This window comes from Mytilus galloprovincialis, chromosome 13 (genome assembly GCF_965363235.1).
Source record: "Mytilus galloprovincialis chromosome 13, xbMytGall1.hap1.1, whole genome shotgun sequence".
Taxonomy (NCBI): domain Eukaryota; kingdom Metazoa; phylum Mollusca; class Bivalvia; order Mytilida; family Mytilidae; genus Mytilus; species Mytilus galloprovincialis.
The window spans coordinates 67,916,073-68,060,251 of NC_134850.1; the positions used below are offsets into that span (position 1 = coordinate 67,916,073).

Consider the following 144,179-nt stretch of genomic DNA (forward strand, 5'->3'; position numbering starts at 1 on the left):
GCAGAAAACAGCCGAAGGGTACCAATGGGTCTTCAACAAAGCGGGAAAATACCGCAAACGTTATGAATGATTATGGAGGTCACACTTAACTCAGAAACATATAAATGCTCTAAAATAAAAAAGAAACAAAAATGTGTCCACAGTACACGGATGCCCCAGTCGCCTTATCATTGTTTATGTTCACAAAATATGAATCACAAAAAAAATGTTCTTATATCAAAATTGTCCAATTTTAAAAATTATGACAAACAATCCAAAACTGAGGATGAATATATCAAACTACTACTTGAAAGCAAGTGTAGAAAAAACTTAATATCATCTTTTATTAATCAATCATTTGAATTAAGTAAAATTGTCCATATCAATGAATAATATGAACAATTTGAAGCTATAACATAACATACTTATGTCAGTAGCCTATTCTAAATTAACCTTTATATATTGATATATTTATAACTGCACATTTCATTGTTCGAAATGTGCCAAATGATATGCTATGTAGTATTGTTTAATTGCTGCATCATTGCTATTTGTATACTAGTTGTATTGGCCGTTGCTAATTATTGTAATTGAGTTTGTGCCAATAAAATATTTGTGTTTGTATTTATATTGTATTTGTATTTGTTCAGTGGACCTTGAAATTTGGATATCATATAGGGAACATGTGTAATAATTTTCAAGTTGATTGGAATTAAACATTAAAATTAGAAAGATCATATCATAGGGAACATGTTTATATACTAAGTTTGAAGTTGATTGGACTTCACCTTCATCAAAAACTACCTTGATCAAAAACTTTAACCTGAAACGGGACGGACGGACTGACGCACAGACGAACAAACGGACACACCGACAAGAAAACATAATGCCCCTCTACTATCGTAGGTGGAGCATAAAAACATACAAGATTAACAAAGGCACTTGAGGCATCTAACTTGGAACAGGCGGGGAAAAAGCGGCGTGGTTCAACACGCATGTTTTGAGAGATTTCAACCATCCCCATATATCTCTAGCTACTGAAATGAAATTCACGGGCTTTATGAACAACATAACAGTAAGAATTAGATTGTGATATCTCGTAATTAATAAGATTTTGCATTATGTAGATACAATTCAAATAATATATTTATCTTATATCAGTTGATATGTGCCTACCATATTATATCCCAGAGCTACCGTTTCCTATCGTGATGTTGATATACCTATACATGCTGCTTATAAGTAAGCCTTTGCACCATTTGTATTGGTAAAGTTGATATCATACGTTTAAAGGTTTTACGCACGCCACCATGATTTTGTTGACCGTTATGGTATGTTTCACAGTTTACCACGAATAGGTAATATATAAGTGTCTAAGTCACACTCTCATCCTCTTCAGCAGTGGCGGATCCAGAAATTTTCATAAGTGGGGGCCCACTGACTGACCTAAGAGGGGGCCCGCTCCAGTCACGCTTCAGTGATTCCCTATATAAGCAACCAATTTTTTTCCCAAAAAGGGGGGGCCCGGGCCCTCTGGCCCCCCCCCCCTAAATCCGCCTCTGTTCAGTTCTTTGTTGTGTCGTAACATCTCCGGCTCATCACTGAATGAGAATTTCCCATGAACAATACAACGGGTGCCAAATGTGGAATGCTTGTCTTTCCGGTGTATACCAAGCAGATCATCGTCAGTTTTTGTGAAGTTTCATATTGCTCAGTCTTTAGTTTTCTATATGAAGTGCGAGGGAGTCAAAACATTTTTAAAAATGGGTTCCCAACCCAGGATAAAAGAGGGGCAACCATATGTCCCAATTCAAATGCATTAATCGTCCAAAAAGGGTGTCCTGGAATCCCCCCTTTTCAATCCGCTACTGAAGTGAGCATGTGAGAGAGTTGTAGACTATGTTTGTCTTTTGTGTAATTTTCTGTTTTCTCTCCATTGTATTCGAATGTATTGTAGATTTTCTTTGACTTGTGTTTTTTTTATTGTACCTTCTAATATCCTTCCCTTTTTATGTAAAAAAATATAATTAAAGGGTGTCAGTGAAAGTATGAATCTGCGTAGAATAAGAAGAAATACCGTACCCAAACCATGCAGTGAGGGGGTGTTTAAATTGGAAAGTTGTGAATCTTGTTCATCAAGTTAAACTCCTCCGCTTTCTGTATTTTTGTTAGCAATGTGTGATACATCTGTAGAGTAAAAAAAAATAAGATACTGCTGCTCATGATATTTATGATAGAAAACAACAATTTTGCGGGTCTGGATGTGTTCTTAACTCTGGTGTATTGACAGTTTTTGTCATGAGTCGTCCCTGTATCATGTTAACTTTAGAATGAAACAGAAAAACAGGAATCATGTATATATATGCGAATCCCGGCCCGATTATGAATACGCAAAATTTGGGGTGGTATCTGTTAAAATTCTGGATTTACCATAAATGTAGCAAGGAGAATCTGGGAAAAGATCCTCTATATTTTGAAATTAATAATACTTAATTGAAAATATTAATTGTCTTTTCCAGAAATGTTTGCTAAATTTTCAAAATGTAACCTTCTATAGTTGATATAGAGACATCTGGATATAATAATGTGTAACAGAGAAGATCAAATAGAAGGAGAAGCTATACCATTTGTGTTGCGATCAATTATACTTAAGGTAACATACATATATATAATGCTCTGTTATAACCACCCCCCTTTTTTCTTATCATCCCCCTTTCATGTATATTTGTATAATGAATTCAATCAAAGACTACAAATAAACATAGCTATACGCTAATTAGGAATGTATATTCGTTAATTAGATGATAAATTGTATATTTTATGCACTCCAATACCCCGTTCGTCTCCGCTCCCCATGGGTGATGTCAATGTGGTGATCACGTGACCTCGATAGCTGTGGCAGCCATGTTGGAAAAATGAGCTGTGTTGTGTCACAGACGAAAAAGAGAATATTGAGACATAATTAACAAATATTTTAGATTTTATTCTTCAGTTTTATCAGTCTCACACATATATATGCTGATTTTATATTTAGATATAGATTTAAACGGTAAGAATTGTTGTAACTATGTGATTTTCGTTCACGACTACAAACACATTGTTTTATGGGGATTTTTTTGTAAGTTCGTCACGTTTCTTGTCATTATACATGTAATTTTGTGATCTAACGACTAGCCATGAATAAGATGAATCTGTAATAAGTCTGATTTTCACGTATAAGAGCCGAATTTGTTCAAAATGGTGATCAGGAAATGTGTCTTTTGTTCATCCTGTTTCGCTTTGTTTTGGCCAACACAAAGAAATTCGAATCAGCTGTTCAAATGGCAGTGGCCAGCTGGTGACAGTTAAATAAGCTAGTGAATACATCAAATATAAAAGAAACAATGTATAAACTTAAGCCTAGAACTTTAATTTCTTAGTTTTTGTTTGTAATGATAATCCTGAATTGGAAGCATAAACATGATAAATGATAAAATAGAAATCAGGCAGTTTGCAGGGGTCTCATTGGGGGGGGTGTTCTGATCCTGCTTACTGTTTTGTCAGATTCCTGTATCCCGCTTATACTATGAACATAAGCAATTCTCATTATTTTGCAATTTCCTGTGTCCTGCTGGACCTCATTTCCCGTTTTCACGGCACAGTTATTTGGATTTCCTGTGTTACGCTTACGAAAAATCGACAATCCTGCGTCACGCTTAGACCCCAATGAGACCCACTTTGCAATTGTCAGGTACACTTTTACATATGACAAAATAATTCATGCATACCGGTATGGGAGTTTGAATTTATACTCATTTTACCATGGGTTGGCTCTTTATGCTAAATATTTTACCACAAGCAACAGTGAGAACCATTATAAGTCAACAACAGTCTGCAACACAAAACTTTGACTCACACTGAACAGCAAGTGTTAAAGGGCCCCAAAAATGACTTGAAAGTGTTAAACCATTCAAACAGGAAAACCAATGGTCTAACCTACAAATGTACATATAATACGAGAAACACTTACAAACCACATCAACGAACGACAACCAGTGAACATCCTATTCCTGACTTAAGACATGTGCAAACAAACACAGAGGGTTCAAACGTTTCTATAGACCTGTACCAACCCTCACAATGCTCCAGGCCCTTCTTTCATGTTTAAACATGTAAGTGTGAAAGATTTAAGTGTTTTGGGAGCAAATGGACACACTATTGGGTAGCACCAACTCCCTACCCAGATACTACATGTACATGTATATGAAACTTCTAACAAATTGTTTATTAACCAAAAAATGTTTCACATATTGGGAATATAGAAATTAACCAGCATCATTTTGATATATATGTTAAAGTTTTTGTATCATGCATAACATTGCACAAATATTTTTAATTTTTTAAAAACAATGTAAAATAGTGATCAACATCATACTTTTATTCATTTGCAAATGTTGTTGTGTATTAATGTGATTAAGCAATATTACAAACACCAAATGAAATCAATATGTTGCCTTAACTTTCACCAAACAACAAGCTACAAAATGTATAAAAGGTCCCAAATGAGAAGTGTAAAACAATTCAAACTGTAAAACCATGCTTCTCTACGTTTTCCACCCAGTATAGTCTACACTTGATCTATTCGATATTGGCTATGCTACAATAGGAGAAACTCACTAGAGAGATGCTCCTTGACACTTACAAACACCTACATGTATAATATGTATCTTGTTTTTATCTTATACCAAAAATTAAAAATAAAAATTGAAAAATATTACTTACATATACATTTGTATCATAAAAATTGAAAAATTATTAAGAAACCAAAAATATATATTTTTTTAATCATTAACAATATTGTTAAACCAGGCATGCGCCGGAAAGTAATCATCAACCAGTTGATGTTTTTCTGTATATAAAGAAGAAGAATTGGCAACAAAAAGTCTTTATTGACAAGTTTAGGTCTTTTGGTTAAATCAAGGAGGTTATATGAGAAGGAGAGAGGACGAAAGACGATAATTACACATAAAATGTTACCAACTTTTCTGTAAGTGGGCGTTAATAAGTTGAGATCGAGTCTGTCACAGAGGGAGATTTCAGACTACACGAAATACGTCGGACCGTCGGACAAATCCGGTGAATAATGGATCGGTCTGGTAAAATTTTGTTGAATTCCGGTCCGAATGTCCGGTGTTTTTTTTTCATGGAACATTCTAGCAAAATTGCCAAACGATCTCAAATTCATTTTCATCTTTATTATTCATCACAGCGATGTTTATTTTGTTCAACCGCTAGCTTTATGCCGAACATCGACAACCAGAAATGTGTAAATCCGGGTAAAAACATATCTGACTGTCAAAAACAACAATGGATGCCATCATTGGCACAACCGGATCAGATTCTGGGAACGGATAAGGATAATTCCAGGTTTGCCGATTTAAATACAATAAATGAATAAAAATCCAAGCAGATCACAAAATTTAGCTATGAAATATAACCACAAGAATTGAAAACCAAAAGATATATGAAAAAGAAAGAAGAAACAGGAAATAATATTTTATACAGAAACTCTAAATTATGTTTAATTCACAAACATTGTCAAAATCCAATAAAAAGGGACATTACTCTTCACTGAAATGCATTCAAGCAATTGTGCACAAATTTCATAACAATATCCCCTCTTGTTACATCATTTTGTTTTAATTTGTGCATTTTAGGGCACAACAAAGTCATATGTTTGTTGTTTTTTGTCGGATAATATACAATTAGATGTAAAAAGAAATTGGTCTGGTAAAATTTCATTCGGTCTGGTAAAGCTAGGATGCTTACCAGACCGAATGTCCTGTAAAAATAAAATTCATTCGCGTAGTCTGAGATTTTGTCTTATTACATACCCGAGTAACAACACACACCCGAGGTGTCATAAACTGACCGGATATACAATTATTGACATGTTAAAAAGATTTGTTGTGATATTTTTTATTTAAATGTTAAGTACTTAAACATTACAATTTTATGTTAAAAGTAAACTAATTACCAATAGAAATGAAACGAATATCCGTCTCATTTCCGTCAATGTTAATATCAACAGATAGTCACTTTTACGTTGTTCCCGATAAATTTCTCTATGTTTCAATTGCAAATATTCCTTCCGGTCGTTACAGGTTACCGTAACTAAAGTACTTTACATATTCGTATATTTTCTATGATTATAACCTGCCAATTCTCATAAATAGAAATTGAAAGGTGAAGCGAAAATCCTTGTTTAAAGCAATGTAGTGTTGAATAAAAATGGCACACTAACTTTCCTTTAAACCCTCATAACTTTGTCATTTCTGCATCTTTTTTCACCGTAGACAGACGATTGATTTTGAAATTGCGCGTCAAATCTTTTTCCATATCATAAACACCTATACACTGCATGGTTACCAAAAATACACCTGAACTTTAATGACCTAGTCACTGATAACAATCACGTGACATATGCAATTTATTTAATTGCCCAAACTGCTCGTGGTAACAGCCTGGTACATCAGAGAGCCATGTCAAGTGGGTGATAAACATGTTAGTTTCTTTATATTTGTATCATTTTTCTCTGATCGTACTGTTATCCTGGGGATGCTAATTTTGTATAAAGCAGAGTGTTTGCTATTACCTCCTTGGTTAAATGATAAGAAATACAATGGGTCCTAGGACTTATCTTTGTGGTACTCCAGATTCTATTAGGACTGGTATTTTTTAGTCCCCTATCAACCAAGTGGAAGAGAACTTCAGTGTCCATCTGTCTGTTTATCTGTTAGTCCAGCAAGTCAGTTTTCCAGACTTTTTTCTTCATGCTTGAAGACATTGGTTTGATATTTGGTGTATTGTTTTATCATAAGTTACTGGTCAAGTTTGATTTTTAAGGGAACCAATAATGTTAAATCAATGATATTTTGTATGTAGTTTTATAAACATTGACAAATCTTGTCTCCTTGGAAATTAATAGGCCACTTCTCAATCAAGGTTCATAATCATTGACTTTGAAACATTTACCTAGTTTACTTGATAGTTTAAATTTGTGAATAATTAGGTCAGTTTAAAGGGGAACCACTTAAACTTACATAAAAATATGTGATTAGGTCAGTTTAAAGAAAACCACAAATGATAAGTCCACATTCCACAATAATGCAATATTTGGTATGCAGACCAGTTATATTACCATTAAAAATGATTAACACATTTTATTTTCGAAAAGATTTTTTGACCCTGCACCTTCATTTACCTTGAATGTTTTGCATATTTTACTAAGTGTTCAACATCATAACTACAGTTATATGTATATTTGCAAATGGTGTATTTGGCGTTGTGTATTACTGTACAATTTCATTTTGATTAAGGTACAATGTATTTTCATGAAGAATACATGTAGTAGTCTTGTGTCCACATTAATTTCAGTTTTCATGCTTTAAATCTTCAGCATGAAAAAATTACAGACTTTGTTTATCTATTATCATGTGATTATTAATATTGAAATTGTGAAGTGGCAAAATACAACAGGAAATTTGACATGCTCTGAAATTAAATCAGAATTTGAATCTTGAAATTTAATTCTACTTTAAAAGCTTATACATCTTCAAAATATTACAGTATAGTCTCCAAAGTTTGCACATTTTCTGAGATATTGTTAAAATACAAATGATTTGAGCATTTTTATGTCCCCATCACTATTTGAAGGGGACACTTGTCCATCTGTTGAGAATGTCCTCAAACATGATTTCCGATCCCCAACTTTAGTTTGCCTTCACTTCATATTATAAAAATTGTACAAAATGCTTATTACTACTAAACACAGATCAAGTTAGTGGCTATGCACACATTCTCCATTTATTTTCATCTATTTCAAAGACCAATAGAAAATTTTTGGCTGCATCTTACAACCCAAAATGTTCTAAAATCAAAATTTGTCAAGGTATTTAACATTGAAACCCTAGTCACAAAAAATTCCATATCAGGAAAAGCAGTTAAAAAAGTTGCTGAAAGAAGTTATTTTGTATAAATTTATAGCAATATCTGAACTAATGCTATGCAAAATTTGTAGTATGCTGCCCTGGTCTTAAAAAACGTTAAATTGTTAGGGTTAATTATTTACTTAAAAAACCTGCATATATATACATCAGAAATAGCAGAAAAAATAAATACAGTTTAGTTTTCAGAGTTTTATTTTATCATATATATGCAACTGTAAATAAATTTTTGGTTGTCCTCAATGTATTCAATGATTGGTGCACAATCTTAACCTCTCTTTAAATGTATAATTTTTATAATTGTTTAAAATTATAAGAAAGCATTTATTGTTATGAAAATTGCTATTTGTATTTTCCATGGTTAATGCTAAATGTATAATTAAGTTAGGTTTACACAATAAATGCACACAATTACATATAAAGGTTACAAACATGTTGAACTTTTGACCTAATACTTTAATTGTGTTTTACATAATATCCAATGGACATGTGATGTAACAAGGGATTATCTCCCCCCTGTACAATATACATGTAACAAGAAAAAGCCTTAGGCAATATCTGTATATACATAACAGTATTTCCATTACAAATAAACAATAAGTGACTACACAGTCATATGATATACAGATTATATATAGATTACAGATAATTCTTTAGTGTTTTTCATGTTTACATAAAACTGTTGTTTGTCTCTAATGATTTGTTTAGAAGTTTGGTGGTCTATTGATTGACAGGTACAAAAAAATAAAACATGAATTTAATGTCTACATTTGTGGACTAGTTTAGAAGTAGTTTGTAAAATTTGTGAAATTTGAAAAATATAGTATACAATTCAGAATCTGAATGGAAATGCAAAGGGAAATGTCAAAGAGACAAAAAAACGACTAAAGAGCAGACAAGTGTTTTAATGCGTTACCATTAATAGGTTACATGTATATACGTATGTAATAATAATCATAATAATGTTTTCAATGATTATGATAGCATTCCATGCCTATATCTGTATATATTATAACCACCTGCAGATACTATTTATGGTCATTGATTTTTAAAATTTTAAAACATACACATCAATATAAATTTGTATGCTTGTACTATACACTGAAAAACACATTGATTTCAGTTAAGTTACAATTTCTGCAATGTGCATCAATACTGATCATGAGTGGCTAGGAGTCTCATTTATTAGCCTCATTTATAAATAAGATATTTATGCTTTTTGTACATGTGTATTTGACAAATGTCATAGACTATCTAGATTTTAATCAAAATAAAGTTTAAGATGCATGTTTGTTAATTTAGGGGTAGAAAGAATAGGTATTTCTTCTTTCAATAACATTGGAAGCCCTCACTAGTCTTAGTAAAACTTTCTTAAACTCTGTTGAACAGTACATGCACTGACTGATTTAGTAGTTCAGTCTGGCTTTTCTCTTTATTAATTGAACAGTATGTCAGTGAACAAGAGCATGTACTAAATAACCTATTATTATCACATGTTACATGTTTTTACTTACAATACTTGCAAAATCCGCATCCATTACAAAATAAAGGTCACAACATTCACTTTCTGAGAAATCCTAATTTAAAACACTTATTATACATGTTATACATTTAGTACATGTAACTACAAAATGTACATTAAACTTATATACATGTAGCTCAATTACCATGACTATTGTGTAATTTAGCAACTACATGTACATGTTTTAATTCACACATTGATTTTTCATTTGTTTATTTCAGGTTAATAAATAAAAAATCAAGAAGCTCGGCACAATTATTCGGAGCACCATACATTTCTGTAGCTTGTTACATCACACAATTTGATGTTGATGTAATGTTGGATATTGTCCGTGATTTGCAGATAAGCAATGAGCATGGGGCAGAAGGTTTCTGGAGGCATCAAAACAGGAACCAATAGAGAATCTAACTATAAAGCATTGTGTAAAGAAAACATGGTGTATAATCCCGACTATCAAAAGCCTAGCCGGCTAGACATGTTACTGGACATGCCACCACCGCCAAAGGAAGTCCAGGTGGCTCATTCCTGGAATCCTGACGATCGATCTCTAAATATATTTGTGAAGGAGGATGATAAGTTAACATTTCACCGTCATCCGGTGGCACAGAGTACGGACTGTATCAGGGGGAAAGTTGGCTACACTCGTGGACTCCATGTCTGGGAAATCGTATGGAGCACGAGACAAAGAGGAACTCATGCCGTTGTGGGTGTAGCCACTGCCGAGTCCCCCTTACATTGTGTAGGATATCAGTCCTTGGTAGGGAGTAACTCAGAATCATGGGGTTGGGATTTAGGAAGGAACAAACTGTATCATGATGGAAAAAATAATCCTATAGGACTGACCTATCCTAGTCTTTTGAATTCAGATGAAAATTTTGTTGTTCCAGATAGTTTTCTTACGGTTTTAGACATGGACGAAGGCACTTTAAGCTTTGTGGTAGATGGACAATATTTAGGTGTTGCATATCGTAATTTGAAAGGCAAAAAACTTTATCCCGTTGTTAGTGCCGTTTGGGGACATTGTGAAATAACAATGAACTATATAGGTGGACTTGACCGTAAGTATTATATTATATATAAAAGTTAAATTTGTACTTGAAATAATATTGTTAATTAATATTAGTACAGCACCACCAGTTTTACTGAACCAAACAATTTGTGGGGGGGGGGGACTTTTCTAGAATTTGCATTCACATACTGCATCTGCCAACAGGATAATCACCAACTTGAACAAGGAATTTGGTGACAGTACAGGATGCTTTAACATGTTTAAGCTGGGTTTAAATATGCTTGCTGCATCAAGAAACCAACTGAAATATATTATATAGCCACTGCTATTGGTTGAATACTGACATTGAAGATAAAAATTAACAACACTCCTGACAAATTATGTATAAAACAAATTAAATGCTGTAAATTTGAAGTTAAGATCTATTATTATGTGTATATCGACAGTGAATAATAAATAAGTTAAGAAATTTATACGAATGATAGAATTAATGCCCAGTTGAATGGACTGATCTTAACAGTTACAGTTGTAGCATAGCATGAATGGCACAATTGTCTATTTATTTAATTAACCACTTTCTTTTCTTTTTCAGCTGAACCTCTTCCTTTAATGGACATTTGTCGTAGACAGATTAGACAGCAACTAGGCAAAAATAGACTGCATGAGATACACAAACTTCCATTACCAAATACCATCAAAAATTATTTGTTGTATCAGTCATAGCGATTGGTCACTTGTGTCGGCCATTATCATTGGTCAACAAATTTTCTCATTTCTCTGTGTGTCACATTCATAACTGTTGTGCATCATACCTCATTGCTGATGTGTAGAAGGGAGGTAATTCTGCCAGAGTCAAAGGGAGATTACTTGTAAGAATGATTGTGTGCAATGGTGCTTCTTTGGTGATGATATTTTTTGTAGATTAATCATACCATTTGTAAATCAGAATATTCACAGAAGAACATGTTGTTTCTGTGTCTGAGTGATCATTCAGATATTGATACATTGTAGAGTTGTTCTGATAGAAATTGATTTTTATGTCAGTAAATTAAATACTATTTTAGTACATTCAATTTTAAGGAAACTTTATTATTTTCACTATTGCTTTTAGAGTTCACTTTATAAACTGTTTTATATAAGCTGTTCAAATTTTATGGATTTCTTTGAGCATTTTTTTTTAGATTAATTAACTCCTCTTACAATTTTGAAATGTTATGGAAGTAAAAATTGATTTTGTATTTTACACTTTTATTCTTATGAGACAAATGTAATGGCTTTGTCTTTGAAGTGCTACATTTATTTGTACATTTACAATTTGTCTTTGCAAATATTTTTTTATAATGTTTTGTAAAATATTGTAAATTTTAAAAGAAATTAGTAATACGTCAGTCACTCTTGGTCGGCTTCTAACAATTGTGTGTACATTTTTGTTTTAGTACATTTTAAAAGTTGTCTTTTTTTGCTAAAAATGAGAAAGGGAGAAAAACAATACAAGTTTCCAACAAGAAAGTAATGTGGAAGAACATTTTTGAAGATATTAAATGTAGAATTGATAAGCACAAGCAGTTTCAAAACCAATAAATCAGGGTCCTAGGAGCCAAGGAATGATTTTAAACCATGTGGTAATGCACTTATACATTAATAAAACCAATTAGTGCTTAACGATTAAGGACAACAATTAAATAATCAATACATGATAGAAATTGAATCAAAGACCAAATGGAATCGAGGCAAAGAATAGCAACACTTTTGAAAAGATATTCCGTAATGGAAATGCATTGGGATTGTTCTTTTTGTAGGTAGACTTGTTTTAAATTTTAGTTTGAAAAAATGAGGTGTCAAAACATTTTGTAAGGCTAAAACCACCAGCAACAATATAAATAAATCTTGATTTATTCAATTCTGTAAGATTTTAATGGGGACAAATCAATTGCAGGCCAATTAATCATCATCCCCTTAGTCATTTCTGGAATTGCCTGTTTGCTAAAATTTTCAATTATGCTTTTGCATGTATATATGTATGCATTTAAATGTTTGTTTGACTTGACAAAATTGTTAAGTGTTGTAAGACAGAGCATAATGAAAAAAAAACACTTTCCTTTAAGATGCTTTTTTTTAAGTGAGGAATAATTATATGACTGTTAAGATTCCCAATCTACTTTGATTTCTATGTGCTCAAGAATGTCCCCCTTAATTTTAACAATTACAGTTTAAAACCAAATATTAATCACATTTATGATTATGTAAAAAGATATAACAGATACCTATCTTCCACTGACTTCTCTCATTACCATAAAACCCCGTTCACAGATGATTTTTACTTCCCTTTATTGATGCTCCCTTAAAGTTGTAAGTGATTTTTTTCGTAAACATTCTTTTAAGAAGCAGTTTTCTTGCATTTTGTACAATTTGTATAGTTCATATGAAAGTTAAATGTTAGTTTGATGAGAATCATTGTTGTATTTTAAATGCTCTTTTTTTCTTTTATTTCAAATGTGAATATATAGGTTTCTTATTTTCTAATTGGTACATTTTTTAGATAAATTATATAGCTCTAATTTTTTACCCTGCTTGCTAAATTAATGTTACTTTAGTGTACATGTACAAAGATTTTTGTGATAGCTTCGTAAATTGAGTTGCGTCCCTTTGGATGTTTGGTTTATGTGTGATACATTTTTAAAGTATTCCTTATATTATAAACTTAATTTGTATATAATGGTTAAAAGCCAGATTGCTTTGTAATTTATTGATTAATATCCTAGTCAGGGAACTTGTATGATAAAAAATGCCTTTTGACTATAAACTTTTATACATGTACGTTGACAAAATACTGGCTTATCAGTATTGGGAATATCTCAGAAGAGGTCCTTTATTCAAGGGTCATGATGTCTCTTACATGATTCTCTGAAATTTTCCTTAGTTTGAAGATATAAGTCATGTTCTTAAACTTTAAATGAGTGTGACATGCTATTCAAAGACTTATTACAATGTCAAACTGGAGTTGAGAATTCTGCCATTTCTCTTAAAAAGACACAGCAGCTTGATATTTTTTCACAAGATAGTGCTGTATGTTGTATATGTAAAGTAAGTTAAGAATCATATGTAAAATGTGAAGCATTACATGAATATGCATACAGTGTTATAGGGGTAAAACATGTGAAGCATATTATGTATACATGTGGAACATTTAATACACGAATACATGTGAAGCATTACTATACATATATGTGGTGATATTATTTTTTTCATGGGATACAATACTGAGATAAGAGTTACTATTTGAATTAGGATTTCACATATCTCATTACTGTTAATAAGCATATCTTCAATTAATGTAAAAACGTTACATGATTTTTCCATTAAAATTCAATTTGAAACACTAATTTATCAGTTCACAAACCTTTCAGTCAAAGTTCAAAGAAACTATGAACTTGAAAGTACCTCTATTTTTTGTCATCTTTAAAATCAGAAACACTTTTGTTTAACTCTTTCATATCATGCCAAGAATGACTTTGGTTCTGAAATTATTTTTTGATATCATTTAATCATGACATGCAAAGGGACTTTTATACTGGTTTGCTGCAATACAGACATACAGTTACATGTATGTATAAATGATTTTATTTTTGTTTCTGAAAAATGGAATCGTTTTTTAGGCCATAATTATACAACTTAAAATGTTGCATGCAAAATAGAGAGGAATTAGGTTCAAAAGGGGGATAAGATAAACCATTCCTGTTTATTTGTAACTTAATTAGGGATTTTCTGTATACATCATGTACAATTTCAGATGAAATTTTTAAATAATTCCCATGAATACTAAGAAAAGGTTCAGACTTATCAATTAGAATTTGTATCTCCTAACAATACATACACCACATTTTTTTTTTTAATGTACAGTCGATTATAGACATAATTTAAGGTCACACTGAGTTAGGAATGCAAACATAGACTCCTGAAATTGCTATGTTTTGAATGTTTTGGATTTAAAAAAAATACTGTGTATGATCTGATTGGTGCCTAGAAATCTGAAAAGGGGCACCTGTAAACTTATTTTATCCAATTGAAGCCAGTTCTATCATCTACATGTAATTTATGATTCTTGCATGAAATATAAACTTGTCAATTTTTGGGCATTCATCACAGTTGTTAGTGATTAGTTGTGCAGGGGACACATATTTAACTTTGGGATAAAGATAATTAGGGAGAGATTGAGAAGGCATTAGTTTTGACCAGTATAATGACAGAATGTTGCAAATAAAATCCACATATTTTATGTATGTTAAAAATTTTGTTGATTGATTTTTCCCAATAGAAAAAAGAAGAAAGTAAACCCACTGAGGTCTGTGTAATGACCAAGATGTTGAATCTAATATTATATTTATCCTAGATATCAGGTTGTTTAATGGATTCAGTATTTTTAAATGTAAAATTGTAGATTTCTTTTGTGTTAACACTGTTTAAATTGTTGCCTGGATGTTATACAAACAGGAATCAATGGAGTATTTTTACTGCCTGTATTTGCAAAATTATTTATTTTTGTCGCATCAGTTTTCTCTAACAAGTAATCTAGAAGTTATATGTCGACTCATGATTTCTGCGATTATTTAACATAATTTACAACATCATGAATATTTAGCTTTAACAGTTTTAAAACCTCTGACTATCTATTGACCCAAAAGTCAATTACCCTGGGCTGGTGCAGTAATGGTCACTGTACACATTTGTAATGATGCAGATGACCATATGATATTATGTTATTTAGGTGAGTAGCCTTTGAACTTAACCCCCTAAAATATCAGTAAATTATTTTTGTGATAATTGGGTTTAATGTTTTTGTATTCTATGAAATAAGAGGACTTTATTGCAATAACTCTTCATTGAAATGATCTTAAATGCAGTAATTGAAATTGAAAACAAAGTTTTTTTATAATGTCTTAGCAAAAGAAAAACTTCAACTTTTGTAAAATTTGATCTTTTATTTGTCTCTTTCTTTGAATAGGACAAAAAATGATGTAAATTTATTTTTTTCATCTAGATACAGATTCATCTGGATGTCCTTTGCATTGTTCAAATTGTTTGAATAAAAATGAATGAAATTGCACATGTTTTGTGTAAGAATTATGCAGAATGTTTAAAGCATTTTCATGAACAAAGGACTATACTTGTTATAAGCAATATCATTTATCAACAGAAAAGATCTCTGAAACTTGATATTAAATACTTATTTCATACTTTATTCTTTTTAGATTGATTTGTGATGTTGAGGAAAAGAATAATAAAGCTGTAATTGAAATATGCCTGTATTTTTTAAAATTTTTTAATCAATCATAGAAAGACATTTTAGAAGATGAAGCTAATGAAAGATAATTGTTTTAGTAATAGTTTATATTTAATTTACTGGTCTTGGTCAGCTTCAAGGTTTTGCTGGTTGAATGTCAGTTGCTTAAAAGTTAATAGTCAAGAAAAAATTGACTGAACAATTCGTTTATTATTTATGATTTGAAGATATTTTATGCAGAAATTAAATAGAACTTTACAAGGATTTTATTCAGTTTACCATGTTTTGTAAAAGCATTTATTGAACACTGAATATATTCATCACCTTTTATATGATTTTGAGCTATATTTAGAATCCACTTTTAATTTTGCATGTGACATTAATATTGATGTGGTCTCTATTTTTGGTTCAATGGTAAATTCTATATTTTAATGATTTATTTTAAGCAATCAAATTTTAAGATGTAGTATTTTAAATATTATTTATTGTATACATGGAGTAAATGTGTTATGAAAGCTAAAAAATCATGAATTCATGTCACATTTGTGTATTATTAAAAATTTGAAACATTAGCGCTTGTTCTCTCTGTATTGTACTATACTGATTATTCATAGGAGACAAATTTTCATGGAGTTCGTTGGTTTTAAACCACAAATTTACAGTTTAAGTGTTCTATAGACTTGTAGGCAGGATTTTTCAAAAACACGAAATTCTATATTTATAAAAAAAAACATGTACAATTTTTTTTCTCAAAAAATCAATTAATCCAGTCTTCAAGTTCTAGAACCAGTTGAATTTTGAAATCCAGAATACAGCACTAGGGAAACACAAACAACAGACAAACAAATACTTGCATTATTTCCTCAACAATCTTATTGCAAAATACAAAAACAATACAAACATTGGAGCATTTCCAAACATTGGTAGATTGGCACACACAAAATAAGAACCTTATTACAGCAAAATCAATTGATTGTGTAGATAAAGGTAAATCTTTGGTCAGTTTGCCTGCAAGCTGAACCATGCAGTAAATTTAGGTTAGATATACTATCCTCCTTTAAGAGTAGACTAGTCCAACAGATATCCAATTTGTCTGTAGGACTAGACAACTCTTAAAGGAGGGTACTATGCCTAACCTTATAATGATTTCATGTCAGGATTTTCTTATCCCAGGCATAGATTACTGTAGCTGTATTTGGCACAACTTTTTTGGAATTTTGGATCATAATGCTCTTCATCTTTGTACTTGTTTGGCTTTATAAATATTTTGATATGAGCGTCACTGATGAATCTTATGAAGACGAAACGCGCGTCTGGCGTACTAAATTATAATCCTGGTACCTTTGATAACTATAATCAGATAGCGAGCAAGCTACCCAGATATTACTTTTGCCTACACACTCAAGTAATTTGGCTGAAATGAATATGAACATGTCAAACCCCACCTCATTTGCAATATTGCCTTTCCCCAAGTTTGAAGCCAGTAAATCAGAAGTTGTTCAGTGCTCACAAGCCTAAGTATGAAACTGCATTGAAGGTGGCAGATAGGCTTGAAAACACCTTTAAAATACATCTCTACAAGAGTGCACAGGCTGAAATGTCCGGCCTTTTTATACGACCGCAAATTTTGAAAAAATTTTCGTCGTATATTGCTATCACGTTGGCGTCGGCGTCGTCGTCCGTCGTCCGAATACTTTTAGTTTTCGCACTCTAACTTTAGTAAAAGTGAATGGAAATCTATGAAATTTTAACACAAGGTTTATGACCACAAAAGGAAGGTTGGTATTGATTTTGGGAGTTTTGGTCCCAACATTTTAGGAATTAGGGGCCAAAAAGGGCCCAAATAAGCATTTTCTTGGTTTTCGCACCATAACTTTAGTTTAAGTTAATAGAAATCTATGAAATTTTGACACAAGGTTTATGACCACAAAAGAAAGATTGGGATTGGTTTTGGGAGTTATGGTTTCAATAGTTTAGGAATAAGGGGCCAATAAAGGGCCCAAATAAGCATTTTTCTTGGTTTTTGCACAATAACTTTAGTTTAAGTAAATAGAAATCTATGAAATTTAAACACAATGTTTATGACCACAAGAGGAAGGTTGGTATTGATTTTGGGAGTTTAGGACCCAACAGTTTAGGAATTAGGGGCAAAAAAGGGACCCAAATAAGCATTTTTCTTGGTTTTCGCACCATAACGTTAGTATAAGTAAATACAAATCTATGAAATTTAAACACAAGGCTTATGACCATAAAAGGAAGGTTGGTATTGATTTTGGGAGTTTTGGTCCCAACAGTTTAGGAAAAAGGGGCCCAAAGGGTCCAAAATTAAACTTTGTTTGATTTCATCAAAATTGAATAATTAGGGTTCTTTGATATGCCGAATCTAACTGTATATGTAGATTCTCAACTTTTGGTCCCGTTTTCAAATTGGTCTACATTAAGGTCCAAAGGGTCCAAAATTAAACTTAGTTTGATTTTGACAAAAAATGAATCGGTTGGGTTCTTTGATATGTTGAATCTAAAAATGTACTTAGATTCTTGATTATTGAAGTTTTTTGGTCCAGTTTTCAAATTGGTCTACATTAAGGTCCAAAGGGTCCAAAATTAAACTTTGTTTGATTTCATCAAAAATTGAATCCTTGGGGTTCTTTGATATGCCAAATCTAACTGTGTATGTAGATTCTTCATTTTTGGTCCTGTTTTCAAATTTCAAATTCTACATTAAAGTCCAAAGGGTCCAAAATTAAACTAAGTTTGATTTTAACAAAAATTGAATTCTTGGGCCTCTTTGATATGCTGAATGTAAACATGTACTTAGATTTTTGATTATGGGCCCAGTTTTCAAGTTGGTCCAAATCAGGATCTAAAATTATTATATTAAGTATTGTGCAATAGCAAGTCTTTTCAATTGCATAGTATTGTGCAATGGCAAGAAATATCTAATTGCACAATATTGTGAAATAGCAAATTTTTTTTTAATTAGAGTTATCTTTCTTTGTCCAGAATAGTAAGCAAGAAATATCTTATTGCACAATATTGTGCAATAGCAAGAATTTTTTTTAATTGGAGTTATCTTTCTTTGTCCAGAATCAACTTAAATCTTTGTTATATACAATATACAATGTATATACACTTTTTACTACCAACTGATAAATTTAAATAATCTTTACCATTCAGTGATAACAAGCAGTTTTTTTACATCTTAATATTTTATGATGTATTTAAATGAGTAGTTATTGTTGCAAACTCCATTAGAAATTTGAATTGATATCAGTTTTGAAAAAGGGAAACGGGGATGTGAAAAAAAAGGGGGGGGGGTTAAATTTTTCTCATTTCAGATTTCATAAATAAAAAGAAAATTTCTTCAAACATTTTTTTGAGAGGATTAATATTCAACAGCATAGTGAATTGCTCAAAGGCAAAAAAAAACCTTTTAAGTTCATTAGACCACATTCATTCTGTGTCAGAAACCTATGCTGTGTCAACTATTTAATTTTAGATTTAAAAAGTTTGAAGAAGAAATCTTTAATTGATTTGTAAAATCTTGGCATTTGTTTTGTGTAAAAAAAAACCATGTAATGTCAAAAATTTGATCACAATCCAAATTCAGAGCTGTATCATGCTTGAATGTTTTGTCCATACTTGCCCCAACTGTTCAGGGTTCGACCTCTGCGGTCGTATAAAGCTGCGCCCTGCGGAGCACCTGGTTTTACTAGTCCTAAATATAAAGCTTTATTACAACTGTCCCATAAACTTAAACATTAACCAAGAAAATTAAACATTGAACCATGAAAATGATGTCAAGGTCAGATGAACCATGCCAGAAGCATGTACAGCTAACAATTCTTCCATACAACAAATATAGTTGACCCATTGCTAATAGTTTAAAGAAAAACAGACCAAAACACAAAAACTTAACACTGTGCAATGAACCGTGAAAATGAGGTCACGGTCAAATAAAACCTGCATGACTGACATAAAGATCATAAAATATTTCCATACACCAAATATAGTTGACCTATGGCATATAGTATTAGATAAAAAGACCAAAACTCAAAAACTTTAACTTTGATCACTGAACCATGAAAATGAGGTCAAGGTCACATGACATCTGCCCGCTAGACATGTACACCTTACAATCATTCCATACAACAAATATAGTAGACCTATTGCAATAGTATGAGAAAAACAGACCAAAACACAAAAATTTAACTATAACCACTGAACCATGAAAATGAGGTCAAGGTCAGAAGACACCTGCCAGTTGGACATGTACACCTTACAGTCCTTTCATACACCGAATATACTAACCCTATTGCTTAAAGTATCTGAGATATGGACTTGACCACCACAAAACTTACCTTGTTCACTGATCCATGAAATGAGGTCGAGGTCAAGTGAAAACTGTCTGACAGACATGAGGACCTTGCAAGGTCCGCACATATCAAATATAGTTATCCTATTACTTATAATAGGAGAGAATTCAACATTACAAAAAATCATAACTTTTTTTTCAAGTGGTCACTGAACCATGAAAATGAGGTCAAGGACATTGGACATGTAACTGACGGAAACTTCGTAACATGAGGCATCTATATACAAGTACGAAGCATCCAGATCTTCCACCTTCTAAAATATAAAGCTTTTAAGAAGTTAGCTAACGCCGCCGCTGGATCACTATCCCTATGTCGAGCTTTCTGCAACAAAAGTTGCAGGCTCGACAAAAACCAAGAAAAAACTAGACAAACTTATGCCCATTAATCCACTCTGAAGTAACTGTATTATAAAAGAGTCAATGTAGGACTTTCTTTGAGGTATTTATATTGGGTCTGGGAGACCCAATTGATGCACCTGCAGATGAAAAGTGTAAATACTCGAAAAAATTACAAAGTTCAACTATATCTCCAAAAAGAGCAAATATTAATAAAAATCAAAACCCTGAGCACATGCACACCTTCAATATATGTACGAACATACAGCAAATTGAAAACTTTCTAGGGTTCAAACTATAGGGAGAAGTTATGTTGAATAACTATATACCAGTACCTATAATGGGATGGACGAACACATTAACTCTTGCTCAGATACACTTTATTTACCTTATTTACAATGTGATTAAAGCAAATGACAATAAAATACTTAAAAGTCCTGGGTAAAAATTCTGTTCTATTCAATGTTGGGCTGTGTTCAAGTCATATTTATATTGGTGTTATTGCAGTGTGTCAAGGGAGACAATCTGCCTTCAGAAATTTTTATTGTGAAATATTTCTATTTGAATAAACAATATATAACTATACCAGAAACATTTTGACATTTTTATTATGCAAAATGTTGTTTAGATGTCTAGTTGCAATGAAATTACATGTATTTCCATTTTATATGAGCAATACACTAAAAACTCTCTTTCAACCCTTGTAAGTTTTTTACTGATCAATATTCCTATGAAAATTTCAAATAAAACATCAGTCATATATTTTCCAGTTAACAGTATATTCTAGATAATTATGGATCTATAAATGACACTAGTATGTATCGTGTTCCTGATGTAGTATAAAGTCCTTCGTGGTAATGTGTCAATTTCCCAGGGTGCATTATCATCCAGCCTTTTCTTGTGTTGACAACACTACAATTGTATCGTATAAATCTACTTCCACCTCCCTGTAAAAGAGAAATGAGCACAAACATATTATTAATCATTCTATAATTAATTAATTATTATTATAACAATATTATTCATTCAAGTTTTTATGGCCAATTAAGTACAGAGGCTTTTAATTTGGTGTGCAGCTGCATCTTTGAATCACTGACTAAATGCCATGCAAAACGGAACAAGGCCAACATCATAGTTCAGTGGATTTGATCAACTTATAAGAAAATAATTCATTGTAATAATCAAAGCGCGAAAGCGCTGTAAAGGCAGTTAATTACAGGTTGTGTGTATTTCTAGTCCAGTTATATCATTATCTTCCATAGTACAGAAGTGGTTTGTAGTATTTAAGATTAAGAGTTCTCTTGTACCTAGTTCACCTATAGTTGTAAATGCTCTTTTGATCCGACGTTGGAAAGTTCGGGGCGGAAAGAACTAACTAGCCGAAAAGTTCCGGAGGAACTTAATAACTAGTTACTTTGTTCTTCCTCTGGTTTAAAAGTTCCTCCGGAACAAAGTGACTAGTTGAAAAGTTCCAACGGAACATACCAACTAGTAAGAAAGTTCCTTTTTGCCAAATTAGTCAAAACCGGAACTAACAAACTAGCCCAAAAGTTCCAACAGAACTTATCAACCAGTCACAAAGTTCCATTTGGAGAATTGATGCAAAGTAAAAGCGTAACATATTATATTTGAACCTTTCAAAGGGGAACCAAGATACTGATTACAAAAGTCAAAAGGAACTTATCAACTAGTCACAAAGTTCCTCTTTTGGCAAATTAGTCAAAACCGAAACTAACAAACTAGCCCAAAAGTTCCTCCTCATGTGGGTACTTTTAAAAATATCAATTTCAGATTAATGTATAACAATGAATTACAACTTATTCCGTTATGAAGGCAACATTCTGACCGAATTAACTAGTTGTTCTGTTCCGCCAGAACTATTCAACTAGATACATTGTTCCGGGACTTTGTAACTAGCTACTTTTTTCCAAAACTTTTCGACTGCACTCGGAATAATACAACTAGTTGGAAAGTTCCATCGGAACAAAATAACTAGTTGAAAAGTTCCACCGGAACAAAGTAACTGACGGAACATAGTGGCTGTTACATAGTCACCCATAGTCTACTGTTTTAGTATATTTTCTGTACCTTGCCATGAAATGCATTTTTAAGACATAAAAGAACTTTTCCTTATTAACATAAGTAGACTATTTTTAATTATTGATTATATACGCATATTCAATGACTCCCATCCTATTAAAAGTAGTTCACAAAGATTGACTAGTCACCATACTGTGTGTATTGCAAGAACATCAAGTAACATAATGGTAAATGTACATAGTAACATGTCAACTCTTTTGATGACCATATTTTTTCTAACTCCAAGCAAAATTATTTTTCAGTATAAACATGAGAAAGTAATTTACTGGTATGAATGAAAGAGGAGTTTTTAATTAAGAAAACAATGACATCTGGTGGTCATTTATAATAGCTGTCAGTCATTAGCATTTTAACCACTTCCCATATTTGCATTCAGACAATCATGACAATAGAAGAAAATGATGCAACGCAAATCTAATACAAATTTATTTATATAACAAGAATGTGTCCAAAGTACACGGATGCCCCACTCGCACTATCCTTTTCCATGTTCCATGGAACGTGAAATTGGGTAATTATCTAATTTGGCATTAAAATTAGAAAGATCATATCATAAGCAACAAGTGTACTAAGTTTCAAGTTGATTGGACTTCAGCTTCATCAAAAACTACCTTGACCAAAAACTTTAACCTGAAACTCCCACTTTCATTTTCTATTTTCAGTGGACCGTGAAATTGGGGTCAAAAGTCTAATTTGGCTTAAAAATAAGAAAGATCATCTCATAAGCAACAAGTGTACTAAGTTTCAAGTTGATTGGACTTCAGCTTCATCAAAAACTACCTTGACCAAAAACTTTAACCTGGACGGAGGAACGGAACCACAGACGGACGGACGGACGAACAGAGTCACAGACCAGAAAACATAATGCCCCTCTACTATCGTAGGTGGGGCATAAAAATAAAATTTAGTATACCACTCTTAACAGGTACAAATCCAAGAGCTGATAGCTCTGATGTGGAAGAAGGTGAATAAAAGGTTACTTGAATTACCATAAAAGAAGCCCCACTAACACAGGCTGCTTTGTTCCATTATCGTTATGATGTATTTTTTTTCTTCAAACAAGAATGTGTCATAAGTACATGGATTTCCCATCCGTACAATCATTTTTTATGTTCAGTGGACTGTGAAAATTAGGTAAAATCTTTAATTTGGCAGTAAAATTAGAAAGATCATATCATAAGGAACACATGTGTACTAAGTTTCAAGTTGATTGGATTTCAACTTCATAAAAAACTACCTAGACCATAAACTTTAACCTGAAGCAGGACGGACAGACAGCTAGACCAGAAAACATAATGCCCATTAATGGGACATAAAAATAGTAAGACTTGTTACATAGATACCCGCCAACTTTTGAAAGTTCCCATGTTTTTTTTTAGTGCGCAACAACAATTTTTAACATTACAATTTTTAGCTAAGTATTTTGCACGATCTGGATTGTCTAGAAAAAGTGTCATATTTGTATAATGAACTTACATGCCTTTTTCTTAAGTCTGTTTGCATGATTCTAGTAATTAAATCGTTAGAAAAGATAAACATGTAGCTAGCAGACCAGGGTTTATTTATTTGTGTAAGAATATTAGATGCTGGTTCAAATTTCCAATTTTGAATTATGCACAAAGATGGACCTTTAACAGGTTGGGAACAACACTCCAAATGAGGGGTAACCCTCATTGGAAGAACATTACAACCAACTGTAAAAAATGAGCACCTTTATATTCATATTATTTGATGAAACGTTTCCCCAAGAACTATGCATCTATTAAGTATTAAATGGTCAAAAATTTAAACATGTCAAAAGAATTTTGTGATGTTTCTAAACTTATATATAATCTTCTTTATTAATTTGACCCCTTATTTACAAAAGTTGTTCCAAATATAATAAATTTTCCCACTTTTGAGTTAAAAATCTTTAAAATTTTCTTTCTTTTTTGTCAACATTAAAATGACCCCTTGTTTTAGGCACAGTCCCTCATTTAAGGGACACGACTCATAATGGGGGGAGGGGGGCACAACCTGTTTGTTGGTCTTTGTGAAAAAAATTTAGTACATTGTCCTTTAAATGATTTAATAGCATACAAAAATATAATATGTTACAACAAGTATTTTGTCAATAAATTAGTGAAAAAAAATACTTTTTATTATCTTTATGGTAGTACAGTCATGACAGTAGACTCCGGCCAATCGGATTCCCAAAATGTCAGCTAAAAATATCCAATTACCAGATATATTCAATTAGACGATGAATGTATATTCAATGAATATTCTACAATAATAAGTAGATCTATTGCTTAATATGTGAAAGGGCTGGAGGATTGATGGAGTGATTTTCATCAGTTACATCACCACGATGTTTGCGTAAAAAATTATCAGCTGATTATGTAATGATTAAATTTGTTTGCACTTGCAGTTTTTAAATCCTATATTTATTAAAATAAATCAAATGTCCTGAAATATTTATGTGAATTATTATCTTCCATCCATAGTTTGTCTTTACTTGTTTAGAATAAAACAAATTAATATCCATAGTTTGTAATCAGGTTGACTGCTTATAATGCAAAATACACATTAATAACAAGTTTTTTAAAACAAACAATACACACTGATCGTTTCTTTATTTCCTAATGTAAATGAAAGAAACAAAAACCATATACCATAAAAAGGAGAGGAGAAAATTGAACATTTCCGGATCTATTTCTGGCCAAATGACCCCCTACATAGATTTGTTGGACGTTGCGTATGAAAAGATGTACCTCATGACTTGAAAGTCAGGCCTTAAAGCACTGCCTTTAAAAAAATTATGTTGTTATAGATTGACCATTGATATGTTAACAACTTTTGGGGGTAAAGATTGTGGCTGGCTTGATAGTGATCAATTTTGCAAACTCTATCTGAGCACAACAATCCATACAACTTATTCAAGAAAATCATTTGCTCAGATATTTCAGTTATGAACTGGTGTATGTGCATGTATAATCATACATAATCAAGAAAAGTACAAAATTTGTGCAATGTTCATGAATCTAGTATAAACTCTAAAACTATCCATGACTAATATTTAAATTTACAGTTGTCTACCTTGGTCCAAAATCATTGAATTACCTACACTTATCTCAAATAAAATAGTACTTTGTTCCAATGCTTATTATCATACCATTGTTTAAATTGTTTAGTTCATCATTTACCCTTAGGTGCACAATCTTAAAAACATTTTTATTGAAGTATGTTGTATAGAATCTGTAATTCTGGAACTGTATTGCCTTATCCATGATTGCTGTGATTATTACATGTATCAGCCCCCCTTTGAATCCAACATAAAGGGATGTAATTTGAAAGCTCTTTTTTGATTGATATATTATAATTGTATTTAATGTCCCAAACCTAAGTAAGATATATTACAAGTAGTTGGTGTGGTCTGTAACATACAGTGCATATTTTTTGGGGGTAATTTTTTGTATGTATTATTGGTGAATAGATGAGTCTAGGAATGAGTAAAGGTCTCCATAAAAAAATAAGTAACACTGACCTAGCTATATCTTATGATTCACTGATTTCAACCATTACAGGGCTAAAAATTTCAAAATCTCCAGATTTGGATCTAAGATATCAAAATATCTTACAATTACATGTATTGGATAGTATAATATACTTTAGACAAGACTGCACACGCTGAAATGTCTCAGTTTAGAAATTCTCAAATTTTAATTTTAGAAATAGATGATGACTGCCTGAAACATTTAACAACTGCAGTAAATCTAAACGCATCACTATTTTGGCAAAATAGGATTGGGATACGTCATATATATATTCTTAATTATGACTGCACTATTAAAATATCTAATAAATTGATTCAGGCTTTCAAGAAGAATGTGTGTAAAAGTTATATTTTGAAGAATGATAAATGTTTTATTTGTTCATCCTTACAGCATAGTCTATTCCTTGTCTGTTAAGTCCTATGTTTATTGTGTACGTTGATTCATCATGATGAGGTTCTAGGTGGTCTTGTTCTCCTGGACGATATCTCACCACAAAGTTCATTACAGCATTGGCTTCCTGAAACAAACACATCATATTTATATTCATTACTATGACTACAACAAATAATAATTAATTGATTCATCATGGTGAGGATTTAGGGGGTCTTGTACCCCAGGGTGATATCTGACAATTCTCCACCAGAAGCCAAATGACATACAAATTAACAATTATAGGTCACCATAACAATAGTGTACATACTTGGATGTCTCTGCTATTTTTTATGATCATGGTTGAATTTTATGTTGAAGTCTCTATAACATCAAAGTTTTACAACAGGTATAAAATAAACATTATTATTATCAATGATTCATGAAAATGATAAATAGATGCAAAGACGAACCATGCCAGACGGATATGCCCAACCAACATTTGTTGCTGTTGTTTACTTATCCAATACACCTAACAATTCCTAATATTTATATGCACATGCCATGCATTCAAAATCAATCTGTCTATAAATATTCATAAAAAATAATCTAATCCTTTGACTGTTTGAATACTAAAGTAGTTTGTGTCCAGCCCCTTTAGCTATTAAAAAAGTCTATATCTAATCCATATCCAAAAAAGAGAGTCCATTTATTGCATCTTGAACCTGATTTCTGGCCCTAAAATGTCTCCATCAATAAACTATACCTCTGACATTCCTGGATACACTTTATCCTTTAAAGGTCGTACATAAGTTTGGAGAAAATCTAAAAAATGTTCATCAAAATCAATCTGTCTCATATGTATATCTACTGTTGGTACATTTTCATAGCCTCCTACTCGAATATCCTGAAACAAAAAATAATACTTATAAGCACTTAATCTTAAGATATTTGATTTAGATCGGGTTAAAATAACAAATAGACTCCATGGAACTCAATCTTAATCTTTGTTAAGTACTCCCTAATAGTATTTCAAAATTTGAAATTATTGAGGGCAGGTTTCTTGAAACCATCATCCACATCTTGATTTGGCACAGATTCACTTGTTTTCTTGTCCAGAAAGACAATTTCTACTTTATCTGGGAGCCAAACTCTATTGAAATGAGATGCTCTAAAAAGATTTTTGCTTTTTAAATTTGAAATTTTCTCTCAGAAAATCAGTCTCATGTGTCAGAAGAAAAATCTTTCTTTTAGGAAAATAAACACTATTCGTCCAATTATCATGCACAACATTATCAGTGTTCAATCAGAACGAAAAATCTATGAATAATATATTACCTCATGTCCTCCGTCACTCCATTTCCCATAATCCTCCATTGTTTCTATCATGTGATCACAGAAGGTATCCGATACTATAGGAAACCAGTATACATCTGGGCATGGCTGTAAAAAAGAAAGTAAAATAGCTTTTCATTTTCAATATGACAGCAAGCACATTCTAAAAAAATAAAGCTAGGGTGTTTGATGCAGTACAATGAGCATGTTATTTTTATAAGATAAAAACCCCTGCCTTAAATGTGGATCTCATTGGGATCTAAGCGTGACGCGGGATTGCAGATTTTTTGTAAGCGTGACACGTGAAAGTAAAAATTTTGTGCTGAGAAAACGGGAAAAGAAGTCTAGTGAGACATGGGAAATAACAAAAAAATGAGAATTACAGGAATCTGACAAAACAGTAAGCGGGATCGGGGATCAGAACACCTAAATGAGACCCCCTGAAATGAACTATAGAATAGACAAACAATTAATGGTCACATGTGAAATAAATCAAAAATATTTCATATAGTTGACATTTATTTAAAGCCTGCACAGGCTCCTCTAATGGTATCAATCTAGGAACTGATGCTACTATATTTGCCAATATTAGCCAATCAAAAAATTGATTTAAAACAAGAGGCTCTCAAGAGCCTGAATCGCTCACATGGTAAACAATGCCTTCGGCCATGTTTTTTGACGAAATAGAAAATAAAACACAAACTTTATTTTATACACCCTACTGATCATTCAAATGAAGTTTGGTTGAATTTGGTTGAGTAGTTTTAGAGGAGAAGATTTTTTAAAGTTAGCAAATATGATGAACAAATTGTGAAAAATTGTCATTAAAGGACAATAACCCCTTAAGGGGTCAATTGACAATTTTGGTCATATTAACTTATTTGTAGATCTTACTTTGCTGATCATTTTTGCTGTTTACAGTTTATCTTTATCTATAATAATATTCAAGATAATGACCAAAAACTGCAAAATTTCCTTAAAATTACCAATTAAGTGGCAGCCACCCAACAATGGGTTGTTTGATTCATCTGAAAATTCCAGGGCTGATAGATCTTGACCTAATGAACATTTTTACCCCCATGTCAGATTTGCTTTAAATGCTTTAGTTTTTGAGATATAAGCCAAAAACTGCATTTGACCCCTATGTTCTATTTTAAGTAACGGCGGCCATGTTTTTTGACGGATCAAAAATCGAAGCACGAACTTTGTGCAGGATAATCTAAGGAACAATCATGCTAAGTTTCATCCAAATCCATTCCGTAGTGTCAGAGGAGAAGATGTTTGAAAAATTGTTAACGACGACAGACGACGACGACGGACGCCAAGTGATGAGAAAAGCTCACATTTCCTTTTAGGAAAGGTGAGCTAAAAACTGCAAAATTTCCTTAAAATTACCAATTCAGGGGCAGCAACCTAGCAACGTGTCGTCCGATCCATCTGAGTATTTCAGGGCAGATAGATTTTGACCTGATAAACAATTCAACCACAGTCAGATTTGATCTTAATGCTTTGGTTTTTGACATTTTACCCCTATGTTCTACTTTTAGCCATGGCAGCCATCTTGTTTGGATGGCCGGGTCACCGGACACATTTTTTAAACTAGATACCCAAAAGATGATTGTGGCCAAGTTTGGATTAATTTGGCCCAGTAGTTTCAGGGGAGAAGATTTTTGTAAAAGATTACTAAGATTTACGAAAAATGGTTAAAAATTGACTATAAAGGGCAATAACTCCTAAAGGGGTCAACTGACCATTTCAGTCATGTTGACTTATTTGTAAATCTAACTTTGCTGAACATTATTGCTGTTTACAGTTTATCTCTATCTATAATAATATTCAAGATAATAACCAAAACAGCAAAATTTCCTTAAAATTACCAATTCAGGGGTAGCAACCCAACAATGGGTTGTCCAATTCATCTGAAAATTTCAGTGCAGATAGATCTTGACCTGATAAACAATTTAACCCATGTCAGATTTGCTCTAAATGCTTTGGTTTTTGAGTTATAAGCCAAAAACTGCATTTTACCCCTATGTTCTATTTTTAGCCATGGCGGCCATTTTGGTCGGTTGGCTAGGTCACCGGACACAATTTTCAAACTAGATACCCCAATGATGGTTGTGACCAAGTTAAGTTCAATTTGGCCCTGTAGTTTCAGAGGAGAAGATTTTTGTAAAAGATAACTAAGATTTATGAAAAATGGTTAAAAATTGACTATAAAGGGCAATAACTCCTAAAGGGGTCAACTGACCATTTCAGCCATGTTGACTTATTTTTAGGTCTTACTTTGCTGAACATTTTTGCTGTTTACAGTTTATCTCTACCTATAATAATATTCATGATAATAACCAAAAACAGCAAAATTTCCTTAAAATTTCCAATTCAGGGGCAGCAACCCAACAACGGGTTGTCCGATTCATCTGAAAATTTCAGGGCAGATAGATCTTCACCTGATAATCAATTTTACCCCGTCAGATTTGCTCTAAATGCTTCAGTTTTTGAGTTATAAGCCAAAAACTGCATTTGACCCCTATGTTCTATTTTTAGCAATGGCGACCATGTTTGTTGATAGATCAAAACTTCGGATACAATTTATAAACTAGATACCCTAAGGAACATTCAGTTAAAGTTTGGAAGTATTTGGCCTAGTAGTTTCAGAGGAGAAGATTCTTGAAATAGTTTACGACGACAGACGACGGACGACGACGGACGCCAAGTGATGGCATAAGCTCACTTGGCCCTTCGGGCCATGTGAGCTAAAAAGCTGTATGGCAGAATATATACCACCTACCTGGGTTATAACTGCTCCATCTTTTAAGGCAACAGAGTAATTTTCATGGATATATTTCTTTTCCCAATCCTACAAAAATAAAATAAGAGTATGAAGAAGCCAAAAAACAACATAAAAATATATTTGAAGGCCCTCTTGAAGGTTTTGTAGGACTATATGAGCCATCAAGAAGAAGAAGAAGTTCTTGCACTTAAAACCCCCATAGGCATTTTTAAAAGTTGGCAGGTATGATGGGGTAATCTTATAAACATTTGTGCAACCTAATAGCCAAACATGTTTTGAAAATAAATTTAACAGATTGTAATATAAGTATCTCAATTTGGTGTTTGTACAACTGAATCCCTACAACTGACTATATTATAAGAACCTCTATTGTGTTTTTATATGGTAGAAATGGTTAAATATGAATTCAAGAAGAGTCAATTCAGTTTCAAGGGAGATTATTGGTAATACATTTGTACAACAAGAGTGCACACACTGAAATGTCTCGCCTTCTTTACTAATCATTGATATTATGTTGATAGTCCTAAGCATAAAGCTTGATTACAACTGTCACATAAACTTAACATTAACCAAGATAGCTAAACAAAGACCAATGAACCATGAAAATGAGGTCAAGGTTAGATGAACCATGCCAGGCAGACATGTACAGCTAACAAAGCTTCCATACAACAAATATAGTTGACCTATTACTTATAGTTTAAGAAAAATAGACCAAAACACAAAAACTTAACACTGTGCAATGAACCGTGCAATTGAGGTCATGGTCAAATAAAACCTGCGGGACTGATATATAGATCATAATATATTTACATACACCCAATATAGTTGATCTTTGGCATATAATATTAGATAAAAAGACCAAAACTTAAAAACTTAACTTTGACCACCGAACCATGAAAATGAGGTCAAGGTCAGATGACATCTGCCCACTAGACATGTACACCTTACAACCATTCCATACAACAAATATAGTAGACCTATTGCATAAAGTATGAGAAAAACAGACCAAAACACAAAAACTTAACTATAACCACTGAACCATGAAAATGAGGTCAAGGTCAGATGACACCTGCCAGTTGGACATGTACACCTTCCAGTCCTTCCATACACCAAATATACTAGCCCTATTACCTATAGTATCTGAGATATGGACTTGACCACCAAAACTTAACCTTGTTCACTGATCCATGAAATGAGGTCGAGGTCAAGTGAAAACTGTCTGACGGGCATGAGGACCTTGCAAGGTACGCACATACCAAATATAGTTATCCTATTACTTATAATAGGAGAGAATTCAACATTACAAAAAATCATTTTTTTTCAAGTGGTCTCTGAACCATGAAAATGAGGTCAAGGACATTGGACATGTGACTGACAGAAACTTTGTAACATGAGGCATCTATATACAAAGTATGAAACATCCAGGTCTTTCACCTTCTAAAATATAAACCTTTTAAGAAGTTAGCTAACACAGCCGCCACCGCCGCCGCCGGATCACTATCCCTATGTCGAGCTTTCTGCAACAAAAGTTGCAGGCTCGACAAAAATGAAAGTTTAATGTATTAATTCTTGTTACCCGGTACTAGTTTTGTTTAAAATAAGATAAGATAAATTTAATTTCCGATAGTGGACCCATTATAGGCATAATCAGTACATTGATTTTTTATCACACAATTGCAATAGACAATTACACAAGAAAATAAAAAATAGAAATACAACTGACAAAAAAACATGAAATATAAATTGAGTTAATAATACATGTAGTCACATAATCCAGTATGTTTAGTGTTTATGAAACAGTCATAATAATGGAACACTAGATATATGTATTCACTGGACACCATGCTTGGTTTATAATCACATGTTCAATGAATTGTGAAATCTGCATCAACAGCAAGATGTGATATGAGTGCTAATGAGACAACTCTCTATCCAAGTAATAATTTATAAAGGTAAACCATTATAGGTCAAGGTACGTCCTTCAACACAGAGCCTTGGCTCACATCAAACAACAACTAATAAAGGGCCCCAAAATTACTACCTCAATTTGGCAGATTTATACTTAACAGTTCATAATGAATGTGTGTACTAAGTTTCACCTTGATCTGACCTTCACTAAAATCTTCAGATTCCATACAGACAAACAACAAAGGAAACATATGCAAGAACACATAATCCCCCCTTACTATGGAAAGCCTGGATAACAATTATAATCTTACCAACGGGTTCTTGAACATTTGGAACATGTCACTATGTAAGTGTGTTGTATTATAGTCGTCAGTGTTCACCAAATGTCCACGGTACTTCATGTTGTTTACATACATAAATAGGCCCTGTTAAAAGATAATCGAATAAAGGCATAAATTTAGTTAATTAAAAACGAAACAATTTTTCCAGAAAATTTCTTGTTCTTTTTCTAGTTTGAGCTAGGTAGATTCTGAACATTTTGTTTGGTTTCTGTTTGAAGATCTTAAAATGACATATTTATATGTTTTGATATTTTGAAGGTCGGTAATTTAATAAGAAGGGTTAATGTTGCTTTGAACTTATCTTTACATCATTCTGTTATTGGTTATCTCCAAGGTACCATGTAAAATATATCTATTTCCAAGAACCAATAGACATCTTTCGAGTTCATTGCAAATCCGTCAAAAACTTTAGATTTAGTGAACATCAATTGTGCTTTTAGGGGGGTCGTCACTTCTTTTTCTTTGTTGAGCGATTGGTGGAAAAAATGATAATTCTATATAACACGAATAATTTGGCAAATTCTTATAATTGATATTCAGCACTGCTATCATAAGGGAATTGTGATTAGGTACCTACAGAATAAATATTATTTCTAGTTTATCCTGCACAATGATGATCACTAAGACGCTTGGTGAACATTAATAGTGCAGGGATACAGGCGATCCCCTCTATCTGGTAAATGACGTCATAAAGGCGTGCATAATTGACGAGTTTTTTTCTGGTGACGGACAAACTCAAAAATGGTCGATTTCTTTATTGTAACTATACTGTAATATATGTATGTTGGAAATAAAAAAAACTTTTGAAGATAACAATGTATGTTTCATTATTATACGTTATTATGATTGGCTTACATCAATGTCGCGTCATTCCAAAATCAATCTTCATTTTAAAAGGAAGTGTACATTTTCAAGATGACATGAGCTTTCACAATATCTAAAAGTGCACAGATAAATAAAAGAAAAACTTGATAGAAAAATGTACCGTAATAAGTATTGAATGCTTCTTTTAGTAGGTTTACAGGGATGTAAAAGTGTGTGCACACATTTTGAGAATAATGCGCTTCCTTGCTTGATACAAAATGTACCTCGGTCAACGCTTTAACATACAAATAAATTTACAAAAAAAATCATTCAATTCTTAAGTGTGTTCCTATACTACCTTCTCCCTAATATTCTTTGTAAAGCTGATATCTCTTTCCTCTTCATCTGATATATCTTCTCGTGTAAAAGCTCTCAGTAGTTTAGGCATTATGGAACCATGAATCAGGTAAACATATCTAATGTACGGCACATTCCACAAGCCTCTGTAACAATAGTTAAATACCACGTATACTAGAAAGCTTAAACTAATATATACTCAAAGAAATAGTTAAACTGCATTATATGCATATTTCAACAATTAATTAACTGCACCGCATAGTTTAACAGGTAAGTTGTCTCTTCAGTGGCGCTCATAGGACAGCAATCAATGATTTTTTTAATATCTTAAAATTTTGCTAAGTTAATATTATTTGTCTAAATAACAAATCTAAGAAAGAGTCAGTGGCTTGGTGATTGAGTGGTCTACTGTATCACTAAGCCTGTCAACACAGTCAGTTCAAATCTATCATGTGGCAGGTGCACTGGACTCCAATTTTAATTGACTAGAATTGTAAGTTTTCCTACCAAAGGTCTGTGGTTAACTTCCTCCACAAATAAAAACTTACCAACACAAATAACACAACAACAATCAATCAATCAATCAATCAATCTTTCAATCAATCAATCAATCAATCAATCAATCAATCTTTTTAACAAAATATTTTGTTCTAAAGATTGACACAAAAAGGTGTATTGCTTTTTTCCTATGTAACATGTGTTAGATTCTGCATTAACATAAGACAGACATATCTATAGGATAGTAACAATAGGTTTCCTTTCTCACTAGATACATACTTTTTCTCCAGGTCTACCATCTCTGTGTAATCCTCTGTTTGTCCATAATATCCATGATCATTCAGACCAGTCCAGAAATTGGACCAGTAATTCTTATGTTGTGAAAGCATTGGTGCAAGAATAGTTCTGAAAAAAGAAACGTGTTATAATCAAATGTGTTCATATAGCAATTAATCTTAAAGGGGCACTTGCTACGAGATATATAAAAATCTAAAGTAAGATTTGTTTTTGATTAATAAATAATGAAAATGAAATAGTGAAATAATAATTCGCTTTTAGCAGCCAACATGGTTCAATTTTATTAAATTGAGCTAAATAACACTGATAATGAATTATTTACTTGAAAGTGAATAATTTGACCTCATTAAATTCCTATTCATGTGAACTTCAATTAAACCCCTTAACTACAGATGGACAACACATGCATTGTATGTGTACTGGTTATTACATTATTCTATTGTCTGAAACCCAAGAAGGGCTACAAAATGCTCTTAATGAGTTAACTAAATTTTGTTCCCTATGGAAACTTGATGTAAACAAACAAAAATCAAAAATTATAATATTCAATTCTAATGGAAAATCTCATTGTAATTATGTTAAAGTAGAAAACGAACATCTTGAGACTGTTAAATCTTATTGTTACCTTGGATTAACTATAAATTGTTCAGGAAGTTTAAGTCATTAAAAAAAAAAAAGTCTGATGGAAAAGGGAAGAAAAGCTTGTTTTAAAATTAAAACCAGATGCTCCGCAGGGCGCAGCTTTATACGACCGCAGAGGTTGAACCCTGAACGGTTGGGACAAGTATGGACACAACATTCAAGCTGGATACAGCTCTAAATTTGGATTGTGATTAAATAGTTGACACAGCATAGGTTTCTGACACAGAATGAATGTGGTCTAATGAACTTAAAAATTTTTTTTTGCCTTTGAGCAATTCACTATGCTGTTGAATATTAATCCTCTCAAAAAAACGTTTGAAGAAATTTTCTTTTTATTTATGAAATCTGAAATGAGAAAAATTTACCCCCCCCCCCATTTTTTTTTCACATCCCCCTTTCCCTTTTTCCAAAACTGATCTCAATTCAAATTTCTAATGGAGTTTGCAACAATAACTACTCATTTAAATACATCATAAAATATTAAAATTTAACAAAAGGTGCTTGTTATCACTGAATGGTAAAGATTGTTTTAATTTATCAGTTGGTAGTAAAAGTGAATATACATTCTATATTGTATAAAACAATGATTTAAGTTGACTCAACTACTATTCTGGACAAAGAAAGATAACTCCAATCAATTGAAAATTTCTTGCTATTGCACAATATTGTGCAATTAGATATTTCTGGCTATTGCGCAATACTGTGCAATTGAAAATATTTGCTATTGCACAATACTGTGCAATTGAAGATTTCTTGCTATTGTGCAATACTGAGCAATTGAAAATTTCTTGCTATTGCACAATACTGTGCAATTGAAGATTTCTTGCTATTGCTGAATACTGTGCAATTGAAAATTTCTTGCTATTGCACAATACTTAATATAATAATTTTGGATCCTGATTTGAACCAACTTGAAAACTGGGCCCATAAACAAAAATCTAAGTACATGTTTAGATTCAGCATATCAAAAAAGCCCAAGAATTCAATTTTTGTTAAAATCAAATTTAGTTTAATTTTGGACCCTTTGGACTTTAATGTAGACCAATTTGAAAACAGGACCAAAAATTAAGAATCTACATACACAGTTAGATTTAGCATATCATGGAACCCCAATTATTCAATTTTTGATGAAATCAAACAAAGTTTAATTTTGGAACCTGATTTGGACCAACTTGAAAACTGGGCCAATAATCAAAAATCTAAGTACATTTTTAGATTGAACATATTAAAGAACCCCAAGGATTCAATTTTTGTTAAAATCAAACGAAGTTTAATTTTAGACCCTTTTGACCTTAATGTAGACCAATTTGAAAACGGGACCAAAAATTAAGAATCTACATACACAGTTAGATTTAGCATATCAAAGAACCCCAATTATTCAATTTTTGATGAAATCAAACAAAGTTCAATTTTGGACCCTTTGGGCCCCTTATTCCTAAACTGTTGGGACCAAAACTCCCAAAATCAAACCCAACCTTCCTTTTATGGTCATAAACCTTGTGTTTAAATTTCATAGATTTCTATTTACTTATACTTAAGTTATGGTGCGAAAACCAAGAATAATGCTTATTTGGGCCCCTTTTTGGCCCCTTATTCCTAAACTGTTGGGACCTCAACTCCCAAAATCAATCCCAACCTTCCTTTTGTGGTCATAAACCTTGTGTTTAAATTTCACTGATTTCTATTTACTTATACTAAAGTTATTGTGTGAAAACCAAGAATAATGCTTATTTGGGCCATTTTTGGCCCCTAATTCCTAAACTGTTGGAACCAAAACTCCCAAAATCAATCCCAACCTTCCTTTTGTGGTCATAAACCTTGTGTCAAAATTTCATAGATTTCTATTCACTTAAACTAAAGTTATAGTGCGAAAACCAAGAAAATGCTTATTTGGGCCCTTTTTGGCCCCTAATTCCTAAAATGTTGGGACCAAAACTCCCAAAATTAATCCCAACCTTCCTTTTGTGGTCATAACCTTGTGTCAAAATTTCATCGATTTCTATTCACTTTTACTAAAGTTACGACGACGACGCAAAACGACGACACAAGACGACGACGACGCCAACATGATAGCAATATAGTACGAAAAATTAAAATTTTTGCGGTCGTATAAAAACAGTCTCTTTAGATTTATAATTCCTGCAGTATGCTTGGAAAATTATTTGATACTTTAGTTGTTCCAATAACTCTTTATGGAAGTGAAGTTTGGGGTGTAAGCCAAGTGAGTAAAAAGTCTCATTTGGCATTAAAATTAGAAAGATCATACCAAAGGGAACATGTGTACTAAGTTTCAAGTTGATTGGACTTCAACTCAAAAACTACCTTAACCAAAAACTTTAACCTGAAACTCGCACTTTCATTTTCTATGTTCAGTGGACCATGAAATTGGGGTCAACAGTCTAATTTGGCTTTAAAATTAGAAAGATCATATCATTAGGAACATGTGTACTAGGTTTGAAGTTGACTGGAACTCAGCTTCATCAAAAACTACCTTGACCAAAAACTTTAACCTGAAGTTGGACAGATGGACGAATGGAGTCGAACGAACAGACGGATGCACAGACCAGAAAACATAATGCCCCTTTACTATCGTAGGTGGGCATAAAAAACAGTCTGTAATATATCTTTCCACTGGAACAAAAATAACAAAATTTGTTCTTTAAAGACTTATTATGGGTATTGAAGATTTAATCCAAAAGGAACAGATATTATGCCATTGTTAATAACAAAGATTCCTGTAAAATTGTTAAGCAGATCAAATATGTGTTGATAATTATTTAAAAGTGTTTTAGGGCTGTTCCATTCAAATGTATGTGGGACGGTAGGAAGGATAGTTAACTTATTGAATTTGGGTCATGGGTCTTTTTTCACTATACATCAGATATTTTAAAAGTCCCTTCCTACCCTCCCATATACATTTAATGGATAGCCCTTAGTAGCACTAAATAAGATATCTATAAGATATTTATAACCTGTTTTGTTCAATCAAGTCTTTTAGAGTTTCAGGATCTGTAAGATGAACATTCCCATCAACAAAGAACAAATAGGCACATTTAGTCAGTAAACATTGATCTCTACAAAAAAGATAAGAAATATCATATTGTTTATAAATATAAAAAATAAGATGCAGTATGAGACAAGAGACCAAATGACATAGAAATTAATATAAAGACTATTTGTAATGCAAGTTAAAAGGATATCGAACTGTACATGTTGACTTACCATTTATAAATTATATATTTCCATCACATTGCATGGCTATTCCAAATTTATCCCGATAACACTGTTAATTCTACTAAATAAATAATGACATTAGTACTGTATACCTAGAAGATTTCACCATTACTTTTACTTACATGGCTGAATTTCTAGCAGCTGTACCCGTCATTTCATCGTTCGTAGAAATCACTGTTACAGATCTGTATTCATCACTGCAACCGGACAGAAACAGTTCAACATCAACCTCATGATAATCAGCCTGTAAAAGTCATTTGAGACAATTTTCTGGTGATAATAATTTAATGGAATTATTGAATCAATTCAAGCATATGTGATCAATTAAGTCATCTGAGTGTATTTTTTTTCTCACATTTTTATTACAATGTCTGTAAAGTATAAACAACAAAACATATTTTATAAATCAATTGTTGATCAAACATGTTAGCTGTTAATCAACTTTCAGTTTTTTGTGCTTCAGTGTACGACTTTGATAAATAATATACATGTTAAATTGATGGAGCAATGTTGGTTTTTTTAATTGTCCATGCATTTTTATTGAGTCAATAATGATGGAAATTTTAACGACCTTGACTGACTATACAGCCCTTGCACGGTCGGTAATTTTGAGTCAATTAAACCTTGTCCTACGTATTACAGTCATTACTAGTGAGTGATTTGGTGACTTAATTTTTTTACTTCAGAAATGAATAGTCATAAAAATATCAATATAGTAAATAAAGTAACTGGATCTTACATTATTGTATACCAGCAAGTCTATTCTCTCCTTTGGATAATCAAGTTCTTTTATTGTTTTTAACCCTTCCACCAGAAATGGTATAGGCTGGTCGATAAATACAGAGAGCTGAACTATTGGGTAGTCGTCTTTCTGGAAATGTTAAACTTTATACTAGAATAAATAAATCATTTACATTTATGACACCAACCATCCATTCAGCTATATCAGAATTCCAATAATAATGGTTCAGATATTCTGGTAGATTAAGGCTCTACTTATAGTTGCTAGCTTCTACAATTGATTGATTGTTGGTAGCTTAATGTTCAGTGGCATTGGTTCCATGCATGTTCAGGAGATTAACTTCTAGAAGACAATCTGCTTGACTTAATAATAGAAAAATTTGAAGTTTTGTGATACTCTTTGTTGAACACAATTGCAAAAGCCTAACCACACTCAAATTTAACTTAATATGCCAGACTGTCATATTTTAAGATAATTTTAGTCAATTAAGGGAATGTATGCTTTAGATATGACAACTTGGTAATATCATTTGCTAAAAATACCAAGCTATTAACGGTTCATTCATAAACCAATATGATGTTTTACCAATATGAAACTGTGAGAGAAGATAAGCATGGAATAATAAGAAGCACCACTTTTATTCTATTATATTTATTCTGAAACTGTTACTTTAACTGATGCTATTTTCTTACATTTTGCTTTGATATTACTCAATTTATTTCACTTGACTGGGCAGATTTTAACCGGCTCGCTCATAATAAACCAGTCCATCTATAGATAGGTGTTTTAGGATAAACTCATCTATGAAGTGTCCAGTCATTCTTTTGTAAATTCCTTTGATGACACTGATAGGTGATTAGAAATCAGTAATAATTATAACGGCAATCATCCTAATCACACACATCTTCAAGTAGACTGTCCTTATGCATATTAAAACGTAAGCTCCGCCCGATCAGTTGAAAAAAAAATTGGTAATATACATGAATGAAATTTTTTCATTTCAAGGAACTCAAATAAGAATGTTTTAAGTTCTCACTTGTAAAGATCAAGATGGGTCATCCAGGGAGAGATAGGACAATCATCTTAGTCCTAGATAGATTTTACTGGTCAGCCATGACTACAGACCAATGATATTGATGAATGAATAAACCACTGTGAAAGATGTCTCAATAGAAAGAAAGGGCTACACAAAGTTCCATTGATCAATATATCATGATCACAGCCTATAGAGTTGGTGTGCTTGGACTTTTTAACTTTAGAATCATCTAAAGGAGGCAAATTAAAACATTAAAAATAACAATTTTATACACATAACTAAATGTCTCTCTGAATGCGCTCACTAAGTAAGAAGGGATTACAGTATACTAGGAGTAATTCTATCCTAAGAAGTCAGTAATATTTACCTTCAATTCTTTTAAACTGATAGTACTCCTTGAACATGCAGCACATCCAAATGTTTCTGTCCACTCATCTGCTAAATCACTGGCTAAACGATTAAATGCTGCCTGTTAATAAGAAATATATATATATATTACTATTTTAATCGTCATTAGTTCTTGGTTCATGTTTTTCTCTCGCACATAGCATGTAGTTAAATGTCAAATCTTTCAAGAGGGTATGATCAATTAGTACAAACACTATTCTCCCTTGAGGCCCTCACACTCCACTCACAATGCATCACACAATTTCTTCATAACAAAGATAAACATAAGAAAACATAAATCAAAATTGAAACATATTCATTTAAATAATTCCTGGATTTTCAAGTAAAAACTTGAAGCAGTTTGTTTTAAAAGTATTTATGTTTGACATGTGTCTTAGTGCTTCTGGTAGTTTATTCCATAAAGTTGGACCAGAATATGAAAAAGATCTTCTAAATGTGTTTGTTCTTGCCTTTGGTATATTAAGTAATTGGGTAGTATTTTCATATGTAGGAAAATACATTCCATTTTATAAAATATAGTTAAATAATTTTATTCCTGATCCGAGAGATTACTCCACAATTCTTCTTATATGTATTTTGCTACTTTGAGGAAAAACCCATGTGAACATATAGCAATACAAGCAATTTTTCCCATAAAAGAGTAACTCAAGGTTTTGTAAACCTATGAAAAAGGCAACTTCTATTTTTGTCTTTCCTTTAAAAGATTTCTCTATTATGTTTTCACAATCTCAAAGCTAAAAAAACTGATTACCTATGAATTACTCTTTTTTTTTTAAATTTCCATACATTATTTCCAAAATTTTAAATGCAGGATTTTATTTCTGAAACACATATGTTGCAATTATAACTCAATGCAATAAATTCTGAATTTACTGTTAATGATTAACAGTAAATTGAGAATTTATTGCATTGAGTTATAATTGCAAAAGTTGCAACATATGTGTTTCAGAAATAAAACCCTGGATTTAAATTTATATAGCACCATTTGTATACAACAATTACAGAAATCTTAATTATTAGAAAAAAGTTGAATTTGTGTCGATTGTCACAAAATTGCAATATATAATCAATGCACAATTATTTCTGAATTTCTAGTATACATTTATAATGAAAAATTCCAATCAAAACTTACCTGATATGGTAATGTCTGTACAATTCATAAATAAATTATACTTATGATATAATGATGAGACAGGCTTAACAAATTACAGATTAAATATTGCTTGTCTGTTATGAGGATATCATACTATAAAAGTTAACTCTAGAAGAATATTGAACATTTTTACAGAAATTCATTAAAATGCACAGCTGACCAGTCTATTTTTGAGATATGTATAGATGCAGAAACCAGGTTAACCAAAAAATAACTTGCAAACTAATCAGTTCAATTTGAATTCTTAATGCTTTTGATAAATGACTGCTTCAGTTTGACAACTAGAATCAGGATTATAAACCTTTTAAACATTTATCTAATATTTATAAAAGTAACTAAAAAATTATGAATGGTGGCATTGGTGCATGAAACCTTAATGTGAAGTCACCAATATGCTTAAATATAATTTTATTTAAGCAGAATAATCAGGCAGAATTGAGAACAATGCAAGTTTGGCAACATCTACATACTTTTATTGGTCCATTACCATATAAAATTAACGGCTTACTGCCAGTCTTCTTGTTGACAATATAACTGTGGTTCCCCTTGTATTTTACTTCAATGTGCTCTGTCAATGAAAGTAAAAGGGAAAGTAACATCAGTCTATGTATAATAAATTTTCTCTAATTCTTCGTCAATTTATCCCTTGCTGCACGGATTGTATAAAAAAGATTTAATCAAAGTGTGGTTCGTTTGATCTCAGTACTTCATTGGTTAAAATCCAATTTATCATGAGGTCGAATTTTCTTGCTTTCCTCTGAATTTCCTATTGTGACGGCATGAAAAAAGGCGACCATGCCTGATGACGTCACATAGAAAGAACACATCTTTTTGCAGATCATTCGAAAAGAAGGAATAAGTTTGCCTGCATATTGTTAAAAAATCATTAGAGAAACAGATTCCACCACCAAGTCTCGTGTAATACGATATTTATCCACTCTCGACAGTTAAGTTTAAAATATTTAAAACGCTCGGGCAAGCCTCGCGTTTTAAATTCGAAAACTTAACTGTCTCGAGTGGATAAATATCGTACTACACTCGATGCAGTGGTAGAATCTATATATATATCATAAAGATATAAGATATAGATTTTAAAAAATTAGGATATGGTTAATATAATACAACAAACTGAACTGTAGTTGATGTAATTAGGACTATGTTCCTTTGCCTACATACATGTGAACCTCCCGACGAAAGGCCTATGTGTTGCCGAAGATGGCAATTAAATTGGAACATCCTGCAAATTTGCTCTGACATTATAATATTTCTTTTAAAATGAACTATATTTTATAAATATATTTAAGAATTGAATTCTTTTTGTAATTCTTTTCGGGTGTAAAGTGTTGATTAAAGGACATTTGGTATAAAGCTTTTTACTGACCATTTTTTTAAAAATCAGTACTCAGAATAGACCTTGTACATACTTTTTTCCACATTTTGGTTTCATTTCGTTATAGGTGGATAAAAAAAAGATCAAAGTGTGAAAAGTTTATAATTTCGAAAAAAACACAACAGACAAAGGATTCTATATAGCTAGGTAAAGACAAAATGAGGAATCACTGAAGATTTTCTCAGTAATAAACTATACCGAATAAAGAACACGCATCAGTCCCTATCACACCAGTGATATTGTTGGCCTTATTCTACCCTTTTTTATTGGGAAAATATGCGTCATTTGTATCAAATTGGAAAATTTATAATAAACCATGAATTTGACTGGAACTTCAATTTGCAGATCCCCTTCAAGAGGTAAACCCTCATTTGAAATAAAAGCCCTTATTGTCAGTGATGATACATAAATAGACCCTCAAATCTGTACATATAGGCATTTTTAGGCATGAAAAATGTTTAAATGAGTGTTTTCAGTTTGTATTCATGCACAATTACTACTTGACTGCACTGTTTGGGAAAAAAAAAGTTGTCTTTTTGGGAATAATTTTAAGCCATTTTTTTTCAAATTGGGATTCTTTTCCAGGGGAAAAAGCCTTTATTCTCCAGTAATTTAAGGCAAACAATATCACTGCACACTTATTATTAATTTACCTAAATTATCTACAGCACTTTGGAATATCTCTGACTTTGTATCTATTTTTATGTTCCATTGTTCCTGAAGAAGAAAAAAGCAACTGAACACTGCTTTATCATATTTGTCTTTCCTTCATCAGTTAGTACATAAATCAAGTAGCTAGTTTTCTTATTTGAATAGTTTAACATTTGTTATTTCTTGGCCTTTTATAGCTGGCTATGTGATATGGGTTCTTGCTCATTGTTGAAGGCTGATTTCTATGTCATTTGGTCTTTTGTTGATGTTCTTATTTTTATATTTAACTACTTTAAATGCAACAATACATTTTTTTAAAGTTACATGTATTATCAATGCAGCAATAATTAACAAATGTCTGAAATGGCTAAATCTTATCTTCTAGAAAAAATGGTTATCTGAGCTAGCTAGCCTTTAACGCAGTTAATAGGCTAGACTAGACTCAAATGGTCTGAAAAAAACATATCTGTTCAAAGGCAACAAAAAATTCTGCACACACTTAAATGTTTTGTATGCTTTACTTATCCTGATTGAGTGTATATTAAACACCTGATAAAGGTTCCACTACATTCACATGAGTTTAACATATCACTAATCTATGTGATGAACATTGCCAAAGACATGTACATCTTACAATCATTCAACACACCAAATTTAGTTGGAGCCCATAAATAAGGGTTTGTATGCAACTAAAATCACAAGTTTTTTATTTGCATTATGTAATGTCTGTTGTACTTACTCTTAGTTGTTTATCCAGGAATATTTTAGTGAAGTATAACTGGTCATCATCCATATCATTTATTTTCTTGTAGTTTAACATCTCCACAATGGTTTTAGCATATCCAATAAATGCTGAATAAGAAAACATAAGCTCTAGTTATTCAATATATTTGCTATGGCTGGTAAAGAGGTTGTGTGCTTCAATTTTCTGCTGAATAAAAAAATTCTACATTAAACCACCATAAGAAAATTCTGTTCATAGTAGAATCACTTTTATTTCTTATTTTTGTGTGTGTACATATCCACTTTTCTATAACATTTATTAACAAATGTTCAAACAGGGATGATTTAAATTTTAAATTAATTAACTGAAAATCACTGATTTAATCTGAAAAGTGTTTAACAGCTGCAATTAGTTTTTAATTATTTTGAGAAAAAAAAAATGCAAGATGGAAAACCAATCTGGATCAAAATTATACCATTTTATATCTAAATATACCTACCACCACCATTTACGTATCTACTCTCTATCTGTGGCACCTTAGGATACTGCTTCTAGGGATAAATGAAATGTTCATATAAACAAGAGTGCATATGCTGAAATGTCTCGCCTTCTTTACTTATCATTGATATTATGTTGATAGTCCTTAACATAAAGCTTTATTACAACTGTTACATAACTTTACATTGACCAATGGTCAGATGAACAATGCCAGGCAGACATGTACAGCTAACAATTCTTCCATACAACAAATGTAGTTGACATATTGTTTATAGTTTAAGAACCAGATGCTCTGCAGGGTGCAGCTTTATACGACCGCAGAGGTCGAACCCTAAACAGTTGGGGCAAGTATGGACACAACATTTAAGCTTGATACAGCTCTGAATTTGGATTGTGATTACATAGTTGACACAACATAGGTTTCTGACACAGAATGAATGTGGTCTAAGAACTTCAACTTAAAAGATTTAAATTGGACATTTACCTATTATGGTCCAATATCCAAAATCAAAATACATGGTTAGATTCAGCCTGTCATAGAACCCCAAGAATTCAATTTTTGATGAAATCAAATAATGTTCAATTTTAGACCCTTTAGACCTCAATGTGGATATATTTGATAACTGGGTTAAAATATTAAGAATCTAAATACATGGTTAGATTCAGCATATTGAAGAACCCAATATATTCAATTTTTGTTGGAATCAAACAAAGTTTAATTTTTGACCCTTTGGACCTTAATGTAGACCAATTTGAAAACAGGTCAATACTGTGCAATTGAATATTTCTTGCTATTGTGCAAAACTGTGCAATTGAAAATTTCTTGCTTTTGCGCAATACTGTGCAATTAGATATTTCTTGCTATTGTGCAATACTGTGCAATTGAAGATTTCTTGCTATTGCACAATACTGTGCAATTGAAGATTTCTTGCTATAGTGCAATACTGTGCAATTGAAAATTTCTTGCTATTGCACAATACTCAATATAATAATTTTGAACCCCAAATTTGGACCAACTTGAAAACTGGGCCCATAATCAAAAATCTAAGTGCATGTTTAGATTCAGCATATCAAAGAACCCCAAGAATTCAATTTTTGTTAAAATCAAGCTAAGTTTAATTTTGGACCCTTTGGACCTTAATGAAGACCAATTTGAAAACAGGACCAAAAATTAAGAATCTAAACCCAAGGTTATATTTGGCATATCAAAGAACCCCAATAATTCATTTTTTGATGAAATCAAACAAAGTTTAATTTTGGACTCTTTTGGCCCATAATTCCTAAACTGTTGGGACCAAAACTCCCAAAATCAATCCCAACCTTCCTTTTATGGTCATAAACCTTGTGTTTAAATTTGATAGATTTCTATTTACTAATACTATGTTATAGTGCGAAAACCAAATTTCTTCGGTCCACGATGACAACGACGCCAACAGCATACCAATATACATGATATACGACCAAAAATTTATTCAATTTTTGCGGTCGTATAAAAACAGACCAAAACACAAAAACTTAATACTTAGCAATGAACAGTGAAAATGAGGTCAAGGTCAAATAAAACCTGCGCAACTGACAAATAGATCATAAAATATTTCCATACACCAAATATAGTTGACCTATGGCATATCATCACAAGAGTGCACACGCTGAAATGTCTCGCCTTCTATACTAATCATTGATATTATGTAGATAGTCCTAAGTATAAAGCTTTATTACAACTGTCTCATAAACTTAACATTAACCAAGATAACTAAACAAAGACCAATGAACCATGAAAATGAGGTCAAGGTCAGATGAACCATGCCAGGCAGACATGTACAGCTAACAATGCTTCTATACAACATATATAGTTGACCTATTACTTATAGTTTAAGAAAAATAGACCAAAACACAACCAGATGCTCCGCAGGGCGTAGCTTTATACGACCGCAGAGGTTGAACCCTGAACGGTTGGGGCAAGTATGGACACAACATTCAAGCTGGATTCAGCTCTAAATTTGGATTGTGATTAAATAGTTGACACAGCATAGGTTTCTGACACAGAATGAATGTGTTCTAATGAACTTAAAATGTTTGTTTTCACTTAGAGCAATTCACTATGCTGTTGAATATTAATCCTCTCAAAAAAATGTTTGAAGAAATTTTCTTTTTTATTTATGAAATTTCAAATGAGAAAAATTGAACCCAATTTTTTTAATCACATCCCCCTTTCCCTTATTCCAAAACTAATCTCAATTAAAATTTCTAATGGAGTTTGCAACAATAACTACTCATTTAAATACATCATAAAATATTAAGATGTAAAAAAACTGCTTGTTATCACTGAATGGTAAAGATTATTTTAATTTATCAGTTGGTAGTAAAAAGTGAATATACATTGTATATTGTATATAACAAAGATTTAAGTTGATTCTGGACAAAGAAAGATAACTCCAATTAAAAAAAAAATCTTGCTATTGCACAATATTTTGCAATAAGTTATTTCTTGCTTACTACTCTGGACAAAGAAAGATAACTCTAATTAAAAAAAAATTGCTATTTCACAATATTGTGCAATTAGATATTTCTTGCCATTGCGCAATACTGTGCAATTGAAAAGACTTGCTATTGCACAATACTTAATATAATAATTTTAGATCCTGATCTGGACCAACTTGAAAACTGGGCCCATAATAAAAAATCTAAGTACATTTTTGGATTCAGCATATCAAAGAACCCCAAGATTTCAATTTTTGTTAAAATCAGACTAAGTTTAATTTTGGACCCTTTGGACTTTAGTGTAGACCAATTTGAAAACAGGACCAAAAATGAAGAATCTACATACACAGTTAGATTTGGTATATCAAAGAACCCCATTTATTCAATTTTTGATGAAATCAAACAAAGTTTAATTTTGGACCCCGATTTGGACCAACTTGAAAACTGGGCCAATAATCAAGAATCTAAGTACATTTTTAGATTCAGCATATCAAAAAACCTAACTGATTCATTTTTTGTCAAAATCAAACTAAGTTTAATTTTGGACCCTTTGGACCTTAATGTAGACCAATTTGAAAACGGGACCAAAAGTTAAGAATCTACATACACAGTCATGACAGTTAGATTCGGCATATCAAAGAACCCCAATTATTCAATTTTGATGAAATCAAACAAAGTTTAATTTTGGACCCTTTGGGCCCCTTATTCTGTTGGGACCAAAACTCCCAAAATCAATAGCAACCTTCCTTTTATGGTCATAAACCTTGTGTTTAAATTTCATAGATTTCTATTTACTTATACTAACGTTATGGTGCGAAAACCAAGAAAAATGCTTATTTCGGTCCCTTTTTGGCCCCTAATTCCTAAACTGTTGGGACCTAAACTCCCAAAATCTATACCAACCTTCCTTTTGTAGTCATTAACATTGTGTTTAAATTTCATTGATTTCTATTTACTTAAACTAAAGTTATTTTGCGAAAACCAAGAATAATGCTTATTTGGGCCCTTTTTTGGCCCCTAATTCCTAAACTGTTGAAACCAAAACTCCCAAAATCAATCCCAACCGTTCTTTTGTGGTCATAAACCTTGTGTCAAAATTTCATAGATTTCTATTAACTTAAACTAAAGTTATAGTGCGAAAACCAAGAAAATGCTTATTTGGGCCCTTTATGGCCCCTTATTCCTAAAATGTTGGGACCAAAACTCCCAAAATCAATACCAACCTTCCTTTTGTGGTCATAAACCTTGTGTTAAAATTTCAAAGATTTCCATTCACTTTTACTAAAGTTAGAGTGCGAAAACTAAAAGTATTCGGACGACGACGACGACGCCAACGTGATAGCAATATACGACGAAAAATTTTTCAAATTTTGCGGTCGTATAAAAACTTAACACTGTGCAATGAACCGTGAAAATGAGGTCAGGGTCAAAAGAAACCTGCGCTACTGACATAAAGATCATAAAATATTTCCATACACCAAATATAGTTAACCTATGGCATATAGTATTAGATAAAAAGACCAAAACTCAAAAACTTAACTTTGACCACTGAACCATGAAAATGAGGTCAACGTCACATAACATCTGCCCGCTAGACATGTACACCTTACAATCATTCCATACAACAAATATAGTAGACCTATTGCATATAGTATGAAAAAAAAACAGACCAAAACACAAAAATTTAACTATAACCACTGAACCATGAAAATGAGGTCAAGGTCGCATGACATCTGCCCGCTAGACATGTACACCTTACAATCATTCCATATAACAAATATAGTAGACCTATTGCATATAGTATGAAAAAAACAGACCAAAACACAAAAATTTAACTATAACAACTGAACCATGAAAATGAGGTCAAGGTCAGATGACACCTGCCAGTTGGACATGTACACCTTACAGTCCTGCCATACACCGAATATACTAGCCCTATTGCTTATAGTATCTGAGATATGGACTTGACCACCAAAACTTAACCTTGTTCACTGATCCATGAAATGAGGCCGAGGTCAAGTGAAAACTGTCTGACAGACATGAGGACCTTGCAAGGTACGCACATATCAAATATAGTTATCCTATTACTTATAATAAGAGAGAATTCAACATTACAAAAAATTTGAACTTTTTTTTCAAGTGGTCACTGAACCATGAAAATGAGGTCAAGGACATTGGACATGTGACTGACGGAAACTTCGTAACATGAGGCATCTATATACAAAGTATGAAGCATCCAGGTCTTCCACCTTCTAAAATATAAAGCGTTTAAGAAGTTAGCTAACACCGCCGCCGCCGCCGCATTAAAATTGAGGCTACCAAAATTCAAACTTGATCTGTATTTTATGATGGCAAGCAATGTGTTTAATAAATGTATAAGTTTCATAACATTTGGTTGAGGCAAACTAAAGTTAGAGAAAGTAAACCAACTTTTGAGACTCACTGAGGGATAGACAGACAAGGGTGTGTAATGCGGAGGCATGAACAGTGAAGAGTTGAATATTTTTGAACTGATTAATCTTGTCAAAAAAGGGTGAATGTAGAAATTCATTTTTTTCAATATTTGTACTATTTCTCCGTAACCTGTATGCATGGTATGTGTAAATCAGCACTAAATCCTGTCTATTGGTATATTCTCCGTGACTGTCCCTTAGAACATTAACTTTGTATACCTATCTGTGTAAATCAGAACTAAATCCTGTCTATTTGTAAATTCTCCAAGACTGTCCCTCAGAACATTAACTTTGTATCCACCAGCCGTACATGTCATTTCTTCTGCTTTCCTCCAGGCATGTCCTAAACCATATACCTTTAAAAAAAATTAAATAAATCAAAATCTTTTCGACTTTAAAGTACTGTAAATTCAGAAATTATTGCATGCATTTATTATTGCGATTATTCTACAATGATTTAATTTTAGATGTAACACGGCTTTCTGATTGACTGACATACTGAGTTATATGTATACTGCAATACTTCATCAGATATTACTCTACAAAAACATGTCACCCAACAAAGACATTTTCTGAATCTGACCTAATTTTACATTTTGTTTAAACTTATAAATGATGTGTCCTTGGCAGAAGAACAGGCAACATCTATTTCAACATCAAACCCATAGCCCTTCACACTTGAGGAATGAACAAGCCAGTGTCATTTGGTTGCTTTTATTTTGATACAATTTATTAATTTCCCTATTCCTCCAAACTATGGTATTTTTAATTATTATAATTTCTGTGTCTTTTTGTCTCTTGTGGAGAGTTGTCTCATTGGCAATCATACCACATCTTCATTTTTATATATACTCTTATTGTATAAAATCTTATTGAAAATACAATTAAAGTATCAACCATAGACAAATTAGACATGATAGAAAACATCTTAATGTCTACCTGACAAATCACAGGTAAAATTAACAAGATAAAACAATCAATATCTTTATAAGGACAGATTTCTTATACACAGTAGGACAACCGGAAGCGCCTGAGTAAGGATTTCGGCGCTCAGTGATACGGTTCACTAGACGACGTTGTCAACACGTAATGGCGGCCATTATTTGACGTTGGATTTGGCATTCCACTCTGAAAAGTTGCATTTATGACATTCTTGGATGCTTACACTTAATGCTAAGCAACACAAAAGGTAAAGGTTTATTCCAGATATTTTAGTTAATTATTATCAAATAAGTCGGATCCAAAGAAATGATTTAAACGGTAAAAATAAAGTGTAAAATTATATCAAAGATGAAAATTGAAATCATTTCCTTTTCTGACATATACTAGTATTTAATCAACTATTTACTGGTGTATTACATTCGGATTTCGGTCTTAGGTATCCGCACTTGTTTCCGGAAATATTATACCCACACAAGTTGTCAACATCCGTTTTCAAACTGGTCAAGGTGTTCTTCACGATCTCCATGGAAAATATTCACGCAATCACTTCTTGCTCAGATAATAGAACATTGTAAACCTCTAACTGCAAATACAGACCAAAATGAATAAAATTCGAAAGCACGTATGATCACGTTTCATGCCGATTGTAAGTTCTCTAAAGGGGGGGGGGGGGGGGGTAATTTCAAGGCCCCAAATTATAGGCTACTGAGGCTACACGAATTCTGCTGAACGTCTCGGGTTCAACTTAAAAGTCCATGTACTAAATCATTGGAATATATTTAAAGACACCTACTTTCACTGTTGGCTATTTTATACCTGGTATAATATTTCATTTGAAAAAACATTTTTGTGTCCCTGATTTCATATACACCAAAATGTTATATATATATTCATAAAAATTAAATCTTTCATAAACAAAAAATACAAAGGGAAAGCGATCACAGTCACAGATTTCTCTTTCACATATACAAAAAAAAAAAAAATTAGATAGCCATTCTCTAAATTTATATCTCATATTTTAAAAGAAATTTACTCATTGAAATTAACCACTGAATCACCCACCCATTTTGGGAGCTTACACATGCATTAACATGTATCCCCATGACCAGGAATGGCAGGATATGTTACAAATTTAATATGACTGTACAATTTCTTTATATCCATCAAGTTATATTAATCCTATCAGTGGCGTATCCAGAACTTTTCCTAAGGGGGGCCCGCTGACTGACCGAAGAGGGGGCCCGCTCCAGTCATGCTTCAATGATTCCCTATATAATCAACCAAATTTTTCCCACGAAAGGGGGGGCCCGGCCCCGGGCCCCCCCCTGGATCCGCCTATGCCTATAGGCTTTAGACTTTAGTCATATATATATATATACAAACTAATTAGAAATGATAATCCATTGACAATACATTGTAGTAATTACTTTAAAAAAATGTACCCCAACTTCATTAATATCATAATATTATCCAATTAATGGTGTTATGACAGTGGTTGTTCATGAATTTAAATTAAAACTAGGTTGTGAGTGCCCCCAAAATGTATAAAATTTCAGCTTGCATTGTACAATTGACATGTTAGATATTTATGTACACTATTATAATACATGTATGTTTTATTTGCCTGTAACTTTTATGTTTTGAGCAGAAATGCTAGAGGCATAACAATTTCTAATACATAATAAATATATAAAATTGAGAATGGAAATGGATAATATGTCAAAGAACCAGCAACCCAAACAAAGAGCAGACAACAGTCGACTGCCACCAATGGGTCTTCATTGGAGCAAGAAAATATGTTTTTTTCTTGGTAATTTATTTGGCAAATTTGTATTCATGTGTTGATAATAACAATGCAAAGTTTAATTTTGCTTTGAATAATTTAGTATATATTCAGCTTATTTAGTAATTGTATGTACATTTGCTTTATATATACAGGATGAAGAAAGATGTTCACTATGAATCAAAAATTCAAAACAGAGGACTTTTATATATCAACAAAACCACTTGCAGTAAAATGTACATGCACATGTATGATTGATATACATACAGCAGGAAAACAGTAATCAAATAGAGAGTCAATGACGAGTAATGTCGAAAGCAAAATTATTTTGTTAATACAAAATAATATGACTAGAATATATTAAGGGTAAGTAATCCAAATGTGTCTGTTCAGGGTAACAACAGTGGGTTATTTACAATGCGCTATGATTTCAATCCCTCAAATATGAAACAAAAACATGATAGACATTTTCATGATTATGTATTAAAACTATTTTGATAAGGAAATAGACTGAAAATATCTTACATTTAACAGTCAGACAAGAAAATTGCCAATGGAATATATTGGGAATGGAAGTTAAAATTTATAGTTTATATTTATTTATGAAATGCACATTTATAGGTCAAATCATACACAGACTTGAAGGCCAAATGGTATACTTTTAATAGTTTAAAGATTTCATACTATTATCTATGCTGTATAATTTCAATATAGTTTCATTTGGATGTAAAACCAAATTTCAAGAATGAAGGGTGCTGTAACTTAAAATTAATTTATAAAGATAAAAAAAACAATATAAGGGAATTAACTCTTACTTGATGTGCATCATATCCATGAGAATGAAGTGGTTTAATAAAATTGACCATTTTCTTCAGATAAGAGAATGACTTAAGCAGACCATATTTTGGTCAAAGATGCCAATAACAATGAAATATAATATAATTTAATTATCATTCATCCTTACTTTTCAATTGAATCAACAAACTTAATTTAATAATAACAATTTTTTTTTTTTTTTTTCAGTACACAACACATCCTGTCAGAAAAATAATTTTACTGGAGGATGAAAATTTTGATACCTGGAATCAGCAAAATTTATATGAAATTTGTTATGAGAGATATATTCATGTACAGAATGGTAACCGAGGTGGTTCAAGACTTATTAGCAGACATTTTTGTTGAACTTGTGCAGGATTTGAATAAATGAAACTTAACTCAGTCTTAAGCTGACTACGGGCTCAATGTGTAGTAAAAAGAGGATTTTGAAATATGCAAGACTCATCAACATTAAAATGTGCATAAGTGACAGTGAAATGTCACCATATTTAGTAAAAAATTCAGATTATTGTCTCAGTTGTTTTCATGAAAAAAAAATTTCAAAGGAATATCACTGTTGTATAATTTATAAGATTCCTCATTTTTGTCGAGCCTGCGAATGTTTGTTGCAGAAAGCTAGACAAAGGGACAGTGATCCGGCTGCTAAGGCGGCGATGTTAGATAATTACTTAAAAGCTCTATATTTTAGAAGGTTGAAAGACCTGGATGCTTCATCCTTGGTATATAGATGCCTCATGTTAAGAAGTTTCGGTCAGTTACATGTCCAATGTCCTAGACCTCATTTTCATGGTTCTGTGACTTCTTGAAAAAAAGGTTAAGATTTTTTGTAATATTGAATTCTCTCTCATTATAAGTTATAGGATAACTATATTTGGTATGTCATATCTTGCAAGGTCCTCATGCCCGTCAGGCAGTTTTCAATTGACCTCGACCTCATTTCATGGATCAGTGAACAAGGTTAAGTTTTGGTGGTCAAGTCCATATCTCAAATACTATAAGAGATAGGTCTAGGATATTTGGTGTATGGAAGAACTGTAAGGTGTACATGTACAACTGGCAGGTGTCATCTGACCTGACCTCATTTTCTTGGTTCAGTGGTTATAGTTAAGTTTTTGAGTTTTGGTCTGTTTTTCTCTTATTCTGTATGCAATAGGTCTACTGTATTTGGTGTATGGAATGATTGTAAGGTGAACATATCTAGCTGGCAGGTGTCATCTAACCTTGACCTCATTTTCATGGTTCAGTGGTCAAAGTTAAGTTTTTGAGTTTTGGTCTTTTTTCTAATACTATATGCAATTGGTCAACTATATTTGGTGTATGGAAATATTTTATGATCAGCCTTCAACATTTATTTTAGCAGAACCAATAACGTATAGTAAGCTACATATACAAAAGACCCCTAAATAACATGACACAAGAAGACCTGAAAAGGAATATATTCTGTGTCTGTATGCAAAAGTGAAATATATTTAGAAATAAAATCATATGATGCAATGGATGCAAATTAATAAATAGTCAATCTAGAAAAAAATCCTATAGATCCCCAATGTTATGGTTTATGCGGTTTATTAAAAAAGTTGGCAACAAACTTTTACATACTTCATTCAAATAATTTACAGTAAACAAAATAACAAAAAAAAATTGAACAGGTACCTTTGAATGGATATAAAGGTAAAGCACCTAGGAGAGACAAGCAATTGTTTGAAAGACTCATTGTTGAAGGCCGTACGGTGACCTATAGTTGTTAATGTTTGTGTCATTTTGGTCTTTTGTGGATAGTTGTCTCATTGGCAATCATACCACATCTTCTTTTTTATATTAGCACTAAAACAAACACACCAGGATTCTCTTTGAATTCCCACAACCTAGTCATACCTAGAAAAGCAAATGGTCACCCCTCCCCCTATGCAAAATATATTACTATATATTTGTATTACTAATATAGTAATTATAAATAATCATTGATCTAAGAAACTGCAGATTTGAAATAAGTAAAGTCAAGTAGATATTGAACCTTAACTGCAAACCAGAAATTGAGAACCATAAGCCCCTAAAAATCACGCATGTCTTTGATAAAATTAAAAGAGCACCCCACCCCAACCCCCTTTTTGACCAAAAAAAGGAAACAAAACAAATAAAAACACATAACGATAATTGTATTAACGAACGAAAGGAAAATTATGAAAGAAATCGATATGACCAAACAGATAAGTTGTTCATTTTAAAAACTCAGCGACCGGTAACCTGGTAACAACATGCATGAAATGAATCTTGATCAACTACAAGTACGATGTCAACAAGTCAATCTCATGGTGATGATGTAGGCCTCAAACTGTTAGTTTACCAAGTAAGGCCTGTTTTGGTATAACGTTGATATGGATTCAACATATTGCATGACTTTCTTGACATTAAGAAAAACAAAATTGACACAAAGAAGAAAAGATTCCAACTTTTAATGACATTTTACGTTGACATTTTCGGCGCCGGAAATTGACAACGTTGATCTATGTATTGAGACAACATCGGATGGGGTCGATTCCGGCATATTCTGTTAAAAAATCAGTAGCACTTAAAATTTATTGATGTCTTAAAATATATTCATTTTGTTTCAATGATATTTATTTGATAATTAATTTCGAGAGATGAATAGCTATCGTGTACTTCAGAATCAAGGTGAAAGAATGACCACGCCCCCATAGTGGGGATATACAAAATAAAGATGACCGTTCTCCATTTCTACTCGATAGAAGTGCCTAATTTTTTCATAACATCTGCATTATGTACCAAAGATTATAAAATGAAAGTATAAAAAAAATCGAGGCGGAGATTTTTTAGAATCATCTAATAATTATAACAGACCAATAGACGTAATAGAGAAATAGGCGAAAATGGCGTCTTCTTCAATTTCGAAAAAAATCTATAATTTTACAATTTATTGACACATATTGATATTTTTATAGGGGTTACATATGTAAGGATTCAGCTATTCTTCATAGTTGAATGAATATTTACTTTAAAAACAGAATCTTTTCCAATTGCTAATTCTACCCGCCATGCAAGGAAAAACCTTCAAAAAACTTAGACCCCTACTTTAAAATGGGTACAATTTTTTGCCCTACTTTGGACACCCCTTTTCTTTACGGATTTCGATTTGAAAAACCAGCAAAATTACGATGTAAAAAATTTAAGGTTATTGAAGGATAGGCTTTTTTTTGTACCCCTTTTTAATATCGCTATTTAATTCTACAGTGCAGAATATCGAAATCCGAAATTCTAGGTTCAGATGTGAAAAAATAAGATTTTCTTTTATTTTTTTGTTCAAACATGTAAATAATAAGTAAACTCATATATTTTTCTTTTATAAATGTGCTTACAATCAACAGCATTTACCGCCGGTACTTTGCTGTAAACGAATGAAATGTTTTTACAAAAGCGCGCCATTTTTCAGCTGACGTCGGCCGACGCAAAAAAGTCCAATATTCGGCGTAGGACTACTGAGCGCCGCCGAATCACATTTTGGCCAAAAAGGCACATCCGGTTGTCCTACTGACATGTAGGTTTTAACATCTGTTGTTTAACATTAACCAATTACTTATACATTGTGTTTATACTTAACCAGCTAATACTTAAATGATGTGTATCAATATATCATTACATGGCATTACAATGTAGTACAACAGAGGAATTAATAGAATATCTGTAACCAAACAATCATTGGAAGGAGCTCAGAACATAACTCATATTTACAAATTATTATATGTACATGGAATCTTTTGTATTCTTAAAGTTTCTAATTTTGACAGATATCTTTGTGATGCTTATTATAGCCACTGATCATGCTCCCCAACTACAAAAATGCATCATGGTTAAAAAGAAGAGTACAAATAATAAAGTGGCATGCATGAAAATACTCTAAAATGATTTTTCAACAACTTAAAATTGCAGTTAATATGCAACGCAGAACCACATGTCTATAAAATTAATATGATGAAAATTCATACTGGTAAATAAATGTACATGGCCATTAAATTTTGTTAAAGAACTTTTAAGGATTTGGTAAAAACAGGAAGTTGTTAAGTAATGAATCTGAAAAAGCATCACACAGTATATCATGTTTACAATAAACAGCTGCGCCATGAGCGCATGATACGCCCAACGTCTTGTGTGGAAGTTTTATGCAATAATCATAAATAGTTTCTGAGAAAGTTTTAAGCAATTACCTGTAAATTTATTGCTTTTGAGACACGGCGGGACATGTAAAACCCCCTCCACCCTGTTTTTTTTTTTAAACAAATATCACTAAAATAAAATTCTGAATCAAACCAACAAGAGTGCACACACTGAAATGTCTCGCCTTCTATACTAATCATTGATATTATGTTGATAGTCCTAAGTATAAAGCTTTATTACAACTGTCTCATAAACTTAACATTAACCAAGATAACTAAACAAAGACCAATGAACCTTGAAAATGAGGTCAAGGTCAGATGAACCATGCCAGGCAGACATGTACAGCAAACAATGCTTCTATACAACATATATAGTTGACCTATTACATATAGTTTAAGAAAAATAGACCAAAACACAAAAACTTAACACTGTGCAATGAACCATGAAAATGAGGTCATGGTCAAAAGAAACCTGCGCTACTGACATAAAGATCATAAAATATTTCCATACACCAAATATAGTTGACCTATGGCATATAGTATTAGATAAAAAGACCAAAACTCAAAAAACTTAACTTTGACCACTGAACCATGAAAATGAGGTCAAGGTCACATGACATCTGCCCGCTAGACATGTACACCTTACAATCATTCCATACAACAAATATAGTAGACCTATTGCATATAGTATGAAAAAAACAGACCAAAACACAAAAATTTAACTATAACCACTGAACCATGAAAATGAGGTCAAAGTCACATGACATCTGCCCGCTAGACATGTTCACCTTACAATCATTCCATACAACAAATATAGTAGACCTATTGCATATAGTATGAAAAAAACAGACCAAAACACAAAAATTTAACTATAACCACTGAACCATGAAAATGAGGTCAAGGTCAGATGACACCTGCCAGTTGGACATGTACACCTTACAGTCCTTCCATACACCAAATATACTAGCCCTATTGCTTATAGTATCTGAGATATGGACTTGACCACCAAAACTTAACCTTGTTCACTGATCCATGAAATGAGGTCGAGGTCAAGTGAAAACTGTCTGACAGACATGAAGACCTTGCAAGGTACGCACATATCAAATATAGTTATCCTATTACTAATAATAAGAGAGAATTCAACATTACAAAAAATCTGAACTTTTTTTTCAAGTGGTCACTGAACCATGAAAATGAGGTCAAGGACATTGGACATATGACTGACGGAAACTTCGTAACATGAGGCATCTATATACAAAGTATGAAGCATCCAGGTCTTCCAACTTCTAAAATATAAAGCTTTTAAGAAGTTAGCTAACGCCGCCGCCGTAGCCGCCGCCGTAGCCGCCGCCGCCGCCGCCGGATCACTATCCCTATGTCGAGCTTTCTGCAACAAAAGTTGCAGGCTCGACAAAAAGTATACAGATCTTAAGATTAATATAACAAAGAAGTGTGTACAGTTTCAAGCAATAATCATAAATTGTTTTTGAGATACGGCGCGACATGTAAAAAAAAAACCTCCTCTTTTTTACAAAATACTCAATAACTCAAAAATAAAATTTTGAGTCATCACCAAAAAGTATACAGATCTTTAGATTAATATAACAAAGAAGTGTGTAAAGTTTTAAGCAATAATCATAAATCGTTTTTGAGATACGGCGCGACATGTAAAAAACCCTCCCCTTTTTTACAAAATACTCAAAAACTCAAAAATGAAATTTTGAATCATCACCAAAAAGTATACAGATATTAAGATTAATATAACTAAGAAGTGTGTAAAGTTTTAAGCAATAATCAAGAATTGTTTTTGAGATACGGTGCGACATGTGAAAAAAACACACCCCTGTTTTAGTTACAAAGTGTCGTAACTCAAAAAGTTTAAATCTTATTTTCACCAAAAAGTATACAGATCATTTGACCATTATAAAAAACAACTATATTAAGTTTCATGAAATTTAGATAAGTCGTTCTCAAGTTACAGTGCGACATGTCTACGCAGGACAGACGGACAGACAGACAGACGGACACCGGACATTTGTATACCATTATACGTCCCGTCAAAATTTTGACGGGCGTATAAAAAGGTTGATACCAATTTTCATTTTGACCTTACCTGACAAAGGCTGAAAACAACTATAGCCCCTTTAAAGTGAGTCATAAAAACTTCTGGAACATGTAAAAAACATCCCCTTTAAAGTCCCTACTTATCTACTAAACAAACCTTGCATTAACTAATACAATCTAGAAGTATAATAACGTTAGATGGCTTTTCTTAAATTTCCATTTATACATGGAAGAGGGTTTTCCCTCAATATATTGATTTTATAGCCACATGCATGTTTACCTAGTTTATTTATAAAATATTGTTCATATTTTTGTTGTTCAAGGACAAAATCTATTGCATATAAAATATAGTATACTGGTATTATTTTTTCCATAATTCATATAAGATCAGAATCTTGTAAAATGGTTGCAGACTGATTTCACTGATTAAAAGTCAGGAAATTATCGTAAACTTGAGACATGACTCACCTGGTGAATGACTGAAAAACATACCTTAGTCTTAATTCCATTTTTTTCTGCTGTATATTGGTACCTAGTAAGACTGTCTGTTTCATCTGGTGCTATGGTTATGGCTGTTAATTCTAAAAAGAAAATGCCATTGGATTCATCAATATAATATATAGTCATATAGACATGATAGAGCTTAAAAATTCAGAAAAATAATTTATTTACTCCAGCTAAGCGTTAACAGTTAGGGCTGTTCCAAAAATAAATGTAGGGGGGGAGGAAGGAAGGCACTATTTGTTTACCAGTCACCATGCATACATTTTAAATTGGATATTTCATTTAAATGTTCAATCAATCTTTCTTAAATAAGCACCACCATCAAATTTTAATAATGTTCCTTCCTCCCCCCCCTAAAAGTTCCTACAAAAAAACTGGTATTTCTCACATCAGTTTAACTTGCACATTAAAATATGACAAATCTAAACTAAAGTAGCAAATAAATGCAGCCTATTTTCATCCACATGCTTATGCTGGTTTATATATAATACTGTTAAAACACATGGGATAGTAAAATTAGGTATTGTATTAGAGTTGATACATTTGACACCCTCTCTCTCTGTAAGATCATGTCAAAAGTCTTATTAAAAACCATTTACCAAAGTATACAATCATTGACAATCATTATACTTACCAAATTTAGAGCAAATAACACAAGTAAATGTTCCAAAAATGAACAACATATAAAAAGATAAAATTTGTTCAGTCTTCATTATCCCAAGCATTCAGCTGAATACTAAAATAAAGATTTTAGAATGAACAAATATATCTTAAATGATACTTATCACTTATACATTGATGTGACAGATGGAGACAATGTGAACAACCTGTTACTTGTAGTCTGTTGGTTAACAGCTGGAATCACAGTATTAGAGAAAGTGTAAAACTTAGAAGCATTTAAAATTTTGGTGGACACAAATTATTTTAGTTTTTTGTTCATTATTTTGTACATACAAATGTAAACAAGGCTGTTACTTTTCTCAATTGAGTTGTTTAACATTTGCCATTTAGGGGCATTTTATAGCTGACATGCGGTTTTAGCTTTGCTCATTATTGAAGGCTGTAATGTGATTTATAATTTTTGTACCATTTGTTCGCTTGTGGAGAGTTGTTTCATTGGCAATTATACCACAATTGTTATCTTTTTTTATTTTCATACAATTTGGTAATTTCTCTATTCCTCCCAACAATTTTTAAAGTAAATTGCATGCTTTCCTCCTGCCTATTCAATGTGGATCCAGGTGGGCAGGGGGGATATGTGTGTCGGAAACCCCCTATTTTGAAAGATTAATGTTTTTGAATGTTTTTGAATGGGGGCATGTGGTATGACCCTCTCCTTTTAAAATGACTGGATCCACTCAAGCTATTCGTCATTGTGTGAGTGGATCAAGAATGCAATGTCCCTAATTATATAGTCCTTACCCCTTCAAGACTGAAGAAACCTCAGGCTTGCATATCATTTGAATTTACATTTACATGTATTGCATGTTGCTTACTTTCAATTCAGTGGCAAATTTTTCATTCATATCCCATGCAAGAGTAATGTTGCAAGTGTTATTACTAAACATACAGTAAGAGTAACATTCATTCTGTATACATGCAAGGTTCTGGATTTTGGACATCCTTCTGATGACCTGACATTGTTGTAGGTACATAAATGCAGTTCATATGGGGTTACAAAAAGGTTAACAAGACGTAACATCACAATTTAGAGTGAAGCCTGAGTTAAAATGATACGGAATGTCCAGTGAGGTTTAAACCTAACATAATGACTGTTGTTTCAAAAATCGAGGTTCCTGAGCTATTTTAAAAATCGAAGCGAGAGGCTTTTAACATTGCAGTATAAAATACAAGCTAAAAAGGCTAAAACGTCAAATTTGCAACTTTGTGAACATTGAAAATTGGCTAACAAGGTCATTACAAAAACAGGTTGCTGGGATAAAACTTGAAACTTAAATGTTCAGAGAATAAGCAAGTCCAAAAAAAGTCGTTGAACTTTAGGTTCTCAAGTAAGGTTAATATGCCCCTATTTCAAGATGAATAAACTTACGAAAACATGAAAAATTCACTAAATTCGCGTTCATTGTTTTAATTTTGACAGCCTGACAACTTTACAGAAATTTCAGAGTGATTATAAACAAGGACTCTATTACGTGTAACTTATAATTCCGTGTTTTAAAGATTTGAATGATATCAAGCCAGTCCAGTTCAAACTATTATCAAATACACTTGTTACAGTTTTGTAATTTTTATACTTTGAGGACTGAGCGAATCAGGTGAGTGTGTGAGAAAACTGGTATGTTTTATTTTGTTACATTGCATGCATTGTATTATGTTTAGGGAAGGTTAACTTTCTGGTTATAAGACCCGTCACGGCCTGGCTGGGGAATTGGGTAGGCAATTATGCTCACATTAATCTGTACCTATACAGGCTCCAAATGTCCTCCTTTATACGCAATAACTCATGTTGGTGATCCTTATAAAGGATGCTCATACGGAGACAAGAAGAAGATCACGTGCATGGTACAATTCTCATATACACATTATCAGAGACATATAATACATAATAATGTATTATATGTCTCTGACATTATGAATATAATTAGCAAAAAGTAGACTACTAGTAATTTCTGGCTATCCAAAAACACTAAATTTAATTACAACCCTGAAATGCACAGGTCATGAATTATGAATGATTTTTAAACATCATTTATATATTTAAATATTTTTTATCTATCCACTCACAACACAGGATTTTTGATGTATCAACAAATTATAACACCACTGTGCAACACGTTTGTTGTTATTCTACTTGGGGACCAATACGTTTAGGGGAGTGAAACATAGTGAAACATAGGCTCTATTTTAGTTTTATCAATGATTGTTGGTTGTTTTACGCCACATTAGCACTTTTTATTTTAATGCAGCAAACTTGTGAAGATAATTTCAGCTACATGTATGTTTTCATTTGATTTCATAACGGAATACTTAATTTTCTTGCTATAAATTCTTATTTTCACTTTGACTAATTTATATGTTTTGAAATAATTATAAGATCTTATAATTTATGTATCATTCTCAAATATTGCTAGCTGATTTCTTCTTTAAATACTGGTTTATCGATCTGTACTAATTATTATTATTTGATTATTTTATGTTGACAGTGCACATGTTTATATTTATTCAAATTTGAAGATATCTTATTTATTTAACAAGATATCTTATTGAGTATTAATATATCTTTGTAATAGGGTTCTTGGACAGAATAAAAGGATTCGTCAAGTTTAAGATGCTTTATTCATACGACATAAATAAATCAACCCTGAAAGTACACAAATAACAAAACGTAAATACATAGACAGTACAGTGTACAAAGGGATATAACTCTAAATCATAAAACGGAAAGTACATGTATAAAATACGATAAACTAGCTCTTTTCTGAAAGAATACAACCAATACTATTTAAGTGTATATATTATAATTATATGAATTCAATCAAACTCAATTATAAACCAAGTCAGGATTAATTACTACATATGTCCAATTATATTACGCTACTCATTCATAGATTTATGAATGAACTACAATTTCTTACTATAATGTTTACATGTAATAATTGACATACAGGTAACTACTATTCACAAGACACAAACAATACATATACTGAACTAAAATTAAATAGACAAACACAGACAATACAGTAAACTAAAAATACATGTAACACTGATCTTACCATGTATATGGTACAAAGGTCTATCTCCTGTTTGGAAACATCACCAGATTAATATAATATGAAGATATTCTGGTCCTGTTAAAATACAAATATAACCTGCATAAGTCTAATGAACTAACTATATCAGCTAGCATTTATATAAACAATAAGTTTAATGTTCAGCAAACATTACTTTGGACCTTTTATAATAATAAAATAACTGTACCAATACATGTATCATTAATATATCTATGATATATTATTGCTCTGAGTTCATGAAAATACTTCTTTAAAATAAAATATCTATCATCCATGCACAATCATTCTGACTTATTCAAAATACATTTTCTCTCAGATTCAAACTAAAGGAATACTGTGCAAATATTAAAGACTTAGAAATATTAGTAACTGACCTGATTAATATGGAATAAGTGTCCAGAATATTAAACTGTATAACTATTTTAAATATGGCTGCTACATGTAAAGCTTTCTCTCAAGGTATATCAAAAAGAGTGGCAAAAACTATGAACTCAATGACTGTGACCAATAGTAGACAAGATAATCTGACACATGACTGACCGACTAATGAACCAGAAAAATAGATTAGAACTGTACTAAGAAGAAATAAGAGAATAGAAGAATTGATGAACTCTTAATAAACATATAATAAAACTACTAATTAATATTAATTATTCTAAAAGAAAATAAATATTAATGCTGAATACTCTACCACATACTCCCCTGGCATCTAAAATGACGTCCATGTCATTTCAGAGTATACAACATAATATCTATGAAAAATAAAAATGAAATAGTATTATATCTGAAGCTGCAATGTACTGATACTGCAATCACTAATAAATACAGTAGAAATCAATCAGAATAATCCACTGAAATATCATCAAATATAAGATTAATAGTATCAATAGTAAAGTTAAAATATAAAACATCAATGATCGGTCAAAATGGCTAATAAAGCCTTCCCTGCTTCTAGCTCTATCCCTGAAAATAAACCTCTAGCAATACAGCTAGACAGGTAATCTGCCTTCTGTCTCCACTCAGCTGGTGGCAATACAGGTGTATCAATAGGTGGAACTGCAGACTTCGTCACAAAATCACCAGACTGTAACCACTTAGGTTGCGTCCTCTCTCGGCCTGATCGACGAGGCACAACTGAAGGTATATCATCATCATGAGCTGGATTTAGCGTCTCTGGTTCTAAAGACGACTCCTGCTCTTCATCCTCGTGTACGGAATCTAGTTCCTGTACCTCTATATCATGGGCGTCCCCATCTGACTCCGGAGTGTGTAGTACTTCTTCTTCGTGATCATCAAGACTATCTGTTTCATCATCATCAACACTGGATGAAGTGTTGTCAACCATTGGTCGTTGATGTACGAATATCTCATAATCATCATCACTTTCGATATCGGTATCCTCCATAGTACAGTCTGTGTTAGATCTGATCTTCTTTTGCAATCTCGTTCTTGGTCTAGGGACTGGTCTAGGTAATGGTTCTGCCGTTGGTGGTTGACTTGAAATATATCCCACAGGTAATAGAAGATTCCTATGTAATGTACGCTTACGCCCCTCGCCACTATCTTTTTGTACAACGTACACTGGTATATCTTTATTATGTTGTGATAATACTAAATAAATATCGTTCTCCCATTTATCACTCAGCTTATGCTTTCCATCAAATGCAACTTTCTTCACTAATACCTTGTCGCCTTTTTCCACCACTGCTCCTCTAACTTTCAGATCGTAATGTTCTTTTTGTTTCTCATTTGCCTTCTTTGCTGATTTTGAAGCAAGCTTATAAACATCCACTAGTCTGTTCTTCAATTCTTGTATGTACTTGGTGTGTGGTTTCCTATCTTTGTCCTTTACCAATCCAAATGCTAAATCGATGGGAAGTTTTGGTTGTCGGCCAAACATCAGAAAGTAAGGTGATTGTCCTGTTGCTTCATGACGAGTGCAGTTGTACGCATGCACTAACGGAGCTACGTACGCTTTCCAGTTGATCTTATCTTTTGGCTGTAAAGTTCCAAGCATTGACAGTAATGTACGGTTAAACCTCTCAGTCATGCCGTTGCCCATCGGATGGTATGGTGTGGTTCTTGACTTCTTGATCCCTGTTAGACGGCAAAGTTCCTGAATGATGTTACTTTCAAAGGATGGACCCTGATCTGAGTGAATTCTGTTAGGTAAACCATAATGCACGATGAAGTTGTTGAGCAATGCTTCTGCAGTTGTCTTTGCAGTCTGGTTGCGTGTTGGTATGGCCTGTGCATAACGTGTAAAGTGGTCGGTGATTACCAAGATGTCTTGAATTCCTCCCTTTGATGGTTCTAGAGTAAGGTAGTCAATGCATATAAGGTCCATTGGCTGAGTTGTTGTGATGTTGACTAGTGGTGCTCTTCCTGGATCTTTCTTTCTCTTAATACATCTTTCGCATCGTTGAATCCATTCTTCAATATCTTTATTCATCCCAGGCCAGTAAAAACGTTCTCTTATTAGACTGGTGGTTCTGTCTTTCCCTGGATGTCCCATTTCGTCATGTAGTGCTTCTAATGCTAATTTGATGTGTGAAGATGGTATGATGAGTTGATGATGTATCTTTTCGTCGATGGTAATCTCTCTGTAAAGTACATCATCTATAAGTCTGAGATGGTTGAACTGTTTACTTAGTGGACTTGATAATATCTTTCCTTTTACTGGTTTCTGTCCAGATTTCAGCTGTTTTCTCCATGCGTGGAGTAGTGGATCCATAGCTTGGACTTCTGACCAGTTGGTATCAGTTGAAACCTCTATGTGCATATCCAAATTACTAATGTCGATGGTATCTGGTGATATGGCATAGGAGTCAATCAACGGTGTATATATGCATCCGCATATCGCTTTAATGGAATCTTTGCTGATAGTTGTCAATCTGGATAGTCCATCTGCATCTGCATTTGTCTTGCCTGGACGATAGATGATGTCGAAATCGTAAGCGGCTAGTGCAGCGAGCCAACGGTGTCCAGTAGCATCTAGTTTTGCAGACGTGAGTACATATGTGAGTGGGTTGTTGTCTGTGAGTACTCTAAACTTGTGGCCATAGAGGTAATCATGGAACTTGTCGGTTATGGACCACTTTAGCGCAAGAAATTCCATCTTATGTGCTGGATAGTTCTGTTCCGCTTTTGTTAAACCTCTGCTAGCATATGCGATTACACGCTGATGTCCGTCTTGCTCTTGATATAGTACGGCACCAAGTCCTTGACCACTGGCATCGGTGTGTAGTTCAAATGGTTTGGAGTAATCGACATATCCAAGTATCGGTGCTGATGATAAGTGTTGCTTTAATGTTGTGAAAGCTGTTTCTTGCTTATCAGTCCACTGAAATGCTTCTTGTTGTTGTTTCTTAGTCTTCTTTTTCCCTTTCTTTACATTTGAAGTTGGCATAATGGATGTAAGTGGCTTTGCTATCTGACTGAAGTTACGGATGAACTTGCGGTAGTAACCTACGAATCCGATGAATCTACGTACTTCTTCAGGTGACTTTGGAGTAGGCCAATTCATTACTTTCTCAACTTTCTCTGGGTCTGTCTCTACTCCCTCCTCAGATACAATATGTCCTACATATTTGACTTTTGGCTGGAAGAAAGAACATTTTGATGGCGAAAGCTTCAAGTTGGCTTGTCAAAATCTGTCAAAGACCATCTCAAGTCGTTCTAGGTGTTCCTCGTACGTTTTAGCAAATATGATGACATCGTCTATGAATACGCAACATATACGCATGTGAAGATCTCTAAGGCAATCTTGCATAAGACGTTGATAAGTGGCGGGGGCGCAAGCAAGTCCGAAAGGCATACGGTTGTACTCGAAGAGTCCAAGAGGTCCTACGGTGAATGCTGTCCTCTCCTTGTGTTCCTCAAGTATCTCCACCTGATGATAACCAGACTTCATGTCTACGGTCGAGAAGAACTTGTTTCCAGCCATGCAGTCTAACATATCCTCCATTCTTGGCAAAGCATAGGCGTCCTTTTTTGTCTTTAAATTCAATTCTCTGTAATCTACGCATATTCTTAGTGTGCCATTCTTCTTCTTAACTAGAACAACGTTGGAGGCATACGGACTATGAGACTTTCTTATTATTCCTGCTCGGAGCATCTGGTATAAGTGGCTCTTAACATCTTCATACTTTGAAGGCGGTATGTGTCGGTATCGTTGTTTGAACGGTCTATCATCTTCTAAGAGTATCTTATGTTGTACTATGTTGGTATGTCCAATGTCGTAATCATCTTTGGAAAATATATCCTGGTATGATGTAATGAAATCTTTTCCACGTTGAAGTTGATCTGATGTTATGTTGTCGTTGGATATGTCTACCTGCTGTAATAATGGTGGTTCAAATTCTTTCTCTTTATTTAAAGGCTTATCTTGTATGAGTACAGGTTGTAGTTCAGCAATTATAGCGTTTGGTTGAATGGTGACTGTTCTTGTAGTGATGTTACAAATTCTGAGGTTGAACATGTCATTATGCTGGTATTTATAATCTATCAGTGATGGTTCAATATCTAAATCTGATGGTAATATAGATGACTTTGTTTGCTGCGTGATAGCAGATGTGGAGTGGTAAGGTAGTTCTTTGGTTGTCATAGCTTTGATGGATATCTGACTGTTTGGTGGTATAATAACTCTTTCATATTCAGCTGATTTAACTAATGCTAATCTGTTTTTCATCTTTTTAAGTTCTTTTTCTCTCAATAGTATACATCTAAACGAAGAATACCAGGGTGTTGTTAAATCTGAAGTTTGAAGAAATCGGTTGCCAAATCTATCTTTGTAATTATCCATGATGGTTGTCAGTATATTTGTTCCCAACAGAACTGGAACTTTGGAGTGATACGGACTATCTGGTACGACAAGTAGTATGGTTGGATAATGCTGATCGGTTTCTTTCAGTTGAATGTTGGCCTCAATATATCCATGGTACGGTAATGAATTTCCATCTGCACATTCAATGCTGATAATCTGTTCTAAAGGTTTGAGTGGTGTGTCAGTAAAGTGCTGAGTGTAAAATTCATGAGCTATTGTTGAAACAGTGGACCCTGTATCTAGAAGAGATGAAGTTTCAATGCCATTGATGATAATTTTTGATTCAGTTGGTTGTCCACAAAGTCCTGGTGGTATTGTTGATTTGCATAAATTCTGTTGAATAGGGCTTTGTATGTTCATGTCGATCGGCTGCCCCTTGTCGATGACATCATCTAGTTTAAAGGTTTGCCGTTGACATCAGTGTTGGCTCGGCATCCTCTGGCAATGTGCGAGTCTCTACCACAACGGTAACATGTAATCGGTTGAGTTGACTGATGTTGATTCTGACCAAAACCTCTGCCATTACCTCTACCATAACCTCTGCCATAACCTCTTCCATAACCTCTATCATAACCTCTATTTCCTCTACCACCTCTATTATATCCTCTACCTCTAAACTGATTAAATGTCTCTTGGTACGGTTGTGGTTGTGTGTCTTGTTGTTGTTGATTTGGTTGATCTTTAAATTGCTGCTTATTATGTTGTGTAGATTCTAACTGTTCAAGGCGTGTGTTTATCTGCTTCAGTGTTGTAACAAGTTCAGATTCCTCCTCTTTCTCATTCATGTCATTAGCAATGGCCTGTTTTGATGTTGCTTTCACCTTTGGTAGTTCATCAAGATTATGTTCTTTCTCAATCTTTCTTGAAGCTACACGCAAATGATCAAATGTCTTAAAGCGTTCCTTCTCATAGTGGCTGATATGCTTTATATCTGGTCTAAGTCCTTTCCAAAGCATGTCATGCATCATGGTATCTGCTTGTGGCTTACTGACTTTCCCTGAATGGATGGCTTTATCAAGTATTCCTTCCAAGCGACAACTCCATGCTGAAACATCCTCGGTTTCCTTCTGCTTTGCATTGTAAAAGTCACTCATGATGGTTTCAAGTTCATCTACATTGCCAAAAACGCTTTCCATCTTGCTCATGATCTCAGTTAATGATGCATCTGTTCCTAAACGCATTGCTACTAATCCTGCTTCCCCACGCAAAGCTCTACGTATGGCTTGGATTATAGCTTCCTCTGAGTGAATCTTATCCTTCATGAGTCCAAGTACTTCATATTTCCAAAGTTCATATGTTGTTTCACCTCCTTTCTTTTCACCACTACCAGAGAAAAGGTTGATTCTAGGTGGCTGAGTATAATGGGATGATGTTGATGGTTCCTTCTTAATAGGTTGCATCTGTTTTCCCATCTGTAGAGTTTCTATTGCGTAAGACTCAATCCACTGTTGTAATGCCTCAGGTGTATCGGCCTTTGGTTTTATATGCATTTCCTTTAAGGTGTCGACGAGCTGTTGATATTCCTCATCGGCCATGATGTCAAAATATGAATGAATGTATAATAAGATATCCTAAATCTACAAGGAATATAATAAATATTAGCACCTATAAAAAAAATAAAGTTATCTACAATAAATACACAAAAAAAAATATAACTATCCTACAAGAAATAGTAAATGAATGTTAATAATCTACAATAAAGAAAAAAAAATGATTAAATTCCTAAAATGAATACCAAATGTATATATTAAGTACCTAAAATTAATATGAAATAGAATTAATTACCTACAATGAATAAGAAATAATATTAAATACCTAAAATGAATATAAGCAATGTTAAGTACCTTCAATGAATACAAAAATTTGTTAAGTACCTTCAATGAATACAAAATTATATTAAGTACCTTCAATGAATACAAAATTATATTAAGTACCTTCAATGAATACAAAATTATATTAAGTACCTTCAATGAATACAAAGTAAAGATAATGAATAGCTGAAATCAATACAAATGTATTTGACAAACCTATATAAATCTATCTGGTAAATCTATATAAATTTATCTCGTACTCAAATTAGTCAAAATGAAAACAAATATCTGGTAAGTATATCCTAAAACACAATGCAATATGATATAACTATATGTATCACCAGTAATCTATGATGGATAAAGAAAACAAAATAACATATATGCTATATGATAAATATGCAGCACTGAAAATTCAAGTAAAGATTAGTTAAAGTCCAAATATGAAACAAAATATCAAAATCTGAAATTAAATAATAATTAATAGATCTGAAATATCAAAGTTTAGTATTAAATCTGGTACCAAGGAACTAAACTAACTGTAAAAGAAGTTATGTATAATGATTAAATACAAGTATCAAAATACAGAAAAAAAAAAAAAATAAAGTCAGCTATCTAATAGTATAGTAATCTGAAATTATAAAGTACAATTAATTTTCTGAAATTACAAAAAAAATTAATAGCCTAAGTATGATAAACACAATATGCAAAGAAAGACAACTCAATAATAGTGCAGATTATCTACCCTGATGAAAAGTAATGAATAAGTATATCAAGTATGTAAATATCTAAACACAAGTATGAATATATACAAATATGACACAAGTACTATATATAAATAAATATGAACAAAACTAAAGTAAAGATTAGTTCATCAATAGATCAAAGTAAAGTAGATAGAATATAAAGTAAAGTTAAAGTACAAGTATAAGTATAAGCAACAGTGACAACAAATACAACTAAGGTTGGACCACAACACAACTATACTAAGTTTTACTGTGTAACCGAAGCCTACTGTGTAATGTAAGTTTTATATGTATGGGCTTGGGTTACTTACATCAAATCATATACCAAATATGTCTTCTCGTCTCAATCTATGAGTTCACTCAAATGTATCTATATATCGCTATCTATATCTGCTTCGCTTATAGACTATCAAGTGTATGTATGCTTTTAAATGTGTATAAAAGTGTATTAATTTACATGCACTGCCATGCACAAAGTAGGGTAAGTGTCGGGCAAGGCAAGGGAAAATTTATTAAAATGTGAAAGGTCAAGGTCAATCACAGGTTCATATCAACATTCAATCATACATACGCACACGTAGACATACAAATAAAATAAATACACCTATACCCTTATATACTAAGTACAAGTACAAATGTATATGTGACTACCCTGTATAGCAATACACTATATGTCAATAAATACTAAGTACACACGTACTAAGCTAATACCAAATCAAAGTATTTTTTTTTTTCAAATATGAAAAATAATCTAAGTACACTTTCTCATAAATAATACCAAATCAGTACAACAGTATCTCACTATTGATGTGTATGCGTGTTAACAAAGTGTAAGTGAATGACAAGAACAAACACAAACAGATATGTAACACCTACCAATCAATAGTACACAATGTAAACAAATAAAAAATGGCTAAGTACAAAACACAAAAGTCAAGTGTAAATACCAGCTGGATTTTCAAAAAATTTCTAAGTTTGGACAAGCAGACCAGTTGTCAGTATTATTCAAACAAAGAAAATTTATAAATAGTACACTAATATACAATATCAACACAAAACATGCATGATAATGGCCAATTTCAAATTTTTGATGTTTTCAAAGTCAATGTTTTTCTTCAATAGTGGCTTTCTGATATCAAATATTTACAAAATATTTATATAGAGTGTAAACTATGTGTATATTCTCACCATTTCATTACATAAACAATGTATACAACAGCAAATAGTCTGTACAATAAACGATTTTCACCAACGTTGTTGAATATTTTCGACTGATTTTTCCAATCTTCCGATGGATGTCACGTCCTAGATCCTGACCTTCAGTGAGGCTCCAACAGGAAATATGTCGCTGAACGTCTAACCTACTAGTGGGCGCCAAATGTAATAGGGTTCTTGGACAGAATAAAAGGATTCGTCAAGTTTAAGATGCTTTATTCATACGACATAAATAAATCAACCCTGAAAGTACACAAATAACAAAACGTAAATACATAGACAGTACAGTGTACAAAGGGATATAACTCTAAATCATAAAACGGAAAGTACATGTATAAAATACGATAAACTAGCTCTTTTCTGAAAGAATACAACCAATACTATTTAAGTGTATATATTATAATTATATGAATTCAATCAAACTCAATTATAAACCAAGTCAGGATTAATTACTACATATGTCCAATTATATTACGCTACTCATTCATAGATTTATGAATGAACTACAATTTCTTACTATAATGTTTACATGTAATAATTGACATACAGGTAACTACTATTCACAAGACACAAACAATACATATACTGAACTAAAATTAAATAGACAAACACAGACAATACAGTAAACTAAAAATACATGTAACACTGATCTTACCATGTATATGGTACAAAGGTCTATCTCCTGTTTGGAAACATCACCAGATTAATATAATATGAAGATATTCTGGTCCTGTTAAAATACAAATATAACCTACATAAGTCTAATGAACTAACTATATCAGCTAGCATTTATATAAACAATAAGTTTAATGTTCAGCAAACATTACTTTGGACCTTTTATAATAATAAAATAACTGTACCAATACATGTATCATTAATATATCTATGATATATTATTGCTCTGAGTTCATGAAAATACTTCTTTAAAATAAAATATCTATCATCCATGCACAATCATTCTGACTTATTCAAAATACATTTTCTCTCAGATTCAAACTAAAGGAATACTGTGCAAATATCAAAGACTTAGAAATATTAGTAACTGACCTGATTAATATGGAATAAGTGTCCAGAATATTAAACTGTATAACTATTTTAAATATGGCTGCTACATGTAAAGCTTTCTCTCAAGGTATATCAAAAAGAGTGGCAAAAACTATGAACTCAATGACTGTGACCAATAGTAGACAAGATAATCTGACACATGACTGACCGACTAATGAACCAGAAAAATAGAGTAGAACTGTACTAAGAAGAAATAAGAGAATAGAAGAATTGATGAACTCTTAATAAACATATAATAAAACTACTAATTAATATTAATTATTCTAAAAGAAAATAAATATTAATGCTGAATACTCTACCACATCTTTAATTTTTATAAGATATCTTATTTAATTTGAAAGTAAATAAGATATCTCTATTAGTTAATAAGATATCTATGATAAGTTTATAAGATATCTCTATAAGTTAATAAGATATCTCTATTAATTAATAAGATATCTTATAAAGTATATAAGATATCTTACTTCTTTATAAAGATATCTTTTTAATACATACTTTATAAGATATCTTATTAATTAAGAGAGATATCTTATTAACTTATGGAGATATCTTATATTAGATATGATATCTTTATTACCAATTAAATAAGATATCTCTATAAGTTAATAAGATATCTCTAAAAGTGTATAAGATATCTCTATTAGTTTATAAGATATCTCTATAAGTTAATAAGATATCTCTATAAGTTAATAAGATATCGCTGAAAGTTTATGATATATATCTATTAGTTTATAAGATATCTCTATAAGTTAATGAGATATCTCTGTTAATTAATAAGATATCTTATAAAGTATAAAAGATATCTTACTTCTTTATAAAGATATCTTTTAAATACATACTTTATAAGATATCTTATTAATAAATAGAGATATCTTATAAACTAATAGAGATATCTTATTAATTAATAGAGATATCTTATAAACTAATAGAGATATCTTATTAACTTATGGAGATATCTTATTAAGTAAAGAAGATATCTCTATTATTAACTATATAAAAGATATCTTATATAGTTAATAAGATATCTTATAAATTAATAGAGATATCTTATATTTTAAATAAGATATCTTATATTTTAAATAAGATATCTTATATATTTAATAAGATATCTTTATAAACATTTTAATAAGATATCTTTATAAACATTTTAATAAGATATCTTATTTAATTTATAAGATATCTTATTTAATAAATCAGATATCTCAATTAATATACAAGATATCTCATTTTGTTATTAAGATATCTCAATTAGTTTATAAGATATCTTATTTAACTAAATAAGATATCTCGAAATTGAATAAATATAATAACGGCGTGCCATACATTTTCATAGAACTTTTCAAAAGTTAATATTAAATTTCCCTCTTTACAAAGTACGGTCACCGGCAAAATATTAAGTTCATTATATTGTTGGTGTCGTTATTACTTAAAATAGCCTTTTTTTATAGAAATATGTTGTTATTTTTTCGGATTGAAGTAAGATATTTTAATCAGTGCCGGCAAAATAGTCACTGCCTTGACTGATTAAAGGGGAGAAAATGAGAATTTGTAGATGTAATAGACTTCATATATCTAATCTCGAGATACTAATAGTCAAATGACCTGAGATTTTACTCAAATTGGACCAGCATGTCCTACTGTTCTGACAATTTTAATTTATTTAGATATGTAATTTGTTTGATAGACAAATTATATTCATAACTGTTTTCAGAGCATCAAGACTGACAGTGTTAGAAATTATCATTTTAAAGACCTTTTCAAGCGTACTCAAAAGTTGAAACACAAGAACTCTACACAAAAATTTACGGATAAATGGACGATATTTCGTTTCATTAATCATATTGTTAAATTTTCCTTTTTGGACGATGATGGTACATTGATCTGATGGTGTTTATAAATCAGAACTCGTTCACTATGCCCGTATTGTAATGTGACGTTTTGTGTTTCAATGGAAATGATATTACTAGTAAATTATCAAGAGTTCAGGGATTTTTTACAACAAACTGCGTAAAAAGTTTACCAAATTCTTTCATAGATACACGGATTTGGTTTTTGAAGTTTTGCATGTAGAAAACTTTCAAACGAAATAGCACATCCTTATTTTTACGGAGATGTTGTTTACCGAGACAAGAAACTTATATACGACCGAGGTAAGCTCGTCGATCCTTAAATAAACTTATTCTAAATAGTTATTGATCCAACACTGTATTTAGATCTTTGTTTTTATTAATATAACTGTCGACTTTTTGTTATCAGTAAAAAAAAACACACACTAAATATATGAACTATGCCTTGGATTAAGGTAGTTTCCAACTAATCTTTTATCTTTTTCTCTCTACTTCTTTTGTGTCACTTAATTTTGTGGTCCAATTTATTCAAATGTTGCAATAATATGTAAAGTATGCATGCTCTTATTTATTTATTGTATTGTTAAATGTGTTAAATGGAGATGATTCCATAAGTCTGCATTCAAATAAAATATGTATAAACTAATCTTCAAACAAATCTTTTTTTTTAATTGGTATTAAGATCACCATGTCTAGATTTTGTTTTATGTCATACAGATCAATGATAAATTCTCTTCACATTTCAACAACAGATGTGTTGATATCACAACAAGCTAGACAAATTTTGGTACGAACATTCAATGCATTGTAAACTCCTTTTGGCCATTTCAACAGAATGGTGTTGCCATGTCGTCTTATTTAGAGCACGAAGAGCTTGTAGTATGTTGTACATAGACCACTTGCCCAATAGTACTGTTTAGACCATAAACGAGATCAATTGACCTACAGAAAACGGTTAAAAGATAAAAACGGTAAAAAAATTAAAAAAAAAGTTACTGAACATTCATCATGCTGCCAAAAAGAATGATGAATTTTAACGAAAAAAAATGATATTATTTTTTAAAATAAGTTTTATTAGAAGTCTTCAAGTAGTCTTGAGTTCAAACAAATAGTATTAAAAAGTTTATTAATAGAAATGTCTCTTGATGTAGTCTAAACAACATTTTTTATATCGCTTATAATGAATATAATCTGAAATGATCTGTGCTGGAAGCTAATCAATACGCCCATAGCTAATTGTTCGGTATCGGGCTTCAATCCATGACAATGTTTTTTTCTGAAAATTTTTCACTAAATATACTATGTTATTATGACTAAGGTTGTGTCCCCCTCAGTCAAAATTGGGACTAGATTGCTTTGGTTTTTCTGTTAGTATACTCCATTTATATTTTGCTTACAAAACACTTTGATTTTGTATATTTGGATAACCAATCGATTCATCTGGAAAGCTTTTGATGGAGGTCTTCCACCAACACGTATCATACAAACAGATATTATATAGAACTCATTAATTTGTTATTTTATAGTGATGACTTTCATTTTGAATTTGACTAATTTTGTTATTTTTTTCATGAGTCCGCCAGCATTCCATCTTTCCTTGGTGGTATATTAAAGGACACCATATGTTTTTCTTTCAGTGCCTTACACAGAATCGTCTATGGAAGTATGAATAATTCAAATGCATAGGTATTTTGCATATATCTGCACTCTAATTGCAAATGAAACAAAACTGCTTTTATAATTTATAAAAGAGGTGTAAAGGAAAAACCCTCGATCTGCATGCAATCATTGAAGTGGACCTAAGAATATAAAAGCTAGCTGCCATATTATACCATAGCGCTTTCCTTCCGTTTATCTTTGTGTCTAACAAATATTTCCATCCGTTCTGCCTTTTGTCTAACAGGTATTTCTGTCCCTCTTTTACATCACACCTCTTCGGGGGACTACTGAATAAAATGATTTCGTATCTATTCAGCAGCTGGACAGTGCATGGTCGTGAGGTGAGACGTGGGAGAAATATTCGAATCTGTCAGACCCCAACGTCGAGCGCGTTTGCCTTGCCCGGGCGATGAATAGGATGCAATCAAGTTATGTTCAATGATGCCCAACAATTATGTAAGTCTCAACACTCCGGACATGGATATGAATTTATCTTACCTCCTATACATTTCCAGGAATATGATTGGTTAAAAGCGTCCGCGTGCATATTTGATATTAGGTTAGTAGGAGGGCGGGGCTTATCTCATACACGGTTAGTAGTGGAGTTACGTCCCTTTATATTCCTTATTAGGTAAGAAGGGGCGGGGCTTATTTCATACACGGTTAGTAATGGTGTTATGTCCCTTTATAAAAAACAAAACGGTACTGAGAAAAAATCTTAAAAGTTCCAACAGACGAAGAAATTGATGATTAAGATTGAAACAAATTCATAAAACACATTTAAACCTAACAAGTCGTTATTGTTGGCATCTGTTTTTGTAGGATCAATGGGAGTGTTTTCTTAGTGCTAACAGTATTGAAGACTTGCTCATTTTGAGAATCACTAGTCTTAATTTCACACGTTAAGATAGTCGGTAAGATAAATTCGTTACATAGTGTGCTAGTGACGTAATACGGTATATATATGGGGTCAGTAAATTCCATACCATATGGAATTTACTGACCCCATATATACCGTATTAGGTCACTATCACACTATGTAACTAATAATGTTCACAGGAATAAATTTTATCTTACCGCATATTGCTGTGATGAAATATTATTTGGAAATTTTTCTTACACTGTTATTCACAGATTCAACTGTAGGAATATACTATCAGTAAGGTTCAAATCAATCGGAATACTCAGCTGCAAGTATCTGACGATACTTGCTGGATGATATTGTAATGACAATCAATCAGATACAATAGATTGCAACGTGTTGAAAATCATTTTAAATGTAAAGTGTTTCTCTTACAACCTTCAAGGTAATTAAACATAAATATTACTCCACATGTTGCATTAGAAATTAAGGATACAAAAATTGTTGTAGTTTCACTATTTGTCAAACTTGTAATTTGTTAGCCCTAATTAAGTATGTGAAAAATGTAGGAAAACAAATAAAGTAGTGATAGACTATACTAAGTGGTAAAAGTAATCAACCAGATACAATAGACAGAAACATTCTGAATTCATTTTAGTTTAAAGTTTGTTTGTTTATCTTAAAAACTACAAAGGAATCAAAAATAAGATTACACATGTTGCATTAGAAATAAAGGAAAAACCATAATTATCCGCAGCATTGGGATGGAGCTGAATTATTAATTAGGATTTATTATTTATTATATATTTTATTTAAGTCATTTGAATAATCTATGATATATTTACTCGAGATATGTCGTCAATATATATTTATTAAAAAATCATAGAAATAAGACGATACGACAAGTTCATAAATCAAAAGAGTTTAGAGATTGATAGAATTTCTTGTTTTTTTTCAAAATTAATGTTTTAGAATCCTCAGTAAAAAAATCTTGTTTGAGGAAAGATCTCGTACTGTGATACGACAAAAAAACAATTGAAAAATCTACATTCAATCAAGTGTAAATATTTACACTTTTTATATGACTGTAGAACCCTTGTTAAAACTTTCCTTTGGATAACAAAAAAAAACCGAAATAAAGATAGGATGCCATATTTGCCCTGTTCCTCAGATCAGAAGTACCTGATTTTGTACTATTCAACTTCTGGGAAACAGTTAGCACTTATATGTTATTAAGGGTATGTTGATGTTTGAGCACAATTCAGGATAAGGGATAATTTGACATGAAAATACTACCAATTTTCTTAAACGTAAACAAAATACCTACGATTGCTTGAACTTGAAAATTCAACATAGAGAGCGAGGGAGTCATGAATTAGTGAAAAAGATCTGAAGTTCCATTATTACAAATTTAGCCATTTACAATACAAACTTTTAACCTGAATTACCCATTACCAAAATTATTGTAGTTTCACTATTTGTCCAACTTGTATTTTGTTGTTCCTAATTCAGTATTTGATAATATAAGAAAAAACAAAACAAAATAGTGATGGATGATATGGTAATAGTAATCAATCAGATACAAACGATAGAAACATGTCAATGTAAATTTAAAGTCTATTTTTTTCTTAAAACTTACCTGGGAATTATGAAATGAAATTTCTGCACCTGTTACAAATGTAATGAAGGATAAAAACATAATAATATGTTAGACTGTGATAGATCTGAATTAACAATTAGGGTTTTATTGTTTAACATATGTTTTATTAAAGTCATTTAAAAAATTATTAATATTTCTACTCTAGATCCGTCGTCAATATATATTTATTAAAATAAGCATAGAAAAAGAAGATACGACGAGTTCATAAATCAAAAGAGTTTAGATATTGATGTGCATTTTCTTATTATTCAAAATTAACGTTTTAAAATTCTTAATAAACAAAACTTGTCTGAGGAAATATATTTTACTGTGATGCGACAAAGAAAAACCCAACTGTTAATGTTTCTCGTACTAAAATTTATAACAGAACATAGAATATTGAATTACTTAAGACATAGTTGTGCTTAATAAATGTTCAAAAATAAAATCACAAAAACACTGAACTCCGAGGAAAATTCAAAACGGAAAGGTCCTAATCAACATGATCAAATAGCAAACATAAAAGCCCAAACACACCAAACGAATGAATAACAAGTTGTTTGATCTTGTTCCGACAAATCTGAATTATACATACAACTCTTTGATAGACGAAAAGCGCGTATGACGTACACATGGTACACAATACTAGTAATAAGCCTTGTATTATCATCATTACAAGTCAAATGTAGTCATTCGGTGTGTCTTCGAACAAGAGGAATACACAACTACTTTTGCATAGGTACTATTTCTGTACCAAAAATATGTAGTACTGGAAACCTACTTTTAATATTCAGTACTATTTTGTTACTTAAGACTTATTGTAATATTTAGGTACATGTATTTTACAGTACTTGATTTGTACTTGCAATTTAAGTACTGCAGATTTTTGGTTGCACGGTTACATTTTCAGCATGTTGAAAGTTTGTCTTTTTCAAATCTAATAAAGTTATTATGTTCAAACATGGAATACTGTGATCATTGTTGGTATTATTTTTGTACCAATATTTTAAGCACACATCAAGTAAATATTACAATAAATCTAAAGTAAAAAACAATTACTAAATATTAGAATATTAAATGTCCAGTACTACATATTTTAAGTACAGAAATAGTACCTATAAAAAGGTAGTTGTGTAACAAAATAAATCAGTAGTATAACCATAGAAGAACTCTATTCTCTTCAACATAAGTAATTAATAAGATACAACAGATAGCAACGTGTTGCATTTAGTGTAATTGCAAAAAAAATGTGTGTTCTTATAAACTACAAAGGATTCATTAATAAGATAACTGCACATGTTGCATGAGAATTAAAGTATAAAATCATAAGAATCCGCCAACCATAGAAGAACTCTATTCTCTTCAACATAAATAATTAATAAGATACAACAGATAGCAACGTGTTGCATTTAGTGTAATTGCAAAAAAAATGTGTGTTCTTATAAACTACAAAGGATTCATTAATAAGATAACTGCACATGTTGCATGATAATTAAAGTATAAAATCATAAGAATCCGCCGTTGAAAGTTAACTACACATTTGTGAATTTTATTTCAAGAATTCGTTTGCGATATCCAGCAACAGTCATGAAAATATGTGTAACCTTGTCCGTCTTAGTCGTATTGCTTTATAGTTTCAAAGTTGATGCACATCACACGGATGATCATGATAGTCAAGACGAGGATCATGATAGTGACGAGGATCACTCTAATGGTGACGAGGACCACCATCATGATAACCATCAAAGTTATCAAGGTAAATAACAGCATTATATATCTTTTTCTTAATCACATTATATATTCGCAGTGTTTAAGATATCGTTATTGACTCAGTCTGTTACATGGATTTGAGTCTCACTTTTGAGTCTTACTTAGGCCAAAAGACCATAAGTAGTCTAAATCATATTCTGATTTCTTGCACGAGATTGATGTATGTCGTAAACCTTTGTATTTGTTCAGTAATGTAAGCAATATGTATTTTTGTTTTATATAAAAATGAAATGATTTGAATCATAGTTGACAAGAAAGTTTTCTTATCCTTACTACATGTTTGTAAAAATACGGAAGGGAAACATTTTTCATTTTAAAATTGTTTTTGACGTCAATTGTCAGTTTAACCTGAAAAGCAAATACTTTCATTTTTGAACGTACAATTGTCAACTCTAATTCTTTATAATCGTTACTTTTCATGTAATTCATCAAATATTGAAAAAAGTAAAATCACAAAAATACTGAACTTAGAGGAAGATTAATTGGGAAAGTCCATAATCACATGGCAAAATCAAATAACAAAACGCATCAAAAACGAATGGACAAAAACTGTCATATTCCTGACTTGGTACAGGCATTTTCAAATGTATGAAAACCATTGATTCACAATTTTTCTATTAAATCTTTAATTATAAAAACACCTCAGGAAATGAAGCTTTTAAAAATCAGCTGAACAATAACAGACTTTGAAATAAAATTGAGAAAGGAAATGGTGAATATGTCAAAGCGACAACCACCCGACCATAGAGCAAACAACAGCCGAAGGCAACCAATGGGTCTTCAATGTAGCGAGAATTCCCGCACCCGTAGGTGTCCTTCAGCTGGCCCCTAAAATATGCATAATAGTACAGTGATAATGGACGTCATACTAAACTCCGAATTATACACAAGAAACTAAAATTTAAAATCATACAAGACTAACAAAGGCCAGAGGCTCCTGACTTGGGACAGGCGCAAAATTGCGGCGGGGTTAAACATGTTTATGAGATCTCAACCCTCCCCCTATACCTCTAGCCAATGTAGAAAAGTAAAAGAATAACAATACGCACATTAAAATTCAGTTCAAGAGAAGTCCGAGTCTGATGTCAAAAGATGTAACAAAAGAAAATAAATAAAATGACAATAATACATAAATAACAACAGACTACTAGCAGTTAACTGACATGCCAGCTCCAGACCTCAATTAAACTGATTGAAAGATTATGTCTTCATCATATGAATATCAGGTACAATCCCTCCCGTTAGGGGTTTAGTATCATACTATCATAAAATATATGAGAAGAGCATAACCCGTGTCATGCCAACAACTGTTTTTTTAGAAATAAATGTGTTTAGTTCCGATGCAAAGACCCTATCAGTGAATCAATGTTAAAGCCAAAATATGCAATCTTTAATGACCTGACAACAGTATCGTAACTATATCCCCTTTTAATAAGTCTATTTAAAGGTTTTGTTAGTTTCTGAGGAGAATACTGACATTTTTGTGCTTTATAAAGAATATTTCCATAAAATTTTGGATGTGAAATACCTGAACGTATAAGATGTCTGCATGTTGAGTTATATTTACGAATTATTTCCTTATACCGATGATAAAATTTAGTAAATGTTTTGACCAGTTTGTGATATCGAAAACCCTGGTGTAATAATTTTTCAGTAATACATAAATTTCTCTCTATGTGTGTTACATTTTATATATCCCGACATCTATATAAACATATGCATCAAAATTGATAAAATTATGGTACAAAGCCATTGATTTTACATTCAATAAGAGATATTGGACTTGGGTATATAAAAGCCACGTTACGATGCAATAAAAGCTAAGGCATCTGAAGGAAAATATATAATTCACAAAAATGAAAAAGCTTCTAAACATGAAAAAAGGAACACATTTTATTGCACCAGTCAACAAGGCTAAGCAATGTTTTAAGAGATGACTTTTTTAAATTTCAGAATGTGCAAAGGAATGCCAGGAACATTCTCAGCAACAAGGTAAATAAAGGCAACAGTAGTATACCGCTGTTCAAAACTCATAAATCCATGGACAAAAAACAAAATCGGGGTAACAAACTAAAACCGAGGGAAACGCATTAAATATAAGAGGAGAACAACGACATAACACTAAAATGTAACACACATAGACAAAATCCCACGAGAATAACAAATATAACATATAAATGTCTTTTTTTTTACGCAGCTCATGTTTCGTTTTCAATTTTGTTTATTCCACAATTATATTTTAATTTAAATTTCATTTATTCTATGAACAACAAAAATATATGATTATTATAATAACCGTTCTAAAAAATATTTAATTTTTTGGAACTCGTACAAAATATACAATCCCCATTATTAAAATATTGAAAAAAAACCCCAACTTTTAAAGTTTAATGGATTATGCACTGCTTTAAAGACAAAGAACTAGAACAAGAAAAGTAAACAGATTTTAATCAATTTCATATTTATATTGCAACAATATATTTTGAATACTGATCACCAAAAATGATTATTTTCCATGAACCAAGAGCTGTTTTAAATAAAAAAAAACTCGAATAAACACGAAAAAAAATCAACAGAGATTTTATAAAAATCAATTGATTAGTTTGCCTATTGATTTTTTCATGATTTATTGAAGCAGGATTTAACATGGAAGGATGCATGCAGCATTGTGATGGTAAGTGAATTATCCTTTTATGTAGAAAAAAGAAAATGTGGTATAAGACCAACAAAGACAACGGCTTTATAGGCAGAAATAAAAAGATGTGGTATGATAGTCAACCATTCTCCATCCAAGTCACAATGAAAGTAAATCATGATAGGTCAGTGTACAGCTTTTAACACACAACCTTGGCCTTCACCGAACAACAAACTAGCAAAGGTCCCAAAATTACTAGTGCAAAACAATTAAAACAGAAAAAACAACATTCAAACTGTATATATATGAATATATAAATGAAGAAACAAGAATGTTTTTTGTTCTAAATTAATTACTGTCTTTTGAAAAGAAAAGATGAGCGGCAGCAACATTTTTTATCACGAAATGGTCGAAATGTTTAGTCTTATTGCGACGAATTCAAATGATATATATGACCATAACTTTAACAATTAATCACATTCAAATCTCTTTTTTTTATTCCAGAATTTCACCCAGACGAATGAAATCGAGACCTTGCTGTATTTCATGAAATAAAATAATCTTAACTGTTTTATACCTTTTATTGACTAATAAATCTTAACTATTATTTTTCTAACCTTCAAATATTTTCATATTGATACAATGTTATGTTCCATGTGAACAAAACATTTGATATTGTTTCAAACTTATTCAACTTATACATACAGAATTGATAAAGATTATTTACCAGCTTTTGCAATGAGTACCAAAGCCAGTATACAAATTTGGTTTTGAACATGATTTTTTAACAGTTATAAAACACAGTTTATGACCAAACTAAGTGAAGACCCGTCTACATTGCATTAGTTGATAAATTCAACAACACTTACCGTCATCTTGATAACATTATAGGAAACAAAGCATGCAAAACAAGGACTCCTCAAACACTCGAATTTTAAGTATCAAGTACTCTAGCACAGTTACATGTAGCATATACTGCTCCAAATATAACGCGCAAATAACCTCATGTACTTTGAGTCTGTATTGCATATGTATTGGACATATGTCACACTTTTTTTAATTTTTGTTTTATTTAATTTATTTGAATGAAATATTTTCAATTGATACCACTAGTTTTGGATTATTTTTCACTAGATTTGAACTATACCACAGAGTCACAATCATGTTCCCTTTTCCTAGCTCAATCAATACATGTACATACAATGGACAACATGCATTACTGTGATCTTTGGACTCAGGTCATTGACAGGGGCGATACCTACTTTAATTCAAAACAAAAACAATATTTTTGCACATTTGCAACGTAGTACAGGCACAGTATATGGTTCGGTTAGACAAGTGCTGCATGAGTTGAAATGATGGGATAGATGCGTGTTATGTATGGAAAAACCAGATATTTCCATTCTACGTTATTAATTTAAATGTGCAATTACATGCACAGTTCCACTACTTCAACAATGACAATATCTCTAACATACTAAACATGACACATAATAATCACATAGTGAGTATATATCTTCATGGAAAGGTATGAATTATTCGAAATACTAAGGAATTCCTTATCCTAGGCATAGATAACTTTAGCCGTATTTGGCACAACTTTTAGGAATTTCGGGTCTTTATTGCTCTTCAACTTAGTACTTGTTTGGCTTTCTAACTCTTTTGATCTGAGTGTCACTAATGAGTCTTATATAGACGAAAAGCGCGTCTTGGATATTAAATTATCAGCCTGGTACCTTTGATAACTATTTGTTTTGTTCACGCATCGTTGTGAATATAATGGTATTTTATGCGACTGTCTAGAGCGTTGGCTACTTATACAACCAGCTTTGGTCCAACTTTTTATTCTTAAGAAAAATGTACAAAGTTGGAAATGTGACAGATGTTATCCATTCGTTTAATGTATTGGAGTTTTTTATTTTGTTCATTTGATAAGTGACTTACCATTTTGAGTTCAGTTATTTTGTGACTGTACTTTTATTTTGAAATGATGATACCCACAGGGACCAACAGTCATGTAGCAGTGGTATCTATTCAGTAAAAGAATTATCTCAATTACAATAATATAATTCATGTTGAAAAGAAGGAAGACAATAAAAGTTCACAAAATCAATCATTACCCATCAATTGAACATGTGAAAAAACCCTTCCATATTCCTGACTTGGTACAGGCATTGATTATGAGAAGTTTGCATTCATTACAATGCCCAAAATATTTTATTTTACATGCCATAACATTAAGCCTTATCTTAATAAGTGTTATAGAGTTCTAAATATATAAAAAAATTGCATGGACATCTGTTTAGACATCAGTTGTATTTCTAAGTTATCTTTCTTTCACCAAACACATTACTCAGACTCAATCATGACATTCTTCATTTGTGTAATTGAATATCCGTTATATTAGAGACGGAGTGGTCTAAACAAATAATATGAAAAATGTTTATTAATTTAAATGTATAGTGAAGAAGTTCAAATATTTTTTTTTTGAATCGCTAATAATGCGCATGAAGATAATCTAAAAGCCTTCGGTATCGGTATGAGCCTTTTAATGACATATTTGTTTTCTTCTAAAAAATTCTCTTAAATATTATCAAGTAACTGTGACTTAGGTTGTGCCCCCTAAGGCTGTAGAAGATCCCACAACACATGTTTAGTCCCGCCGCATGTTTGCGCCTGTCCCAAGTCAGAAACATCTTGTCTTCGTTATTCATTTATGACGTAGACGCAGTCATGGTCATCGTCATTATACATCACCCTCTCTGCATGATGTCTCTATTAATGACTTGCTGCCATTCATACAAAAACCGTTAGGTATTCATCACATTCGCACGAAACTTTATTCATTACCCCTTTCAAAACTTCATTCTCTGTTCAATTTATGTTTGGAATCCACTGTTACAAACCCTCATTCAAACCAATACAAACTTCAAGCTATAATTTCGGATATTGCAAGTCACAGACTTTTCAAGCCAGTTCGCATTGGAAAAGATGAAAAAGAGAAAAGATATTTTCTAAATCTTTCCTTTGCCAACAAAGGTCTCGATGGCGTCAACCTTGGCAATATCCTTCATCATAAATTAGTTCAATCGAAAATACCTCCTTATTTTAAAGACCAGTCTGTACCAATAATTTCTTATACCTATACCAAACCTATTGCAACTAAAATTTTCAATTACAAACGCGTTTTGCAGGATCTCGATATTGACGACTTCAAGTCTAAACCTCCTGATTGCACTTGTGCTAGTTCCCAATTCACATATAACCCCGCTGGCCACGTTATTACCGGTGACCTTAACATTGTTAATAACACTTCTCTACGAAACGTGTTATCGAAAGGTCCGAAATATCGTGAGCCTAAATCCATCAATTCGAAATACAACTTTAAAATTTTGATGGATTCAGTCGAGGATTATGCCAGGCAATGGGCTAAGCGCGAGAAGGAAGACGTAGACACTCTATCCGAATGGATAAAGGCAGTGAGGTCCTTAATACAAATCAGAATTAAGAAACTGAATGGGTCCATCAATGCCCATGCTACGTCAATTTTTAAAGACCCAAATGTTGCTAAACACCTATCCGACCTCCATGATAAATATGTTGTTGTCCCCGCAGACAAAGCCCCAAATAACATCGTTTTTGTCTGTAAAAGTCATTACATTAATTGCTTGATAAACGAATTAGGTATAGACAATTCACTTGGAAACTCAACATATACCCTCACGACACTTACCAAAGAGGAAATCCTGGATAATCATAGGTCTGTTCTTTGTTCCTTTGGTATTTCAACCAAAGATGAAGAACTGGATCTTCCATCACTGTATTGGATACCTAAACTACATAAGTGTCCTTACAAACAGCGGTATATTGCTGGGTCTTCCAAATGCTCCACAAAACCTCTTTCTAAATTATTAACATCCATTTTATCAGCAATCAAAGACGGGCTTCAAAGTTATTGTGAAACTGCCTATTCTAGAGGTGGCGTGAATCAGATGTGGATACTTAAAAATTCCAAAGATCTTTTAGAGTACATACAATCTAACTCTCTTTCATCTTGTAACAGTATTAAAACATTTGACTTCTCTACTCTTTACACAAGTATTCCACATTCCAAACTTAAAGACAAATTAAAAGAGTTGGTATTACTTTGCTTCATAAAAAAGAATGGCCAACGTAGATACAAGTATCTTGTCTTAGGGAGGGATAAATCCTACTTTGTAAAGAATCACTCTGATTCAAACAAAAAATTCTCTGAAATCGATATTATCAAGATGCTTGATTTCTTGATTGACAACATATTTGTTACGTTCGGAGGACGTGTTTTTCAACAGACTGTCGGCATACCAATGGGAACAAACTGTGCCCCTCTACTTGCTGACTTGTTTCTTTATTATTATGAGGCTGACTTCATGCAGGAACTTCTTAGTAAGAAAGATAAGAAGTTAGCAATATCCTTTAACTCTACTTTCCGCTATATAGATGACGTTCTTTCACTAAACAATTCAAAATTTGGTGACTATGTGGAACGCATCTATCCCATCGAATTGGAGATAAAGGATACTACAGATACAGTTAAGTCAGCTTCATATCTTGACTTACATCTAGAAATTGACAATGAGGGTCGGTTGAAGACAAAACTTTACGACAAAAGAGATGATTTCAGCTTTCCAATTGTGAACTTTCCATTTCTAAGTAGCAACATTCCAGCAGCACCTGCATACGGGGTATATATCTCTCAATTGATACGATATTCCCGTGCTTGCATTTCCTATCATGATTTTCTTGATAGAGGGTTACTGCTCACAAGGAAGCTATTAAATCAAGAGTTCCAAATGGTGAAGTTGAAATCATCCCTTCGTAAATTTTACGGACGCCATCACGAGTTGGTTGACCGTTATGGAATAACCATTTCACAAATGATATCGGATATGTTCCTCACGTCGTAACTACAATCCCCTTCCCTTTCATGAATTTGACCTACCTAATTAGACTTTTTACCGGATTTGTAATCACATAAGCAACACGACGGGTGCCGCATGTGGAGCAGGATCTGCTTACCCTTCCGGAGCACCTGAGATCACCCCTAGTTTTTGGTGGGGTTCGTGTTGTTTATTCTTTAGTTTTCTATGTTGTGTCATGTGTACTATTGTTTTTCTGTTTGTCTTTTTCATTTTTAGCCATGGCGTTGTCAGTTTGTTTTAGATTTATGAGTTTGACTGTCCCTTTGGTATCTTTCGTCCCTCTTTTATGTTTGTAATTTAGGTTCATTTATATGTTTTGGGGTTTAGTAGGATGTCCATTGTCACTTAACTAGTACACTTTTTTTGTTAAGGTGCCAACAGAAGCCGGCCTCCGGGTGCTGGATGTTCTCGCTGTGTTGAAGACCCATAAGTGGCCTTCTGATCTTTTCCCCTCTCTTTGGTTGGGTTGTTGTTTCTTTGGCACATTTCCTATATCAATTCTCAATTTTATTTATTTAAGATGGTTATGTTATTCTAGAGGTGGCGTGAATCAGATGTGGATACTAAACAATTCAAAGATCTTTTAGAGTATACAATCTAATTCTCTTTCATCTTGCAATAATAATAAAACATTTGACTTTTCTACACTTTACACAAGTATTCCTTATTTCAACTAAAAGATAAATTAAAAGAGTTGGTATTGCTTTGTTTCATAAAGAAATTGCCAGCGTACATACAAGTATCTTGTCTTAGGGAGGGACAAATCCTACTTTGTAAAGGATCAGTCTGATTCATACAAATAATTCTCTGAAACTGACATTATCAAGATGCTTGATTTCTTGAGTGATATAAAAAAGAAGATGTGGTATGATTCCAAATGAGACAACTATTCACAAAAGACCAAAATGACACAGACATTAACAACTATAGGTCACCGTACGGCCTTCAACATTGAACAAAGCCCATACCGCATAGTCAGCTATAAAAGGCCCCGATAAGACAAAGTAAAACAATTCAAACGAGAAATCTAACGGTCTTATTTATGTAAAAAAAAATGAACACATATATGTTACGTTCGGACCGTCGACATTCCAATGGGAACTAATTGTGCCCCTCTTCTTGCCGACTTGTTTCTTTATTATTATGAGGCTGACTTCATACAAGAATTTCTTAAGAAGAAAGATAAGAAGTTAGCCCTAAATAATAAAAAGAAAATGGTGACTATGTTGAAAGCACCAGTGTCTGTGCAGAAAATTGATAAACGAAGGGTATTTCAAAGAACATCTTGTCTTTCGTTTTTTTATAAACACAATCATCTGAAGATACCGAGACCTTGTAGATAAACATTCCGTGTCAACTTAATACACGATGGTCTTGAAGCATAGGTTATGGGTACTGACGTGGTTTATTATCTTAATAACATGTTATGGTCTTCTTTCTTTTTGAATATTACTCTTACTGTTTATTCTATTTTTGTTGATATCAATTTGACTTGGCTCTTTACTTATACATCCTGTCATTATGTTTTTGTGATATTAGTTTTATTTTGCATTCTTGACTTTCATTTTTGCTTAAGTGCTTTGTTTATATGCCTGTTAGTGTTTCTTTGATATATATGACGCAACTCTGTACTTATACATCTCGGGATGGTGTTATGGTTCATTTTTGTATTCTTGTATGTGTTTCATTTTTACTAATGTGCTTTGTCTATAGGCTTTTTGTGTTTCTTTGTTACGTACTTATTATTCTAACACAATGTTGACGGCTGTACTCCGACTTTTGATATATGTACCATTTGTTTCTTATTGTTTAGTTCACAAATCATTGTCAAAATAATGGAATTTCATACGACTGTCATACAAGTGAGAAAGTGAGCAAGCTTACAACCAGGGTTAATCCGCCATTTTCTACATACGAAAATGCTTTTACCAAGTCAGACATATTACAGTTTTTATACATACATTTGATGTGGTTGAGCTTTTAATTTTGCCATTTGATTTGGGACTTTTCGTTTTAAATTTCCCCGAAGTTAGGTATTTTTTGTGGTTTTACTTTTTTATCACACCAGATATGGATATGCATGAACTTTACTTCACAATGTATTGCTATGTTGTAATGTTATTATGAACATGTTCTTACTAAGTTATTCAAACGAAGATCACCAATTTTTCGAAAATTAACCCAAATAGCAAGTAAAAGACGATACATTTTGTTCTTCTTTTGATAAAAAATACTCTCCAGATCTATACTTGGTATCAAGGGTGGTATCATTATATCTTACAATATGCATACAATGAAAATATCACATCATTAAAGCGGTTCATAAGCGTTTTATATACAAATATTCACAGGAAACACTGTTATCCATAACTCGAAACCCATGTGCTTAAAACTGTAATAACCATACTACTAAAATCAATTCATGGTCAATTTTGCTGAAAATGGCCTACTCAATCACTTAACGTGTTAAGGTGTCTTCGGAGTAAATCTCGATATTTAATCAGATTGCATTAAGTCTAAAATACCACGTAATACTGATGAATTCGATCGTTTCCATGAAGTGTTAATTGTTTCTTTTTGATAATTTGGAACTAATATTTAGTATATGTTATAAATCAAATATTAGAATATAAATAAAATTGGTAATCATAAAACGTGATAACTTATGCCTTTTTAAAGTTTGTAAGTTCGTGAGTAAGTAGGTGATTATTTATTATAGTGACATATGTATCATCACATACATTAAAACAATCATAAACATAGCCATTCGATATTAACACCCGGCCCATTGGACCTATATGTCACGTTAGCAATATTACATCATATTCGTAAAAGTTTATAAAATAAAAATACAGAATTAGACGTAAAGATGATTTAGTCCATGAATGAATGCTGAACAAATTTTGCAGTTGGAATTTGATAGTGGTTCAGTAAATAAATACGTTTTGTGCTATTGGCCCTAAAATTGTAATGGAAAACATCAATGATTAAATGTGTTGTCTTCAAAAAGATCCAATAACAGTTCTAAATCAATGTCTTAACATCTTGGAAACGTGTAGTGATGTAAACTTTGAATGAACCTTCCCATGTTGTAAACTTGATTACATTAATACAATCTTAAGTGGCTCTTAACCAGTTATCTCTATAAAAAATGAAAATCAATTGTTATAAATCTTTTGTCAAATTATTGAACGTTATGACTTTTTTAATGCAAGAATGAAAAATATTTCTCGATAAGAGAAACTAAGAAACATTATTTCATTTATTTCGATAAGAGAAACTAAGAAATATTATTTCATTTCTTTTAGACGATCTTTGAAGTCACCGTTCGTGGTACCTCCCGATCGAAATTTAACCCTACAAAATAAAAAAATTTCAGAAAAATCCATGGGTTTTTGTTAGCATTCACAGAAACATAACAGACAACTTTGTCATCGTTTGAATACATATGAACTAAAAGATATATAATATTACTTTTGACGTATATATTTTTTTCAATTCACACCTCTGCTGTCTGCTTGGTAAATACAACCTTTCATACTGATGTCTGCTAATCATATTCATATATAACATGATTTATGGCAAGCCGACCTTGGCTACTCTAATATCTGTTGAAATGTAATTGATCCCAAATATTTCAATCGAATACAATTTGAATTGTATATTTTAAAGATTTACTGCCATGATAACATTATACGAGGAGACCAATTAATCTTTAACCTTCAAATACAGCTATTGTTTGTCGTCTGTAGTCCGTTATTAAAAACGTTATGAATGTACTCATCATGTTAATATTTTAATAGATCAAAACTTAACTCTTCAAATATCTTTCTTCGGCTGCTGGTGAAAATCCTATATTCATGTACGGTAATATTTCTTATACTATCAGTTAAATTATAAAGATATACAATCAACGTGGATGATTAATTTCTCCTAATAGATTTTTCTTGTGAAAATAAAGATAAACGATTTCAACAAAATATTTTTGACATGTTCATCAAAATATCTAACGTAAATGAATATGTATGAAATAATGTAAAATATAAGAAAAGACTTATCTTCTCCAGTAACACTCTAGTATTTAATTCAAAACATTTGAAAACCGAATAGATGTAAGTACATGATAACGTGAGTAACAATATGACATAAAGTAACCCGACAAAGTCAATTTCCTGTCACGTGAACTTTTCTACCAGAAAGTTATAACCCTTATTTATTCGTCAAAAGAGACATCACGAAAGGTACAAACACGCTCAGTAATGGAGTGATGCTACTCATTGGAACTAGAAGTATACCATCTATGGTATCGACCTATTGCTTGTTAAATGTAATTACAACAGAAAATATATGTACATCCAAACAGCTTTTCAAATTAACTTTGATAAAAAAAACACCGAAACCCCTCAAAATAGAAAGCCAAGTATGCATATTTATCTGAATAGAGAAGTCATACAATGACTTGAGATCTAAAATGAAATAGGCAAGTTTATTGAATGTCAACATATTTAAATGGTGGCTGAAAAAGGGCTACAGTATATTCCACTGTTCAATCATAAATCAAAAATGAAAAGACGAATCAAGCAATAAACATAAAACCCGTGGATCGCATTAACTCCAAAAAAGCAAAAATGGGTCTTCTACAGGATAAGAGTCTCATGGTATAGACGTACCATCCGCTAGTATGCGAATGCACACTCAGTCATAATATCTAAAGTGGAAAACAGCAAAATCGATGAAATTTCACTTTTAAAAATTTTAAAAAACTTTTAATCAAAGAATTTGAAATAGTTGATACACCGATATATCGTATTATTCTGTCAACCAATTCACAATACGACCGCAAAACTTATGATGTGTCAATTTCAGTCATGTTATTTTAATATGGTACCAGAACTAACCTGCGACTTCTCAGGCCCGTTACTGAAGAAGTAAAGTACTGCATTATATTTTCAGCCTGAATTTTTAGAATTTGTATTGTCATTTGAAGAAGCCATGCTGATAATAACGTTTTTCACTGCTGTCAAAGTCTTGCTGTTTGAATCCGTCTTGGTTTTCTACCTCAATCGGTAACTACTTGTAGATGTTTTTTTTTATTTTTCAATGATTGAATTGAGTAGTGTCAATCTCCCCATAATTATGAAGTTCATGTTTGAATATGACTAGTGTATATATAGCAAATCCAAAATGCTGTTTATTAGTGCGCCTAACAGAGGATGAGGATACAGATTAGGTAAACGATAACATTTCAAATTGTTTCGCCTTTGTATTCGTTCATGAACTTGTTATTTATCGGTAATATGAATTATGTTGATAACAACAGGACCTGGATTAGTGTATTTTCACACCGCGCTGAAGTACGTCCATTATTCATAGTTCATTATTCATTATTCAATAATGAATAATGAAATAGTTCACTATTCACTATTCACTATTGAAAAATGAATAATGAATAATGAAATGGTTTATGTTTCATTATTCAAATTGAAGCGGTGAATAGTGAAAAAAATATAGAAAAAAATTGACTGTGACACAATAGCTATATTTTGATTCGAAATGACCATAAGAGGGTTTACGGAGGACCTAAATGCCACAAAATGCATAAAAATGAGGAAATTTAAAAAAGAAGATGTGGTATGATGACAAATATCCAGAAAGACCACAATGACACAGACATTAACAACTATAGCTCACCGTACAGCCTTCAACAATGCGCAAAGCCCATACCGCATAGTCAGCTATTAAAGGTTCCGCAACGAATATTAGAAGTCCTAAATGCCAAAATACGCGTGAAAATCAAGAAATAGCCAATTTTGAATAATGAAATGGATATTTTGAATAATGGAATGGAGTGCGGCGACCCTTTAGCCCCCAATTATAGATAAACCTTATACCTCATTCGAAAGCTGATTACAAGACGAACAAAATGTATATAGTCAATATGTTCCGCAACGAATATTTGAAGACCTAAATGCCGAAATACGCATGAAAATTAAGAAATAGCCAATTTTGAATAATGAAATGGATATTTCGAATAATGGAATGGACTGCGGCGACCCTTTAGCCCCTAATTATAGATAAATCTTATACCTCATTCGAAAGCTGATTACAAGACGAACAAAATGTATATAGTCAACATGTTCCGCAACGAATATTTGAAGACCTAAATGCCAAAATACGCGTGAAAATTAAGAAATAGCCAATTTTGAATAATGAAATGGATATTTTGAATAATGGAATGGAGTGCAGCGACACTTGAGACCCTAATTATAGATAAACCTTATAACTCATTCGAAAGCTGATTACAAGACGAACAAAATGTATATAGTCAATATGTTCCGCAACGAATATTAGAAGACCTAAATGCCAAAATACGCGTGAAGATTAAGAAACAGCCAATTTTGAATAATGAAATGGATATTTTGAATAATGGAATGGACTGTGGCGACCCTTTAGCCCCTATTATAGATAAACCTTATACCTCATTCGAAAGCTGATTACAAGACGAACAAAATGTATATAGTCAATATGTTCCGCAACGAATATTAGAAGACCTAAATGCCTAATTACGCGTGAAAATTAAGAAATAGTCAATTTTGAATAATGAAATGGATATTTTGAATAATGGAATGGAGTGCAGCGACCCTTTAGACCCCAATTATAGATAAACCTTCTACCTCATTCGAAAGCTGATTACAAGACGAACAAAATGTATATAGTCAATATGTTCCGCAACGAATATTAGAAGACCTAAATGCCTGATTACGCGTGAAAATTAAGAAATAGTCAATTTTGAATAATGAAATGGATATTTTGAATAATGGAATGGACTGTGGCGACCCTTTAGACCCTAATTATAGATAAACCTTATACCTCATTCGAAAGCTGATTACAAGACGAACAAAATGTATATAGTCAATATGTTCCGCAACGAATATTAGAAGACCTAAATGCCAAAATACGCGTGAAGATTAAGAAACAGCCAATTTTGAATAATGAAATGGATATTTTGAATAATGGAATGGACTGTGGCGACCCTTTAGCCCCTATTATAGATAAACCTTATACCTCATTCGAAAGCTGATTACAAGACGAACAAAATGTTTATAGTCAATATGTTCCGCAACGAATATTAGAAGACCTAAATGCCAAAATACGCGTGAAAATTAAGAAATAGCCAATTTTGTATAATGAAATGGATATTTTGAATAATGGAATGGACTGGCAGGACCCTTCAGTCCCTAATTACAGATATATATTATACCTTGATCGAAGGCTTATTAATAGTGGAACAAAATGTATATAGTCAATATGTTCCGCAACGCATATTAGAGGAGAAACGAAGGACTCAAATATCGAAATACGCGTGAACATTGATAAAAAGCCAATTTTGAATAATGGAAGGGACTGGCAGGACCATTCAGCTCCTAATTACAGATATATATTATTTCTCGATCGAAAGCTTATTAATAGAGGAACAAAATGTATATAGTCAATATGTTCCGCCCTATTAGAGGAGTAACGAATGACTTAAATATCGAAATACGCGTCAACATTGAGAAACAGCCAATTTTGAATAATGAAATGGAAATTTTGAATAATGGAATGGACTGGCAGGACCCTTCAGCCCCTAATTATAGATATATATTATACCTCAATCGAAAGCTTATCAAGAAAGGAACAACGGTATATAGTCAATATGTTCCGTAACGCATATTAGAGGAGAAATGAAGGACTTAAATATCGAAATACGCGTGAGCATTGAGAAATAGCCAAATTTGAATAATGAAATGGAAATTTTGAATAATGGAATGGACTGGCAGGACCCTTCAGCCCCTAATTACAGATATATATTATAACTCGATCGAAAGCTTATTAATAGAGGAACAGGATGTATATAGTCAATATGTTCTGCAACGCATATTAGAGAAGTAATGAAGGACTTAAATATCGAACTACGCGTGAACATCGAGAAATAGCCAATTTTGAATAATGGAAGGGACTGGCAGGACCCGTCAGCCCCTAATTACAGATATATAATATACCTCAATCGAAAGCTTATCAAAAGAGGAACAAAATGTATCAAGTCAATATGTTCCGCAACGCATATTAGAGGAGTAACGAAGGACTTAAATATCGAAATACGCGTGAACATTGAGAAATCGGCAATTTTGAATAATGAAATGGAAATTTTGAATAATGGAATGGACTGGCAGGACCCTTCAGCTCTTAATTACAAATATATATTATACCTCGATCGAAAGCTTATTAATAGAGGAACAAAATGTATATAGTCAATATGTTCCGCCCTATTAGAGGAGAAACGAATGACTTAAATATCGAAATACGCGTCAACATTGAGAAACAGCCAATTTTGAATAATGATATGGAAATTTTGAATAATGGAATGGACTGGCAGGACCCTTCAGCCCCTAATTATAGATATATATTATACCTCAATCGAAAGCTTATCAAGAAAGGAACAAACGGTATATAGTCAATATGTTCCGTAACGCATATTAGAGGAGAAATGAAGGACTTAAATATCGAAATACGCGTGAGCATTGAGAAATAGCCAAATTTGAATAATGAAATGGAAATTTTGAATAATGGAATGGACTGACAGGACCCTTCAGCCCCTAATTACAGATATATATTATAACTAGATCGAAAGCTTATTAATAGAGGAACAAAATGTATATAGTCAATATGTTCTGCAACGCATATTAGAGGAGTAACGAAGGACTTAAATATCGAACTACGCGTGAACATCGAGAAATAGCCAATTTTGAATAATGAAATGGATATTTTGAATAATGAAATGGTTATTTTGAATAATGGAATGGACTGCTATGACCCTTTAGCCCCTAATTACAGATATATATTATACCTCAATCGAAAGCTTATCAAGAGAGGAACAAAAGGTATATAGTCAATATGTTCCGCAACGAATTTTACAGGAGTAACAAAGGACTTAAATTTCGAAATACGCGTGAACATTGAAAAATAACTTATTTTGAATAATGTAATGGACTGCTGCAACCCTTCAGTCCCTAATCAAGGCAAAATTTATACACTAAATTAAAGCTTATTGATAGAGGAATAAACTGAGTATAAACGATATGTGCCGCAATGACCATTAGAGGGTTTACGGAGGATCAAATGCCAAAATACGCGTGAAAATTAAGAAATAGCCAATTTTGAATAATGAAATAGATATTTTGAATAATGTAATGGAATGCTGTGACCCTTTAGCCCTTAATAATAGATAAACCTTACACCTCATTAGAAAGCTTATTACGAGAGGAACAAAATGTATATAGTCAACATGTTCAGCAACACATATTAGAGGAGTAACGAAGGACCTAAATATTAAAATACGCTTGAACATTAAGAAATAGCTTATTTTGAATAATGGAGTGGACTGCTGCAACCATTCGATCCCTAATCAAGACATTCTTTGTGGAAGAAACACACACACACACACACACAAAACAAGAGTGCACACACTGAAATGTCTCGCCTTCTTTACTAATCATTGATATTATTTTGATAGTCTTAAATATAAAGCTTTATTACAACTGTCACATAAACTCAACATAAACCAAGAAAATGAAACATTGATCAATTAACCATGAAAATAAGGTCAAGGTCAGATGAACCATGCCAGGTAGACATGTACATCTAACAATTTTTCAATACAACAAATATAGTTGACCTATTGCTTATAAATTAAGAAAAACCGACCAAAACACAAACACATAGCACTTAGCAATGAACCGTGAATATGAAATCAATCAAATAAAACCTGCGCGACCGACATAATTTTATTATAGATAAGTATGTAAATAATTTCCATACACCAAATATAGTTGACTAAATGCATATAGTATTAGAAAATAGACCAAAACTCAAAAACTTAACTTTGACCACTGAACCATGAAAATGAGGTCAGGGTCAGATGACACCTGTCAGCTAGACATGTACACCTAATAATCAATCCATACACCAAATATAGTAAACATATTGCATATAGTATGAGAAAAATAGACCAAAATTCAAAAACTTAACTTTGACCACTGAACCATGAAAATGAGGTCAAGGTCAGATGACACCTGTCAGCTAGATATGTACACCTTACAATCATTCCATACACCAAATATAGTAGACCTTTTGTATATAGTATAAGAAAAACAGACCAAAACACAAAAAACTTAACTATAACCACTGAACCATGAAAATGAGGTCAAGGTCAGATGACACCTGCCAGTTGGACATGTACTCTTTACAGTCCTTCCATACACGAAATATACTAGACATATTGCTTATAGTATCTGAGATATAGACTTGAACACCAAAACTTAAACCTTGTTCACCGATCCATGAAATAAGGTCGAGGTCAAGTGAAAACTGTCTGACGGACATGAGGACCTTGCAAGGTATGCACATACCAAATATAGTTATCTTATTACTAATAATAAGAGAGAATTTAACATTACAAAAAATCTTAACTTTTTTTCAAGTAGTCACTGAACCATGAAAATGAGGTCAATGACATTGGACATGTGGCTGACGGAAAGTTCGTAACATGAGGCATCTATATATAAAGTTTGAAGCATCCAGATCTTCTACCTTCTAAAATATAAAGTTTTTAAAAAGTAATCTAACACCGCCGCCGCCGCCGCCGCCGGATCACTATCCCTATGTCGAGCTTTCTGCAACAAAAGATGCAGGCTCGACAATAAAAATTCAAAATAGAATAAACACAATGGATTTTACGATTAAAAATATGTCTGATCAGAGATAGAATACGGCGAAAGAGGTATAAATTCTGAAAAAAAAGTGGACGCTGTTAAGGCCAATCGAGAACAGCGCTACAATGACGAGGAAATTCTCAAATGGCAAGAATTAAGGCCGGACTCAACATGGATTGTCAAAGACATTAAAGATGTTGACACGAAGTAAAAGTCTGCAAAATTGTAACCTTGTGCTCGAAAGGGGAAACTATTCGCACATGGGAATGTGAGAGATTAAACAAGCAGCTTTCTACCGTCTTGGCAAAGAGAGAGACCGATGGAGCTGTGCAATTTTTGAGCTATGGGATTAAAAAATCCAGACACACCGGGTACGTTTCACGACTTTCTGATTTTTCATAAGGATGTAGGATCGAGAGTGTTAGGATAGGTTTTGTAGGTCCCAAAACTGGGTCTGAAAAACAGTGAACTGGGGATGGCGTTTTTGGGGTGACCTAAATTGATTTTTTTATTGTTAGGATAAAGACATGAATCCAATAGTGAACATGGAGTTAGTAGTTGAAAACGTGAAAGCCCTGAGAGGTATAGTCAAAATGAACCACCTTCGAGGGTATTCCCGGTTGAGGAAAGATCAGTTGGTTGAGAGGTGATAGAAACGAAGACAAATCTTAAATTTCATCGTCGTCCCAAACCCCACACGAGGAAGGAGATTATCACCCAGACAAAACAACTTGGGTTGAAAGGGGTTAGCAGGCTGTCGATAGATCGACTGCTAAAGAAGGTGCAGGAAAAGATTTGGGAAGATAGGAAGGCCACTGGGGATAACATTGAGGTACATTTGCCGTAGAAAGCCTTTAAAGATGTATTTACTACCTGGAATATGACCCCATCATGGCATGGATGTGCAGACCCCCCTTGAGGTCTCTCGGGTGTCACGTGGGGAACTTATAGAATATGGGCATTGTAAGGGGCAAACCAATGTGATCATGCACTGTACCTTTGAAAAGATTAATCCAACAGGTAAGGCGGATGATGAGAACGAGAGATACTTTCACTCTGGAAACTAGATTTTCACCGCGGCCAAGGACTTGGTTGAAACCCTTGAGAAGATAGATGAAAAGATCGTAGAAAAGATTGCCCGGTTGACCTCTGACAAAACTAGGGAAATGGTGAATACTTCCTCGGTCCAGTGGGGGGTGTAATTCTATTAGCTATAAATGGTTTTTGTATTTTTGACGAATACAACCAACTCAGAACGATTTGGCTATCACACCAAAATGTAATTTCTGTAATTCCTAAAATATTTGACACATGTTTAGCTAATTTCGCTCCAACTACGGCGCCCATCAACTCCAATCGCGGCAAAGTAATTACTTTAAGCGGTGCAACTCTGTTTTTAGCCATAACTAATTGCGAATGTTTTCCTTGTACAATGTAGGCGCATGCTCCATAAGCTTGTTTGCTAGCATCGGTAAAAATGTGTAATCTTGCTGTTTGTGGCGATAATCCATCGTTGTTAAGTAGTCTGGTAAATTCAACTGATTTTGTATCTTTAAGATCTGTAGATAAAGTAGTCCATTGCGTAGTTACATCTTCAGGTAAGCGTTCGTCCCATCCAAAATTACGTTTCCATAGTGACTGCATTAGTATCTTAGCTTTCACTGTCACGGGACTAAGTATGCCAAGCGGATCAAAGATTTTAGACGACTGTCGTAATATTTCTCTTTTGGTTACATCTACCATGGTTGAATCTATGTCTACTTCGGCAAATAAAAGTTTGTCGTCCGCAACATTCCAGCGCATTCCAAGTATGTTGACCTCGTTACTGGAATCTAGTACGTTTTCTGTTTCAGCAAGTTCTCGTAGTCTGTTAGAATTAGAGTTCCATGATCTGAGGTTAAAGCCTCCTTTCTGTAATAAACACCTGGAATCACGGTAAAATTGCATTAAGTCGTCTTCGGCAGTAAAACTAGTTAAAACATTATCTACAAACAAGTCTTGTGTAATTCTTGAAGCTGTTGGACTAGGATTCTCTTCAAAGTGTTTTAATAAAGTTGCATTCAGTATAAATGGTGAGCATGTAGCTCCGAATAAGACTGACTTGAAACGATATGTTGTAAACGGACTGGTTGAATCTGTTGGGTCACTTATTCAAAAAAAGCGAGTTACATCACGGTCAGATTTATGAAGTCCAACTTGCAGAAATGCCTTTTTGATATTTGTTGTCACTGCAAACTTCGTGACAGCGGCTCTATTTCCAGCTCGAATACACTTGATTCTCGACGAATCCATCTTTTATCCTGGTCACGGCACCAATCTCGTGATCGTATAATTGTAGTTTGCGTTGTGTTGTATGAATAGAGAAAAAGACGTCTATACAAATGGATGATTTAATGCTGGAATACAATGACGTTTATATATAGCAACCATGACGTTACATATAGAGAGCGGTAACGCGTATAAGTACATGTATGAATCCCGCGTAATGTGATTGTCTCTATTTATCCTCGACAGGGGTGTATCCCTTCTCGAATGTACCTTTCATCTTGGTGATTCGGAAAATCGCGGTGGTTTAATGGGAGGTATGCTACCGTAAAGGTTCCAATACAACTTGTTTTCATTCTCCTTATGACTTGCGGCAACAGGGACCATCTTGATAGCGGTGCTTGGTGGTATTGCACTGGCGATCAAGATCGTCCAGGACATCGATATAGGTGCGTGTGGAGTTGGCTGAAAAGTATTTGAACATTTTCTCTTTCATGGTGCGGTTTCAACGTTTGACAATACTCGATTTATCTTCGTTCCCGGTGGAGTAGAGATCGATACCATGCTTTTGAAGCAGCTGATTTACATGTGTGTTGTAAAACTCAGTGCCTTTGTCTGTACATAGCTTCTTGGGCACACCGCTTGGAAGGCATCCCGCACCATCAGCCCCTTCCTGTTCTTGAGTGGTATCAGCCAGTCATATTTCGAGAAGACATCGATAATGCTCAGGATAAATTTATTTCCCTTGATGTCCCTAGAGAAGTCACTCATATCAATGAGGTCGGCCGCCCAGGTCTCATCCACACCACCCACCGCTACACAGCGTTTATGAACCTAACGTCAAACTGGTTTGTGCAACTCCTCAGCTAGCTCATCAGTCCAGCGAACAGTTTTTTAACACCTAGACGGAATCGAACTTTGGTACCGATGATTGGTCCGACGATACTGCAGTCCAAGCGTTCGTGTGTGGTACAGTTGGGAATGGTGTTAAGCGAGGCTAGCATAGCTTCGTCACATATGGTGTTGCGTGCGGTTGCATCCTTGTGCTGGGCATAACAAAGATCGTGGAGATATTTGGTCAACTTGAATAATGGGTTTTGACCAAGCCTTCGGGTGCCATCGGGAAGTAGTAGCTTTCTAAGTCTAGTCCCTCGCCCGGTGAAGTTGTGTCCGGGTACATGCAATTCCATGGGTAATCGGTTGATTAGTTTGTTCATGAACCCTGTACCGGTTGTGGCAACGAACTGAGACTTCTTGGCATCGCACACCTTGTAGTTGCCAACCTTTCTTCGTCGCCCGTTGCTGGTCATTACCTCGCTAGCGCTTGTGTTAACTGTGTCCGTCTTTCTATGACTTTCACGCAGAAAATCATCTCTATGTTATTTTAATAAATGAACGTTGAAGACATTTCCTACAGTGCCAACGCCCCCGCGAGGAGTAATCACTACCTCCTACTTCAGCGATCGATAAGTCAGTTGATCATTGGGAAATCGGACTGTGGTAAGACGACGCTGCTGAACAACCTATTCCAGCGCGGTTGATGGCTCCGACTAAAATCGATTGTACGTCTACGGATAATCGCTTCAACAACCTATCTACCAGCAGTTGGAGCAAGCGCTGGAAAAAAAGCTTCCCTAAAGAAGATATCGAGACCTACTACAGTGCAAAGGCAATTCACCCTACTCGTTGATCGATGTGGTCAACACCTTATCACCACCACGACACCCGAGTGGTATCGATACTTTTTTCGATCAAGGAAGCGATGTACCAAACCCCCGAGAACTTGATCCCAGCCGTAAGAACCTCATGGTGAACCTCATGGTGTTCGACGACTTGATGCTGAGAAAACAGAACACGTGTAAAGACAACGTCGATTGTTTCTACCTGTGCCAGAACTACTTCACACTGCCCCACCAGTCGATCCGGGAGAATCGCTTAGGGGAATCCTGATCCTTCGACCGAAAAATAGAAAGTCAAACAGTCTTTCGTCTGAAATTGTTGACCAGATCATATTTCTAAATAAGAACAAAATCAAAGCGACCGGCGGTGAACCCTACGCAAGAGATTAGGGACATTTTTAACGGTGTTTGTATACGGATCAACACATTCATGGATTAATAATTAACTCGTCACAAGCCATAAAACTCACCTTTGTTTGTTAATCAAGACTTCTATGTAAACGTTATTGGTATGAGATGTACAATTAAATTAATTTAATCACTCTGTATTTTAAACTTAACTATAATTGTTTAATATTAAAAAAAAAAAAGTCGAAAATAAACTGACAACGTCATGGCTTTAAAAAAAAAAAGAAAATCAGATAAACGATGGTGCAAAAAGGGAAGACTAAGCAACACAAAACAGTTATTTGAAGTCCAATATTATTGTTGCCAATCTAATGGACAAGTCCTATCATAAAAGATACCAACTCCTCATGAATAGATGATACATATATTGGCTACTTTGTCGGACTTTATATGCAAATATTTTTGTTTTTTTTTATTGTAATTTGGTTCATGAACACGTACACAAACTGCTATTATGATAGGTTATTTGTAGAAAACGGCAGTCGGTAATTCATTGCTTAATTGACACAAAAATAGAGGAGCAATGTTTATAGTACGTTAGTTTTATATGTAACAAAACACTGCATCCCACCTTAAATCTCAACTTTTCAATAGACGTTTAAGATTCATCCGAGTACTCGAGTATCTTGACCGAGTATCCGAGTATTAAATTTCAGATCTTTTGACATCCCTGGTATAAAGGCAATTCCATCTTTTCAAGAACCCCGAAAGCGAGTAAGAATTACAAGTGGATGGGAATCGTGTCCCACATCTACCAGAAATATAAGTTTGGCAGTGAGCTGCAAACCGTGTTTTTTTCCAACTTCAAGCAGCTTCTAGATCGCTTGGAACTGTGTGCTGCAGCATACCGAGCAGGAAATAATGGTGTGCGCAACGAAATTGTGTCGATTGTCCATGCTATGAAAAAGGGTAGATATATCAGCATCGAAGAATATATGGCGCTTCATCGTAGTATCCTATAATAAATGTTGCAAATCAAGAAAGGTTACGCCTGAAAGTAGGCATACAGTGGTAGAGGACTGTTTGGCACAATTAACAGTTTGGCTGGACGCATGTTTACTTCCTCTGCCACCAAAACCATAGGAAGTAAGACCGTGAGTGCAAACACCAATGAAGCCTTGAGAGGTGTTGAAAAAGGGGCCCCAAAGCCGTCGACCATGTGGTTGATAAAGTGACCCGCCCCCGAAAATGCAGAATGTCCACTCAACAGTCCAATGGTCAACCAGCAAACCGCAGCAAATCCAGTTGAACAACCTGATCTCCGGTTCTGGCATTGCCACAGCCACGACTTTGTGCAGCGCTATAAATAAATACATAATGTCCAACATCCTTATAATCACCGAAGGGTTGATCTACGACGTAAGTCTCCAAAAATATAAGGTTCACGAATACGAACCTCAAGCTGGTGCCAACCTGAATAATTCAGGTGAGATCCGAATCAACATCGAAACCCAAGACTTGTTCCTCCATCCCGCTGAAAGTTATCTCTTGGTAAAGGGGCGACTGTAAAAGAACCACGGTAGTTCATATGCTAATGCAGATCTAGTGTCTCTCATTCACAATGGAATCATGTTTCTCTTCAAGACTATCAGTTACAATTAATGCAAGCTCTCATGCCAGATGATCGAACATATCAACGACCCAGTCGTTGATATCACTATGCTGGGAATGTTGATTTATCCCAACAATTTCTCCAAATCCCAAGGCCTTAACTAGCTGTGGTACAAAGATTCATCTACCGAAGCCGAGGCCGAAAACACAGGCTTTGCAGCACGTCATGGGTATATTATCACCAAGCCCGCCAATAAAAGGATCGTTTTCATTCACCACACCCCTGAGACATATTTTCGGCTTTGCAGACGATTACAACAAGATTGTGTATGGATTCAAGCACGAATTGTCACTCGTGCGCGACTCGGACGACAATGCCATCCTGCTGCTGCCGTCAACGACGTGGCGAAAATCATCCTTAGTAAGGTCTCTTGGTTTGTTCCTCACGTCCTTCCTTCCTTCCGATAAAAAAAAAACTGCGGTTGTAAAAGACCATCCAAAGCAAGAGTAAGATCGATTTTGGTTCCGAATACGACAGTGTGATTCTACAAGTGCTACCGAAACCTTACAGTTCCACTGGCGTTTGTCTGCCAAGAGCAGTCGGGAGAAACTGAGATACATCATCGTAGCCTTTCAGACCGGTAAAAGTACGATCGGACTTAAAATGAAGCCGTGTTCGACCACTGCCGGTTGCGAACTATCTACGTCACCCTCAACGCAGAACGCTACCTGGCGTTAGACTTCAATGCCAGTTTCACACAAACCAAGATCGCCAGAGAGTACAAGAATGTCGCAGAGTTCTAACTACTTCAACATTGACCGTTTTATCAGCAACTGCAACATTAACCCCTCCGATTTCAACGATCTGTATCTACTGTTTGTCATTGATGTGAGTCACCAGTCCATTTGAATCCGATAGTCAGAAGATGAACGTCGTGTACAAAAAGTACAAAAATGGATAAAATTCACCTACAAGTAACTCCTCTTTGCCAGCCGCCCTGCCGAAGTCTATGCGATCGTTGTGATCAACAACTGAGAAGTATGACGGTATCGAAGAGTGGAAGTAAAAATATGTGATAATGGTGTACCATAAATAAATGGATAACACATGGTTTCAGCAATTGCTAAAATCACCAACCCCAAGCATGGGTTTTCCTTCATCGTTTCTGGAAACGATAGCCAAATTCTTTCCCGGTTCAACCTCCACTGCAACTCAAGGAATCAAAGACCTACGAGATGGCATTGGTAAATCTGAAAACCAATAATTCCACCCCTAACATTCATATGTATGCAGGAAACCATTCAATCTGCTACTCTCCCGATGATGGTGCCAACTGGTTTTCCATCGCACTGAGCACAGGTTCCTATGACATCGAAGACATCAACAATGAAATCCAGCGACAGCTACGGCTCAACAAACACAAAACGAAGATCATCATCGATGCCAACCAAGCGACCCTAAAGCAACGCTGACCCTCGCCAAACTCTATCAAGTAGACTTCAAAGTTGTCAATAACATCAACACTGTCTTGGGATCCAAGTGGCAGATTTACACGTTCGGTATGATCAAAACGGTTATATAGAAGGGGAGCACATTGTAAATATCCTCAGAATCAACAGCATTCTGGTGAATGGTGATATCAACCATGAAGTTATGTAAATGGTACACAACAGTCTTCAATCTACAGCTTTTTTTTCCCGCAGACGGTCCTGGTATGAAAATCATTCAAACCCCCAAGCACCTTTTGGTAGTATACTTGCTAGTGATCTTGCGAACCAGCAATCGCATGCAAACATATATCAACGATCAAGACGGTAGGCTCATCGATCTCAGAGGTGAACATCTCACTATCCGTTTTCATCTTCTTGCGTTTACACAGTGAATCCCAGTGGCAACGGTCTCTACCTCAAATCCCCAAACGCCCGGATTACCTATGGGTATGGACTCTACTTGGAGCGTGGTCAGCAATTCCATGACGGAGCTGTTCTGATCTTATATTTAGATGCTTACAGTCCCTTCAAAAACATTGCCCTCCTCGGTATGCTCCTATAAAATAAATGAACGATTTAGATTCTTGGTACCGACAATGTGTGTCGAATCAACTCGATGCAGAAATTTGAAGGTATCAAACTACCTTGAATGCCTATAAACGTCTGGACAAAGCTGTATCTGTAGCACTGGGTGCTTGTTCTGTGGTTAGTTTGATGTTAACCAGCAGTACCCTGGGTTCAGCTTTGACCGTTACAGGTCTTATAGCCACCCTTCCTCTGGGGTTTCTAGCTTGCTTGAATGCTACCACCGTAATGGATCTCACACTAATTTCTAGGCATGTAACAAAAACAAAACCAAAAAAACACCACGATACCTTGCGATTGTCCCAGTCCAAAGAGTCCTTGGTTGAGCAATGTATCAGATCTGATTTAGCTAATGATGAACTGATCTATGATGCAGAGTTTGGGAAAGTCGTCACCTGCCTCAAAAACTCAATTCAATGGTTTTATACCCGATTTTCAGGCTTAAACAACATATCCTAACACTTTCAATTATACCGTCCTTATCAAAAATATAAAAGCCGTGGTAATCATAGCCGGTGCGCCTGGTTTTTTTTCCATCACATAGCTCACGATTTGCACTGCTCCATCGGTCTCTCTCTTTGCCCCGACGGTGGTCAGCTGATTGTTTAGTCTTTCACATCCCCGGATATTTTTCCCTTTCCAGCACAAGGTTATGATTTTTGCGAACCCACATTTCGTGTCAACTTCGTGTCAACATCTTTAATGTCTTTGACAATCCAGGGTGAGTACTGACTAACTTCTCGCCATCTGAGGGTTTCCTCAGCAGTATTTTCCAAAATTTTGACCTCTTGCGCCATATTCTCTCTCTGATCAGACATATTTGTAATCTCACAATCCATTGTGTTTATTATCTGTGGATTTTTCTTGGTGTGTTTTCTTTCTTCCACAAAGATACATTTTCCCACGACCCCAGCCCCCACTTTTTCTCCTCTTAACCTCGTCAACGAGCGTGCAAGATTTTCGAATTTTTCAGTCCGGTCCCAGCAGAACTCCCCTCAAAATGTTCACGCATATTTCGATATTTAAGTCCTTCGTTACTCCGCGGAATAAATTGACTATATACCATGTGTTCCTCTTTTTATAAGCTTCCGAATGAGGTATAAGGTAGATCTGTAATAAAGGGCTGAAGGGTCACAGTATTCCATTCCATTATTCAAAATATCCATTTCATTATGCAAATTGGCTATTTCTTAATTTTCACGCGTATTTTGGCATTTTAGTCCCCCGTAACCCCTAAAATGGTCATTGCGGTACATATTGGTTTTTTTCTCAATTTATTCACGTATTATTTCGACATTTAAGTCCGTCGTTACTCCTCTAATATGCGTTGCCAAACATATTGACTATATACCTTTTGTTCCTCTCGTAATAAGCTTTCGAATGAGGTATAAAGTATATCTATAATTAGGGGATAAATGGTCGCAGCATTCCATTCCATTATTCCAAATACCCAATCATTATTCAAAATTTGCTATTTCTTAATTTTCAAGCGTAAATTGGCATTTAGGTCCTCTGTAATCCCTGTAATGGTCATTGCGGCACATAATGTTTATTCTCAGTTTATTCTTCTATTAATAAGCTTTGATTTGGTGTAAAAAAAATCCTGAATAAGAGGCGACGGGTTGCAGCAGTCCATTCCATTATTCAAAATATCCATTTCATTATTCAAAATTGGCTATTTCTCAATGTTCACGCGTAATTTGATCTTTAAGTCCTTCGTTACTCCTCTAATATGCGTTGCGGAACAAATTGATTATATACCTTTTGTTCCTCTTTTAATAAGGTTTCGATTGAGGTATAATATATATCTGTTATTACGGGTTGAAGGGTCCTGCCAGTCCATTCCATTATTCAAAATACCCATTTCATTATTCAAAATTGGCTATTTCTTAATGTTCAGGTGTATTTCGATATTTAAGTCCTTCGTTACTCCTCTAATATGCGTTGCGGAACATATTGACTATATACCTTTTGTTCCTCTCTGAAGAAGCTTTTGATTGAGGTATAATATATATCTGTAATTAGGGCCTGAAGGGTCCTGCTAGTCCATTCCATTATTCAAAATATCCATTTCATTATTCAAAATTGCCTATTTCTTAATGTTCATGCGTAGATCGATCTTTAAGTCCTTCGTTACTTCTCTAATATGCGTTGCGGGACATATTGACTATATACCTTTTGTTCCTCTCTTGATAAGCTTTCGATTGAGGTATAATATATATATCTGTAATTAGGGGCTGAAGGGTCTGCCAGTCCATTCCAATATTCAAAATATCCATTTCATTATATTCGTTGCAGAACATATTGACTATAAGCATGTTGTTCCTCTTGTAATCAGCTTTCGAATGAGGTATAACGTTTATCTATAATTAGGGACTAAAGGGTCGCCGCAGTCCATTCCATTATTCAAAATATCCATTTCATTATTCAAAATTGGCTATTTCTTAATTTTCACGCGTATTTTGGCAGTTAGCTCTTCTAATTTTCGTGAACATATTGACTTTATACATTTTGTTCCTCTTGTAATCAGCTTTAGAATGAAGTATAAGGTTTGTCTATAATTAGGGGCTAAAGGGTCACCGCACTCCATTCCATTATTCAAAATATCCATTTCATTATTCAAAATTGGCGATTTCTTAATTTTCACGCGTATTTTGGCATTTAGCTCTTCTAATTTTCGTTACGGAACATATTGACTATATACATGTTGTTCCTCTTGTAATCAGCTTTCGAATGAGGTATAAGGTTTATCTATAATTAGGGGCTAAAGGGTCGCAGCAGTCCATTCCATTATTCAAAATATCCATTTCATTATTCAAAATTGGCTATTTCTTAATTTTCACGCGTATTTTGGCATTTATGTCTTCTAATATTCGTTGTGGAACATATTAACTATATACATTTTGTTCCTCTTGTAATCAGATTTCGAATGAGGTATAAGGTTTATCTAAAATTAGGGGCTAAAGGGTCGCTGCAGTCCATTCCATTATTCAAAATATCCATTTCATTATTCAAAATTGACTATTTCTTAATTTTCACGCGTAATTAGGCATTTAGGTCTTCTAATATTCGTTGCGGAACATATTGACTATATACATTTTGTTCGTCTTGTAATCAGCTTTCGAATGAGGTATAAGGTTTATCTATAATTTGGGTCTAAAGGCTCGCCGCACTCCATTCCATTATTCAAAATATCCATTTCATTATTCAAAATTGACTAGTTCTTAATTTTCACGCGTAATTAGGCATTTAGGTCTTCTAATATTCGTTGCGGAACATATTGACTATATACATTTTGTTCGTCTTTTAATAAGGTTTAGATTGAGGTATAATATATATCTGTTATTACGGGTTGAAGGGTCCTGCCAGTCCATTCCATTATTCAAAATACCCATTTCATTATTCAAAATTGGCTATTTCTTAATGTTCAGGTGTATTTCGATATTTAAGTCCTTCGTTACTCCTCTAATATGCGTTGCGGAACATATTGACTATATACCTTTTGTTCCTCTCTGAAGAAGCTTTTGATTGAGGTATAATATATATCTGTAATTAGGGCCTGAAGGGTCCTGCTAGTCCATTCCATTATTCAAAATATCCATTTCATTATTCAAAATTGCCTATTTCTTAATGTTCATGCGTAGATCGATCTTTAAGTCCTTCGTTACTTCTCTAATATGCGTTGCGGGACATATTGACTATATACCTTTTGTTCCTCTCTTGATAAGCTTTCGATTGAGGTATAATATATATATATCTGTAATTAGGGGCTGAAGGGTCTGCCAGTCCATTCCAATATTCAAAATATCCATTTCATTATATTCGTTGCAGAACATATTGACTATAAGCATGTTGTTCCTCTTGTAATCAGCTTTCGAATGAGGTATAACGTTTATCTATAATTAGGGACTAAAGGGTCGCCGCAGTCCATTCCATTATTCAAAATATCCATTTCATTATTCAAAATTGGCTATTTCTTAATTTTCACGCGTATTTTGGCAGTTAGCTCTTCTAATTTGCGTGAACATATTGACTTTATACATTTTGTTCCTCTTGTAATCAGCTTTAGAATGAAGTATAAGGTTTGTCTATAATTAGGGGCTAAAGGGTCACCGCACTCCATTCCATTATTCAAAATATCCATTTCATTATTCAAAATTGGCGATTTCTTAATTTTCACGCGTATTTTGGCATTTAGCTCTTCTAATTTTCGTTACGGAACATATTGACTATATACATGTTGTTCCTCTTGTAATCAGATTTCGAATGAGGTATAAGGTTTATCTATAATTAGGGGCTAAAGGGTCGCAACAGTCCATTCCATTATTCAAAATATCCATTTCATTATTCAAAATTGGCTATTTCTTAATTTTCACGCGTATTTTGGCATTTATGTCTTCTAATATTCGTTGTGGAACATATTAACTATATACATTTTGTTCCTCTTGTAATCAGATTTCGAATGAGGTATAAGGTTTATCTAAAATTAGGGGCTAAAGGGTCGCTGCAGTCCATTCCATTATTCAAAATATCCATTTCATTATTCAAAATTGACTATTTCTTAATTTTCACGCGTAATTAGGCATTTAGGTCTTCTAATATTCGTTGCGGAACATATTGACTATATACATTTTGTTCGTCTTGTAATCAGCTTTCGAATGAGGTATAAGGTTTGTCTATAATTTGGGTCTAAAGGCTCGCCGCACTCCATTCCATTATTCAAAATATCCATTTCATTATTCAAAATTGACTAGTTCTTAATTTTCACGCGTAATTAGGCATTTAGGTCTTCTAATATTCGTTGCGGAACATATTGACTATATACATTTTGTTCGTCTTGTAATCAGCTTTCGAATGAGGTAGAAGGTTTATCTATAATTAGGGGCTAAAGGGTCGCCACAGTCCATTCCATTATTCAAAATATCCATTTCATTATTCAAAATTGACTATTTCTTAATTTTCACGCGTCATTAGGCATTTAGGTCTTCTAATATTCATTGCGGAACATATTGACTATATACATTTTGTTCGTCATGTAATCACCTTTCGAATGAGGTATAAGGTTTATCTAGTATTAGGGTCTAAAGGGTCGCCGCACTCCATTCCATTATTCAAAATATCCATTTCATTATTCAAAATTGACTATTTCTTAATTTTCACGCGTAATTAGGCATTTAGGTCTTCTAATATTCGTTGCGGAACATATTGACTATATACATTTTGTTCGTCATGTAATCAGCTTTCGAATGAGGTATAAGGTTTATCTATAATTAGGGTCTAAATGGTCGCCGCACTCCATTCCATTATTCACAATATCCATTTCATTATTCAAAATTGACTATTTCTTAATTTTCATGCGTTATTATGCATTTAGGTCTTCTAATATTCGTTGCGGAACGTATTGACTATATACATTTTGTTCGTCTTGTAATCAGCTTTCGAATGAGGTATAAGGTTTATCTATAATAGGGTCTAAAGGGTCGCCACAGTCCATTCCGATATTCAAAATATCCATTTCATTATTCAAAATTGGCTATTTCTTAATTTTCACGCGTATTTTGGCATTTAGGTCTTCTAATATTCGTTGCGGAACATATTGACTATATACATTTTGTTCGTCTTGTAATTGGCTTTCGAATGAGGTATAAGGTTTATCTATAATTAGGGGCTAAAGGGTCGCCACAGTCCATTCCATTATTCAAAATATTCATTTCATTATTCAAAATTGACTATTTCTTAATTTTCACGCGTAATTAGGCATTTAGGTCTTCTAATATTCGATGCGGAACATATTGACTATATACATTTTGTTCGTCTTGTAATCAGCTTTCGAATGAGGTATAAGGTTTATCTATAATTAGGGTCTAAAAGGTCGGCGCACTCCATTCCATTATTCAAAATATCCATTTCATTATTCAAAATTGACTATTTCTTAATTTTCATGCGTAATTAGGCATTTAGGTCTTCTAATATTCGTTGCGGAACGTATTGACTATATACATTTTGTTCGTCTTGTAATCAGCTTTCGAATGAGGTATAAGGTTTATCTATAATTAGGGGCTAAAGGGTCGCAGCAGTCCATTCCATTATTCAAAATATCCATTTCATTATTCAAAATTGGCTATTTCTTAATTTTCACGCGTATTTTGGCATTTATGTCTTCTAATATTCGTTGTGGAACATATTAACTATATACATTTTGTTCCTCTTGTAATCAGATTTCGAATGAGGTATAAGGTTTATCTAAAATTAGGGGCTAAAGGGTCGCCACAGTCCATTCCATTATTCAAAATATCCATTTCATTATTCAAAATTGGCTGTTTCTTAATCTTGACGCGTATTTTGGCAATTAAGTCTTCTAATATTCGTTGCGGAACATGTTGACTATAAGCATGTTGTTCCTGTTGTAATCACCTTTCGAATGAGGTATAAGGTTTTTCTATAATTAGGGTCTAAAGGGTCGCCGCACTCCATTCCATTATTCAAAATATCCATTTCATTATTCAAAATTGGCTATTTCTTAATTTTCACGCGTATTTTGGCATTTAGGTCTTCTAATATTCGTTGCGGAACATATTGACTATATACATTTTGTTCGTCTTGTAATCACCTTTCGAATGAGGTATAAGGTTTATCTATAATTAGGGCTAAAGGGTCGCCACAGTCCATTCCATTATTCAAAATATCCATTTCATTATTCAAAATTGACTATTTCTTAATTTTCACGCGTAATTAGGCATTTAGGTCTTCTAATATTCGTTGTGGAACATATTGACTATATAGATTTTGTTCGTCATGTAATCAGCTTTTGAATGAGGTATAAGGTTTATCTATAATTAGGGTCTAAATGGTCGCCGCACTCCATTCCATTATTCAAAATATCCATTTCATTATTCAAAATTGACTATTTCTTAATTTTCATGCGTAATTAGGCATTTAGGTCTTCTAATATTCGTTGCGGAACGTATTGACTATATACATTTTGTTCGTCTTGTAATCAGCTTTCGAATGAGGTATAAGGTTTATCTATAATAGGGGCTAAAGGGTCGCCACAGTCCATTCCATTATTCAAAATATCCATTTCATTATTCAAAATTGACTATTTCTTAATTTTCACGCGTAATTAGGCATTTAGGTCTTCTAATATTCGTTGCGGAACATATTGACTATATACATTTTGTTCGTCTTGTAATCAGCTTTCGAATGAGGTATAAGGTTTATCTATAATTAGGGGCTAAAGGGTCGCCACAGTCCATTCCATTATTCAAAATATTCATTTCATTATTCAAAATTGACTATTTCTTAATTTTCACGCGTATTTTGGCATTTAGCTCTTCTAATTTTCGTTACGGAACATATTGACTATATACATGTTGTTCCTCTTGTAATCAGATTTCGAATGAGGTATAAGGTTTATCTATAATTAGGGGCTAAAGGGTCGCAACAGTCCATTCCATTATTCAAAATATCCATTTCATTATTCAAAATTGGCTATTTCTTAATTTTCACGCGTATTTTGGCATTTATGTCTTCTAATATTCGTTGTGGAACATATTAATTATATACATTTTGTTCCTCTTGTAATCAGATTTCGAATGAGGTATAAGGTTTATCTAAAATTAGGGGCTAAAGGGTCGCTGCAGTCCATTCCATTATTCAAAATATCCATTTCATTATTCAAAATTGACTATTTCTTAATTTTCACGCGTAATTAGGCATTTGGGTCTTCTAATATTCGTTGCGGAACATATTGACTATATACATTTTGTTCGTCTTGTAATCAGCTTTCGAATGAGGTATAAGGTTTGTCTATAATTTGGGTCTAAAGGCTCGCCGCACTCCATTCCATTATTCAAAATATCCATTTCATTATTCAAAATTGACTAGTTCTTAATTTTCACGCGTAATTAGGCATTTAGGTCTTCTAATATTCGTTGCGGAACATATTGACTATATACATTTTGTTCGTCTTGTAATCAGCTTTCGAATGAGGTAGAAGGTTTATCTATAATTAGGGGCTAAAGGGTCGCCACAGTCCATTCCATTATTCAAAATATCCATTTCATTATTCAAAATTGACTATTTCTTAATTTTCACGCGTCATTAGGCATTTAGGTCTTCTAATATTTATTGCGGAACATATTGACTATATACATTTTGTTCGTCATGTAATCACCTTTCGAATGAGGTATAAGGTTTATCTAGTATTAGGGTCTAAAGGGTCGCCGCACTCCATTCCATTATTCAAAATATCCATTTCATTATTCAAAATTGACTATTTCTTAATTTTCACGCGTAATTAGGCATTTAGGTCTTCTAATATTCGTTGCGGAACATATTGACTATATACATTTTGTTCGTCATGTAATCAGCTTTCGAATGAGGTATAAGGTTTATCTATAATTAGGGTCTAAATGGTCGCCGCACTCCATTCCATTATTCAAAATATCCATTTCATTATTCAAAATTGACTATTTCTTAATTTTCATGCGTTATTATGCATTTAGGTCTTCTAATATTCGTTGCGGAACGTATTGACTATATACATTTTGTTCGTCTTGTAATCAGCTTTCGAATGAGGTATAAGGTTTATCTATAATAGGGTCTAAAGGGTCGCCACAGTCCATTCCATTATTCAAAATATCCATTTCATTATATTCGTTGCAGAACATATTGACTATAAGCATGTTGTTCCTCTTGTAATCAGCTTTCGAATGAGGTATAACGTTTATCTATAATTAGGGACTAAAGGGTCGCCGCAGTCCATTCCATTATTCAAAATATCCATTTCATTATTCAAAATTGGCTATTTCTTAATTTTCACGCGTATTTTGGCAGTTAGCTCTTCTAATTTTCGTGAACATATTGACTTTATACATTTTGTTCCTCTTGTAATCAGCTTTAGAATGAAGTATAAGGTTTGTCTATAATTAGGGGCTAAAGGGTCACCGCACTCCATTCCATTATTCAAAATATCCATTTCATTATTCAAAATTGGCGATTTCTTAATTTTCACGCGTATTTTGGCATTTAGCTCTTCTAATTTTCGTTACGGAACATATTGACTATATACATGTTGTTCCTCTTGTAATCAGATTTCGAATGAGGTATAAGGTTTATCTATAATTAGGGGCTAAAGGGTCGCAACAGTCCATTCCATTATTCAAAATATCCATTTCATTATTCAAAATTGGCTATTTCTTAATTTTCACGCGTATTTTGGCATTTATGTCTTCTAATATTCGTTGTGGAACATATTAACTATATACATTTTGTTCCTCTTGTAATCAGATTTCGAATGAGGTATAAGGTTTATCTAAAATTAGGGGCTAAAGGGTCGCTGCAGTCCATTCCATTATTCAAAATATCCATTTCATTATTCAAAATTGACTATTTCTTAATTTTCACGCGTAATTAGGCATTTAGGTCTTCTAATATTCGTTGCGGAACATATTGACTATATACATTTTGTTCGTCTTGTAATCAGCTTTCGAATGAGGTATAAGGTTTGTCTATAATTTGGGTCTAAAGGCTCGCCGCACTCCATTCCATTATTCAAAATATCCATTTCATTATTCAAAATTGACTAGTTCTTAATTTTCACGCGTAATTAGGCATTTAGGTCTTCTAATATTCGTTGCGGAACATATTGACTATATACATTTTGTTCGTCTTGTAATCAGCTTTCGAATGAGGTAGAAGGTTTATCTATAATTAGGGGCTAAAGGGTCGCCACAGTCCATTCCATTATTCAAAATATCCATTTCATTATTCAAAATTGACTATTTCTTAATTTTCACGCGTCATTAGGCATTTAGGTCTTCTAATATTCATTGCGGAACATATTGACTATATACATTTTGTTCGTCATGTAATCACCTTTCGAATGAGGTATAAGGTTTATCTAGTATTAGGGTCTAAAGGGTCGCCGCACTCCATTCCATTATTCAAAATATCCATTTCATTATTCAAAATTGACTATTTCTTAATTTTCACGCGTAATTAGGCATTTAGGTCTTCTAATATTCGTTGCGGAACATATTGACTATATACATTTTGTTCGTCATGTAATCAGCTTTCGAATGAGGTATAAGGTTTATCTATAATTAGGGTCTAAATGGTCGCCGCACTCCATTCCATTATTCACAATATCCATTTCATTATTCAAAATTGACTATTTCTTAATTTTCATGCGTTATTATGCATTTAGGTCTTCTAATATTCGTTGCGGAACGTATTGACTATATACATTTTGTTCGTCTTGTAATCAGCTTTCGAATGAGGTATAAGGTTTATCTATAATAGGGTCTAAAGGGTCGCCACAGTCCATTCCATTATTCAAAATATCCATTTCATTATTCAAAATTGGCTATTTCTTAATTTTCACGCGTATTTTGGCATTTAGGTCTTCTAATATTCGTTGCGGAACATATTGACTATATACATTTTGTTCGTCTTGTAATTGGCTTTCGAATGAGGTATAAGGTTTATCTATAATTAGGGGCTAAAGGGTCGCCACAGTCCATTCCATTATTCAAAATATTCATTTCATTATTCAAAATTGACTATTTCTTAATTTTCACGCGTAATTAGGCATTTAGGTCTTCTAATATTCGTTGCGGAACATATTGACTATATACATTTTGTTCGTCTTGTAATCAGCTTTCGAATGAGGTATAAGGTTTATCTATAATTAGGGGCTAAAGGGTCGCCACAGTCCATTCCATTATTCAAAATATTCATTTCATTATTCAAAATTGACTATTTCTTAATTTTCACGCGTATTTTGGCATTTAGCTCTTCTAATTTTCGTTACGGAACATATTGACTATATACATGTTGTTCCTCTTGTAATCAGATTTCGAATGAGGTATAAGGTTTATCTATAATTAGGGGCTAAAGGGTCGCAACAGTCCATTCCATTATTCAAAATATCCATTTCATTATTCAAAATTGGCTATTTCTTAATTTTCACGCGTATTTTGGCATTTATGTCTTCTAATATTCGTTGTGGAACATATTAACTATATACATTTTGTTCCTCTTGTAATCAGATTTCGAATGAGGTATAAGGTTTATCTAAAATTAGGGGCTAAAGGGTCGCTGCAGTCCATTCCATTATTCAAAATATCCATTTCATTATTCAAAATTGACTATTTCTTAATTTTCACGCGTAATTAGGCATTTGGGTCTTCTAATATTCGTTGCGGAACATATTGACTATATACATTTTGTTCGTCTTGTAATCAGCTTTCGAATGAGGTATAAGGTTTGTCTATAATTTGGGTCTAAAGGCTCGCCGCACTCCATTCCATTATTCAAAATATCCATTTCATTATTCAAAATTGACTAGTTCTTAATTTTCACGCGTAATTAGGCATTTAGGTCTTCTAATATTCGTTGCGGAACATATTGACTATATACATTTTGTTCGTCTTGTAATCAGCTTTCGAATGAGGTAGAAGGTTTATCTATAATTAGGGGCTAAAGGGTCGCCACAGTCCATTCCATTATTCAAAATATCCATTTCATTATTCAAAATTGACTATTTCTTAATTTTCACGCGTCATTAGGCATTTAGGTCTTCTAATATTCATTGCGGAACATATTGACTATATACATTTTGTTCGTCATGTAATCACCTTTCGAATGAGGTATAAGGTTTATCTAGTATTAGGGTCTAAAGGGTCGCCGCACTCCATTCCATTATTCAAAATATCCATTTCATTATTCAAAATTGACTATTTCTTAATTTTCACGCGTAATTAGGCATTTAGGTCTTCTAATATTCGTTGCGGAACATATTGACTATATACATTTTGTTCGTCATGTAATCAGCTTTCGAATGAGGTATAAGGTTTATCTATAATTAGGGTCTAAATGGTCGCCGCACTCCATTCCATTATTCAAAATATCCATTTCATTATTCAAAATTGACTATTTCTTAATTTTCATGCGTTATTATGCATTTAGGTCTTCTAATATTCGTTGCGGAACGTATTGACTATATACATTTTGTTCGTCTTGTAATCAGCTTTCGAATGAGGTATAAGGTTTATCTATAATAGGGTCTAAAGGGTCGCCACAGTCCATTCCATTATTCAAAATATCCATTTCATTAATCAAAATTGGCTATTTCTTAATTTTCACGCGTATTTTGGCATTTAGGTCTTCTAATATTCGTTGCGGAACATATTGACTATATACATTTTGTTCGTCTTGTAATTGGCTTTCGAATGAGGTATAAGGTTTATCTATAATTAGGGGCTAAAGGGTCGCCACAGTCCATTCCATTATTCAAAATATTCATTTCATTATTCAAAATTGACTATTTCTTAATTTTCACGCGTAATTAGGCATTTAGGTCTTCTAATATTCGATGCAGAACATATTGACTATATACATTTTGTTCGTCTTGTAATCAGCTTTCGAATGAGGTATAAGGTTTATCTATAATTAGGGTCTAAAAGGTCGGGGCACTCCATTCCATTATTCAAAATATCCATTTCATTATTCAAAATTGACTATTTCTTAATTTTCATACGTAATTAGGCATTTAGGTCTTCTAATATTCGTTGCGGAACGTATTGACTATATACATTTTGTTCGTCTTGTAATCAGCTTTCGAATGAGGTATAAGGTTTATCTATAATTAGGGGCTAAAGGGTCGCAGCAGTCCATTCCATTATTCAAAATATCCATTTCATTATTCAAAATTGGCTATTTCTTAATTTTCACGCGTATTTTGGCATTTATGTCTTCTAATATTCGTTGTGGAACATATTAACTATATACATTTTGTTCCTCTTGTAATCAGATTTCGAATGAGGTATAAGGTTTATCTAAAATTAGGGGCTAAAGGGTCGCCACAGTCCATTCCATTATTCAAAATATCCATTTCATTATTCAAAATTGGCTGTTTCTTAATCTTGACGCGTATTTTGGCAATTAAGTCTTCTAATATTCGTTGCGGAACATGTTGACTATAAGCATGTTGTTCCTGTTGTAATCACCTTTCGAATGAGGTATAAGGTTTTTCTATAATTAGGGTCTAAAGGGTCGCCGCACTCCATTCCATTATTCAAAATATCCATTTCATTATTCAAAATTGGCTATTTCTTAATTTTCACGCGTATTTTGGCATTTAGGTCTTCTAATATTCGTTGCGGAACATATTGACTATATACATTTTGTTCGTCTTGTAATCACCTTTCGAATGAGGTATAAGGTTTATCTATAATTAGGGCTAAAGGGTCGCCACAGTCCATTCCATTATTCAAAATATCCATTTCATTATTCAAAATTGACTATTTCTTAATTTTCACGCGTAATTAGGCATTTAGGTCTTCTAATATTCGTTGTGGAACATATTGACTATATACATTTTGTTCGTCATGTAATCAGCTTTTGAATGAGGTATAAGGTTTATCTATAATTAGGGTCTAAATGGTCGCCGCACTCCATTCCATTATTCAAAATATCCATTTCATTATTCAAAATTGACTATTTCTTAATTTTCATGCGTAATTAGGCATTTAGGTCTTCTAATATTCGTTGCGGAACGTATTGACTATATACATTTTGTTCGTCTTGTAATCAGCTTTCGAATGAGGTATAAGGTTTATCTATAATAGGGGCTAAAGGGTCGCCACAGTCCATTCCATTATTCAAAATATCCATTTCATTATTCAAAATTGACTATTTCTTAATTTTAACGCGTAATTAGGCATTTAGGTCTTCTAATATTCGTTGCGGAACATATTGACTATATACATTTTGTTCGTCTTGTAATCAGCATTCTAATGAGGTATAAGGTTTATCTATAATAGGGGCTAAAAGGTCGCCACAGTCCATTCCATTATTCAAAATATCCATTTCATTATTCAAAATTGGCTGTTTCTTAATCTTGACGCGTATTTTGGCAATTAAGTCTTCTAATATTCGTTGCGGAACATGTTGACTATAAGCATGTTGTTCCTGTTGTAATCACCTTTCGAATGAGGTATAAGGTTTTTCTATAATTAGGGTCTAAAGGGTCGCCGCACTCCATTCCATTATTCAAAATATCCATTTCATTGTTCAAAATTGGCTATTTCTTAATTTTCACGCGTATTTTGGCATTTAGGTCTTCTAATATTCGTTGCGGAACATATTGACTATATACATTTTGTTCGTCTTGTAATCACCTTTCGAATGAGGTATAAGGTTTATCTATAATAGGGGCTAAAGGGTCGCCACAGTCCATTCCATTATTCAAAATATCCATTTCATTATTCAAAATTGACTATTTTTTAATTTTCACGCGTAATTAGGCATTTAGGTTTTCTAATATTCGTTGTGGAACATATTGACTATATACATTTTGTTCGTCATGTAATCAGCTTTCGAATGAGGTATAAGGTTTATCTATAGTTAGGGTCTAAATGGTCGCCGCACTCCATTCCATTATTCAAAATATCCATTTCATTATTCAAAATTGACTATTTCTTAATTTTCATGCGTAATTAGGCATTTAGGTCTTCTAATATTCGTTGCGGAACGTATTGACTATATACATTTTGTTCCTCTTGTAATCAGCTTTCGAATGAGGTATAAGGTTTATCTATAATAGGGGCTAAAGGGTCGCCACAGTCCATTCCATTATTGAAAATATCCATTTCATTATTCAAAATTGGCTGTTTCTTAATTTTCACGCGTATTTTGGCATTTAGGTCTTCTAATATTCGTTGCGGAACATATTGACTATATACATTTTGTTCGTCTTGTAATCAGCTTTCGAATGAGGTATAAGGTTTATCTATAATTAGGGGCTAAAGGGTCGCCACAGTCCATTCCATTATTCAAAATATCCATTTCATTATTCAAAATTGACTATTTCTTAATTTTCACGCGTAATTAGGCATGTAGGTCTTCTAATATTCGTTGTGGAACATATTGACTATATACATTTTGTTCGTCATGTAATCAGCTTTCGAATGAGGTAGAAGGTTTATCTATAATTAGGGTCTAAATGGTCGCCGCACTCCATTCCATTATCAAAATATCCATTTCATTATTCAAAATTGACTATTTCTTAATTTTCATGCGTAATTAGGCATTTAGGTCTTCTAATATTCGTTGCGGAACATATTGACTTTATACATTTTGTTCGTCTTGTAATCAGCTTTCGAATGAGGTATAAGGTTTATCTATAATAGGGGCTAAAGGGTCGCCACAGTCCATTCCATTATTCAAAATATCCATTTCATTATTCAAAATTGGCTGTTTCTTAATCTTCTCGCGTTTTTTGGCATTTAGGTCTTCTAATATTCGTTGCGGAACATATTGACTATATACATTTTGTGTGTCTTGTAATCAGCTTTCGAATTAGGTATAAGGTTTATCTATAATTGGGGGCTATAGGGTCGCCGCACTCCATTCCATTATTCAAAATATCCATTTCATTATTCAAAATTGGCTATTTCTTGATTTTCACGCGTATTTCGGCATTTAGGACTTCTAATATTCGTTGCGGAACCTTTAATAGCTGACTGTGCGGTATGGGCTTTGCTCATTGTTGAAGGCTGTACGGTGAGCTATAGTTGTTAATGTCTGTGTCATTGTGGTCTTTCTGGATAGTTGTCTCATTGGCAATCATACCACATCTTCTTTTTTAAATTTCCTCATTTTTATGCATTTTGTGGCATTTAGGTCCTCCGTAAACCCTCTTATGGTCATTTCGAATCAAAATATAGCTATTGTGTCACAGTCAATTTTTTCTATATTTTTTTCACTATTCACCGCTTCAATTTGAATAATGAAACATAAACCATTTCATTATTCATTATTCAGTTTTCAATAGTGAATAGTGAATAGTGAACTATTTCATTATTCATTATTGAATAATGAAGAATGAACTATGAATAATGGACGTATTTTCACGGCCGACACTCGGCTAACCGAGAGATTGGTCGGTTAATCTATATTGAGTATGTGGCTATATCGGCGGTGGGTCTGTTAATCGGGTTGGCTAAAGTCTGTTAATCAGGTGTTATCGAGGAAATCATTGGAAATTCTGCATGTTTCATTGTATAACTTTTTAAATATATGTTTATCATAAAAATTATTCATGTCTAACAAAACAATTCAATGTACTGAATCCAGTGGTGTAATTATTATTTTTCTAGCTTCGATGTACGATCTATAAAATGAAAAGGCGTGTTACTCATCAATAAATTTATACACATTTTACACACGCAAAATGTACACAAAAAGACACGTTGGTTGAACTTACTTGCATGCGATATTTTGAACATCGAACAAAGACAGGCATTATATTAGTCAACCAAATTGATATCATTGTGTGAAAAATCTACACAAAAATCTATATTTTGGTGACATAAATCAATCTTTATTTAAAACCTGGTCTGTTAATGGGTCGGATGTATAAAACCCGGTTTGTTAATTGGTCTGTTAAGAGTTATGAATGGCAATAAAAATATAATTTTATTGCTGTATGGGGTGTTATCGGATCAAATGGGTAGGCTCAAGACAAGTGGTTAAAATATACGGAAACAACACATGAGCAATGAAACATAATATATACGGAAACACTGACATGAACAATGAATTTAGGCCATGAATATTGAAAACTGATATAAAAAAGTGTAGTATTAAAGTATTATTATACATCATGTTAAAATGCCATATTTTGATTGCCTAATACGAAGGTGTTAATTTACTCTATCACATGGCTGAGCGGGTGACAATTTTTTTTGGAATGTCACCCTCTCGGCTAGACCAATCAAAAATCGGCAGTTTAAACGACAATGAATTGAATCTACATCAAGTTATTTTATAGTCAATGCTTAAAGTTCTAATTTACTATACAACGAAGCGTGGAACGACTCAAACTTATTTCTTTTACAATTGTTGGAAAAACGTATTTCACTTGTTAATATTTTTACTTTAAAACCTATAAATCATTGTGTGTTATGCTTATTGTTGATATTAAACTCATTCGTTCACCATCGATGGGTTTCAACTGGTGATGTACATTTCATCATGTTCATTGTGATGTATATTTCTCAGCCAGATATGAGGCCTTTTGAAAGGGGTATTTACCCAAAATTTAAATAAAATAAATAACAATAACAAAATAACAACAATTGAAAATATTTTTTTTCTTGATAGCAGAGCTTTTTTCACGTTTCGGGCCTAATCCTTGTATCGTTTATATGTCAAGTCAATGCACTACTATTGTCTATTTACTTCACTTCTGATGATTTTTCAAATACCCGTTACGCTGTCAAGTACGTAACTACATAGAAAATACTTTACAATAAAACTCATCTGTTAAAGAAAATGATGATAGGACATTCATTATAATAAATCAAATATCACATAGCTGAGAGGGTGATAGAGCAGATCGGTATCCCTCGAAAAAACATTGTCAACCTTGGCTTCGCCGCGGTTGACAATGTTTTCTCGGGACCCAATCTGCTCTATCACCCTCTCAGCTATGTGTTATTTATATCTTATCACATATTTGTTACGGATACAGATAAATTTTTAAGATTTACCTGTTATGTTTCATTAAATTGTTATAATTGAACTTTTTCCCCCTCTTTTCTGCAACACTTAAATATGTGATAAATAGCTTAAAGATTATAACATGTTTTTCCATATTTGCCCTGGCCTCGAGGCCGATATGGGGAGTCTCGGGATAATACCAGGGCTAATATACACAAATGTAGAAAAGGGCATGTTATAATCTATACATATTGATTTCATCCAAGAATGGTCGCATATATCATGTGGATTCTGCTTAGGTTGTCATGAATGACACTAATTTGTATCTAAATTGGTATTAACCAGTATATAAATCAGAGATAAACGTCGTAATGTAACTAAACATCAGTAAGTAAAATATATTGGGATGCTAGAATATATAAAGAATAAAGAAATAATAATGAGTAAGATAAAATAAAATGTAGAGAAAAGTAACAGACAATTTAAAGAATATAGAAATAAACAACACCCCCAATCCGGACCCTCATTGTATACACGAGAATCTGGATGGAAACACAGAATATATAGAATAATAGATAAGGACAGTAAGAAGTGATGCATTAATAAAAAAAGATAGAAAAAAATAATAAATGTTTGAGAATAAAGACATGAAGCACCCCTGGGTGTTGAAACAGTAACGGATTGCTATGTACTCATATTGGTAATAAATGCTAAAAGTTTACATGCGGACAACTGCAGTTCTCCTCTGCACTTATGTAGAAAGGAACTAAACGGAATAAAATGAATTAAAACTTAAGATAACCAAATGTAGCTGCATTCGCTCCTTTCCATTTACTTCTTTAGACTGATTTGTAAACAACAGATGATTCAGTAATAGAAGAAAAGAACCAATCGGATGATGTTGACGATTTAGAGTTTAACGTCCAGTGACAAATATCATGTGCATATGAGAACGACAACACGTTATATGTACCCTGTGTTGTATTAGAAAGACACTTTTGGACGGATTTGAGAACGTCCTACTTTGAACAGACACAAAAATTAAGGCTGAAGAAAACGTTAATAATAGATTCATGCATATTCCAGCAGGCAATCCATATCCATATATTGAAGTGACACACCCCTTAATACAATGCAAAGGAAGTCAAAATAAAAATGATGAAATATCAATAAAAAATCTATGGGGAGGAGAGTGCATATTTAATTCATTTGCTACAAATCAAAGAGGGGTAGCAATTTTATTGACAACAAACTTTGAGTATAAAATACATAAAGTAAAAAAAGACGATCAAGGAAATTTGTTAGGAATTGATATGGAAATCGAAGGAAAGAGAATGACCCTAATAACCTTATATTGTCCAAACAAAGATACACCAGATTTTTATATAAAACTGAGTGGAATGATAGAAACTTTAAACAATCCATCAGTTGTTATAACTGGGGACTATAATTTAGTACAAAACCAAAGTCTTGATACATATAATTATCAAAATATTAATAACCCAAAAGCTAAGGAGAAAGTTCTAGACTTAAAAGATCTTTATAATTTAGCAGACCCTTTTAGGGAAATTAATCCAGATTTAAAACAGTTCACATGGAGAAAAGCTAATCCCATAAAACAAGCAAGATTAGACTTCTTTTTAATATCCCAAGACCTTAATCAAAATGTAGTTGATGTACAAAATCACAACAGCTATAGATCAGATCACTCCCCAATAATATTAAATCTGAAGATGAATGATTTATACTTGGAAAAGGATTATGGAAATTTAACAACTCAATTTTACATGATATTGAATACTCCAAAACTATAAAAGACACTATACTTAAAGTAAAAGACCAATATGCATCATTAGTATATAATAGAGAAACGTTAGAAGAAATTAATGATTTAGACATCCACTTTACAATAAATGACCAACTTTTTTTAGAAATATTACTTACAGAAATCAGAGGAAAAACTATTTCCTATGCATCTTATAAAAAGAAGGAAAGAGATAAAGAGGAAAAAATATTATCAGAAAAAATTCAGAAATTAGAGGAAAGCATCTTAACAGAGGAAATATTAAATGAAATTGAACACCATAAGTCAGATCTTAGAATAATAAGGAAAGAAAAATGAGGGGATACTATATCAGGTCAAAAATGCAATGGATTGAAGAAGGGGAAAAGCCATCTAGTTTTTTTTTAATATGGAAACTAAACATTTTATAAATAAAACCATCCCCAAACTAATTAATGAAAAAGGGGAGATAATTTGATAACAAGATAAAATATTAGAAGAGGCCAAAAATTACTATAAAAAACTGTATACTAAAACAGAAAGCTTGAGTGAAGTAAATCTTAATAGTGAAATACCTGATTCTGATATTAAAAAATTAAATGATACTTTAAAAGAATCTTTAGAGGGGGAGATAACTTATAATGAATTGACAACAGCTATGCGCAGAATGAAAAAGAGAAAAGTCCAGGGTCAGATGGCTTTACAAATGAGTTCTTTAAATTCTTTTGGACAAATGTAGGAAAATTTGTTTTTAGATCTATAATTTATGGTTATAAAAGGGGGGAATTATCAATAACTCAAAAACAGGGTATAATTACTTGTTTACCAAAAGGTGATAAACCTAGACAGTTTATGAAAAATTGGCGACCAATAAGTCTTTTGAATACAACATATAAACTAGCATCAAGTTGTATAGCAGAGCGTATCAAATCTGTTCTACCCATTATTATTAGCAATGATCAGACAGGTTTTATTCCTGGAAGATATATTGGAGAAAACACTCGTCTCATATATGATATTTTATTCTATACAGAGGTAAATGATTTGCCAGGTCTTCTCCTTCTCATAGATTTTGAAAAAGCTTTTGATTCGGTATCATGGAAATTCATAAATGAAGTATTAGACTTTTTCAATTTTGGACCCTCTATAAAACTTTGGATAAAGAGTTTTTACACAAATATAAGATCATCAGTATCCCAAAACTGTTTTTTAGTATGACGTCCATTATCACTGTACTATTATGCATATTTTAGGGGCCAGCTGAAGGACACCTACGGGTGCGGGAATTCTCGCTACATTGAAGACCCATTGGTTGCCTTCGGCTGTTGTTTGCTCTATGGTCGGGTGGTTGTCGCTTTGACATATTCACCATTTCCTTTCTCAATTTTATTTATCAGATTTCTTTCAGATTCAAAGAGGCTGTAGACAAGGGGATCCTTTATCACCTTATATTTTTCTTTTATGTGCTGAAATTCTAGGAATTTTAATCAGAAAGAACAAAGAAATTAAAGGAATTAAAATTGATGACACAGAGTATCTTATCTCCCAATATGCAGATGACACATCAATAATACTTGACGGTACAACTGAATCTCTAGATGCATCTCTTCGCTTACTCCAAAAATATGCTGAAATGTCTGGTCTCCATATGAACTTGGACAAAACAAAGGTGGTGTGGATAGGCAAAAAAAATATAGTCAAGACACAATGTGTGTAAAATGGGGATTGGAATGGGGTTCCAGTAGGTTTACATTACTAGGAATAAACTTTTCTGTCAATTTGCATGAAATGGAACTGTTGAATTATGGTCCAAGAATTAAAGAAATTGAAAATATAATAAAAATTTGGTCTAAACAAACATTAACACCAGTTGGAAAAATAACTATCATTAAGACACTAATTATTTCAAATTTGAACCATCTGTTTTTAACATTACAAGCACCTTGCAAAAATACTTTAAAACAACTAACTAACAAAATTTATTCATTTATTTGGGAAAACAAACCTGACAAGATAAAAAGAGAAATATTATGTTCTGAACACAAATTAGGAGGGCTGAAAATGATAGATATTGACAAATATATAAAAGGATTGAAACTAACTTGGATAAGACGGTTGTTGAAAAACAACCCAAAAATAAATAAGCTATTAGAAAGTTCTGAAAAAATTAGTATTGAAAACCTAGTTTATTTAGGCCCAACAAAAAGATGTAAAAACCCTTTTTGGGAAGAAGTTTTTAAAGCTTGGACAGATTTACAAAATAAATTCATACCAAAAAATGAAGAGGAGTTTTTATCAGATTCGCTCTGGAATAATGAAAACATAAAAATAGGAACAACATCCATTTTCTATAAAGACTGGATAGATAAAGGGATCTTTTTGATAAATGATTTATTAAACGATGAGGGAAAACTAATGACTTTTCAACAATTCCGAAACATTTATAAAATTAAGTCAAACGTTCTTACTTATAATGGGGTCATTTCATCAATAAAATCATATAAAAGGGCTTTAAAAAACTATATATCCACAAACAACTGTTATAAAACACTAGGACCAATTATGCCAAATAATATAAGAATATTTTTTTATCAAGAAAAGGCTCGAAAGATATGTATAATGTTTTATTTGAAAAAAGCAGTACTAAACTTAGATGTGAAGAAAAATGGTCCTTAACACTCAACAAAAATTTTGATTGGAAAACTGTGCATAATATGTCTTTTTACTCCACAAAAAGCTCAAAACTCCACTGGTTCCAATATAGAATAATACACAGAATATTGGGCACAAATAAATTTTTATTTAAGACAAAAATAAAACAAAACGATAAATGTACTTTCTGCAGTGAAGTTACTGAAGATATAGAACACATATTTTATTTTTTGAGAACAAAAGAAAAAAATCAAGTATTTTTTACATGTTCATTAAAATATCTAAAGTAAATGAATATGTTAGCAATAATGTAAAATATGATAAAAGACTTTTCTGAATTTATCATCTCAAGGAACGCTCTAGTATCTTATCCAAACATTTAAAAACTGAAGTGATGTAAAAACATGCAAACGTGAGTATCAATCTGATATAAAGGGACCTGACACAATCAATTTCATCTCACGTGAAATCCCAAATACTTTGTTTACTGCAGGTGCAGCCGACGGAGGCGGAAGAGACATATTATGTCACACCTAATTTTGTATTGGTATCGGATTTATCCTGGAACTGGTTAGTCATATGTATTTTTTTTATTATATGGAAAACAAAAGGACCTGGAATTGTGTATGTCATATTCAAAGTAATTGTCCATTATTAGAAATACATCAAGTTGAATTTCTTTTGATTCGTCGTTTTTATGTCGTGCCGGCTAACAAATTGGACCTCATTATTTTAGTTGTATATATTACTTGTTTGATTGAGACACGGTCAAAGAGGACAACCCTGTTAATAAAAAATATAAATCACAAAAATTCCAAATTCCGAGGAAAATTCTATACGAAAAGTCCCTAATCGAACGTCAAAGTCAAAAGCTCTAACACATCAAAGGAAAGGATAACAACTGTCATTACTCCTGAATTAAAATAGGCATTTTCTTATGTAGAAAATGGTTTTTAAAGCTAAAAATATCTCACTTGTTTCACAGTCGCATAGAATTCAATTATGTTGAGAGTATATATGATTGTGAGATTGTAAAAGTGAGATTGGAAATGGGAAATTTGTCAAAGAGACTACATCTCAACCCAAGAGCAGAAAACGACTGGAGGCCAACAATGGGTCTTCAACACAGCAACAAAATCAGCACCCGTAGGCGTGCTTCATTTGGCCCCTAAACAAACTTGTTCAGTGATAATGAACATGATACTTAACTCCAAAATTTATAAATGAACTAAAAGTAAAAATCAAACAAGACTAAAAAAGGCCAGAGGCTGCTGATTTGGGACAGGGGCAAAATGCGGCGGGATCAAACATGTCTCAACTCTTCCGCTATACCTCGAACTTATGTAGAAAAAGACAAACAAACAGCATTGCGCATAGTAAAACTCAATTTCCAAGATGTCCAAGCTCGATGTCAGAATAGGTATCAAAAGAAACTCACAAAAATAGCGATTATAAATACATTAACAAAGGACTATTAGCAGTTACTGTTATGCAAGTAGCAGACCTCGATTAAACTGTTTGAAAGATTATGTCTTTCTCATATGAATATCAAGCACAATGTATGGAACGCCGGAACTGTCTTATAGTGTAAATATTTAACATCAATTCTCTGTAATAATAGACCAAATATGAAAAATTTTGGCCGGATTATTTTTTTTCGATTACTTTTTTTAAGTTGCAATGGTCCAAACTAACAGTCAAATTAAAGAAAGAAAGAAAAAAAAAATGAAAAAAATCTGTATAGTCTGGTTGCCATGGAAACAACGTGACATCATATGTATATATCATTAAGAAAGGAGAAATGGCTAACATTGTATTTTATGGTAAAAATGAGATAAGGCATAACATTTTTTGTTATTTTCATTGCTATAAGAGACGATTTCAATCATTCAAACTGCTAACTGACACATTTTCCGAATAAAAACATTTTTTTTGGTACATAAGGTGGTCCAGTTAACACAAAAATCGGCATGATTTTTGCCGATTTCTGTCATTTGTTACATCTGATTTTACCGAAAAGCCAGAAATCCTCACATAAAAGACTAAAATATAAAATTATGGATGTTTTGTCAACAAAATGGTGTAAAACAATTCTTGGGTAAATGTTGCAGAAAGTTGCCAATAGAGGAATTCTAGTCATTGTAGTTAACTCTGAAAATCCCCCTTTGTTAGGGTATATATGTAAATAAATATTTCATATGAATATTTTCCTTATAAAATAGTCCTTTCTTAAGAGCCTCTATAGTTCTTATTCTTGTTTATAAAATATATTGTTTAAAAATATTTTTACAACTGTATCATGGGTATTATACATATATTGATGTGAAATCAAATGGGTATTGGTTCAAACCTTCAATACAAAATGATTTATAGTTCAAGCAATTTAAAGTTAAAAAACTTGAAACATGCGTAACTTATCATGTTGGACCAAAGACGATAAGTATCTATAAAGGCAATCAGCAATTGTCTCTATATATAACAACAACAAAAAACACTAAAAAGAAAATACCGAAAACTTTTTCTTGAAAAGTTTTGAAGTATGGATACGAAAGAACACCATTAGCACTGACACTGATACTTATTAAAATTAGCATCTGCCTAAAGTAGACTTCATCACAAAATTACGGTTTTTCAACAAAGATGTAATATTTTGTCCTCTAACCTTTCCTTTAAATTAAATTGAAGAAGAAAAATGACATGTTATATGTTCAGTCTAGATTCAAAAGAGTTTTTACTTAATTACTCAAAGTACAATCTAATTAAAAACCGATCTCTCATGCTCCCGTTTTCTGATATGTCGCGTGGGAGCTCGCGACATATCAGAAAACGGGAGCATGAGAGATCGGTTTTTAATTAGATTGCTCAAAGTATACCCTGTAAAATAAATTGATTCTCAAAATCCTCAATTTTTAACATAAAACCCACAAATTTTCCATAAATATAATTAACCTAGTAATGAACCCATCTTGTTTATCTCTGTATTTAAAGAAAATCATACCAAGTCTTTGATTTTAGTGCCTCTCTATTTCTAAATTTTTTGTGCAAAAAAAAAAGAAATTTATGTCACTACCTCACCCTTCCCCTTTTTTTTAAGGTTTGCATTAAGTTTTTTTTAGATTGTCAACCATAGGTCAGTCATTTGAACAAACATATTCAACAAACACCAACATCAATATAACATGTTAGTTGGTTTATATGGTTGAAATTGTCTGGTATGATAGCTAACATATGAAAAATTGACCTTCATGAATAGTTAACATCCCTAATATGACTCAATTTGAATTATCCGCTGTTAATTTAAAATATGATTACCCAGAGATGTTTTTTCATTAATGATTAGCTAAATACCTAATCTTTCAGTGTAGTTAGTCATGTTTTGGCTATATTTCTACAAACAAAATGTTTTAGGGATCAAATTTGGTCGAATTTTACACTTTTTGCTTAAGATCCAAAGTACCTTAAATAGCTATTAGCTCTGATATTCTATACTGTATTTCACCGTATATGATTTACTTTAATAAATATATTTTTATAAAACAGATTCTTCTGTTGTTCATTTAATGATAAACTATGTAAAGCTATCTGCCATAATAAATGAACTGTTCATAATTGAAATTTGGTCATTATTTTTCCTTAGTTGCTTTGGTGATCTAAGTCAAAAGATAAATATGTAAAATAATATAAATCAATTAAAAATTAACATATTATCTTTAGGCTATCCTGAAAATGATAGATCGAATTTATTTCTTTTATCAAAATTAGTAATAATATCCTTTTATGGATTATCAAGTGCCTTTTTTATCATATAACCACTTCTTCTTTTTTTTAATTAGAAGGAAGATTCTAAAACAGAAAAGTGAAAAGAAATAGAATAGTCACAGAAATGATTGTATCAAAACTTTCTTTTTTCACAACTGAAACTTTGATCATATTTGATTGTCAATGTTCTGCAAGTAAATGATACATCCGCGTATAATAGAATGCACTTTTGATGATATTGAATGAGGCATGCATATACATTGCCTTGTAGGAACTTTAAAAGTCGGCCTTTGCTAATCTGTTGAGATTCATATATAGTCTTATATTTGTCTTTTTATTTTTTAATAGGTTTACAATATGAGCATATCCTTTTTGAAAGTTTGCAAAAATTTATCTAATCATATCAGCATTTCTATTTTAGACATGTTATATATTTGAAACATTAACTATTTTATTTATTTAATCAATTCAGTTTTTGTATCTCTAAAATTATCTAAAAAGAAACATTACAAACAATTTCCTTTAAAATTCATTGACAGGGGAGGCAATCTCCGTTCAAATGTTGTTTCCACGTGCAATCGATCTAAATTTCCATTTACATTTAAAATACCGTATTTACACGGATAAAAAGGGTTATAATTTGATAGGTTATACATTCATTTAATTTTGTTAAATGTAGAGTTTGCTTGTTGTTGATTGTCAACACTGACAGTGTAAGTGACACTAAAAAATATATGTTCCTTTAAATTCACCGACTTCAAAAATAACATAAAAGCTTTTTTTTCTCCGGCATTTTAGTTTTGTAACTCAATGAAGAACACCTGAGTTAAAATAAAATACTCACACACATTTGGAAATGCAAGTTCGTTTAGGTCCTTGGTTCACATATTATCGACTTATCCGTAAAACGGATATTTTGGTGTAGAATTATTGAATTTTTGACATGAGCGGACGCGAGTACCACGAATATATTGAAATCAGTAAGTTATTTACTTCCACCAAACGACACATTGAAAGATCTTCAAGGTACTCGCGTCCGCTCATAATTAAAAATCGCTTAAACTGATGCAAACACTTCTGATTTCCATAACAAAATATCTACCTTTTTCAAAAGAGAGGTATTTAATAATTTTCACACACTAACAAAGAAAAGTTACATTGCTTTTTTGTAAGATGAGACACTATCTTTTTTAGAAATAATCTTAATTCTTGGATTTTAAATAATGAAATTTCAACAAAAAAAGGGGGCCAGTTGCGATAACTTACGTATACCTATAATCCCGGATAGTTTTTAAAAAGTTTGTGATAAGAGGGGAGGGTCAGCTGACCACTCCCCTTTCAGGACACCCATCCGTCTCAACGCGCCTTGTCAGGGACGGAGGGAATAGTAAATCTTATTCAGAATAATATACACGACTGTTATGGGAAATGAACGACAATAAAATCTAAAAAAAATGCAGGATTCCTTAGCTGCTACATAAAACGTGGGAAACGTCATGGCATTGGTACCATTAAACTGGTACACGTTTCTCGCTAGAATGGACTACTGGGAAGGTAATAACAAATCAACTTGACACCTGTTATATTTATATTTCGAGGTTGCAGTCGGGAGAAACAATGGGAACTTTGAACTAACGGCTGTTAATAACTGCGAGCACTCTCAGATCTGTACTTAGTATGCTTTTTTCGTTGGGACGTACAAGTACTGGTCCTTGTCCACTCTATGTTTTTTAGATGTTTTTCTATGTGTATCCAACTCATGAGTTAAGCCTTTTTCAACTATCTTTTATAATTTGTTCTTATGGTGTACTGTTACACCACTGTCCCATGTTAAGGGGAAGGTTCGGCCCCCATTTAAATGCTTAACCCAGCCACATTCTACATGTTCTATATCTACCTGTCCCAAGTCAGGAGCTCATAATTCAGTGATTGTCGTTTGTTGTTGTGTTACTTATTTGTATTTAGTTCATTTGTTGGTACATAAATTAAGCCGCTAATGTTTTGGTTTACATTGTTTAACAATTGTCATTTCGGGGCCGTTTAATAGCTGACTGTGCGGAATGGGCTTTGCTCATTGATGAAGACCGTACGTACGGTGACCTATCGTTTTTAATTTCTGCATCATGTGGTCTCTTGTGAAGAGTTGTCACATTGGGATTCATACCACATCTTCTTTTTTGCACATAACGTTATAGGTGTTGGCACATAATGTAATAGGTGTTTGCACATAACGTAATAGGTGTTTGCACATAACATACAGAACATAAACGATGTTTGCACAAAACGTATACAGAACATAAACGATGTTTGCACAAAACGTATAGGTTGTTTGCACATAACGTTATAAGTGTTTGCACATAATGTATTAGGTGTTTGAACATAATGTAAAAGGCGTGTGTACATGATGTAATGAATGCTAAAAGAGAGTATCAATTGTTCGGCAAAGCGCATATGAACTTAACCATGATGTATTATGCTTTTCACTGTAGATACATATGTATAAACACAACATAAAGCCATTAGACTATAATATCATGACGTTTTCAAAGAAAAAAGATGTATGAAAACAAAACGTTTAGAATATTCAGCAAACAATTACAATTGAGACAGAACACAATTATTAACTGACTTACGTAAAGGAAGAATAGACATGACATAGAGAAAATATGAAAGAATGTAAAGGTGGTTGATCATAAAGTTTGATGGTATTCACAGAATATATAGTAGTTACAACATAATGTAATGCCTATTGCACACAACAAAGTTTAGCAATGACATATCATACAAATGTTTGACCAAACAAAAAATTAATTTGACATAACACAGAGATGCAGTGTCAGGAAATAAAGGCACATGCACATAACATAAAGAAGAAATGACAGGACGTCAAGGCAAAGTGACAAAACACATTAAATATTTGTACTATAAGACAGTTCCGGCGTTCCATACGATGCGTTCCTGCTAGGGGTTGCATATCATACCATCATACAATATAGGAGAGGACATAACCCGTAATTGTGTGTGAGCAATCATTTTTATTATCTTTATAAAGTCTCAGAATATATTGTTATGCATTACGTTAAAATGAATTACCGTTCGTGGTTGAAGTCTTTGCAATTCGCCATTTGTAAGATTGCCCGATATCTATTGTTTTGTATTATCAACAAACGGATGATATACCGAATTGATCTATCATCCTGTCCTGTGAAAACCTTCTAGTAGCCATCAATAATATTAAGAAGCACGTTAGTGATTTGAAAACCAATAATTAAGATCATAATCTAGTAGTTTATGACATTTAACAGATTATAACTATCAGATTATAACATATCCTTTGCCTCGTTCACCGCAGTATAAAACTCGGTTTCTCTATGTAATAAACATTGTTGTATCTATTTTTTAATTTTGTTGCTCTAAAACAAATTTTATTTGAAATCGAAAAGTAGTCTTAACATATCTTGATTGTTGCTTACTTTGAGGAAAATTAAAATAACAAAAATACCAAACTCCGAGGAAAAATCAAAACGGACAGTCACAATAAAATGGCAAAAACATCAGCTGAAACACATCAAACAAATGGATAACAACTGTTATATTTCCGACTAAGTACAAAATCTTCATATGTAGGAAAATTGTGGATTTTAACTGGTTTGATTGCTAGTTGAACCTCATAGATAAGTTTCTAGGACCGTTTATTTCAATTAATTATGACCTCTTTTGCTTCATCACAAGTTATTATATTTTTGAGGATCCTAACATGAGATGTAAAAAATAGCCATAACTCATGTACAATGTTTAGAAATGAAATTTTGTCAAAGCTGAAGATTTTTTCCCAAATAATTATAATGATGGTGCAATTGGTAAAGACTTACAGAATGTATAAAAGTAGTGTATATGTTAAACACTGACAGAAATACAGATGACTTTCAAAACCACATGCATGATCCTTTATTGGTTTTTTTTAATACCGAAATCATCAGAAATTTAAAATCATTTATAAATTATCATTTTCGTTGCAGCCATACATCTACATGTTCCAATGTTGTCCTCTTTAGTCATGTTAGTCTCGATTTTTTTTGCATGCAAATAAATTATTCCATTATGTGAAAAAAAAAAAATGAAAACAACACGTTAGATAATTCCATGTGTCCAAAGCGCTTTTTCTTCACCATAGGCACGCAAAACCAAATATTTTAAAGATGAGGATGAATAAGCACACACACACACATATATATAAGCTATATGACAATAAACAATGATAAAATACCTTAAATATAGCCAAATGCTTCTAATGTTAACTTTGCATTAGGGAGTTGAAACCTTAGATTCTTCATTACGGACAATTTCTAAAAGGCTTGTTATAACGCATATCAGTAGCGACTGAGCTGATGATAGCCTCAGGGACTGATAGTCAAACAGCAGTGGTACTAAACGAAACAGTTGAAGAGCTTTACGACAAAATAATATCTTAAAAATAGCCAATAAAATCCAACTTCGCCTGAAGGAGTTAAAACTTTAGTCTGTTTATAATTTCAAAATTAATAAACAACATCATAAATATCAGACAACCGCTGCAATTAAGCTGCATCAAGACATGTACTTTTAGTCACACATTTAGATAGCAACTACAGGAAAGTCTGCTTAAGTAATTCTGTAAAAATTTGGTTTTCATCATGATTACATCTAATACTTTCATACTATTAATAAACATATATTTTCTCTCTTAAACATTGTTTGAAATATCTAAGTTCTAATAAGGTCTTGAATTCCAATTAAAATAGATAAGGACCATGAAGGATGGTTACAAATTTTCTTTTGAAAATGATATTATTGCAAAAATAATTGAAAATTAGCCATAATTCAAACCCTAATAGGAGATATGAAAAATATTTATTGAAAAAGTAACGGTATTTACAAGTTTTATTTAGTTTATGGACATAGAAATTTCTTCTTTGACGATTCTTAATGATTTAGAAAGGAATTTACGAGGATGTTAAGATAAGCAAAGTGGTTGAAAGGAATAATAATTCAGTAAATTAACACACAAAAATAACTATCTGTCATGGCTAATACTAAAAGTCATGGCTAATACTAAAAGCTAATACTAAAACATGATAAAAGTGATGAAGTTGATAAAATAAAATCAATCTTAATATCAAAAGAAGATTTCTAAAAGTACAGTGCATTAACCGTGTTAGAGAATGGTTTTCGAAGAAAGTGAACCAATATTTATGTAGTAAAGGACACCATGCAGTGTTTATGTTTTATGTTTTTTAATTGTAATTTGTAAGTGTTTAGTTTTCATTACGTTTGGTCACCAACGTATTGATGAAGCCTAAATCAGAAAAAAGGACTGTTTGCGCTGAAATCAGTAGCATTAAATCAGATTTAATTACCGAATGGATACATACAGTTAACCTGTATTAAGCATATGTGTTATATTACATATCCATCAATAATCAATTAGTAAATAAATAATTATACTTTGCCTCATTTTGGATCTCACCTCTTGTGAATGTAGTCGATTTGTTTACTTTTCAATACAACGTGTGATACAGGAGGATCATTCTTTAAGGTCTGCGTACATATCCTTAAACCGGCAACCACCCATTGAGAGTCGTGCTGAGCATTATATCTACTCTTTACTATTTTGTGGATAGTTAATTGTTTTTTCTATTTTTACATATTTTTCTTTATTCTAAGCATATTTTTTAGATTTTCTTATGGCTGTTTTCTGTACCTCTTTCAAGCTGAGATTGCAACTCTCTTGGACAGAAATCAGTAGTATATATACTATGAAGATTTCTGGGGCGTCTCAAATAAAACCCCTAGATTGTTATTTTAGGAATTTCTAAAAGTTGTTTTTTAATATAATAAAACGTATTGGTCACCTGACGTTTTTTTAAAGGCGCTATATGTTGTGCAAAATTGTCAGATTTTGTTAAGATGTATCCATGGAAAATCCAATTTCGTTAGATAAAAAGACAACTACATGATATAATTTTACATGTTTAAAATGAGAGAAGATAACTCTCATAACAAGCTTCCAGATGAGAATAAAAAAATAATCACTGAACATGTTTGCCAGCTACATTTTGAAATTGGCAAATTAACGTCTATTATAAAATTCTTTTACCTGAGTTATCTCCCCTTATTTAGCAGAGTTAAAAAAAGGAATCAAACACAAATATGTTGGTTTGTTTTAGAAATTACAGCCGTAAATATGATAAAACACATAATTTTCTATATTTACACCAAAATTCTTATACATGAATTACATACGTGTACAATTTGGAGTTTAGTATGGTGTTCATTATCACTGAACATGCTGAACCAGTATATATTTGTTTAGGGGCCAGCTGAAGGACGACTCCGGGTGCGAGAATTTCTCGTTGCATTGAAGACCTGTTGATGACCTTCTGCTGGTGTCTGCTCTATGGTCGGGTTGTTGTCTCTTTGACACATTCCCCATTTCCATTCTCAATTTTATTCTCTCAAAATTTGCACATCTCATCAAACATCTAGACCAACTGTTATCTGTTACTTCAAAATCCAAAATGGAGGAAGCCGTGCAAGCATTTGTTTGTGATGTTGTACATGCTATTTCTTTGCATTAGTACGAGCCTCCTCATGTGGTTTTTATACTATGTGATAACGTGACCATATTTATTGTGAAATTTAATTATCAGACCAAAACTATCATGATTATTTGATTATTTGATAAACTAGGACAGTACAATAATCAATGACAAACGAGTTGATTTTAATTTTTAAATTATAAATTTTCCCCACCTTAGTAGCAATATACCAACTTCACCTGCATATGGGATATACATTTCCCAACTTATTCGATATTCAAGAGTTTGCAGCTCCTACTCAGAATTTGTAAAACGTCACCAGTGTCTGAGCAGAAAGTTGATGAACCAGGGGTATGTCAAAGAACGTCTCGTCCTTTTCCTAAAAAAGTTCATCGGAAGGCACAAAGTCCTTGTAGATAATAATCCGTGTCAACTGCACAAATAATACATGATGGTCTTGATGTACAGATTCTGCATACTAACGTTGTTTTCATCTTAACAACGTGTTATATTTTTCTTTCATATGTCTTTGTTATATTATTAATATTAAAACGGTTTGTTTTAAGATTGTTTACTTTTGCTGTTTGGATTGTTTTCTGTGATATCCATTTGACATGGCTCGGTACTTATACACCTCGTCAATGTGTTTGCATTATCTTTCATTTTTGCTGGTATGTTTTGTAACACAGTGATGACTGCTGTAACCCTATTTTGACTATTTTATTTATCATATCTGTTTTGTTTACGCATGGTTGGAAATATAGCGGAATTTGATGAGACTGTCGTAAAAGTGAGAGGTTTAGCGCTATAAAACCATGTTCAACCCACAATTTTCTACATAGGAAATGCCTGTACTAAGGCAGGTATATGACAGTTGATATCCCTTCGCTTTGTTGTCTTTGAGCACTTGATTTTGTCATTTGAGTAAAATTTATATCTAGACATTAACTATGAGGGTCGATTTAAAACAAAACGTTAGACGAAAGAGATGATTTCGGCTTCCAAATAGTGATGTTTTAAGAAACTGAATCATCACTTCATAAATTGTACGGACGCAATCACGAGTTGTTTCACTGTTATGGAATATCTGTTATATAGATGATATCAGATATGTTCCTTGACTTACAATCCCGTTCCCTTTTCACAAATGTGACCTACCGAAGTAGACTTTTTACCTTTATCTGTAACATGTTTACCGAACGTCTCTGTTTTGTAAATAGTAGTCAGCACTTCGGTGTTGACATGAATATCAATTATATGGTCATTTTTAATCAATTTCCTGTTACGAAACTTTGAATTTTTCGAAAAACTTAGGATTTTCTTATCCCAGGAATAAATTACCATAGCCATATTTGGCAAAACATTTTGGAATTTTGGGTCCTCAATGGTTTTCAACATTGAACTTGTTTGGCTTAATAACTATTTTGATCTGAGCGTTAATGATGAGTCGTATAAAGACGAAACGCGCGTCTTGCGTATTAAATTATACTCCTGGTACCTTTGATAACTATTGTTCATGCATTAGTATCAAATTATTATTAAATTTGACGCAACTTTCGTACAAGTGATAGGTTTAACGCTGTAAAACCAGGTTTAATCCACCATTTTCTACATTTGAAAATGCTTCTTCCAAGTCAGGAATATGACAGTTGTTGTCCAGTTGTTTGATATGTTTTGTCATTTGATTTTGTCATCAGATCAGGGACTTTCCGATAGAATTTTCCTCGGGGTTCAGTATCATATTGTAACTTTATGTTTGAATATTGAATTATTTAATAAAAAAAAAAATAATCAATGATTATATGATTTTATTTGTCAAAAAATGTGAGTAAATGGTTACTTAGACACTCCAATGAGAGCATAAATGATAAAAGTGTTCATTTTGAATCAATATGTGAAGATTTTACTATCCTCTTTAAAATATTATCACCACCGTTTTAAAACCGTAAACAAATTGCTGCAATGAATGATGGTGTTTGATTTTCGTTTTTTTTTAAAGCGTATATTTCCAGTACATTGGTACCAAAATACACCAGTCTAAAAGGGAGATTACAATTTCAGGCATTTGTGTATCCGATTACTAAAAGTGTTCATGCATCATTATTCAAATATACAAGAAGTCTTCTATAACATGTATCAGTCAATGAAAAAGTATTGGTTTTATTAAGAATGCAAAGTACGGTGCATTTTTATTTCTCATCCGTGAGGTGTAGATGATATTTAAGTTATCATATTGCAATACGTCACCCCTGAGGTATTCCAATTCGTCATCCACGAGGTATTCAATACGTTACCCTTGAGGTATTCTAAAACGTCACCCTTGATGTATAGATGAAATTAAAACTATCAGACATGAGATTCTCACCCGTCACTCTTAGTTTTTTGATGATGTTATATTTATAACATGGAGTCAAAATTCAATAAGCGATATTAGTTTTTTCATACTTCACTTACCTCTTAGCAGTGTTGCAATATTTGAATTCGCGCTTCTTTTGTTTTCTCTCTGATTGACTTTTATGATAACCTGTGTGATTCTAAGATCTTGAAAAAAGGAGATGTGGTATGATTGCAAATGAGACAATCAAATCAAGTAGATATAAGAAGTTATTGGCAATTGTGCAACCTTCAACAAAGATGAAGTCCATACCGTAAAGTCGGCTTTAAAAACATGAAAAATGTGAAACGATTAATAAGCGAAAACCAACATCAAAATAAATCAATAACTACATTCTTATTCCACAAAAATAAAAGTTTAAGGATTTTAATTCTCATTATATCTGAATTCTGATTAGAAGACTTGTCTCAAGATGGTAAAAATAACTGATTTTAAATAAAATAGTATCATTTTTGATAAAAAGAAGAATAATTTTGATTATTTTAAACAATGCGAACAAAATTTTAGTATGATTTTTCTGATATTATTTTAATTTTATGAAAAAAAAACTATTCTAAACTATAAAATGTACAAAATTTCAATGGCGTTCAATAATTTTCAGTAAAATGAAGAACTATTTGCATTTTAGGCAACGCATACAAAAATTTAATATCTTTTTCCTTAAAGTAAAATTATTTTATGAAGAACAGCAAATCATTATGTACAAAAAGTACTGAAATCATATGACAGTTAATAATATGCATCAAAATAAATCAATAACTGCATTCTTAATCCACAAAAATAAGAGTTTAAGTATTTTAATTCTCATTATATCTGAATTCTGATTAGAAGACTTGTCTCAAGACGGTAAAAATAACTGATTTCAAATAAAATTGTATCATTTTTGATAAAAAGAAGAATAATTTTGATTATTTTAAACAATGCGAACAAAATTTTAGTATGATTTTTCTGATATAATTTTAATTTTATGAAAAAAAAAATATACTCAACTATAAAAAGTACAAAAATCCAATGGCGGTCAATAATTTTCAGTAAAATGAAGAAATATTTGCATTTTAGGAAACGCATACAAAAATTTTATATCTTTTTCCAAAAAGTAAGCATATTTTATGAAGAACAGCCAATCCTGATGTACAAAAAGTACTGAAATCATATGACGTTAATAATTGTATCTAAATAAATCAATAACTGCATTCTTATTCCACAAAAATAAAAGTTTAAGTATTTTAATTCTCATTATATCTTAATTCTGATTAGAAGACTTGTCTCAAGATGGTAAAAATAACTGATTTCAAATAAAATAGTATCATTTTTGATAAAAAGAAGAATAATTTTGATTATTTTAAACAATGCGAACAAAATTTTAGTATGATTTCTCTGACATTCCTTTAATTTTATGAACAAAAAAACTATTTTAAACTATAAAAAAATACAAAATCCAATGGCGGTC

At 32.7% G+C, this 144,179-nt stretch overlaps 2 protein-coding genes and 2 long non-coding RNA genes across 6 annotated transcripts; 2 read left to right on the forward strand and 2 right to left on the reverse strand.

Annotated features, from left to right (window-relative positions):
• The first annotated feature begins 2,868 nt into the window (after positions 1 to 2,868).
• On the forward strand, positions 2,869 to 11,716 carry LOC143056796 (SPRY domain-containing SOCS box protein 1-like). Its single transcript, XM_076229961.1, has 3 exons — positions 2,869 to 3,028; positions 9,708 to 10,544; positions 11,088 to 11,716. The coding sequence occupies exons 2-3, from the start codon at positions 9,836 to 9,838 to the stop codon at positions 11,216 to 11,218; spliced, it is 840 nt and encodes a 279-aa protein (XP_076086076.1). The 5' UTR covers positions 2,869 to 3,028; positions 9,708 to 9,835; the 3' UTR covers positions 11,219 to 11,716.
• A 9,134-nt stretch (positions 11,717 to 20,850) lies between these two features.
• On the reverse strand, positions 20,851 to 45,374 carry LOC143057905 (procollagen-lysine,2-oxoglutarate 5-dioxygenase 1-like). Of its 3 annotated transcripts, XM_076231365.1 has the most exons (17): positions 45,306 to 45,374; positions 44,822 to 44,934; positions 44,085 to 44,148; positions 42,512 to 42,609; positions 42,021 to 42,035; positions 40,848 to 40,949; positions 39,442 to 39,573; positions 38,825 to 38,946; positions 38,441 to 38,542; positions 34,809 to 34,934; positions 34,033 to 34,177; positions 32,841 to 32,954; positions 30,619 to 30,687; positions 27,831 to 27,935; positions 27,259 to 27,399; positions 26,512 to 26,640; positions 20,851 to 21,434 (listed from the first exon to the last, which is right to left on the reverse strand). In XM_076231365.1, exons 2-17 carry the CDS (start codon positions 44,900 to 44,902, stop codon positions 21,279 to 21,281), a joined length of 1,701 nt encoding a protein of 566 aa, XP_076087480.1. In that variant the 5' UTR covers positions 44,903 to 44,934; positions 45,306 to 45,374; the 3' UTR covers positions 20,851 to 21,278. The 3 variants fall into 3 exon arrangements, with proteins under 3 accessions (XP_076087480.1, XP_076087482.1, XP_076087481.1); XM_076231367.1 differs by lacking the exon at positions 42,021 to 42,035 and having other exon boundaries at positions 42,529 to 42,609; XM_076231366.1 differs by lacking the exon at positions 42,021 to 42,035.
• A 4,718-nt stretch (positions 45,375 to 50,092) lies between these two features.
• On the reverse strand, positions 50,093 to 63,363 carry LOC143057907 (uncharacterized). Its single transcript, XR_012972854.1, has 3 exons — positions 63,283 to 63,363; positions 60,526 to 60,614; positions 50,093 to 50,594 (listed from the first exon to the last, which is right to left on the reverse strand). It is a non-coding gene; the product is annotated as an uncharacterized LOC143057907 (long non-coding RNA).
• Positions 51,462 to 54,312, forward strand: LOC143056211 (uncharacterized). Its single transcript, XR_012972253.1, has 3 exons — positions 51,462 to 51,826; positions 53,119 to 53,329; positions 53,987 to 54,312. It is a non-coding gene; the product is annotated as an uncharacterized LOC143056211 (long non-coding RNA).
• Positions 63,364 to 144,179: the final 80,816 nt, after the last annotated feature.

Coding starts and splice junctions, on each gene's coding strand:
- LOC143056796 (XM_076229961.1), top strand. CDS start 9,836: ATGAGCATGGGGCAGAAGGTTTCTGGAGGCATCAAAACAGGAACCAAT. Junction 10,545..11,087: donor CTATATAGGTGGACTTGACC/GTAAGTATTATA, acceptor TTTCTTTTTCAG/CTGAACCTCTTCCTTTAATG.
- LOC143057905 (XM_076231365.1), bottom strand. CDS start 44,902: ATGTTAAACTACAAGAAAATAAATGATATGGATGATGACCAGTTATAC. Junction 38,947..39,441: donor ACTTGCTGGTATACAATAAT/GTAAGATCCAGT, acceptor TGACTTTTACAG/GCTGATTATCATGAGGTTGA. Junction 32,955..34,032: donor CAAAGAATATTAGGGAGAAG/GTAGTATAGGAA, acceptor ATCTTTTAACAG/GGCCTATTTATGTATGTAAA.